Consider the following 122,423-nt stretch of genomic DNA (forward strand, 5'->3'; position numbering starts at 1 on the left):
CTACTCTATCCATGGTAACCTCAACCTGCCTCTCTCTCACCGGACATGTCTGATTCCCAGCCCCATGGGCACCTCTACAATTAACACATACCACTACTTTCCCCAATGCTACACATACCTTTTGTCTCATGCCCTTTTGCACACTTCTCACACCTAGGAACCTCCCTCCTACAAACTGCTGCCACATCCCCATAAGCTTGACACCTCTATTAACGTAATGAATTCGGCACAAAAGCTTGTGTGGGATAACTTATATATCCTAACATCACTTTGTCGGGCAAAGACCAAAACTCAAAAGAATAGACAACGACTCTTCTGTTTCACCGCTCATGCCACCCGGTCTGCGTCGCACCGAACAACGAGCACCACAAACACCGTGAATCTTCCCCTTCAGTTGGTCCACTTCCACATTTACCGCTACCCCAATCATCAGTACTTTCAATAGCACCCTTTTCTTGAGAGCAAAACAATTGACATCTCTTGTCCTCAGTAGTTTGATACGGAGCGCCTGCTCCCTCTGACCAGCAGAAACACACAACCTAGTGACATCTGAGCGTGACGTATGTTTGTTGTTGAACGCTGAACGAGAGATCTCGGTTTATTGTTTTTGTAAAGTTGACAGTGTTTTTATTTTATTTTGGATCCTGCGGCTCTTTTGGGCTTAGCTGCTGTACGCGCTGCTGTCTGTCCCGGATTCTGACAAATTCCGCATAGGGGGAGAGACACAGAAGCCCAGCTTGCCTAGCTGGCTCGGCGGTCTCAAATGGAAGTCACTATTGAACGTTTCCAGCCCTGCAGGAGCTGTGTTTACTTTGCTTTGTTCTGGGACAATGTGGACTCTGTTGACTTTCAATGTGGCAACTGCTTCCTTAAGGAGGACCACAGGGGAAAAGTGGCTACTCTAAGCAAGCAGGTAGCAAACCTACACAAGCTACTGGAGAATCCACGCCCACCTACTTTTTATTTTTCTTCCACCCCAGTAGCCCGACACTGCTCTGGTCTGGTGGAAATGTCACCACCGCGTCGGCTCTCCACAGCCGACTGGCCGGTACTCAGCAAGGATCCATCCCCGAGGGGGGTCTCCCCATTCCCTGGAGAACAGAGCTGTTCTCGACCCAACCAACCAGCCATGGAGATATGTCACTCGCCGTGGAAGTCGAAGAAAGCGTCCTCTGGCAACGGGAGTCTTCTTGGAGATGATAAGCCCAGACCTGACACAGACCAGAAACGTCTTTGCCGCCCTGGATCCAGAGGTTCCGGCACCTTCTTCCTTAGGGGCTTCCCATTCCAGATCGGATCCGGAAGTACCTGCGTCTTCGTCCTTAGTTCTGTCTCCCTCTTCAGTGGCTTCTACCTCGGTTACAGATCCTCAGAGCTCCCACCCTCATCAGACCGTGAGACTGCCTGAGAGATCATCCCATTCAACATCACTAGCTGTCATCATCGGCAGCTCTATGATGAGAAACATCTCGGTTCCCAATGCAAAAACCCTGTGCTACCCAGGAGCACGAGTACAGGACATAACAAGGCTGCTTCCGACTATTCTACGGGAGATGCCGGGAGCTGCCGCTGCCGTAGGGGCGTCAAACAACATCAGGAGGGCTAGCTCGGAACATCTGAAAATGGATTTTAAAGAAGTGATTTTAACATTAAAAGACTCCAAAAAACAGCCAATCATTTCAGGTCCAGTACCATTGATGGGCCGCAGGTGAGAAATATTCAGCAGGCTACTGGCATTACACATCTGGCTAAAATATTACTGTAGCTCAGCTGGAATCACTTTTAGAGATAACTGTGACACCTTCTGGACACAGAAGATACTCTACATCCAAATCATCTTGGCTCCTGGACTCTTGGCTCAGACCACTGTGTGCAGCTCACCCTGCATTATCAGAGCCAATGTAAATAACATGAGCAAGTCTACTGATAAGCTTCCCAGTAAAGCATTAAAAACAATCAAGCAATCCAGAAAAGTTCTAAAATAGCCCATATTAACACATGCAGCCTGAGAAACAAGGTCCATGAAGTCAATAACTTGCTTGTAACATCTCTGAAACTCACTTTGTTAATACGGTGGTAGCAATACATGGTTATAACATCTACTGAAAGACAGAAATGCCAACAGGGGGCAGTGTTGCGGTCTATATTAAGAACCACATTCCTGTATAGCTTAGAGACGATCTCATGTTAAATACTGTTGAAGTAATATGGCTACAGGTTCACATGCCTCACCTTAAGCCCATTCTTGTGGGAAACTGCTATAGACCACCAAGTGCTAACAGACAGTATTTACATTTTAGTCATTTAGCAGATGCTCTTATCCAGAGCGACTTACAGTAGTGAATGCATACATTTCATTTCATGCATTTTTTTGTTTTTTGTACTGGCCCCCCGTGGGAATCAAACCCACAACCCTGGCGTTGCACACACCATGCTGGCGTTGCAAACACCATGCTCTACCAACTGAGCCACAGGGAAGGCAGTATCTGGTATATGTGTGAAATGCTTGATAATGTGTATGATATCAACAGTGAAGTATATTATTTGGGTGATTTTAAATATTGACTGGCTCTCATCAAGCTGCCCACTCAAGAAAAAACTTCAAACTGTAACCAGTGCTTGCAACCTGTTTCAGGTTGTCAGTCAACCTTCCAGGGTATTTACAAACAGCACAGGAATGAAATCATCAACATGTATTCATCACATCTTTACTAATGCTGCAGAAATGTGCTTTAAAGCAGTATCCAAATCCATAGGATGTAGTGATCACAATATAGTAGCCCCCTCCCCAACTCACCTATATCAGGAGGTGGCTCCGGTTCTGGCCGTTCCGGGCAGTCGGGCCACTCTGGCAGTTCGGGGCAGTCTGGCCAGTCTGGCAGCTCGGGGCAGTCTGGCCAGTCTGGCAGCTCGGGGCAGTCTGGCCAGTCTGGGAGCTCGGGGCAGTCTGGCCAGTCTGGCAGCTCGGGGCAGTCTGGCAGCTCGGTGCAGTCTGGCAGCTCGGGGCAGTCTGGGCAGTCTGGCAGCTCGGGACAGTCTGGGCAGTCTGGCAGCTCGGGACAGTCTGGGCAGTTTGGCAGCTCGGGACAGTCTGGGCAGTCTGGCAGCTCGGGACAGTCTGGGCAATCTGGCAGCTCGGGACAGTCTGGGCAGTCTGGCAGCTCGGGACAGTCTGGGCAGTCTGGCAGCTCGGGGCAGTCTGGCCAGTCTGGCAGCTCGGGGCAGTCTGGCCAGTCTGGCAGCTCGGGGCAGTCTGGCAGCTCGGGCAGTCTGGCAGCTCGGGGCAGTCTGGCAGCTCGGGGCAGTCCGGCAGCTCGGGGCAGTCTGGGCAGTCCGGCAGCTCGGGACAGTCTGGGCAGTCTGGCAGCTCGGGGCAGTCTGGGCAGTCCGGCAGCTCGGGACAGTCTGGGCAGTCCGGCAGCTCGGGGCAGTCTGGGCAGTCCGGCAGCTCGGGGCAGTCTGGGCAGTCCGGGGCAGTCCGGCAGCTCGGGGCAGTCTGGGCAGTCCGGCAGCTCGGGGCAGTCTGGGCAGTCCGGCAGTTCGGGGCAGTCTGGGCAGTCCGGCAGTTCGGGGCAGTCTGGGCAGTCCGGCAGTTCGGGGCAGTCTGGCCACTCCGGCAGTTCGGGGCAGTCTGGCCACTCCGGCAGTTCGGGGCAGTCTGGCCACTCCGGCAGTTCGGAGCAGTCTGGCCACTCCGGCAGTTCAGCGCAGTCTGGCCACTCCGGCGACTGTTGACTGGCGGGCAGCTCCGACGACTGTTGACTGGCGGGCAGCTCCGACGACTGTTGACTGGCGGGCAGCTCCGACGACTGTTGACTGGCGGGCAGCTCCGACGACTGTTGACTGGCGGGCAGCTCCGACGACTGTTGACTGGCGGGCAACTCTGACGACTGTTGACTGGCGAGGCTGGGTTTACGCACTTGAAGGCTAGTGCGGGGAGCGGGAACAGGACGAGTCGGACTGGGTTGACGCACTTCCGGGTCCGCACGAGAGACAGGAGCTGGAAACCCAGGGCTATGGAGGCGCACAGTCGGTCTAGATCTTACCTCCTGCACAACCCGCCTTGGCTGGATGGAACTAGTAGCCCTGTACGAGCGGGGTGCTCGTACAGGGCAGACTGGGCTGTGCAGGGGCCTGATGGTAGCCGTGCGTAGAGCGGGAGTTGGGTAGCCTGGTCCTCGGAGGCGTACCGGCGACCAGATGCGCTGCGCAGGCATCCTCCTACCAGGCTGGATGCCCGCTCTAGCACGGCACCTGCGAGGGGCTGGAATAACTCGCACCGGACTGTGCGTGCGTATGGGTGAGATAGTGCGCTCCTCAGCGAAACATAGCGCTCTCCACCCCATACGCTCCTCCATATAACCACAGGTAGCTGGCTTCCGGCTCTTCCTTCGCCTAGCCAAACTACCCGTGTGCCCCCCCCAAAAAAATGTATTGGGGGTGCCTCCCTCAGCGCGTCTCTGGCCTCGTACCACCGCCTCTCTGCCTTGGCTGCCTCAATTTCCCACTGCGGGCGGCGATAATCCCCAGCCTGGTGCCAAGGTCCGGCCCCGTCCAGAACTTCCTCCCAGGTCCACTTCTCCCGCCAGTCCAACTCGAAGTCCCTCTGCTCCTTCCTCTGCTGCTTGGTCAATAGTTGGTGGGTGATTCTGTCACGGTTGTCGCCGGTGAAGGAGGACCAAAACGCAGCAGGTATGTGTATGCTCATCTTGCTTTTAATAAATACAAAATGAACACCAAAAATAACAAAGAATGAACGATCAACAACAACAGTCTGACTAGGCACAAGGCTAAGCACAGAACAATCACCCACAAATAACAAACACAAACACACCCTAATATATGGGACTCTGAAAGGCAGATAGACAACACCTGCCTTCAACTGAGTCCCAACCCCAATTAACCAAACATAGAAACAGACATACTAGACTAAACATAGAATACCTGAAAACCAAACAGTGCCCAAAAACCCCGGAATACTTAAACCAAATGCCCCTTCAACAAAACACACCACCACGAACCACATAAAACGAATACCCTCTGCCACGTCCTGACCAAACTACAATACTAATTAACCCTTATACTGGCCAGGACGTGACACACACGCTGATACTACACATCCAAGTAAACTCATCAAAAAAAGAAACAGCCCTTTTTCAGGACCCTGCCTTTCAAAGATAATTCGTAAAAATCCAAATAACTTCGCAGATCTTCATTGTAAAGAGTTTAAACACTGTTTCCCATGCTTGTTCAATGAACCATAAACAATTAATGAACATGCACATGTGGAACGGTCGTTAAGACACTAACAGCTTACAGACGGTAGACAATTAAGGTCACAGTTATGAACACTTAGGACACTAAAGAGACCTTTCTACTGACTCTGAAAAACACCAACAGAAAGATGCCCAGGGTCTCTGCTCATCTGCGTGAACGTGCCTTAGGCATGCTGCAAGGAGGCATGAGGACTGCAGATGTGGCCAGGGCAATAAATTGCAATGTCCGTACTGTGAGACGCCGGTGACAGCGCTACAGGGAGACAGGATGGACAGCTGATCGTCCTCGCAGTGGCAGACCATGTATAACAACACCTACACAGGATCGGTACATCCGAACATCACACCTGCGGGACAGGTACAGGATGGCAACAACAACTGCTCGAGTTACACCAGGGACACACAATCCCTCCATCAGTGCTCAGACTGTCCGCAATAGGCTGAGAGAGGCTGGACTGAGGGCTTGTAGGCCTGTTGTAAGGCAGGTCCTCACCAGACATTACCGGCAACAACGTCACCTATGGGCACAAACCCACCGTCGCTGGACCAGACAGGACTGGCAAAAAGTGCTCTTCAAAGATGAGTTGCGGTTTTGTCTCACCAGGGGTGATGGTCGGATTCACGTTTATCGTTGAAGGAATGAGCATTACACCGAGGCCTGTACTCTGGAGCGGGGTCGATTTGGAGGTGGAGGGTCTGTCCTGGTCTGGGGCGGTGTGTCACAGCATCATCGGACTGAGCTTGTCATTGCAGGCAATCTCAACGCTGTGCATTACAGGGAAGACATCCTCCTCCCTCATGTGGTTCCCTTCCTGCAGGCTCATCCTGATATGACCCTCCAGCATGACAATGCCACTTCCGTAGGACCACTTTAAGCCATGCACTCCACAGAGCTGGGCTTTACGGAAGAGTGGCCAGAAAAATGCCATTGCTGAAAGAAAAGAATTTGCAAACATGTGGGAGACTCCCCAAAGCATGTGGGATACTCCCCAAACATATGGAAGAAGGTACTCTGGTCAGATGAGACTAAAATTGAGCTTTTTGGCCATAAAGGAAAATGCTATGTCTGGCGCAAACCCAACATCTGTCATCACACCAAGAACACTATCCCCACAGTGAAGTATGGTGGTGTCAGCATCATGCTGTGGGGATGTTTTTCATCAGCAGGGACTGGGAAACTGGTCAGAAATGAAGGAATGATGGATGGCGCTAAATACAAGGAAATTCTTGAGGGAAACCTGTTTCAATCTTCCAGAGATTTGAGACTGGGACGGAGGTTCATCTTCCAGCAGGACAATGACCCTAAGCATACTGCTAAAGCAACACTTGAGTGGTTTAAGGAGAAACATTTAAATGTCTTGGAATGGCCTAGTCAAAGCCCAAACCTCAATCCAATTGAGAATCTGTGGTATGACTTAAAGATTGCTGTACACCAGCAGAACCCATCCAACTTGAAGGAGCTGGAGCAGTTTTGCCTTGAAGAATGTGGCAAAAATCCCACTGGCTAGATGTGCCAAGCTTACAGAGACATACCCCAAGAGACTTGCAGCTGTAATTGCTACAAAAGGTGGCTCTACAAAGTATTGACTTTGGGGGGTGAATAGTTATACACACTCAAGTCTTCTGTTTTTTGTCTTATTTCTTGTTTGTTTCACAATAAAAAAAATATTTTGCATCTTCAAAGTGGTAGGCATGTTGTGTAAATCAAATGATGCAGACCCCCCAAAAATCTATTTGAATTCCAGGTTGTAAGGCAACAAAATAGGAAAAATGCCAAGGGGGGTGAATACTTTCGCAAGCCACTGTACACCAGGTCTATTCAACTATATTCTTACAGGGGCCAGATATAAAATAAAAAAATACTTAATTGGTTAATTGCACGGGGGCCGGACATTTTCCACGTGATTATTCTTAGGAAGCACCTTTCTTAAAATTAAATGGTTCTAAAAGTAATTAGGAAAGAAGTGGAGGGCACTTAACCAACATGAGTCCAGGTGCAACAAAATACTGTGATAATCATTAAAAAGGAAAAGGCACAACACTTGCTCACCATTTTATTAAAAGGTTCTTAAAAGTAATTAGGTGATTCCAGCCTGAAAGAAGTGCAGTGCATTCGGAAAGTATTCAGGCCCCTTCCCTTTTCCCACATTTTGTTACGTTACAGCCTTATTCTAAAATGGATTCAATAAAAAAAATCCTCATCAATCTACACACAATACCCCATAATTTAGAAATGTTTACAAATGTATTATGAAATACAAAATTGTAATACATTGTTTACATAAGTATTCAGACCCTTTGCTATGAGACTCGAAATTAAGCTCAAGTGCATCCTGTTTCCATTCATAATCCTTTAGATTTTTCTACAATTTGATAGGAGTCCACTTGTGGTAAATTCAATTGATTGGACATGATTTGGAAAGGCTCACACCTGTCTATATAAGGTCCCACAGTTGACAGTGCATATCAGAGCAAAAACCAAGCCATGAGGTGGAAGGAATTGTCCGTAGAGCTCCGAGACAGGATTATGTCGAGGCACAGATCTGGGGAAGGGTACCAAAAAAATGTCTGCAGTATTGAAGGTCCCCAAGAACACAGTGGCCTCCATCATTCTTAAATTGAATAAGTTTGGAATCACCAAGACTTTTACTCGAGCTGCCGGCCTGGCCAAACTGAGCAATCGGGGGAGAAGGGACTTGGTCAGGGAGGTGACCAAGAACCCGATGGTCACTCTGACAGAGCACCCGAGTTCCTCTGTGGAGATGAGAGAACCTTCCAGAAGGACAACCATCTCTACAGCACTCCACCAATCAGGACTTTACAAGAAACAAGATTCTCTGGTTTGATGAAACCAAGATTGACCTCTTTGGCCTGAATGCCAAGCGTCAAGTAGGGAGGAAACCTGGTACCATCCCTTCGGTGAAGCATGGTGGTGGCAGCATCATGCTGTGGGGATGTTTTTCAGCGGCAGGTACTGGGAGACTAGTCAGGTTCGAGGGAAAGATGGACGGAGCAAAGTACATAGATCCTTGATGAAAACTTGCTCCAGAGCGCTCAGATTGGGGTGAAGATTCACCTTCCAACAGGACAATGACCCAAAGCACACAGCCAAGATAATGCAGGAGTGGCTTCAGGATAAGTCTCTGAATATCCTTGAGTCCAGACTTGAACCTGATCCAACATCTCTGGAGAGACCTGAAAATAGCTGTGCAGCGACGCTCCCTATCCAACCTGACAGAGCTTGAGTGGATTTGCAGAGAAGAATGGGAGAAACTCCCCAAATACAGGTGTGAAAAGCTGGTAGCGTCATACCCAATTAGACTCAAGCCTGTAATTGTTGCCAAAGAGGCTTCAACAAAGTACTGAGCAAATATGAATACTTATGTAAATGTGATATTTCAGTTGTTGTTTTTTATACATTTGCAAACATTTCTAAAAAACTGTTTTTACTTTGTCATATTGGGGTATTGTGAGTAGATTGATGAGAAAAAATACAATTTAATCAATTTTAGAGTAAGGCTTTAAGGTAACAAAATGTGCAAAATGTCAAGGGGTCTGAATACTTACCGAATGCACTGTATGTTTGAATTAAATTCCCTCAGTCATTAAGTGCGTTTTTTTTACACACTCCCTTCTAACCACAGGAGGTTGGTGGCATGTTAATTGGGGAGGACGGGATCGTGGTAACGGCTGGAGCGGAATCAGTAGAACGGTATCAAATACATCAAACACATGGTTTCCAAGTGTTAGATGACATTCGATTGGCTCCGTTCCGGACGTTATTATGAACCCAGCAGCCTCCACTGCTTCTAACGAGTCCCTGTGAGCATCAGAGAGGAAAACAGAAGGCGTGTGTGTGTTCCTGAGTCATAGCTTTCAGGAATGGGCTCACAATATTTTTTAGCTTACACCGCTCCAACGCTAGAGCCAAATCTAAAAAAGAATCAACATGCCACATAGGCACTAAATCCCACTAGACGCCACATTAGCTCTCACAGTCTCATGTCAGAATTAGACGTTCACCCATGTTTCTCAAACGTCACATTTCGGAAAGTTCTTCCAAGTGTCACATTTCAAAGTGTTTAAGGTTAAATTTAGGTTTAAGCATTCATTCAAGAGGCATGAGGACTGCAGATGTGGCCAGGGCAATAAATTGCAATGTCCGTACTGTGAGACGCCTAAGACAGCGCTACAGGGAGACAGGATGGACAGCTGACCACGTGTAACAACACCTGCACAGGATCGGTACATCTGAACATCACACCTGCGGGACAGGTACAGGATGGTAACAACAACTGCCCGAGTTACACCAGGAACGCACAATCCCTCCATCAGTGCTCAGACTGTCCGCAATAGGCTGAGAGAGGCTGGACTGAGGGCTTGTAGGCCTGTTGTAAGGCAGATCCTCAGCAGACATCACCGGCAACAACGTCGCTTATGGGCACAAACCGACCTTTGCTGGACCAGACAGGACCGGCAAAAAGTGCTCTTCACTGATGTGTCGCAGTCTTGTCTCACCAGGGGTGATGGTCGGATTCGCGTTTATCGACGAAGGAATGAGCGTTACAGCGAGGCCTGTACTCTGGAGCGGGATCGATTTGGTGGTGGAGGGTCCGTCATGGTCTGGGGCGGTGTGTCACAGCATCATCGGACTGAGCCTGTTGTCATTGCAGGCAATCTCAATGCTGTGCATTACAGGGAAGACATCCTCCTCCCTCATGTGGTACCCTTCCTGCAGGCTCATACTGACATGACCCTCCAGCATGACAATGCCACCAGCCATACTGCTCGTTCTGTGTGTGATTTCCTGCAGACAGGAATGTCAGTGTTCTGCCATGGCCAGCGAAGAGCCCGGATCTCAATCCCATTGAGCACTTCTGGGACCTGTTGGATCGGAGGGTGAGGGCTAGGGCCATTCCCCCCAGAAATGTCCGGGAACTTGCAGGTGCCTTGGTGGAAGAGTGGGGTAACATCTCACAGCAAGAACTGGCAAATCTGGTGCAGTCCATGAGGAGGAGATGCACTGCAGTACTTAATGCAGCTGGTGGCCACACCAGATACTGACTGTTACTTTTGATTTTGACTCCCCCTTTGCTCAGGGACACATTATTCAATTTCTGTTAGTCACATGTCTGTGGAACTTGTTCAGTTTATGTCTCAGTTTTGAAATCTTGTTATGTTCATACAAATATTTACACATTGTCACGACTTCCACCGAAGTCGGCTCCTCTCCTTGTTCGGGCAGCGTTCGGCGGTCGACGTCATCGGCCTTCTAGCCATCGCTGCTCCATTTTTCATTGTTCCATTTGTTTTGTCTTGTTCCCCGCACACCTGGTTCACATTCCCTAATCACATTGTATATATATATATATTCCTCTGTTCCCCCCATGTCCTTGTGTGGAATTGTTTTGTTGCATGTTCAGTGTGACGCTCCAGGCTGGTTATTTCCCCCCTGGGTATTCTTGTGTAACCCATAGGAGGTTGGATTATTGACGTTTGTTTTTGTGACTGTATTTTGCGCATTTCCCTTTTGCATTTTGGCTGGAGGTTTGACGCTGTTGCGTCCGTTAATTGTGCTTCTGCCCAATAAAGAGTGCGCCTGATCTTAACTCTCTGCTCTCCTGCACCTGACTTCAACACCAGTAGCGCAGACGCTGACACACATGTTAAGTTTGCTGAAAATAAACGCAGTTGACAGTGAGAGGACGTTTCTTTATTTGCTGAGTTTATGAAGTAATTCTTTGTTGAACAATGAAAATGTGTGAAGACGTGCCTGAGTCATTTCCCTTCAGTTTCCCCACACAAACTGAGTAATGTTCATTTTAATGTCAAGTGCGTAATGGTAATGCCTTTCTAGGGTAATTATCACTTAATGAATCTGTTTGATTGCCTGAGTGGTCTATGCCAGGTTAGGGCAGGTCCTAGGATACCCGTTCTCCTCATTCAGGGGGAGCTGCACTAATAGTAACATTTACTTACAGGTCTCTATCAGATTATACTCAGCTGTGTGTTTTCATTGACAGAGTCAGCTATACACAAAAAGGGTTCCAAAAGAGTTCTTCAGCTGTCCCCATAAGAAAACCCTTTTTGGTTCCAGGTAGAACCATTTTGGGTTCCATGTAGAACCCTCTGTGGAAAGGGTTCTACCTGTAACCAAAAGAGTTCTTCAAAGGGTTCTCCTATGGGGACAGCCGAATAGCTTAGGTTATAAATAGCACCTTTCCTTTTTTTTCTGAGTGTACTATTGTGGCCAAGTAAGTTTATTGTTTTTCAAGTGAATTATTTTTGTCAACTATTTTCATTAAATCTGTACATTTTGTAAATACTCAATGCAAGATCCAGTCTTCTTCATTACTGCCTGCACTGTAAATAAATACCACCTGTTTTTGCACCTGAACCTCTGACTCAGTCTCACGTGTTGCTGCTCCACTGCTACCAAATATTATAGAATAGATCTGTATCAAATTGGTAAATTGAACTTGATCTATTTACAAAGTATATACAGTACATCAGTCGCTATGGGCTATTGTTTTGTTAAGCAGAAGCACACAGTAGTAAATGCATTTTACTTGTGACAGTTACCCTTGATCCATTGCAGTGTGGACTATTGTACCTTGAACTGAAAAACAGTAGGCTAGTATAGTGGTTCCCAACCTTTTTTGGTTACTGTACCACCAATTTGTTCTGCCCGGAGTATCCCTGAAGTGCTCCCTCATGTGCATTTTACCAGTAAGCCTATGGTAAAGTACCCCCCCCATGGATAGGCCTGGTTGGGAGCCACTGGCCTAGTACATGCCAGAATCCCTCACTGCTACGTTTGTTGATTGTAGCTCTACATATTCTGATCCGTCATTACTTTGTCACTTTTCTAGCGAGGGCCTCATATTGTTGGTGAGAACAGTCAGAGTCTCTCTCCATCTCTGACCACACGACCTCACATCAAAGACAAGGGTTTGCACACTGCAATGGCCTGCCTTTCCAGACCACTACCTGTTTGTAGCAGCAAACACAACTGACTATTACGACATAAACACGTCAGTAGAATCCTTGCACCTCTCAATTACAGCAACAATTATTACTAACTGACGGCTCTTTCTTGGTATTTTAGTTTCATCGTTGCTTTTTATATAGCAGCTGCATACAACTACAGTCCTCGTGGACCACAGTGTTCATGCCTTTGAATTGGTCTCTGGGAAATTAGTGACAATCAGTCAAGTGCGGGGGGAAATTAAAAACAGCAGGATTGCAGTGCCTGAGGATTGGAGTTGGGCTTCTTTAGATAATTATATTACAGTGATAATGCTGCTTGTTCTGTATTTAAATTGTACTACCCCCTATTGCCCTGTAGGGTGCCTCATGTTTCTTCAAGTGTAAAGGATGAGGGTAGCAGGAAATCTATGAGTGCATCTCAATAATCTAAAGCGCCTTCCTCTTCAAGTCTCCTTTTCTTCGTTTGCACTGATGTGAAAGAACTGGACAGGTGAAAGTATATTCCTGGTCGGTGCTGAGCCACACATACATTGCAGAAATGTCTATGGCCAAGTATGTAAACAATACAGGAATATAGTAAATTCATTATGCTGCAAGTTTTAACAGGTTCTGGAATTCCGTAATAATGACGTGACTGAAGAGAGAATAGAAGTGGTTTAGCCGGCGTTTAAAAAAATGCAACAGTATCTCTCTATCTCTCTCACAGTGTAACATAATTCTGATTTAAGATATAAATGAGATGAAGTCCTTGTGGAAGCAATCAAAATATTTACATATTTGAACAACCTGGTAAGCACTACAAAAAAAGTTGAAATACTGGGAGTGTGGTCAGCCTGTTTGCCTTGAGAGTGAGACCGGGAGTTCGATACAAGCCCCCAGAATCGCTGCACCATATCTCAACTATGAGACTCAGTCATTTAAGGACTAATGACCATACATGTCATATTTTGTCAAAGAATTGAAAGGTAGTTCAGGGACTTAAAATTAACCCAGGTCAAGTCGCTTTTTCAGGCTTGTCAAGAAATCTAATTTACATAAGGTTTCAACTGCAGTAATGACAAGAATTCTGTCATAGATGTGACACACATGTACAGACACGCACACACACACACAGGTTGACACACCAATACATGCAGAGACAGAGGAATGAGACCACATATAATGACACTATTACAACACAAAGGGCATGACTGTCTGAAAGTGAATTATGTAGAAGACTAAGAATGCGTTGAATTGCCTGTGCCACAGTGTGTGCCTGTTTCCTTCCCAAAATCATATCTGTATATGAGTAGCTTGTATAAGTAATGTACTCATACTGAACTTTTGTTCATTCATAGGGAGTTTTTCATCTTGAATGAATGCTTAAAAAAAACGAAAAAAAACAAGTCTTCAAATCCACCGATGCATTTGCATTACTTGACAAAAATGATAAAAGCAGTTGCGGGACAATCAACTGATTTATATCTGTAACAAGGATTATTCTGATATATTTCGCTTATTTTGTTGGTTTGTGTATTGACCACAGTACTACAGTCTTTCTAAATCTATTCATGTGGGACCCAGAAGGCCTAGCTCTAACACACCTGGCTCAACTACTTGACTAATCACTAATCACTCAACTCTTGACTTGTTGAAGCGAGTGTGTTAATAGTGCTGGGCTAGAACCAAAATGTGACTGAGTACGACAAATAAGAACAAACATGCATAGTGGTTATTTATTGCATTTGGATTTACAGTCCCTTCGAAAAGTATTCGGACCCCTTAACTTTTTACACGTTTTGATAGGTTACAGCCTTATTATAAAATTGATGAAATTGTTTGTTTCCCTTATCAATCTACATAAAATACCCCATAATGACAAAGAAAAAACGGGATTTTAGAATGTTTGCTAATTTACTAAAAATAAAAAAATAAAATATCAGTACATAACTATTCAGACCCTTTACTAAGTTCGATTACAGCCATGAGTCCTCTTGGGTATGACGTTACTGTCACGTCCTGGCCAGTATATAAGGTTAATTGTTTTGTAGTTTGGTCAGGGCGTGACAGAGGGTATTTGTTTTATGTGGTTCGGGGTGGTGTGTTTGTGTAAAGGGTGTTTGATTTAGTATGTCCGGGGTTTGGTTTATGTCTAGGTAGTTCTATGTGGAGTCTAGTATGTCTGTTTCTATGTCTGGTGAATTGGTGTTGGGACTCTCAGTTGAAGGCAGGTGTTTTCTATCTGCCTTTGATTGAGAGTCTCATAAATGAGGGTGTGTTTGTGTTTGTGTTTTGTGGGTGATTGTTCTGTGTTCAGCCCTAGGCTTTGCCAGACTGTTTTGTTGTTCGTTTGTTAGTTCTAGTAGTTTTGTTATTTTGTATTCAGTTGTTTTTTGTAAGTTAATAAATCTAAATATGAGCATACACGTACCTGCTGCATTTTGGTCCTCATTCACCAACGACAACCGTGACAGTTACAAGATTGGCACACCTGTATTTGGGGAGTTTCTCCCATTTTACTCTGCAGATCCTCTCGAGCGCTGTCAGGTCGGTGGGGAGCGTTGCTGCACAGCTATTTTCAGGTACCTCCATAGATGTTCGATCAGGTTCAAGTCAGGGCTCTGGCTGGGCCACTCAAGGACATTCAGAGACTTGTCCCGAAGCAACTCCTGCATTGTCTTGGCTGTGTGTTTGGGTCATTGTCCTTTTGGAAAGTGAACCTTCACCCCAGTCTGAGGTCCTGAGCGCTCTAGAGAAGATTTTCATCAAGGATCTCTCTGTACTTTGCTTCGTTCATCTTTCCCTCGATCCTGACTAGTCTCCCAGTCCCTGCCGCTGAAAAACATCCACACAGCATGATGCTGCCACCACCATGCCTCACCGCAAGGCATTCAGTCCTCAATCTTGGTTTCATCAGACCAGAGAATCTTGTTTCTCATGGTCTGAGAGTCTTTAGGTGCTTTGGCAAACTCCAAGCAGGCTATCAGGTGCCTTTTACTGAGGAGTGGCTTCCGCCTGGCCACTCTACCATAAAGGCCTGATTGGTGGTGCAAAGATGGTTGTCCTTCTGGAAGGTTCTCCCATCTCCACAGAAGAACTCTAGAGCTCTTTCAGAGTGACCATCGGTTTCTTGGTCACCTCCTTAACAAAGGCCCTTCTCCCCCGATTGTTCAGTTTGGCCGGGTGGCCAGCTCTAGGAAGAGTCTTGGTGGTTCCAAACTTCTTACATTTAAGAATGATGGAGGCCACTGTGTTCTTGGGGACCTTCAATGCTGCAGAAATGTTTTGGTACCCTTCCCCAGATCTATGCCTCGACACAATCCTGTCTCGGAGGTCTATGGACAATTCCCTCGACCTCATATCTTGGTTTTTGCTCTGACATGCACTGTCAACTGTGGGACCTTATATAGACAGGTGTGTGTTTTTCCAAATCATGTTCAATCATTTGAATTTACCACAGGTGGACTCCAATCAAGTTGTAGAAACATCTCAAGGATGATCAATGGAAACAGGATGCACCGGAGCTCAATTTCGAGTCTCATATCAAAGGGTCTGAATACTTGTAAATAAGGTGTTTCTGTTTTTTATTTTTAATACATTTGCAAAAAATTCTAAAAACCTGTTTTTGCTTCGTCATTATGAGGATTTTTATTTATTTAATCCATTTTAGAATAAGGCTGTAATATAACAAATGTGGAAAAAGTAAAGGGGTCTGAATACTTTCCAAAGGCACTGTAAATGCATTCATTGTTAGGCACATTAAACAATAGGACATATAGTACAATACACTAACACAATGCAATTTCCTGTAGTTGGCATAACTCCAAAACGATTAAAATGCTCAACATTCAACATCAACCACCCTTAAAGGACAAAGCAAGACATTAGAATTCAAAGAAGAAAGTACAGTATACAATTAGTGTACGCTTGTTTGTGTGGTCAATACTTGCTCACCAGCCTTGCTTTAACCAGTTTTTCTGTCATACAAGAAAAGAGTTGCCAGCTAATAGTTGCTAGTTGTAGCTGAAATGTGAGATGCAATGATGCTACCGAGGCGTTTCCTTATGTTGTAATAGTCAGTGTGTTTGCTGCTTTAAACAGGCAAGTGGACAGGAAACGCAGGCCCATGCAGAGAGCACAGCCTTGTTTTTGATATGAGGTCGTGTGGTTAGAGGTGAGGAGAGACTCTGAGCTAAATCTTACAAACACTGTGAGCTCCTCCATAGGAGCCTGTACTGTTTTGCAAACACATACAGTACATAAACATGAATAATCTTACTTACAAGGAAAAGTCTGTGATAATTACTGAAATATCCATTACTAACCATTATACCATATTTCGATGGATGTGTTGAGGTTTATCTATCATGACAAATACAAAAAAATTGGAATTAGAGTCAAAGTGCTCCTTAAATGACTCCCAAAATACTCCCTAAGAATCCCTAGAAGTTGTTTTTTATGTACTATAAAGCATTGGTGTAAGCTTTTAATCATACCTCTTTTATCTAACATAGGGACACTTGAAGGTGTAAAAAAGGAGAAGAAAAAAAGGTTTCCGGTATTTCAATTTGAAGGGTATATATATATGGTTAAAAAAGCTATGAGACAGTCATTCTTCTGATGTGTCAAGATGCGTGCCTGCCTTTTTCTGTTGTGGAGTACTCTCTCAGGTAAATTCATTTCCAAGTCTTGTGTTATTACCACTTCAACAATGCTTCCTTTATGGCAAATTCTTAACCCAAACATTAGCAACAAAAAAAATATGATTCGCTTTTCCATCACAACTACCAATCAGACAGTTTGCATAATTCTGAGTTTCATAATTCATGTTTTTGCTTACAGCTACTTGGACAAACCAAATAATTGTGACACAGACACCTGGTATGGTGAAGATGATAGCCGGTGGCACGGTGACTTTGAAGTGCCATGTTGATCAGATTCTCGCCTTTTGCCACTCAGTGACTTGGATGAAAGTAGACGCCAGGACTGGAACAATGAGCACAAGAACTAACGTAAAGATTAATACGACCTCTGAGGCAGGGAAACGGGACAGAGTATGTTCAGCAACCATCACCAACGCATTAGTGAGCGACTCTGGCATGTACTACTGTTTGGCTGTTCACTCCAAGGCGGTCCACAACGGCAACGGATCCAATCTAATCGTCACAGGTGAAATACAACTATGCATTTGCTAATATCAACACCATATAAGCTGCACTGCAAATAACAAGGCGGAAGGAATATCCCCAAATGATAATTGAAAGTTATTCTTCTCATTACAGAGAGCAGCACTGAATCCCCACACATTAAAATTGTCTCATCAGACAGTGACGGCTCCTCCGTCGCTCTGCTGTGTTTGGTGTCAGGAGTGGTCCCGTCTCAAGTCCATGTGTTCTGGCTCATAGACGGGAGAGAGGACAGTGGACTTACTGAGTCCACCTGGACAGACAACAGTGATTCAGCCACAGAGTTCACTAGGAACCAGATTCTAGTCCAGGCAGAGGAGTGGGGCAGAGGGGTGCAGTGTACGTGTGTGGTGGAGTTTGAGGGAAATTCTATCAACAAAACTGTGCAAAGAATAGGTAAGTAAAAAATATGCTTTTTGGGATATTATGGTCAACATTCCCCTCCCAATTGCACCCTTGCAGTGAACAAAATGACTGTTTTACTGCTAGAGAATTCTCTTAACAATGTCCATGACAAGGCACAGAATATTTATGCAGATTACAGTTACCTTACTTACTTACAGTGAGGGAAAAAAGTATTTGATCCCCTGCTGATTTTGTACATTTGCCCACTGACAAAGAAATGATCAGTCTATAATTTTAATGGTAGGTTTATTTGAACAGTGAGGGACAGAATAACAACAACAAAAAATCCAGAAAAACGCATGTCAAAAATGTTATAAAATGATTTGCATTTTAATGAGGGAAATAAGTATTTGACCCCTCTGCAAAACATGACTTAGTACTTGGTGGCAAAACCCTTGTTGGCAATCACAGAGGTCAGATGTTTCTTGTAGTTGGCCACCAGGTTTACACACATCTCAGGAGGGATTTTGTCCCACTCCTCAACAGCAGATCTTCTCCAAGTCATTAAGGTTTCGAGGCTGACATTTGGGAACTCGAACCTTCAGCTCCCTCCACAGGTTTTCTATGGGATTAAGGTCTGGAGACTGGCTAGGCCACTCCAGGAACTTAATGTGCTTCTTCTTGAGCCACTCCTTTGTTGCCTTGGCCGTGTGTTTTGGGTCATTGTCATGCTGGAATACCCATCCACGACCCATTTTCAATGCCCTGGCTGAGGGAAGGAGGTTCTCACCCAAGATTTGACGGTACATGGCCCCGTCCATCGTACCTTTGATGCGGTGAAGTTGTCCTGTCCCCTTAGCAGAAAAACACCCCCAAAGCATAATGTTTCCACCTCTGTGTTTGACGGTGGGGATGGTGTTCTTGGGGTCATAGGCAGCATTCCTCCTCCTCCAAACACGGCGAGTTGAGTTGATGCCAAAGAGCTCCATTTTGCATACTTATCTTTTGTATGGTATGTCATATCCTCAGATCTTGGCGTGCTATGTTACGTCACAGTGTGGATATACAGACTCCTGGGAATAACTGCCTGGCTTCTGCTGTTGATCATGGCTACCACTGTGGCAGCACGCAGGGGCAAAAATAGAGGTATGTATAAATACTGACATAGGTCCTGAATGACCCAAATACATGAATAGAATAGCATGTAATAATACAAATATACAAATGTACTGTACGTTGTAATGGTTCAGTTAAACTGTAGAATAATTCACCTGTTTTGAGTCTTTATTTCCATTTTGTGACTTAGGTGTTCAGAGGAATGATACCTCAAAGAACATGGGACGAAGGCATAATTCATCATAAAAAGGTTTTATAGTTTGTCATTTGTACAAAGTCATTTTGGTAGCATTGACATGTGTTAAGACCATTGGGAAAAGTTGTTTCTTTTTTGTTGTTGTTGTTGCTTGTGTACATTGGAAAAAAGCTAATTAGAATTTCAAATTGCAGTTCTGTTTTTCTCATAGAACATATTCATATAGAATAATTATCCACTGTAAATGCTCTCTCATTACAAGTCCTGGGTCAGATATCCACTTTTTTTCTTATTGGAAACATTTGAGCGAGTGATTGAAATGTTATTGAATTCCTCTCTGTGAACCACACTTTGCTAGGCTTCATGCAGGCAACTGTGTAGTTACAGACTTCGAATGAATCAATTTCAAGAAAAAAATGTCCATGTTTAAAAGATGCAATGCAATAGTATTGCTTCATTCCTTATTCACATGCTATGTTGTTACTGGCTTATTTGCTAAAGTAAGAAACTTTTCCAGAAATCCTCACCATCTGTTTTGACTACTAACTTGTAAAGGAGAGACATGATACCCAACTCTTTCTCTTAATTAAGTGCATATCAGATAATAAAATAAAATGTTATTTGTCACATGCGCCGAATACAACAGGTGTGGACTTTACCATGAAATGCTTCCTTACGAGCCCTTTCCCACCAATGCAGAGTTAAAACGTTTTAAAAAATTTGCTAAATAAAAAAAGGAAATAATAACAAAGATTCATGCATATTTTATGCTAAAATAATTGCAATTGCTGTGTAATAACTGTCCTTCAAATGAAAAAGTGAAACTTTGGAAGTAAGCAGTGCGCCGCAGCGTCGCTTATCCAAATCATCTTATTTAGTCCAACAGACTAAATGTGCAAACGTGTCCTATGTGAGATAGGGCGAGATTATTGCTGGTCTCTGTCGTTTTGCTTTCATCATTGAAAGCAAGCCAAAGTAACTTTAAACCAAGTCATTAAGCTTCACAAACCCTTTCAGAGACCTCCTGTACCCCCTGTTCACCCACGACTGTGTGGCCAAGCACGACTCCAACACCATCGTTACGTTTGCTGACGACACAACAGTGGTCACCGACAACGATGAGACAGCCTATAGAGAGGAGGTCAGAGACCTGGCAGTGTGGTAACAGAACAATAACCTTTCTCTCAATGTGAGCAAGACAAAGGAGCTGATCGTAGACTATAGGAAAAGGATGGGACTGAAGTCGAGAGTTTCAAGTTCCTTGGTGTCCACATCACCAACAAACTATCATGGTCCAAACACACCAAGACAGTTGTGAAGTGGGCACGATAACACCTTTCCCCCTCAGGAGACTGAAAAGATTTGGTATGGGTCAAAAAGTTATACAGCTGCACCATCGAGAGCATCCTGACCGGTTGCATCATCGCCTGGTAAGGCAACTGCTCGGCATCTGACCGTAAGGCGCTACAGAGGGTAGTGTGTACGGCCCAGTACATCACTGGGGCCAAGCTTCCTGACATCCAGGATCTATATACTAGGCGGTGTCAGAGGGAGGCCCAAAAAATAGTCAAAGACTCCAGTCACCCAAGTCATAGACTGTTCTCTCTGCTACCACACAGCAAGCGGTACCGAAGCACGAAGTCTTGGACCAAAAGGCTCCTTAACAGCTTATACTCCAAAGCCATAAGACTGCTGAACAACTCTATTTCTTGAACTGCATTATTGGTTAAGGGCTTGTAAGTAAGCATTTCACGGTAAGGTCTACACCTGTTGTATTCGGCGCATGTGACAATTAAAATTTGATTTGATTTTTTTTTTTTTTTTAAATGATAAAGTTAGCGGTCTGTGACAGCGGCTAGGTCAGCAACTCCAAAGCATGGATTGCAGTCTCTCCTTCTCTATAGACTACTTTGAGGGTAATGAAATGAATGAATGAATTAATTAATTTTGTTATTTGAGTGAAACTATCTCTTTAAATGTCATTGCCAGGTCAATTAATGGAGAAGAGCATGATTTCGTTCAGAGAATGAACTGCCAGACTTTTTCTATGTCAATTTTTGGGGTTGCTACAGATTTGTCAGTCTATAACATAGAGGTCTCCTCTTCCTTCCTGCCCTACATTTCATAGACTATATGCCAATGAAGAGCCATTTCATTCAACCCGTTTCCAAATGAGGAGTTAAAAACATACAGGGTAATTTAAATGGAGTAATAACATTTTCATATGGAAAAGTAGAAAGATTGGTATACAGTGCATTCAGAAAGTATTCAGACCCCTTCACATTTTCCACATTTTGTTACGTTACAGCCTTATTCTAAAATTGATTAAATCAATAAAAATCGTCATCAGTCGACACACAATACCCCATAATGACAAAGCGAAAACAGGTTTTTAGAATGTTTACAAATTTAGAATGTTTACAAATTTATTATGAAATAAACAATAATAATACATTATTTACATAAGTATTCAGAACCTTTGCTATGAGACTCGAAATTGAGCTCAGGTGCATCCTGTTTCCATTGATAATCCTTAAAATGTTTCTACAACTTGATTGAAGTCCACCTGTGGTAAATTCAATTGATTGGACAAGATTTGGAAAGGTACACACCTGTCTATATAAGGTCCCACAGGTAACTGTGCATATCAGAGCAAAAACCAAGCCATGAGGTCGAAGGAATTGTCTTTAGAGCTCCAAGACATGATTGTGTCGAGGCATAGATCTGGGGAAGGCTACCAAAAAATGTCTGCAGCATTGAAGGCCCCCAAGAACACAGTTGCCTCTATCATTCTTAAATGGAAGACTCTTCCTAGAGCTGGCCGCCCGGCCAAACTGAGCAATCGGGGGAGAAGGGCCTTGGTTAGGGAGGTGACCAAGAACCCAATGTTCACTCTGACAGACGGAAGCCACTCCTCAGTAAAAGGCACATGACATCCCGCTTGGAGTTTGCCAAAAGGCACCTAAAGGGCTCTGACCATGAAAAACAAGATTCTCTGATTTGATGAAACCAAGATTGAATGCCAAGCGTCACGTCTGGAGGAAACCTGGCACCATCACTACGGTGAAGCATGGTGGTGGCAGCATCATGCTGTGGATATGTTTTTCAGCGGCAGGGACTGGAAGACAAAATATATAATTCTCAACACCTGCTTTGGCTTTGTCATTATGGGCTATTGTGTGTATATTGATGAGGGGAAACAAATGATTTAATCAATTTTAGATTAAGGCTGTAACGTAACAGAACCTGTAAAAAGTAAAGGGGTCTGAGTACTTTCCGAATTGCTGAAAACAATGTGAGATCTGTAGCTGAGTATGAGACTTAGTGGCAGAGTAGACCTAAATGTGGTTTGCGTTCTGTTCATAATTGTGCCAGAGCAGTGGACAGAAAGAAACACACATCAAGTCAGGAGGTACAGCAGCGGCTTGTGGTTTGAAGAGGTGACACTGACTGAGGTGGGCTTTCAAGGTAAATCTCATTGGTTGACTTCTGAAGAAATCATGCACTCATGAAAAAAAAATCCCCTTTTGCAATTGTTGTGACATTTTGTGCTTTTGCAAATTATTTGGAATTATTTGTCACTGGGGGGTGTTTTAGAAACCTTTTTTTATCACCCCCAACTAAATCATTATAAAAAAAATACAGCGGTATTGATCATCATCATTTGTGTCAATTCCATTTCAATGAAATATATATATTTTTTAGTTATGCGACCGGCACTGACTAGCGTTGAAACAATGAAGACCACTATTTTAAAGGGTAAGTTTGTCTGAGGTTGCTAACCAGAATGGTAGCATCAGTTGTCTGCAGTCCATTTTTACTCAGTGGCATTGCCTCACAACCTTAATCAGGTCAAAGAAAAGACCACCATATAGCACATTTAGGTTGGAGAGCATTTCAGTCTGTGTCAGTCAGTCTTTTGATTCAGTTGTTGTTGACATGCCAAATGAATAAAGCCACTTTGAGTTAGCTAAAGAGTGTATAAACTGTAAAGATGTACCGTGTAAAGATATACTGATGTAAACAAACCATTTCTGCTTATAATTACCTGGACTGAAAAATGTACTCATATGCCTTAGAATATAACATCCTCCTGAATCTGTCACGGACTGCATCGAGAGACAGCCTTCTACAAAACTACATGAATGTCTCTGTAATATCTTTCAGAAATTGTTTGGAAATTAAAAGCACACCTTCATTGTCATTCAGCAATTATCTGAAATACTTTCATTAGGTATTGCCCATTGGTTTGTGTTTGTGTGCGTGTCTGTGTGTGTGTGTGTGGGGGGGGGGGGGGGGGGGGGGGCTGAACTATTCTTCCATCCTGTCAAATGTCTTTATTACTTAGCTGAAGGAGCGAGCAATTTCTCTCAACCCTCTGATGTTCGACATGTATACTCCGCTTCTGATTCTGTGCTACATGCCTATTTTGAAAGGTAAGCTAACATCTAATTGTATTCACTAATTGTATTTAATTGATTCTACACAACTCAAAATGGATTTACATAAGTATTCAGACCCTTTACTCAGTAATTTGTTGAAGCACCTTTGGCAGCGTTTACAGCCACGAGTCTTCTTGGGTATGATGCTACAAGCTTGGCACACCTGTATTTGGGGAGTTTCTCCCATTCTTCTCTGCAGATCCTCTCAAGCTCTGTCAGGTTGGATGGGGAGCGTCACTGCACAGCTATTTTCAGGTCTCTCCAGGGATGTTAGATCGGGTATAAATCAAAACTTTGGCTGGGCCACTCAAAGACATTCAAAGACTTATCCCGAAGCCACTCCTGCGTTGTCTTGGCTGTGTGCTTAAGGTCATTGTCCTGTTGGAAGGTGACCCTTTGCCCCAGTCTGAGGTCCTGAGCACTCTGGAGCAGGTCAGCACTCCGTCTGACCTGATTGGTGGAGTGCTGCAGAGAAGCCACTCCTCAGTATTCAGACCCTTTACTCAGGAATTTGTTGAAGCACTTGTGGCAACAATTATAGCCACGAGTCTTCTTGGGTAGAGGCGACTCCAGTGAAGAGGCTGGCCTTCTAGGCAGAGTTGCAAAGAAAAAGCCATATCTCAGACTGGCCAATAAAAAGACAAGATTAAGATGGCAAAATAACACAGACACTGGACAGAGGAACTCTGCCTAGGAGGCCAGCATCCCGGAGTCGCCTCTTCACTGTTGACGTTGAGACGGGTGTTTTGCGGGTACTATTTAATGAAGCTGCCTGCTGAGGACTTGTGAGGCATCTGTTTCTCAAAATAGACATTCTAATGTACTTGTCCTCTTGCTCAGTTATGCACTGGGGCCTCCCACTCCTCTTTCTATTCTGGTTAGAGCCAGTTGCGCTGTTCCGTGAAGGGAGTAGTACACAGCGTTGTACGAGATCTTCAGTTTCTTGGAAATTTCTCGCATGGAATAGCCTTCATTTCCCAGAACAATAATAGACTGACGAGTTTCAGAAGAAAGGGCTTTGCTTCACACCATTTTGAGCCTGTAATCAAACCCACAAATGCTGATGCTCCAGATACTCAACTGGTCTAAAGAAGGACAGTTTTATTGCTTCTTTAATCAGCACAACAGTTTTCAGCTGTGCTAACATAATTGCAAAAAAGTTCAATCAATTAGCCTTTTAAAATGATAAACTTATTAGCTAACACAACATGCCATTGGAACACAGGAGTGATGGTTGCTGATAATGGGCCTCTGTATGCCTATGTAGATATTCCATAAAAAAATCTGCCGTTTCCAGGTACAATAGTCGTTTACAACATTAACAATGTCTACACTGTATTTCTGATCAATTTGATGTTATTTTAATGGACAAAAAATTTGCTTTTCTTTAAAAAACAAAGACATTTCTAAGTGACCCTAAACATTGAATGGTAGTGTACATAATAGGCGGTGTCAGAGGAAAGCACATAAAATTGTCAGAGACACCAGTCACTCAGGTCATAGACTGTTTTCTCTGCTACCGCACGGAAAGTGTTGCCGGAGCGCCAAGTCTAGGACCAAAAGGCTCCTTAACAGCTTCTACCCAAAATCCATAAGACTGCTGAACAATTCATCAAATGGCCACCAGACGTTTACATTGACCCCCCCTCCCCTCCCCTCCCTCCACTTGTTTTGTACACTGCCGCTACTTGCTGTTTATTATCTATGCATAGTCACTTCACCCCTACCTACATGTACAAATTACCTCTAACCTGTACCCCCGCACACTGACTCGGTACCGGTACCCCTTGTATATAGCCTCGTTATTGTTATGTTATTGTGTTACTTTTTATTATTTTTAATGTAACTTTGTTTGGTACATTTTTTCTCAACTCTTCTTGAACTGCATTGTTGGTTAAGGGCTTGTAAGTAAGCATTTCACGGTAAGGTTGTATTCGGCGCATGTGAGAAATAAAGTTTGATTTGATTTGTTTTTTGCAAAAATGTCTGCAAACCTGTTTTTGCTTTCTCATTATGGGGTATTGTGTGTAGATCGATAAGGTAAAACATTATTTTATCAATTTTAGAATAAGGCTGTAACGTGACAAAATATGTAAAAAGAGAAAGGGTCTAAATAATTTCCCAATGCATTGTATTTTCAAAAGTATGTGGACACTCCTTAAAATGAGTGGCATTGTTGCTGACAGGTGTATAAAATCGAGCACACATCCATGCAATCTCCATAGCCAAACATTGGCAGTAGAATGGCCTTACTGCAGAGCTCAGTGACTTTCAACATGGTGGCATCATAGAATGCCACCTTTCCAACAAGTCAGTTCATCAAATGTTCTGCCCTGCTAGAGCTGTCCCAATCAACTGTAAGTGCTGTTATTGTGAAGTGGAAACGTCTAGGAGCAACACCGGCTCAACCGTGAAGTGGTTGGCCACACAAGCTCACAGAATGTGACCGCCGAGTACTGAAGCGCATAGCGCCTAAAAATCGTCTGTCCTCGGTTGCAACACTCACAACCGAGTTCCAAACTGCCTCTGGAAGCAACATCAGCACAAAAACTGTTCGTCAGGAGCATCATGAAATGGATTTCCATGCACCCGCATACAAGCCTAAGATCACTATGTGCAATGCCAAGCGTAGACTGGAGTGGTGCAAAGCTGGCCACCATTGGACTCTGGAGCAGTGGAACCACGTTCTCTGGAGTGATGATTCACGATCACCATCTGGCAATCCGACGGGCGAATCTGGGTTTGGCGGATGCCAGGAGAACGCTACCTGCCCCAATGCATAGTGCCAACTGTAAAGTTTGGTGGAGGAGGAATAATGGTCTGGGGCTGTTCATTCTAGATGATTCTGTGCTTCCAACTTTGTGGCAACAATTTGGGGGAGGCCAATTTCCTGTTTCAAAATGACAATGCCCATGTGAATAAAGCAAGATCCATACAGAAATGGTTTGTCAAGATTGGTGTGGAAGAACTTGCCTGGTCTGCACAGAGCTCTGACCTCAACCCCATCAAACACCTTTGGGATGAATTGGAATGCCAACTGCAAGCCAGGCCTAATCACCCAACATCAGTGCCTGACCTCACTAATGCTCTTGTGGCTGAATGGTAGTATATCCCTGCAGCAATGTTCCAACATCTAGTGGAAAGCCTTCCCAGAAGAGTGGAGGCTGTTATAGCAGCAAAGGGGGGACCACTCCATATTAATGCCCATGATATTTGGAATGAGATGTTCAACAAGCAGGTGTCCACATACTTTTGGTCAAGTAGTGTATCACTTTAACCCCATATGAATCTATGCAAGGCATTTGGTTCAGTATCATGTTTCCATATTCAGTTGTAGGGTCCATCATGTCGGAGGACTCAACAGTGATCCAGTATCCACCTGTTGTTGAGGAGGTAGTTGGCGGCAACATCACCATGAACTGCATTCTGGAGGGGTTGACTTCTTACTGTTATACTGTCGCCTGGATAAGACTGCCCAAACAACCCGGGGCGCTGCGATTCCCCAAGAAAGCCGTTATCAACACCAGATCTGAGTATGAAATCTTCAACAATATATGCCCAGTGTCCATTTACAACGTATCTGTCACCGACTCTGGGATTTACTACTGTGCTGTCATATATGGCCAGCAGATCTACTTAGGCAATGGCACCACAGTGATTGTTAAAGGTTAGTATTATAGCATTTTATGTTGGTCCTATAGCATTTTAACTATCAAACCCTTCATAGACCTTTTTATTGTAAACTGATTTCGCATTATCTTGATGTGTTGTGTCTCAAGCTTAAACTTGTGTTCTGTAAGAGTCACAGGCATGAGCTATATCACTGATGCAGTATTTGTAATGAAAATCAAATCAGTTTCCAAATGATCTAACATCATTTTTATTTACTTCCCCAATTTTTCCCTTTATTTCAATTTTTTTATGTAGATGAAACCAAAGCTCCTCTAACCATCGAAATCCTGAAACCGCAGAACAGCTACCATTCCTCTGTCTCTCTGCTGTGTTTAGTGTCAGGAGTGGTCCCGTCTCAGGTCCACGTGTTCTGGCTCATAGACGGGAGAGAGGACAGTGGACTTACTGAGTCCACCTGGACAGACAACAGTAATTCAGCCACAGAGTTCACTAGGAACCAGATTCTGGTCAAAGCAGAGGAGTGGGACAGAGGAGCAGAATGCACGTGTGTGGTAGAGTTCGAAGGGCAGTATATCAACAAAACCGTGCAACACAATGGTAACTGCTCTTCCTCTTACTATCATTAGTTAGCACTACTGTAATAATATTGACCGTATGTTCATGTAGTAAGTAGTAACATTCATTTGACAATAAATGCAGTGAATTTGAAGATATTGAAACTTTTTGTGTTGAGCTGTACCACTCCCTTTGATGAGATGTTATTGTGTCCTGTCAGACTTCTCCACGATGTGTTACACCATAGTGAGTCTCTACAGGGTTCTGGGAATAGTGTCCGCTCTTCTTCTTCTCCTTACACTGGCTGCACGGGTACAACTATCAGGCAAGAGCAACAATTCAGGTAAGAGGTATTTTTGTATGATAGTTCATTATATACTGAACAAAAATATAAACGCAACAATTTTAACAATTTTACTGAGTTACAGTTCATATAAGGACATCAGTCAATTTAAATTAATTAATTAGGCCCTAATCTATGGATTTCACATGATTGGGCAGGGGCGCAACCATGGGTTGGCCTGGGGGGGCATAGGCCCACACACTTGGGAGCCAGGTACACCACTGGGGAGCCAGGTCCAGCTAATCAGAATGAGTTTTTCCCCACAAAAGGACATTATTATGGACAGAAATACTCCTCAGTTTTATCAGCTGTCCGGGTGGCTGGTCTAAGATGATCCTGCAGGTGAACAAGCCGGATGTGGAGGTCCTGGGCTGGCGTGGTTAAATGTTCATGGTCTGTGGTTGTGAGGCTGGTCGGACATACTACACAATTCTCTAAAACGACGTTGGATGCGGCTTATGGTAGAGAAATGAAAATTACATTAATCTGGCAACAGCTCTGGTGGACATTCCTGCAGTCAGCATGTCAATGGCACACTCCTTCAAAACATGAGACATCAGTGGCATTGTGTTGTGTGACAAAACTGCACATTTTAGATTAGCCTTTTATTGTTCCCAGCACAAGGTGCATATGCCACACCTGTCAGATGGATGGAATATCCTGGCAAAGGATAAATGCTCACTAACAGGGATGTAAACAAATGTGTGCACAACATTTGAGAGAAATATGTTTTTGTGCATATGGAACATTTCTGCTGTCTTTTATTTCAGCTCCTGTACATGTTGCATTCATATATTTGTTCAGTATAGTTACGTGTGTGTGCATGAAACAAAGTTCGATGTGAACACACACGCTTTTTTGTTTTACATTTTTCTTTCTTTTTTACTTTTGACTAACTAAAAGTGCTAACTGTGTTCATTTGTTTTTTCTTCAGGCAAGCGTAAGAAAACCAACAGAAACCCCCCAAACTAAAGAAGAGGAGGGCTTTGGGATTCTGTCTTCATTGTGAAAACTGCAGGAAACCAACATTCAGAATTTGAGTGCTTTGAGCGAATCACAGTGCTTCATACCAACTAGGAAGACGTTAAGTATGTAGTACATTTTCACTGGGCGTCGAAAGGCTATACAATATTTTTGTGTGACTTCTTTTCAATATTTTTCCTATTCACTTTGCTTTTGATTTCATTGCATGTCAGATAAGCAATATGCAGAAAAAATAAAATGTGTTAGAATAGCCTAATGCTTCCATAAAGTGATATCCTTAAAGTACTGTAGTGGTGAAATGTGATTTTTTTCTCATCTAGTGGCACAGTCATCTTGTGTCACCATCTCAAAACATCCAGTAGATATCAGTGTTTACTCAATCTACGATCTACCCTTCCTCTCACTTGTGAATGGCGCAGAAGGAGATGGCTGCCATTTTATAATCCCGTAACCAATTGTGCTATTGTGTATGCTTTTTTTAGCTATTTGTAACTTTTTAAAAGGTAAGCATTTCACTGTAAGGTCTACACCTGTTGTATTCGGCGCATGTGACAAATACAATTTGATTTGAGATAGGCTGGAGCCTATCTTTTTTAAACTATTCTAAAACATCAGGTAGGAAACTCCATTAACCAAGTTATCTGCATCAACATTAAAACAAACTAGCCATCATTTTTTACAAAATTATTATTGCTGTGATGGGTCTACATTGCTTTATGCTGTATCATAGTGTAAATGTTTAATTGTGTTTTTTACAGTTTACTAAAATCAGTGTAACTTTTTATTTAACAAAAATGACTACTGTACTTTGTATTGAGAGTATTAACATTTCATTACCTAAATTGTAATACTTTTGTTCAGTCTTGCCATTACTTACCATGACTTAATCCAAACACATAATTTTCATTAATTAGCAAGGGTGCTTTATTTTCCATTCAGGACTAAGCAGGAGCATAACTATTTTCCAGCCCTTTAAAATAATGTTGTTGTGGAAAATGAACTGTTACAATAATAACAGTACATTCCATCTATTGTCTGAGTTTCATTGATATCGTAAAAGCTGCTGAGGTTAGGTTAAGTGATAGCTGATAGCATATAACGAAAGTAAAAAGGTTCATCTCTCATAATGTGCTATTGGGTGAAAAAAAGCCTGCAAATAGAATTTGCTAGTGGTTTGTTATAAGCAAGGAACAGATTTGACCAAAGCTGTGTCTGCCCATAGGCATATCATACTGAGAATACCACACCTCGCAGAGAGAGCGAGAGACAGACTGAGTGTGTGTGTGCAGGAGAGCGTTAGGCAGCTAAAGTTTAAGCTATTGTGGTATGGTGGTCAGCTTCTGTTCTAAAGGCTACAGTCCTGCACCTGTCACACTTTCTCATATGTTACACAATCTGAAGTCTGTGCAGGATCAAACAACTCACAAAAACAGTGAGCCTTCTCATTTTGGTCAGAGAAACGAGCTGTACAGAGTTCGTCAAAGTGCCTTTCAGATTGAGAATTTGAATGTATTTTTTTAGCATTCAAGCAAAGTTTTTAAACATGTGTTCAAAAAAACATAGGCAGTGTTGGCACCAACAGATCCAGGAAAATTGGAAATAAGATAAGAGGTAATTGAAGAGGTAATAAAATGAAAACAAAGAAAAAACCAAGTCATTCATTTACAAATAATCCCTGAGAGTGACACAGGATAGCTAAGACCATTTATTTCCAATGTGGTCCTCAGTGTAGGACAAAACCAGGACAAGATACAAATCTGTTGTTCTGCCCCTGAACAAGGCAGTTAACCCACTGTTCCTAGGCCGTCATTGAAAATAACAATTTGTTCTTAACTGACCTAGTTAAATAAAGGTAAAACAAAAATAAAAAATACACAGGAAAACACATGGGCCTATAAGCAGCCAACTAGCCTACACCACAAAACATACATCATCAATATAAAACTCAAGACTATTTCAGTACTTTTCCTGTGTAGGCTTGTACACGTTTTCCAATGGAAGGGCTCTAACCTGACCGTTGAAAACATTTTAGGACTGGGACAGTTTAATGACTATTGGGAGGCTATTCCAGAGTTGAATTACAACATAAAAGAAAGAGCTCTGTGCCGCGCTATTGGCTCTGGGCACTTTGCAATTGCGGACACTTGCTCTTGCTTTATACACAAATATATACATAATAATCTGAAAACTCTTACGCAATTTCTTCTTCAGAATATTATTGGATAATTGTATTTGGGCGTCTCCCAAGCTGGATGTGGTCCAAAGTCGCATACTGGACTTCCTGTGGAACGATCAACACCAGGGAGTTCATTATAGGAGCATTGTTTCTCAAGGAATCAGAAATAGGTATAGCTGTTGCTTTAAATTCAAAAATGCTTTAATACTTCATGTGGACTGAATTGGGGCAGCAATACTGCAAATGTAAACCAGGGTCTCATATGTGACTATTCACACCATAGAAAGGATAGTCAGTCAATCTCAATCAATACATTCACAATGAAGATAACTGAGTAATAATCTAAAACAATCATTCTAAGGGTGAGAGTAGGTTTAGCCTCAATTCATTAGAGTTTGTTTACAAATATAATCCATATAAAAATGCCACTCTTTATTTACACAAACCACAAACAGGTATATTGCCAATAAGTACTGTAATTACACTACACTTACCAAGTAATACGCCAGTATGAGACATGAGAAATTTTCAGAGCAGTATGTTCGGATCATAACACTACGGCCAGGCACCACACCCGAATAGGGTATCCCCCCTTAATCATATCACAATAAACTTTTACCAGTTGAATGTGGACACAAATAAGCGTTTCTGTTTTACAACTTTTCTGAAATATTGTATACAAATATGCAAACTAAGTGGTAACTCATTAAATATGCTCATATTTGCATATCACGCAAATACATTTTTCTGGACACTGGATAAAGTCAGCCTAAATATTTTGGTTTCATTTTGTTAGGACAATCCAGGACCGGACTTACACACGTCCGATTGTAGATAAATACTTTCTTACATATTTCTATTTGTGAAATACTAAAGAAAGTGACATAAAAAGCATTTTTGGTAGATTTTTCAGAAGAAAATGTCATCTAGAATTAACATTTGACAACATATTAACAATCCGGAGAATACTTCTAAGGATAACAGGCACAATTTGGTGAATGCAGATGCTTCTGAGGATGAGAAAAATGAATTGGCGGGTAGGAAGAGTCTGACTTTTGGGAAATGGCATTTAAAGACAAGGTCACTGAAATTTAGACTACCAATTTAGACCCAATCACCCTCTTGTCCAGTTTGCAATATTCTCTGTGAAATGGGCTTTGAAATGATGTGTGATTCAATGTAGTGAGCTTTGCAATTATGTATGTATATGTCTATTTAAAAATGCGGTAGTATGATAAATTAATAAAAATATACATTTATCAACTTTTTGACATTTTTACTTTTTGAAAATAATGGACCAAAATACCAAAAATTCTCTAAATTGTATATGCAAAAATGTAATTTTAGCCTGTGGTGCCTGGCCTTACAGTGTTTTTTCAATTTGGATACACTATGGGCCAGTTCCCCAGACACATATTAAGCCTACTTCTGGACTGAAAAACAATCTCCATAGAAAATGTTTTTAAGTCAAAGACTATTGGCTTAGTCGATATCCAGGATTGGAAACCAACCCCAAGAGTTAAATTGGGCCGAAATGGTGATTTAAAAGTTCTACCTGAGAAAATCTGATAGCACGGCAATGGATTATAAAAGTATGCAATATAAAAAAACATTTGGCACCTTCACCAAAAATTCTGAACCAAATACAATAGCTACTTACCGAGATGGATGATCTAACTGCCTTTCTTGCTTCTCCAAGTCTCCCTGCAAACGTTACAAGTCAGATCATGACAAACACCAATACAGCCATGACATCCCCGATAAACTAGTGTACTTCAAAATGTTTTGGAATCCTTCAATCAACCAACCCTGCAAACTCAGTCAAGAGATGCTGTGAGAACTAACGGTGTCTCAAAGTGCGCCAATGGCACCCCATTTACTTCTCTATGAAATATTTTGATCTCATCTCTCACACTCAAATGTAAAACAGAGTCCCCTAAAAAATGTCCCAACTCCTCATTCACAGCAGAAATTTGGGGAACAAAAAAAATGTAAGCTCATTTATTCAATCTATTTCAACTGAATAGTTAAAAAGATAATGAAAATGCAAAAATATTTTTGCTCACTATATACCACCAAGCTGATAAAAGCTATCTTAAAATCCTTCTAAAATCATTGGCTGTTGTAATTAAATTAGAAAAATTATAACATTTTACCAGATTGATGCTGCCTGCTCTCAGGGCCTGTGCCTCTTTGTCTGAAATTGAAACAGAGTATTTCACATTAGCACTCCAGCGTTCACTGACTTCTCAAATTAAATGTTAGATTAACGGTCAGACACAAACCTTGTATCCACATCAGTAACCACAGGATGTCCTATAGGAAAAAGCAATAAAAATGCCACATTTCAAATCCAGGTTGATGGATACATTATGAATCAATGATAATGTTCTTTGCCATTTGTTCATATTCGCTCTGTGATCGGATCTCAAAAGCAGAGGGAGTAAACTGTACAACTAAGGAAGAACTACTATAATTGCCTATTTCCAACATTCCTATTTCTGACATTGTTGTAGAGTGAATTAAGATACAGTAACTACGTCATTTGTGACTTTGGCTCAGTTTCTCTGATTTTAAGACTGAGTTCTTCTTTATCAATGTTGAAATAATTGGCAGTCAGGAGGGCGTAGGTGTATTACAGCTGCAGTTCAGCTGTAGTCAAATCAAAACTGCAAAAGCAGAACTGTCAATATGCCGCAGACACTTGACATAACGATCTCTATAACTATCACAGAAAGCTTAAGGAAGAAAGACAAGAATAACCTTTCTTAACTTTCCTGTGCAAGAGAAAATATACAGTAGATATCCTTTTGCATTCCATTTGCTCAGAAAAGGACATCATGGAAAATAATCGTCACCCCCACATTGGTCACCTATTCCATAGGTAGTAAAAACAGACCCTTTATCTATATCTTAGTTTGACGACTGAACTGGCCTACTTACACACCTAGTCATTACCATAGGCATCACGTCATACCCCTAATGTTTTTGAGGGGGCACTGATAAGTTACAAAATAAGCTACATCTTGTACATTTGTATCCTACAAATTTATTAAATGGATGAGGCATGTACAGTGGGGGAAAAAAGTATTTGATCCCCTGCTGATTTTGTACGTTTGCCCACTGACAAAGAAATTATCAGACTATAATTTTAATAGTAGGTTTATTTGAACAGTGAGAGACAGAATAACAACAACAAAAAAATCCAGAAAAACGCATGTCAAAAATGTTATAAAATGATTTGCATTTTAATGAGGGAAATAAGTATTTGACCCCTCTGCAAAACATGACATAGTACTTGGTGGCAAAACCCTTGTTGGCAATCAGAGGTCAGATGTTTCGTGTAGTTGGCCACCAGGTTTGCACACATCTCAGGAGGGATTTTGTCCCACTCCTCAACAGCAGATCTTCTCCAAGTCATTAAGGTTTCGAAGCTGACGTTTGGCAACTCGAACCTTCAGCTCCCTCCACAGATTTTCTATGGGATTAAGGTCTGGAGACTGGCTAGGCCACTCCAGGACCTTAATGTTCTTCTTCTTGAGCCACTCCTTTGTTGCCTTGGCCGTGTGTTTTGGGTCATTGTCATGCTGGAATACCCATCCACAACCCATTTTCAATGCCCTGGCTGAGGGAAGGAGGTTCTCACCCAAGATTTGACGGTACATGGCCCGGTCCATCATCCCTTTGATGTGGTGAAATTGTCCTGTCCCCTTAGCAGAAAAACACCCCCAAAGCATAATGTTTCCACCTCCATGTTTGACGGTGGAGATGGTGTTCTTGGGGTCATAGGCAGCATTCCTCCTCCTCCAAAGTTGAGTTGATGTCAAAGAGCTCCATTTTGGTCTCATCTGACCACAACACTTTCACCAGTTGTCCTCTGAGTCATTCAGATGTTCATTGGCAAACTTCAGACGGGCATGTATATGTATTCTTGAGCAGGGGGACCTTGCGGGCGCTGCAGGATTTCAGTCCTTCACGGCGTAGTGTGTTACCAATTGTTTTCTTGGTGACTATGGTCCCAGCTGCCTTGAGATCATTGACAAGATCCTCCCGTGTAGTTCTGGGCTGATTCCTCACCGTTCTCATGATCATTGCAACTCCACGAGGTGAGATCTTGCATGGAGCCCCAGGCTGAGGGATATTGACAGTTATTTTGTGTTTCTTCCATTTGCGAATAATCGCACCAAATGTTGTCACCTTCTCACCAAGCTGCTTGGCGATGGTCTTGTAGCCCATTCCAGCCTTGTGTAGGTCTACAATCTTGTCCCTGACATCCTTGGAGAGCTCTTTGGTCTTGGCCATGGTGGAGAGTTTGGAATCTGATTGATTGATCGCTTCTGTGGACAGGTGTCTTTTTTACAGGTAACAAGCTGCGGTTAGGAGCATTCCCTTTAAGAGTGTGCTCCTAATCTCAGCTCGTTACCTGTATAAAATACACATGGGAGACAGAAATCTGTCTCATTGAGAGGGGGTCAAATACTTATTTCCCTCATTAAAATGCAAATCAATTTATAACATTTCTGACATGGGTTTTTCTGGATTTTTATGTTGTTATTCTGTCTCTCACTGTTCAAATAAACCTACCATTAAAATGATAGACTGATCCTTTCTTTGTCAGTGGGCAAACTTACAAAATCAGCAGGGGATCAAATACTTTTTTCCCCCCACTGTACCTCCTCGGTTTCAATGGTTATAATGCCTCTGCTGAGGACATTGACATACAGTACATTGTCTCCCACAAGGTAATTTGGTATTTGTTTCATACAGTTTTGACCAATTATTGATTAGTTGTAACTCACCACGGTACAGACACACGGCGACAGTGACAGCCACTATAATGGTGAGGAGAGCAGCTGCAGATGCCCAATACAGCACCATTGTGCACATGCCAGTGGAATCTGTGGTGTAGGTCATAAATACATGTAAGAAAGAATACACAATGTACATAGTAAATGAGAAGTTGATAAGAGAACAACGTTTAAATCGGAAAAGGAAAATCATCACAAACTCTGTCACATTGGAAAAATATATAATTAAGTACAAGTATGCTATTATTGAAATATAAATGATTAGGGTGGGGACACACTCTCACACATTATGATGTAATATAAAACACGCGTTTTCCAGTGTACGTTTATTGTCATTTATGTGAAACTATAATTGAGCCTGTCCTATAGTATAATATGCTCATCCTAACCATCCTCACATTTTCTCATATCTTTGTAAGAAAAGTGAATAGGCTACTTTTGATTAGAAATGCTTCTGATTAAGGATGATGGATGGCTTTTTGCAGAGGAGACTGTTGAAATGAACATAAAAAGTGAGTACTTGAGATACACTGATGCAATTACCATTGCACTTTATCAGGGTTTTGTTGATAGAATTTCCCTCAAACTCCACCACACACGTACACTGCACCCCTCTGTTCCACTCCTCTGCCTGGACTAGAATCTGGTTCATAGTGAACTCTGTGGCTGAATCATTGTTGTCTGTCCAGGTGGACAAAGTTAGTCCGCTGTCCTCTCTCCCGTCTATGAGCCAGAACACGTGGACCTGAGATGGGACCACGTTCAACACCAAACACAGCAGAGGGATGAAGGACTCCGCTGTGTAGTGTAGAGTTGTCAACACAACAGACCCGTCACCGTCCGACGGAGAGAGGAGTTTGATGGCAGGGGATTCAGTGATGTTCTGTGTTCTCTCTCTCTCTGGGGAAAAGATTGTCAGAATTGTAAACATTTAAATGACTTGTTGAAATGATCTACAGGTTGTTCAACATAGCCTACACTCTGAATGCACGATTCTTCATTTTAGACCATACAGGCAACCTCATTCAATATGTTCAAAAGGTTACAGAAATGATATGCTATATTTACAATTGGCTATTTAGATTTTTCGAGCACAAGATGTATTTTTGTATGTGTATATTTTCATTTTTTAACACATCTGTGTATTGTTTTTATCAGTCAACTTTGTGAATGAAAATACCAGACATTCAATTTACCTGTCACAACAACTCTAGAACCATTGCCCGTGTGGATCATATCGGATTGAACAGCTGAACAATAGTACATTCCCGAGTCGCTCACTGTTGCTTTGGTGATTGTAGCAGAACATAGTTTGTCCTGTTTCCCTTTTCCCTCCTCGGAGTTGTTATCAATCTTTAAGTTATCAATCTTAATCAGTGTTCCAGTCCTGGGGTCTACTTTCATCCAAATCACAAGGTAGCAGTAGGTGATAAGCTCAACCAAATAGCATTTCAAGGTCACTGTATCACCAGCCTTCACCATCAGGCTCCCTGGCGTCTGGGTGATAATGGATGTGTGTGTAGCTAAAAACAGAAATAGGAATAACAAAAATATAACATATATTTCAACTAATTCCTGTTAGCATGTTTGGTGCATTTTCATAACTTTGTTTTTCTGAACAGGAATATACCAAGCGTGGATGCCAAACAGAGAAAAAAAGGCTTACTCTCTGTCCACTTATAAAAAGATTTCGAAACTTTTATAGGCCTGCTTTGTCTAACCTAAGATGTGAATTATCTTGAAATTACTAGATTATAAAATGAACTATCCCACATTACAGCCAGGATACAGATTCATTGACATGTTCAACATTTATTCTCACACGTTTATTAAAAAGTAATAACTTACTAGAATACTGTGGTTAAGGGCTTATTTATTGCAATAAATGAATGTATGCATAGTGATGATGAGACATAGGCTAAACTACCTTACTATCATTATTCGTTTTCCTCAATAAATGTACCTTTCCTACATTTATTCTCGACACATTGACAAAGTGGGCAGAATAGAGAGTCATACTTGCCTTTCAAAACATAGCTCCAGCACAGCAGAAATATCAGGGGCCATGGCATTTTAGATTCACGGAATTTGAAGGGCATCCTCTCTCATCATCCGTTCAGTCACCTTGACGAGATGAAGGTGTCTCGCACATAGCCCTGCTACGTCTCAGAAAGCGAGACCGACAACATCTCACCGGAAATGAACATATAAAGTGTCCTGCGTTATAACTCAAACTGTGAGCAAGGAAAGATAGGTCATATTCCAGCAAAGGCCTCTACAACAAAAAACTTAGAATAAATGCAAAGTTGAGAAGATTGCACCGACTGAATGCAACGAAGATAAATGTAAGAATTGACTCACTAAAGAACTGGCTATTTTTGACAATTACAGCCAGGCTATATTGGGATGAATGAATAAACATGATGACATCAAGGATTATTTGTTTTAATCAATTCACGTCCGTGATCTATAACCCCAGTTTGTACAAAAAGTAATAAAATACGTAATTTTGAACAAAAAAAGAATGTAAGAAGAATGTAACTCACTCTGTAAGAATATAGCCTATTAGGCTATTGGCCTGGTTCTCTGTAAAGTAGTAGGCCAATTAACTTTTCACAATTCTATTTGAAATTGGCTTAATTCAATATTATTATTAAGCTACGTTAGCTATTTTATCATTATTATAATAATTGTTTATCTTACCGGTAATCATCGTTAGCCAATTAAACAATACATCACTAAAAACGTTAGGCCCGTATGTCTATAGAGATATTATTATAATTGTTAACATTGCCTAATTATCTGAACATGGTATAATTCATAACGTCTGTTGTGATTCTGGCATGTGATGTGTGCCTTATCTCAATTTATGGCGCTGGATTCTACTAATGATGGATTCCAAGCCAAAGTCAATTTACATGTTGGTATAAACTTTCATTACAGGCTGTTTTAATTCCAGAAGGGAAAGTAGAACAAGTGGTTAAGAGAAACATTAGAAAGGCCTACATTCAAATACAGATGGTTCATTGTTACATAATGCTTTTATTTGGTAGTATATAACAAAACAACAATTGTAATGTTTAATTTGAACACTAAATAGGCTAGTTCATATTCAAGTGGGGGGGAACAAACATTTTTAGGACTATTCCTAAAAACTAAGACCATACAGATTGATATAAATTTATGTTCGTAAACTCCTGCCATTTATTCTAACGTTGCTCACCTTGATCTAACTTCAAAGGGCGCAAGCGATGTTGCAACTGAGCGAGGAAAAATAGCTTGAGGCGGCGCCTACACAAACTACCGGTTTGCCATTGGGGTTTCTAGACCACTAAGCTCATGGAAACTCTGAGATACTGCTGACATTGCTGAACAAGACAGTCTAAACATATTCCCGGAAATCGACAAAAGGGGTTTGATGAAATGAAAATAAAATGTTTTAGGCTAAAACATGTGAGATTATAGGTCTGAATAAAGGGCGCATTTTGTCTTCGTGGTAAAGGCAAAGGCGGCATGTTGATTGAGCTAAATGCGTTGATGCTGCATTCGTGCATAAAACCCCACTTTTCCGTCTTGGTTAAAAATATCAGCATTTCTAACATAATTATGAGTTAGAGGCTTTCAAGGGGTAATATTTTGCATGAAGTCTTTGATGCAGTGTTTGACTGAATCTGATGCTGAACTGTGAACTCCAATATGTTCCCATAACATTCACAGAGATGCTTCTTGTTGTTAGTAATTTGATTAAAATAAAAACATATGGACTTACAATGATTGGGAGTGAACTTGTAGATACAATGCCCTCCTTATTTGGGACAGTAAAGTATTTTTTATTTTCTTTTGGCTCTATACTTCAAAAGTTCATCCATATTGGGTGAACCATTTAGAAATTACAGCACTTTTTGTACATAAAAAGTATTGGGACAAATTCACTTGTATTTGTATTAAAACAGTAAAACGTTAAGTATTTGCCCCATATTCATAGCACACGATGACTACATCGAGCTTGTGACTACAAATCGTGAAGAACGATGAGTGAGAAAGTTACATATGCACAAATATCATAGGAGAAGGGTTAGCTAACATACTAAGGACTTGCAAAGTAGCTAAAAAGTTGTAAATGGCTGAAAAGCTAACTAGCTCAAATGCTAAAGTTGTCCATGATGAGATTCGAATTCACAACCTTTGGGCTACTAGACGTTCACGTTACTTTCGTTTTTGCGTTAAGCAACCATCTGTCTTAAGTAACCATATCAAACATAACATATACTTAATCGAGTTCTCGGATTTACGGATTTACGTACAAAATAATACGAAATGCTCTGGGACCCCTGTTATCGTAATGGTGAGATGTTATCATGTCTTGGAGGTATGACATTTGTGCATTGGTAACTTTCTCACTCATCATTATCCAATATTTGTTCAGTATGATCCATAATCATGGTAGCATCCCCATTAATATACAAGTTTTTAGAAACATATTATTTTCTTATTTATAATAAAAGTGACTCCAAAATGACAATACATTATTTTCCATTTATTTTTATTGGGAACAAAATAATCTGAAACACAACCAAAACAAACAGCAAATGCATTCAACAAATGTGTAGTGTCACAGGCTTGATGTAGTCATTGCGTGTTATGAATATGGGACCAAATACTTAACTTTTTACAACTTTAATACACATTTGTCCCAACACTTTTTCGCCCATAAAATGGGGGGACTATGTACAGAAATTGCTGTAGTTTCTAAACGGTTGCAAGCGCCATGCTCTACCAACTAAGTTATATGGGACAATTTAATGCAATAAAGACCCGCAATGTCCACAAACAATTGCGTTCGAACGCCCTCTTTTGGTAAACATTTATGCTATGCACGCAGGTTAGGCCACCATTTGCCTTGACTCTCGAGTTGCAGAGAGTCGGAAGACACTGCCATGACTTAGCCTATCAAATATAAATGATAAACGTATAAATGAACAGCCTACTTAGCTACAATAACATGGTATTTACTTTTAGATTGTAATAATTGCTTGAGTTTGCAGACCTAGTGAATAATGTGTTATGGCAACATGCACCGTTTATTTACCCTGTCAGATAAGATGTAGGCTATAGACCAATATATGTAGATGCTGTCAATACACTCACCTATCATTTTGTATATTTGGAAACTGCTAAGTCCTGCAGAGGCTTGAAACATTGCCATTCGCGCAAAGGGCTGTTCCAAGGTAGCTGCTAAGACTAAAATCTTAGGCTATTTTCTATTATTATCCATCTTACCAGCTCCTTTCCTCGCTGTGGTCATGACCTACCTATTGAGATATGGGAAGTAAAGCTGTAGGGTACATTGTTAAATTCATTTTGGTATGGTCAACTACCAAGGTAAAATTTGTTTTATATTGGACATTCGCAGTAGCAGTGTGTGGGTAAAATCGCTTTGGATGCCAAGCCCCCCCCCAAAAAAAGATATTAAAGCCATTATGTGGTAATTGTGTTGTTTGCTCCATAACCTGTTAATTCATATGCCTTGCGGCCCTGATATATAGGCCTAAAGGCAGAGACAATAAGATGACAGTGGCAGAAAAAATTAAATCACACCTTTGTTTTATCACAAAATTGGATAGCAGCCTCTGACCAATGAAGTCCATAAAGCATATTAAATGTACAGTAACAGACAGTTACATGACCTACAGCATGGTCAAGCAAGTTAATGTTTCCGTCATTTTCGGACCACTAAACAACTACTGATTTAGATCCACAAAGAGTTACTGCAAGTCGCAAAGAAAACAGGGGCTGCCTCTACTATTCCAGCACCATTTTAACTTCAACATTTCAAATCATCAAATCACCTCTGCTTAGTCTAATACAGTCACAACTAAAATATACCAAAAACAATTTAGTCCAATCAATGTAAGCTAAATATGATGTGGCTGTCCATGTTTCTGATTTCTGTGCACGTCGTGCAAGTAGAAAAACGTGATGACTCGCCCTACTTGTAGAGAAACACCAATGCCATCCTCTCTTTCGTGCTGACAAAACAGTCTATAACTCTGTCATACAGTACATGCTTTTATTTTTTGTTGTCTTAGGCTACCTGGCTAAAATGCTTGCTCGCTAGCCTAACTTTCATTCATGGGCAATGTTAGCTAGTTAACATTAGCCTTCTACATCTAGCTACATATTGAACTTCCATCCCCTCAGGCCAGGGGCACAACAATGTATGAATTAATGGGTGGATCAGAATCACCGTTATAATCATTGTCCTGTATGGCGAATTTAGTAAAACCACAAGTCTATCTCCATCCACGGCTAATTTAGGAAAGGGACAATTTTAGCTAGCTGGCTAGCTAGCCACTGGAGGACAACAACACCACAAGATGCAACAATTGAAGTTGTTTCTGTCAATGAGGTATGCTCTCAATAGGAGTGCCACCAAATCCACACTGGCTTCCCTTCACACTTTTTTTTTTGGTGCGCCTGGACCATTCACAGTTGAGCTCGCTCAGTTTAGCTCAACGCTGATTGGCTTCCCTTGCCTTTAACGCTACGGGAGGCAACAACGTCATACTCGTTTGGACTAGACAGCATCAGATTGACAACCTACACCTACAAAGACAGAGAGGCGCTGTTTCGCTCGCTCGAATGCTTTCTCCTGTGAGATACATTCAGCCGCTTGCGAATTGAAGGGGAATTATAAAAACACAGAAACGAAAGATAAATTAGTTAGTTTTTTTTGGGGGGGGGTTCTCAGCGTTGACACAGCGATATATGTTTTAGCAGTTGTTAAACTGCCTCGAAATTGCCGCTGGCATAGGCATGAAACGCCCATCTGTCTATCCAAGATAGCGTCTGAGGTGGCAAATTGGTTTAAATGACACGATGAAAAAAATGATGGTTTGTTATAGTAAGCGTTTCTCTTGTTCCTTCTTTAATGACCTTCCGTAAACCGGCCCAACAAGAAGGCTGAGGGAAGAGCTTTTTCGAATTTTCACCAGAGAATTGCCAGAAACCGTTCTGTGGAGGGTACAAGATCAAGTAGTGACCAGGTAAAACGGATTGTTGATCTACATGTCTGCACATGTAATGAGCTCTGAGGTGCAGGGTTGCAGTCAGATGTTGTGGGTTAATTGGACCCTGTGCTGTGTAAGTTCAGTTTTTTTATCCAGCATATATCAAACAAATGATTGGATAAAAAAATGTAACTTTTTCCAGGTAATTTACTTTCATGTTATAGGCTACAGTCATCCAGGTACCATCAGAGAAGTGGTTTTGACTGCAAGGTATGTGTGAAGAGCCTACCCAATGGTTTTTACTTGAATAGGCCAAAATTATGTTTTACAAAAGCAGTGTACTTAATAGCTTAGGATATGAAATGTTTTTCTGTAATTTTATGGATATCATGTGGCCATCTTAGTTTCTGATTTTGTTCAATTTAATTTGGCTAGGCCTACTTATTCCAAATGATAAACCTGATGGTTTGAGCCCTGAATGCTGATTGGCTGAAAGCTGTGGTATATCAGACCATATACAATGGGTATGACAAAAAAAAGTAATATTTACTGGTCTAATTACGTTGGTATCCAGTTTATAATAGCTATAAGACACCTCGGGGGTTTGTGGTAGACTATATGGCCAATATACCACAGCTACGGGCTGTATCCAGGGTTGCGTTGTGCGTAAGAACAGCCATCAGCCGTGGTGCATTGGCCATATACCTCCTCGGGCCTTATAGCTTAATTAGAAACTGGCTGGTTGGAGTCCTGGAACCTGATTGGCTGACAGCCGTGGTATATCAGACTGTATATACCACGGGTATGACAACATTTATTTTTACTGCTCTAATTACGTTGATAACCAGTTTATAATAGCAATAAGGCACCTTGGGGGTTTGTGGTATATGGCTAATATACCACGGCTAAGGGCTGTGCCTAAGATCAGCTCTTAGCCGTGGTATATTGGCCATATACCACACCCCCTCGTGCCATATATATATATTACATTACAGTAGACGTATTATAATCAGCATTGTTATTTACAAAAACCTGGATATGTGGAACAAACAGAGGGTCAAGTAATATGTCTGCCAGAACGCTCTGCTGAAGTTAGTAGTGGATGATGCCAGTAAAAGCCAGAATGGGCTTTAAGTTGACAAAGGCATTGAGAAAAATGTGTTAACATTAATTGTAATGAAGGGAAAATGTAATGATGTGACCACAAGCAACATAGTGGATTTGTCTGTATAGCCTATAATATTGTGTTATCAGCAGCAGAGGATAATACAATCTTTGGTTATAGTCTTACCGGTTTCCTCCTATAGATGGCGCCTGTTGATCACCAGAGATAGTCTACGGTAATCTGTTGATCAACGGTGTGTTCACTTTGCTGAGCCGGGGCCATACAATTATATGGGAGGAGGCAGGCCAGGCAGACAGGCGTTTTTTCACGGGGAGCTCCAAGAGCAAATGTTTACGGTCAGCGGTTTCCTTTTGTGGGCACGACTTATTTCGTTCGGAAGCGAGAGCAGAGCTTGCTACCTGAGCGGCGTAAACTACTACACCAATCCGATTCAGTTTACCTGAACGCAAGGGTGCGCTGGACAGAAAAACGCTGGGAGAAGACACGCATAAACGCCTTCCGTGAAGATACCTTGTTCTCTGCCCTTTGAGATGTAGGTAAGACCGATGTGTCGAGTAGGCTTTTTTCTATTTGTTTGCACTAAAGCACGTTAGATAAGCTAGCTATGTACTTTAAATTAGTACATTTCAACCAGCACAACCACTTAACGTTGTTAGACTTAACATTTTTGCTAGTTTAGCTTTGTATTCAGTGAGTGTTTTGACTGTAAACAGCCTATGTTACAGCCAGCATAACGTTACTCTCGTGGTAACCTTCATATGTTTGTCGAATTTGCATTGTAAATGGGAACGGAACAAAACAACATTTGTGATAATACACGCTTGTATTTTGCACACGATTCTGAACGCCTTTTGCGCCCTGGGTGTTGTAAACCGAGAGAAAGCAACAATTATGGGATGAACTTTGGAAAACACGTGCTTGCCTCTGGCTGACTCGCGCTGTGGAATGTTTTGGGGGTGGAATGTGGGGATTGTTTTCCATTTGTCTTGTACTTTGTTATTTTAATGTTCTGAAATTCAGTTTCAGCGTTCACTCTGGAATCCAATGTTTGTGGGTGTCGAATAATATCAGCAGTGGAAAAATAAGCTCTATTCACTAGTTGATAACCTTTGACTTGGTTGTCTGTCTGTGTTTGCCCAGCGAAGTTGGCCAACCAAACTCATACAGCTTGGTGAAACTTTTCAGTTGTTGATATGACCGACCTTATTAGACCTGAAACACTCATTAGCTACTGCAGTCTGTTCATTTTCAAGCAGTTAGGCCGAGTAACCTGTGCCCCAGCACATTGGTTCTGTACCGGTACCCCCTGTATATAGCCTCACTTCTGTTATGTTTACTGCTGCTCTTTAATTATTTAAATAAAAAATTGTACTCCTATTTTTTTACTTAACTTATTTTTCTTAAACGTATTGTTGGTTAAGGGCTCGTAAGTGAACATTTCACTAAGATCTAGACCTGTTGTATTCGGCACATCTGACAAATATACATCTATTTATTTGACTGGGTCAATAACACCTTAAAGATGTAGGTTAGGATTGTCTACACGCTCTCAAACTTGAGTCTACCTCCTGATTCCATTGTCACTGCTGCTCGTAGATGGAGAATACCCATGAAATGGCTACATTTGTGTAACAAAGTGACTTCAATTGTTCTGTGACAGATCTAATGCCAACGGAAAGCCATGCTTTGCTGCGAATATGAATGAAGTCATTGGCTGACTGTTGTCTTTGTGGCAGAGGGATGGAGAGGGAGGGTTGTCTTGCTCTTACCCACTCAGGTGGAAAATTAGATAGTTGGTTGAAGTGTGCATCAGAGGCGCACAAACTATCCTGTCTAGTGTTGGGTGGTATCCAGATTTTCATAGTTATACCGCTTCTGTACCATACCAGGATATACTGTATTACTGAATGTGCACACAGGGGGTGCTATTTCACAAAACCAAAGAATTGGACAAACGCACAAAGGCAACAGGGATCTTGATCCATGAGGGGATTAAGTGAATGTCTCTGCTGTAACCAAGAAGCTTGATCTTGACTTCTAGCCTCATAACTAGCAAGTTAGCAAACCACATACATAGCTGGAGCCCTGAGCTGGATATCATTTATTTGACACATTTTATATATGCTACATGACCAAAAGTTTGTGGACACCTGCTCGTCGAACATCTCATTCTAAAATCATGGGCATTAATATGGAGTTGGTCCCCTCCCTTTGCTGCTATAACAGCCTCCACTCTTCTGGGAAGGCTTTCCATTAGATGTTGGAACATTGCTGCGGGGACTTGCTTCCATTCAGCCACAAGAGCATTAGTGAGGTCGTGCACTGACGTTGGGCGATTAGGCCTGGCTCGCAGTCGGGGTTCCAATTCATCCCAAAGGTGTTCGATGTGGTTGAAGTCAAGGCTCTGTGCAGGCCAGTCAAGTTCTTCCACACTGATCTCGACAAACCATTTCTGTATGGACCTTGCTTTGTACACGGGGGTGTTGTCATGCTGAAACAGGAAAGGGCCTTCCCCAAACTGTTGCCACAAAATTGGAAGCACAGAATTGTCTAGAATGTCATTGTATGCTATAGCGTTAAGATTTCCCTTCAGTGGAACTAAGGGGCCTAGCCCGAACCAAGAAAAACAGCCCCAGATCATTATTTCTCCTCCACTAAACTTTACAGTTGGCACTATGCGTTGGGGCAGGTAGCGTTTTCCTGGCATTCGCCAAACCCAGATTCGTTGTTTGGACTGCCTGATGGTGAAGCGTGATTTATCATGCCAGAGAGTGCATTTTCACTGCTCCAAAGTCCAATGACTGTGAGCTTTACACCACTCCAGCCGACGCTTGGCATTGCACATGGTGATTTTAGGCTTGTGTGCGGCTGCTTGTGCATGGAAACCCGTTTCATGAAGCTCCAGACGAACAGTTGTTCTGCTGACGTTGCCTCCAGAGGCAGTTTGGAACTCGGTAGTCTGTTTCAACTGAAGACAGACGATTTTTAGGCACTCGGCGGTCTGGTTCTGTGAGCTTGGGTGGCCTACCACTTTGTGGCTGAGCTGTTGTTGCTCCTAGCTGTTTCCACTTCCCAATTACAGCACTTAATTGACCGTGGCAGCTGTAGCAGGGCAGAAATTTGACGAACAGATTTGTTGTAAAGTTGACGGTGCCACGTTGAGTCAATGAGCCCTTCAGTAAGGCCATTCTACTGCCAGTGTTTGTCTATGGCGATTGCATGGCTGTGCTGGATTTTAAATAACTGTCAGCAACGGGTGTGGCTGAAATAGCTGAATCCACTAATTTGAAGGTGTCTACATATATATTTATTACACACACTATATAAATATTTTTTACGGTATTGAAAATCATACCGTCTGTATTTTGAAAAGAAAAACTGGTATATCGCTCAAGCCTCCGGTCATTGGAGGAGATTCTCCACGGCTCTTGAAACCAAAGCCTGCACAGCACAATCATCTTGTTTGAAGTCAGCTTCAGCCTCTGGACATGCTGATGCTTTATAACCTGGCTGGTAGTCTGAAGTTGTCCAACCCTTTTGTCTGACAGTATTGTTCATAAATGGGGGCTTTTCCCTCAGATCCTCATACCATGAGTCAGTGAGGAATATGTGAAAGCAGATGAAGGTGCGTGGTGGGCAGAAGTGCCGGTGTCAAGTGGTTTCTGTCTATTGAAGAGGCTTTGTATGCTTCATTCGCACACTGGTGTCACCAGGCAGTCTCGGCGGGGGGGGGGGGGGGGGAGGCAGTGTGCTGTTGCAGCCTAGTTAATTGGCTTGTTCTTGGAAAAACACAGTCGTGCAGCATGTGTGCATGCACACACACACCAATACACGCAATTAGACATGCAGATAAACACACTCAACCTCAACTAAAACCCTAAACCCCTCGTCAGACCTCGTAATAGAGTGGTGAGGAGTCTGCTGTGTATGGAAGGGACTTCGCCATTTCTTTTCTGTATTCAGGTTCACTTATACCCTGATGAAGACGGCTTGTCTGTCGAAACGTTGGACAAATATTTTGCATTGCATCTGAGCTCCTAGAGTGTGCGGCTCTCCTTTATTTTTTTAACTGTTCTACTACGCTAGCCAGCACCTCGCCTAAATAGGTGTGCGGTTCTTTCGCCTCTAGATTATTCAGGTTCACTTAAACATAATTTGAAGCTTTGTTTTACTGTTGACAGTTACAGCTGATTTTGGGATTGTATATCGATTCGTTCTTCTTATATATCTGTCATGTAATGTTTTTGTTTCAGTCTCTGAATTGTTCAATCAGACTTTTCGTTGCCAGCTCCAGATATCAGGGCATAAAAAATCTAACCTGTGTCCTTAATTAGCCTAGTGGACATGTGCGCCCAGCTATATCCTGTGCCAAGCTTGTTTTCCCTGGCTGAACTAGCTGGCTAACTGAACTATGCTAGTTTCCGCCCTCATTGCTAAAGGTCATAAATACTGCACCCTACACTTCAAAACTCTGTTGCTAGTTATAAAATCATGTAACCAAGAAATTCGCTGGAGAGAAACTTAAATAATTTATTTAAATAGTCATGGCTGGTTTGAGGTATCTGTCGTGTCGTAAGACAACGGCGGTGAAGGATGTCATTGCTACTTAACACGGATCCAAGTTCGGTTTTGAGATCCATTGTTGTAAGGTTAGCTGGAAGTTTCTGTTCTTGGAACTGTGTTATCGAGCCTCTTACCGCTTGGCTCGATGGGATATGTAGTGATTTTGCCAACACAGCCAGATATGTAAACAGTATTGTACACTTAACCTTTTTTAAACGCACTATCATAGTTGTTGCGGACTTTTAGTTTAATGAGTAATCCAGGAATGGCACAAGTTAATTGACATGAGAACTTAATTGATATGAGGGTCCTCGCCACTCTATTCTCCGGGCTGGTCAGATCTGCTGTAGTCATGGCAACCCCACAGGGGCCTAGGGGATCAAAGCTTTTGCTGGAGATTTGCCTCGGTCTTTTGCCTTGCTCTCGCTTTCTCTTTCTCTCGATGTCCCACTCTCTCGATGTCATATCTGTAGCCTGGCTTGGACAAAGACGAGTCTTCTCTTTCTTGTCTTCTCCTCTTTCTTTGCAGCTGGGGTTACCCCTACCACAATGAGTCCTAGTGATGTTTTCATATAACCCTATAATCTGTCTCGGATTATACCAGGCCAGAACTTTGATGGTTTTGACCCACACATTTTTACATTATAACCATATGAACGATTGTCGCTGTGGATGCAACTCGCATTCTTAATGAAGCAGTTCTCACACAGAAAAGCTATGCTTCTGTTTGCTTTGCTTATTCGCCTAATCCCTTTGTTGTTTTGGTGGCTCTGTTTTGCACCATTTATCTTTTGACTGATTTGGGAAAGCTGCTTACAAAATGTATTTTTATTTAAAGATAAAGTTCTGTCTAGCCCCAATTCAGACTTACGCACCAAAGTAAACTTCTAAATTAGAATGGTACTGTGAAAGGAAAAGTATTTGAAGATTATTTTTGCCTCTGCTTATAAATTAAAGGGAAAGATTCACTTAAAAAAAAAAAAATGTTGTGCGTCTCTGAGCCATGTTTTATAGATTCCAGCGGTCATTTCGCGATTTCATGTGCGTCTGAGATGTTGCCGTTCAAGCAGGCAGAAATTAGTCCGGTATGACACAGCATTGCCATAAAGCCGCTCACTACACTGGAAGTTAATAGGAATTACTACTTTACATCGCAAAAATGTCTATCATACATGTCAGATTTCAATACTGGCCAATGTCATAACTCAGGAGTTTGTCTTCTCTCGAATTATTTTTGCAATATTCCTACCTTGAGAAATGTATAATTTAAGAAGGTCCACCACATTTCTCCTGTTTGTCTGCCTCTTCAGTCCAGGGTGCATACATAGAGATATGAGGAATCATCTTTGTACCTGTGCCATTTATAGAATCTGTGACAGCAGGGGCAACGACATTGAGTACATTTTGGCTGAACCCCGACCCACACACACAATTGGCCTAACCCTCCTGATGACCTGGTTGGACATGACTCCAACAGGGTCACCAGGAGGGTTCAGCCAATGAAGTCAGAAGTCCCACCCAGTTGACAACATTAAAATGGTGCTGCCAATGCTAATTCTGCCTTGTTCTCACAATATTTAACACTGTAAATGATAGGAATTTGTGGTTTTCGGTGGATTTTTTTTTCTTTAAGCCCACCTCCCTCTTTCATTTTGAAGGCACTCTGGCTACTGTCAGGGGCCTTGCTATATGCAGAATGTGGTCTTATAGTTTTCAGTACCATTTTACATTCCACTTAATATGGGTTTTATGCTGGCATGATATTGCCTGTAAAGTTATAACTCACCCTCACCCTGAACAACTGGATCTTGCCGTAGTCTACCCTAAGGTTTGGGGGTGCCCGTGGGTGGCTTTGGTCCAATCGGCTTTGGTCCAAATCGGATGATGGGCATTATATTTAAGGCAGGGTGGTATACCATATTTTACTATATACCGGTATTGTTGCACAGACGAGATTGGGTTTTTACTTTACCTCTTTAGTAAGGCCATTCTACTGCCAATGTTTGTCTATGGAGATTGCACGGTGGTGTGCTCGATTTTTATACACCTGTCAGCACTGGTCTGGCTGAAATAGCCAAATCCACTAATTTGAAGGTTTGACCACATTTTTGTGTGTGTATATATGGTGTGTGTGTGTGTGTGTGTGTGTATAAACGCAACATGTAAAGTCCCAGGTTTCATGAGCTGAAAAAAAAAGATCCCAGAAATGTTCCATTAGCACAAGCTTATTTCTCTTTTTTTTTGCACAAATTTGTAGACATCCCAGTTTTGCCACAAAACACAATGCCACAGATGTCTCAAGTTTTGAGGAAGCGTGTAATTGGCATGCTGACTGCAGGAATGTCCACCAAAGCTGTTTCCAGATATTTGAATGTTCATTTCTCTGGTCTGCGGCCTCACAACTGCAGACCACGTCTAACCATGCCAGCCCAGGATCTCCACATCTGGCCTCTTCACCTGAGGGATCGTCTGAGACCAGCCACCGGGACAACTGATGAAACTGGGGGTTCGCACAACTGAAAACTTTCTGCACAACTGTCAGAAACAGTCTCAGGGAAGCTCATCTGCTCCCTCATCGTCCTCACAAGGGTCTTGACCTGACTGCAGTTTGGCGTCGTAACCAACTTCAGTGAACAAATACTCACCTTCGATGGCCATTGGCACCTTTTTAGAAGTGTGCACTTCACCAGTTTCAACTGTTACGTTTGCTTATGTCAACGTTGTGAAGAGTCCCCAAAGGTGGCCGTGACAAGATCCTGAGGACCGTTGTCGTGCCATTCATCTGCCGCCATGGTTCAGCTTGATCATGCACGGCCCCATGTTGCAAGGATCTGTACACAATTCTTGGATTGCCCCAGTTCTTCCATGGCCTGCATACTCACCAGCCATGTCACTCATTGAGCATGTTTGGGATGCTCTGGATCGACATGTACAGCAATGTGTTGGAGTTTCCGCCAATGTCCAGCAACTTCGCACAGCCATTGAAGAGGAGTGGGACAACATTCCACAGGCCACAATCAAAAGCATGATTTACTCTATGCGAACGAGATGTAGCGCTGCGTGAGGCAAATGATGGCCACACCAAATACTGTCTGGTTTTCTGATCCACACCCCTACCTTAAAAAAAGTGCCTGTGACCATCAGATGCGTCTGTTTTCCCAGCTATGTGAAGTCCATAGATTAAGATGTAATGAATTTATTTTGGTTGACGGATTTCCTTATGAACGTAACTCAGTAAAATCTTTGAAGTTGTTGCTTCTTGCATTTATATTTTTGTTCAGTGTATTTTCATAAAATAATTACATTTATTAGTGGGTCTTATGGTTGTGGAAAGCTAATACATTGCATTGAGAAAGTATTCACACCCCTTGACTTTTTCCACATATTATAATTACAGCCTGAATGTAAAATAGATTAAATTGAGATTTGTTATCGCTTGCCTACACACAATACCCCATAGTGGAATTGTGTTTTTCAAACTTTACAAAAAAACAAAAAGCTGATGTCTTGAGTCAAGTATTCAACCCTTTTTAATATGGCAAGTCTAGATATGTTTAGGAGTTAAAATTAGCTTAAGTTGCATGGACTTGTGCCAAAGTGGTGTAAGCATGATTTTTGAACGACTACCTCATCTCTGTACTCCACACACACAATTATCTGTATGATCCTAGGGCTGTTGCGGTGACCATGTTACCACCACACCGGCGGTCATGAAGGCAGTCAAATTCCACATGACCATTTAATCAAGGTAATTAGGCTTCTCCAAGCTCTGATGCTGGTCATCAGTAGCCTACCAATCTTTCTAACTGCCTGGTACTCAACACTCTATTGTCCCTCTAAATCACTCTGACGTCAATGCAAATGTATTCAAAAATGTAATCAAACGCTTCGTGAGAGCTCATGTTGCGCAACATTTCTATAGGCTCTGCAATTGCGTGAGAGTGATGGCCGCTAATAAGAGGAGGATCCTATCAGCTAGGCCTAGTATATTTATTTCTCAACTTTCCTAATATTAAGCACATTGGCTATATTTACAACAGGAGTATAGCCTACCTGGCTGGCATGAAAATGAACCACGGGAAAAGCGTCCTCCATTCGCTATATAAGTGTATAGATTACGTGTTTTTTCCCCCGCTGCACCTCTATCGAAACAGGTGCATGATAATGGTCCATTCTAAATCAAAACAAATTTCTCACACACACTTATTTATGTGTAAAGACAAGATTAAATCTGGAATAGTCTGATGGGTGACAATATTTGCCTATCACTTGTGAATGATATATTATCAATTGTGAATGATGCCAAGCATTAGAAACAATGCCTTTTTTTTCTCTCGAATCATAGTCACACACCTCACGTAGCCTCGCCCATAGGCCTATGTGTTTTAATAAGGTCTGTATCACAACTAAAGTGGCCAAATAACTTATTAAAATTAAGCACATTAGGCTCTACACACCATGTAAAGCGGAATAACTGGCATACAGTACCAGTCAAGTTTTTAGTTTTTAAGGGGTTTTCTTTATTCGTGAAGACATCAAAAATATGAAATAACACACATGGAATCATGTAGTAGCCAACAAAGTAGCCACCCTTTTCCTTGATGACAGCTTTGCACGCTCTTGGCATTCCCTCCCTAGCTTCATGAGGAATGCTTTTCCTACAGTCTTGAAGGAGTTCCCACATATGCTGTGCACTTGTTGGCTGATTTTCCTTCTCTGCGGTCCAACTCATCCCAAACCATTTCAATTTGGGTTGAGGTTGGGTAATTGTGGAGGCCAGGTCATCTGATGCAGCACTCCATCACTCTCCTTCTTGGTCAAATAGCCCTTACACAGCCTGGGGGTGTGTTGGGTCATTGTCCTGTTGAAAAACAAATGATAGTCCCACTAAGCGCAAACCAGTTGGGATGGCGTTTCGCTGCAGAATGCTGTGGTAGCCATGCTGGTTAAGTGTGCCTTGAATTCTAAATAAATCACAGACCATGTCACCAGCAAAGCACCATCTCACCACCACCTCCATGCTTCATGGTGGGAACCACACATGTGGTCTACAGCTTATCATGAGATACTCTACTTCAGGCGAGCAAAATCTAGAGACTTCCTTAGATTTCGTGTTTACAAATATACACAGACCACCCCTCTTACCAGAGTGTGGTTCTATCTAGCCGGTGCAGCGTATATCCCATCAGTTGAATGTTATCCATGTTGTCATTCAGCCACGATTCGGTGACACGTAAGATATTCGTTTTTTGATGTCCCGTTGGTAGGATATTGGTGACCGTATCTCGTCTAATTTATTGTACTTTGGCAAGTAATATTGATGGTAAAGACAGATTCCCGACTCGCCGTTGGTGGATCCTGGCAATGCATCCCGCCCTGTGTCCTCCATACCTGCGTCTCTTTCTCCTGCCAATGACAGGGATATTGGACTTGTTGGGTGTCTGAAGTACATCCTGTGCGTCCTGCTTTGTTGAGTAATTAAAAAAAATCTAATCCGAGGTGTGATTGCTGTCCTGAAGCTCTTGTTTGCCTTAAGATACGGTGGCAGAAACATTGTGTACAAAATAAGTTACAACCAACGCAGGGGGGGGGGGGGTGTTAATACTTATATAAATTAGATATTTCCTAATTAAATTTTTTGTAAATGTGCAAATATTTCTAAAAACATGTTTTACTTTGACATTATGGGGAATTATGTGTAGATGGGTGAGGGGGGAGAAAGTATATTTAACCCATTTTGAATTCAGGATGTACCACAACAATGTGTAATAAGTCAAGGGATATGAATACTTTCTGAAGGCACTATTTAGTCTAGGTATAATTTCACAAGCACTGAATTCATTAGCTTTTTGCTGACTGTTTTAAATGCAGTGTATTTGACCTTTTTAGTTGTACAACTAAGCTTATTTATGGAAACATTTTCGATGCGAATTCGCCCGTAAGGTTGAAAAATCTGTAATAAAGCCCTTTTTTTGTGGGGGAAAAACTTGTTCTGATTTGGCTGGGCCTGGCTCACATGTGGGTAGCCTTATGGCTGCACACCTGCCCAGTCATGTGAAATCCATAGATTAGGGCCTAATGAATTCCTTTCAATTAACTGATTTCCTTATATGAACTGTAACTCAATACATTTTTTGTAGTTGTTTCATGTTGAGTTTATATTTAATGTTCTGTGTGTGTGTGTGTGTGTGTGTGTGTGTGTGTGTGTGTGTGTGTGTGTGTGTGTGTGTGTGTGTATAATATTTCAAACCAAATTTTATTTGTCACATGCGCCATATACAACATGTGTAGACCTTACAGTGAAATGCTTACTTACAAGCCCCTAACCTACAATGCAGTGTAAAAAAAAAACTAAAAAAGAATAAGAAATAAAGGTAACAGGTAATTAAAGAGCAGCAGTAAAATAACAATAGCGAGACTATATACAGGGGTTACCGGTACAGAGTCAATGTGCGGTGGCACAGGCTAGTCGAGGTAATATGTACATGTAAGTAGACGTAGACTATGAATAGATGATGATGATGATGATAATAATAGAGAGTAGCAGCAGTGTAAAAGTGTGTGGGGGAACTGTTCAGGGGTCTTATGGCTTGGGGGTAGAAGCTGTTTAGAAGCCTCTTGGACCTAGACTTGGCCTTCCGGTAATGCTTGCCGTGGTAGCAGAGAGAACAGTCTATGACGAGGGTGGCTGGCGTGTTTGACAATTTTTAGGGCCTTCCTCTGACACCGCCTGGTTTAGAGGTCTGAGATGGCTGGAAGCTTGGCCCCAGTGATGTACTAGGTCATCGATTTTGCACATCGGCCAATAGAACGGATGGCAGTGGGGGTTTACTCGCTCGCCTACGATTTCTCAGAAGGCAGCCCAACCTCCACCTCCTTTTTCTCTGTCTTCTCTTCACGGAAATGACAGGGATTTGGTCCTGCTCCCGGGAAAGCAATATATACTTCGTCGGACTCCTTAAAGGAAAAAGTTTCTACCAGTTCGTGGTGAGTAATTCCTGTTCTGATGTCCAGAAGTTATTTTCGGTCATAAGAGATGGTAGCAGCAACATTATGCACAAAATAAGTAAAAAAATAAATAAATAAGTTACAAATATCGCAAAGAAACTAACAAAATAACAGTTGGTTAGGAGCACATAAAACGTCAGCCATCCTCTCCGGCGCCTTCTACCATTCATGGGAATACTTTGGAACAGATTTCCAACATTTTAAAAAGATAGGAAAAAATGCTCAAACTTCGGGCGCCAAATCAAAGCACTGCCTGTTGGGGAACCCTGACTTAGGACATCAAATGTTGTTTTTCTATTAAAAAAGTTTAAGAGCGAATGCCTGAATACAGGGATAAATCTGGAACCTGGAAAAACAAAATGGAATTAGGCAAAAAATTTAATTTGTTAAAGGTCCTTTAATTAGCTTGCACGATAGATATCAGTGAACATGTTGGTAATACCTTTCCCTTTATCAAAAGGTTCATATTGTTGTGAGTAGCAGTCATTTCAACCTAGAGTAAATAGGTCTTATCTGTATTTCTCACTGAATCTCCATGATGTTCCTTATGTCAAATAGAATTTCTAAGTGATATCAGTTTGTCAGGCGTTTCTCTAGTTGTAACCAAAATAATTTCACACTGCATGAATCATTTATTTTATTTGTGGTTTTCTGTGAGGTTTCTTGTAACTTTTTTTTTTCTTCCCTAAACAGCCTGTGTAGGGGGTGCCTACTTGTACATGAAATGTACTAGTCCATTAAGTAATTCTGGGATATCCCAGAAGTTATTTGTTCCTCTTAATGCAGACTTATGAGAAATGAGTCATTCCTTTGCAAGCAGGCTTTCTGTCCACCCACAACTCTGCAGTGCCAAGGGAGTACTGCTTTTCTCTCTGACACTCCCTCCCCTGACTCCATCTCTCTTTTTTCTCTCTCCCTCAGATGCGATGACGGCTGGCTCCAGAGACAAGAGGAAGTGGCTTTTGCCTCTGTGCTCCCCCTACAGAACCAGTCTTTGACACAAACAACGGACGCTTTTCGCCAGACGCTTTCTCCCAAGCATTGATTTTGCTCTCCTCCTTTGGGTTATTATGGAACACCAAGGCCTACTCCCTATAATCGTGGTCATTCTAGGGGTTATGGGTACATGTTTGGCCAGGCTTACCCCCCGGGTCTCGTTTGCTATGGGTAAGTCGAACACTTATGATCTTGTTAGCTCCTCGATTGTGAAGATGAACTTTGAAATCCAGTGATTCATTTCAATGCTTTCATTTAGTCTCACTGTCTTAAAGTGACAATTGCTTAAAGCAAAGTACTTTGCAGCTGTGAATACTCTCCAGTGACTGTCTAGCTATGGATTTTTTGTTTTACTTAAGAACAGATCAGAATGACACTCTTGGTGTGAATGCTTGTCTATCAATCCCTGCTTGGGCTGGAGAGACCCACCCAGTCCACAGACTTTTGTACGTCCAATTTAACTATGCTCCTATACTCGTATCATGATATGAAAAATGCCAATGACTTGGAATGGCACGGTAAGTATTGTTCTCTGTTATGGTGCTCACCATTGTAGCTCTGGTAGTAATTGCGTCCCTAATATGACTAGATAGAGGTTCAACGGGACCAACGAAGGGTCAGAAGTGCAACAGCGCTAACAGGGGGGAAATGCGATCATGAGTGACAAGCATTGCTAAACATTGCTCTAACTGGGTGAGGCCGTTTCAGCGTTAAGTTGTGTTGAGTCCATTTTGAAGAATCGATCACTTACGAACGATTAATGCTCATTTGTTCTTTCTAAAAATGTATTTCACCTTCATTTAACTAGGTAAGTCCGTTAAGAACAAATTCTTATTTACAATGACGGCCTACTTGTCTCTGAGCAAAGATGATTATTTCAGACTAGTGCCAAAATACACATATTTGCCATCTGTATATGGTGACGCTGTCATTATGTTCACGTTGTATAGATAGTTCCATAGTTGTCCCACATGAGCCCATCACAGGCTCACGTGGAATAACTTTGAGTGGTCTGTTGCCATCCATCATTTGTGGATATTCTGGAGAGGGGAATGAAAGTTGAGCTGAACTGATGCGCTGTTGTCTCTCGTACAAAGCACTGCTCTCTGCAGTCTTATGAAGAGCTCCCGAGTTTTGGCCCAACTAACGATGTACTAATGAGACGAGCATTATGGTTAACGAAGCAGCCAGCAGATGACATCACAATGATTTGAACTGTTCGGTTGCATGGTCTTCAAAGCTTTTATTGGTTACTATCGTTAAAGTGGAACTGACAGCATTTGAACTACTTTGCCGATATGAAATGTTTTTATTTACTGCAGTGCTTTCCCACTCTATATTGCCATAGAATATTCACAAATGCCTTACACTGTCATTCCAAAAGTCTATGAAAATGTGAAAAGCAACGTACAGTGCTCGCTTTTCAGAAAATATAACACAATAAAAAGGTATCATATTCTTCCAAGGTGGTTATTATGACCAGATTTAAATAAGATTTAATGTGGCTAAAACACTGTCAGTTCCACTTGAAGGGGCTGGGCATTAAACATAAAAAACCCCGGAATGTTGTAATATGTTTTTTAAACTTTAAGTTTTAGTTTGCTCTAGTTAAGTGTTGGAAGTTGTAACATAAAGTAAATAGTATCCACTGTCGGCCATTTGTTTGTATAACAATACTGTTCCTGCCTTAGTTTGCACTCAAAATGTCTCCATTCTTGCTCAAATATCACACAATGCACAGTTTCCAATAGAAATGTAGCCTATCCTCTAAGCTTCCAGTTCTTTCAGCTGTTGAACCTATGTTTGGAATTTCAAACTGTATTCCTTATGTTTATGTTTAAGATGCAGCTAACCTCAAGGGGTTGCCAGAAGGTTTCAGTTCAATGTGTCATCAGTGTTTACTGTGCAGATTGCTGAACCATTTTCGCTTATCTCTGCTTTGCTTTTTCTATGGCCATTTCAGTGGCTTGTGTTTCGTTTTAAAAGCTGTGTTGGTCGTTGAGACCGAGGCCCTAATGGATTTATACTTAACATCGGAAGTGAGTTACGAGAACTACTCAGTAAAACGGAAATAGTCTGCAGTGTCATCAGTGTCATCAATGGAATCGAGTAGGCCCCTGACTTGCAAATATTACGGGTAAGATGAGGACACTGGCACAATTGGCAGACTGTTTCAGGTCCTATAATAATGTGCAGTTCATAGGGCCCTATCATATCTGTTTTTGTTTTTGCCTGATTACCTTTTAGTTTTACCCCAAATTTAGTTTTCTCCCATTTTGTTTTTCCAGGATTCCATTTCACCCCAAAAATGCAGGGTTTCGCTCAAAGTCCCACTTTTTTAATAGGTCAGCCAATGTTAGGGATGCACCGATATAACATTTTTGGCCGATACCAATATCCAACATTTTCCTTGCCAAAAACCTGATAAACCGGTATTTAACATTTTTTTTGTGGCCTTTTAAGCATTCTAGTACAGTTAAATAGTTGAAACACACACACACACACACACACACACACTGACCAAAAAGTCCCCATTACCAGTAAAACATAATCAAAACCTATTTTTCACTTACTTGCTGTGCTGTTTCGTTGTTCATTTATTCCATCGTTTCATTATCAATCAGGATTTCATCATACATGTCAAGCAGTGAAGCTTCAGCTCTGTCTGTCCGTGGCCTGTCGTGGGTCCTCTTCGCCTGTGCGCACTGTCGCTGTGTCCATTTCCATCTTGTCCAGCTGTGTCTAACATTTCATGTAAACCCTGTTTCTTGTCTGCATCAAATAGCGGTCCTTGTACCTAGCATCGAGCATGGTGGCGACACATTGAAGAGGCTCAGAGAATGCCACCGAATCGCTTGTTTACAGTAGAGGTCGACCGATTAATCGGAATGGCCCATTTAATTAGGGCCGATTTCCAAGTTTTCATAACAATTGGTAATTGGCATTTTTGGGCGCCGATTATATTGCAATCCACGAGGAGACTGCGTGGCAGGCTGACCACCTGTTACGTGAGTGCAGGCAGCAAGGAGCCATGGTAAGTTGCTAGCTAGCATTAAACTTATCTTATAAAAAACTATCCATTTTAACATAATCACTAGTTTAACTAGCTTGTCCTGCGTTGCATATAATCAATGCGGTGCCTGAAATTGTCACTTCTCTTGCGTTCAGGGTATATGTAGCAGTTTGGGTCGCCTGGCTCGTTGCGAACTGTGTGAAGACCATTTCTTCCAAACAAAAACCATAATTAATTTGCCCGAATTTTACACAATTATGACATTGAAGGCTGTGCAATGTAACAGCAATATTTAGACTTAGAGTTGCAACCCGTTCGATTAAAATATGGAACTGTTCTGTATTTCACTGAAAGAATAAACACTTTTTTTCCCCGAAATTATAGTTTCTGGATTTGACCATATTAATGACCGAAGGCTTGTATTTTTGTGTGTTTATTATAATTAAGTCTATGATTTGATAGTGCAGTCTGACTGAGCGGTGGTAGGCAGCAGCAGGCTCCTAAGCATTCATTCAAACCACACTTTCCTCCATTTGCCAAAAGCTTTTCGCAATGCTTGAAGCACAGTGCTGTTTGACTTTATGACATGCCTATCAACTCCCGAGATTAGGCTGGCAGTACTATAGTGCCAATAAGAACATCCAATAGTCAAAGGTCTATGAAATACAAATGGTATAGAGAGAAATAGTCCAATAATAACTACAACCTAAAACTTCTTAACTGGGAATATTGAAGACTCATGTTAAAAGGAACCGCCAGCTTTTTCATATGTTCTGAGCAAGGAACTTAAACATTAGCTTTTTTACATGGCACATTTTGCACTTTTACTTTCTTCTCCAACATTGTTTTTGCATTATTTAAACCAAATTGAACATGTTTCATTATTTGAGACGAAATTGATTTTATTGATGTATTATTAAGTTAAAATACAAGTGTTCATTGTTCATTCAGTATTGTTGTAATTGTCATTACATATATATAAAAATCTGCCGTTTTTATATATATATATATATTATTTTTTTAATTATTATTTAAAAAAAATGTAATATCGTCTTTTTTTGTTTCTCTAATAATCGGTATCGGCGTTGAAATATCATAATCGGTCGACCTCTAGAGTACTTTTGCAAGTTTTAACCCCACTGTCTGTCGGCAGTTTTGTTGAGCAGGCGTTTCAATGACATGAGAGGGTCTGCTGCAGACGCAGTTGATGAGCTTATTTCTCGAGTCAGTAGTTCGAATGGCAGCTCAGTATGATGAAATCCTGGTTGAGAATGAACAACGAAACGGCACAACAAGTAAGTGAAAGAGGTTTTGATTATATTTTACTGGTAATGGGGACCTTCGTAAATGCCAACAAAGTAACTTTTTGGTGTGTTTCAACTATTTAACTGTACTAGAATGCTTAAAAGGCCGCGAAAATTTGAAGTATCGGGTTTTTGTTTGGCAATGAAAATATCGGTTATCGGCCACATAAATGTTATCTGTGCATCGCTAACCTACGTTTATATAGGTATGCACGTCAACATTTTAGCTAATATCGGCCAATTCTGAGATATTGTGCATCCCTATCCAATGTAGTTGCTTTTCTAAGTCCACAACAATGCTTAAAACCATATCAGGAGACCACTTTGGAAGTCTGTGTGAAATATAGTGCATTTAGGTTTTTGGGTGTAGTTACCCTTTAATGCCAGTGCACACTAGCAAGAGACCATTGTTTGATTGCAGAGTTTGCAGAACAAATGGCCACTGGATTGATGCAAATAATCATATTCTGCCAAATGCTAACATTTCAATGAGAAGGTTTTTGGGAGCGCCTTTCCATCTCTACCATAAGGTTATCATTAGCATCATCGCTAATGGCTACACAAGTGTTGACACACACACAGACCGAGGCATTCCTGTGCCTGTTTCAGAAAGTTGCAGGAAAATACAAATCACTGATGCATTTTGTTCATGTCTTATGATTAACTTGGGAAAATTAATTCTAATTTAGCTTAATACATTTGAGTTGATGTCCTACTAAGTTCAATACATTTTTGAATATTGTTGAATTCTGTTTTGTCTGGATTCCGTGATTTCGTCCGCAACACAGATTTTATAGGGCCCTAAATTGACTTTGAAGAGGACCCGCTGTATAACACAAACGGAAGCCCAAACTGGGTCTGACTAGAAGAAAAGGAAGCGAAGATGACCTGATTGAGAAAAATAAATGTGAAAGCGGATACATTTGCAGACTTAGGTGAAGTCTTTTGTTTTGATTCCTCTCTGTGGCTTTGTTCCGTTTGGGCACAGTATCAGATTAGGTTGCGTGAGTGTGTTTGTATGTTTTGCTCAGGAATAGTACAAATGGGGTCACTCACCCTTTTTTTACATTTTTGTGCCGTCCCAAACCGTTTTTTTTTTTTTTTTTTTTGCTGGCTCGGATGCATCTAATCACATTGTCCTTTTTCAGCATGGTTTCAGCAACAGGCCGTTGCAGAACAGCTAAGCTCGGCTCAGTAGTGTGAAAAGGGTAAGCTTTTAGGCTTCCCTGGAAGCCTGGATTGAACTACTGGAAAAATGTCCATCCTCTTAGACGATGCCAATACCCCATTCAAGACCCATTTTCCCCACACTCAATGGAACAAGCACAAACGCTAAGTTTCGAAGTTGACAACACTTCCTCCATCTCGGGACCCAAGATCAGCATCTCCAATAATGCTTATTGTTTAGGGTCAGAAGGGATTGGGGTCTGGGGTGCTGACCTTTGATCATTTCTTGAGAGGTGAAAGTAAACAAAGCTGCTCCAGGGTCTTTTCTCCTTTCAGAGCTCACTTAAGGAGGGTTGGAGGCAGGCAGGGGATTAGGGGACTTAATAGAAGCCTGTGGCGTCCCCGTCCTCCCATGCAGCTCGAAATGTTGATTAGCTCTGCTACCTGTAGCTGGGATGACCAAGAGAGCCTGCCAGGCTGATGCCTTAAAACCTGCCTGCTGCTTTAGAGGTTTGTTGTAGTCCTATCATTTTCTCCCAATAACATTGCGTTATTGGAGTTTGTGTACGGGAATCACCTAACTTACAAAAGCAGTTTGTCTTATGTTAGACCAGTGGTCAGACCAGTATGCTAGGTCATTAATGTTTTCCCCCCAGTTTGCCAGGCATAGCCTATTGACCTCAGCATCTGGTCTACCTCTGCTGTAATTGGATACATAAAAAAAAAAATGTGTGTTACAAATGCAGGAGAATTGCCTGGCTTTAAGAATGTGGTGTAGAAATGTTTACCTCAGTTTCTGCACCTGTCCTGAACACCTAAGCTGTGAAGAATGTGCTTTCTGCTCACGATCTGTTAGCTAAATGAGTGTACTCTTTTCTGATAGTGCCATGGTTGAGACCGATGACCATTTTTGCGTGTTTACAAACTAAAGGGCTTGTGACTCCATTCTGTGCTGTTTTTAAAATTCCACAGAATAGTGTTTGAGTTGGCCATTGGCGAGGACCTAAACCCATCACTTTTCACTAAGCTTTACAGAACTCGCTTGTTTTCGTTATGCTGACATGCGGATATCTGGAGTTCCTCGTCTCATTGGTTTTGAGGAAGCATCCTCGGGTAGCGCATTTCTGCCGTTAGCAAACTCTCACATCCTCATTTCCAGCAGGCTTTAGTTAACCACTCAGCCTCAGACAGTGGGGCCTCAGTCAGCTGGAGCCAACCACTAAGATAGTTGGCGTCACACAACATGCACAACGTGAGTTGTGTACAAGTGCGTACGCACACACCCGCACACACATTTTATAGATCCATACGTTTTAATGAACGACGTTGTTTTATTGGAGTGTGACGCAATGAATCACACGAGTGTCGGTGTCATTACGAATGGATGGCCGTTACGGTAGTTATTTAGATTCAAAATGGCATCAAATTGCAAAGAGAGAGGGAGAAACATATGAGTCCTGTATTCACAACTGTGTGTGTGAGAATCTCTTAGGATTAACTTCCACTGAGGTCTCTTCATCTCCTCACTGAGATGAGCCTCAACCCCGTGTGTGCAGGCAGCGGAGGGATGATGACGCGCGCTGACAGGTACGGGACGGGATCCCTCCTAATCCCCAGGATGGCAGGTTTAATCTGCTGTGTTGCGCAACACCCACCCATCCCCCACTTCACCCTCTTTCTAAATGGGTGACTGCTCACACAGTAGCCCAGCCTGTTGCTCATTCATGAGTAACCCACACATGAGACATGACCCATAGAGCCACACCGTAGTACGGAAATGCAGCTCCCTCTGCCAAATCTCTCACATGGCCAACTCTACGATGTGAAGTGTCTAAACTCTAATCAACTTAAGTGTATACTAGTTTTTCATTTTTTTTTACTCAGATAGAGCTCAGAGGTTTTGGTCTTCTCTGTTTTTTTGTCAACACACTTGCCTTGACACAAAAGTTAGATATTTTACTATTTCGAGTGAAGTCTTTAAACTTAATTCCTCGCTTTAGCCCCGTCTTCCACTCCAGCTGTGTTGAGTTTAAAATACTGTACCTGTTCCCGAAGGCCCCCCCCCCCCCTCACTGTGGGGTCTGATATGTGTTCTCTGAGTGCTCAGTTCTGGTTGGTCAAGTCAGAACTGGATTCAGGCCAAGCCATTTGTGTTCCAGATCTGTGTTCTAAGTGCCGTCTACACATACACACACTCACACACAGCTAGAGGACCAGACTACAGGTCCGAGAGTGAACATTTGATAAGCACCAATCAGATCTAATTTTATTAGTCACATGCGCCGAATACACCAGGTGTAGACCTTACGAGCCCCTAACCAACAATGCAGTTTAAAAAAAAATAATAAGAGAAAAGTATCAAATAATTAAAGAGCAGCAGTAAAATAACAATGAGACTATATACAAGGGGGTACCGATACAGAGTCAATGTGCGGAGGCACCGGTTAGTTGAGGTAGTATGTATGTAGAGTTATTAAAGTGACTATGCATAGATGACAACAGAGAGTAGCAGTGGTGTAAAGAGGGGGGTCAATGCAAATATTCTGGGTAGCCATCTGACTAGATGTTCAGGAGTCTTATGGCTTGGGGGTAGAAGCCATTTAGAAGCCTCTTGGACCTAGACATGGCGCTCCAGTACCGCTTGCCGTGCGGTAGCAGAGAGAACAGTCTATGACTAGGGTGGCTGGAGTCTTTGACAATTTTTAGGGCCTTCCTCTGACACTGCCTGGTAAAGAGGTTCTGGATGGCAGAAAGCTTGGCCCCAGTGATGTACTGGGCTGTTCGCACTACCCTCTGTAGTGCCTTGCGGTCGGAGGCCGAGCAGTTGCCATACCAGGTAGTGATGCAACCAGTCAGGATGCTCTCGATGGTGCATCTGTAAAACCTTTTGAGGATCTGAGGACCCATGCCAAATATTTTCAGTGTCCTGAGGGGAAATAGGTTTTGTCGTGCCCTCTTCACGACTGTCTTGGTGTGCTTGGACCATGTTAGTTTGTTGATGTGGACACCAAGGAAATTGAAGCTCTCAACCTGCTACGCTACAGCCCCGTCGACGGGAATGGGGTTGTGCTCGGTCCTCTTTTTCCTGTAGTCCACAATCCTCTCCTTTGTCTTGATCACATTGAGGTTGTTGTGCTGGCACCACACGGCCAGGTCTCTGACCTCCCTATAGGCTGTCTCGTCATTGTCGGTGATCAGGCATACCACTGTGTCATCGGAAAATGTAATAATGATGTTGGAGTCGTGCCTGTTAGCAGTGTTTAGTCACAACCAATGGTCTTCTCATCCTCCCAGGCAAGGCCATAGATCAGTGGTTCCCAAACCGTTTTTGCCCAGGACACCATTTTGATATCAAAATTATTTTTACCCCCCTTTTTCTCCCCTATTTCATGATTACGACCATGTCTCATCGCTGCAACTCCCCAACGGGCTCGGGAGAAGCGAAGGTCACGTCATGCGTCCGCCAAACCGCGCTCGCTTAACCCGGAAGCCAGCTGCACCAATGTGTCAGAGGAAACGCCGTTCAACTGACGACTGAAGTCAGTCTGCAGGCACCCGGCCCGCCACAAGGAGTTGAGCCAAGTAAAGACCCCCTGGCCAAACCCTCCCTAGCCCGGACGACGCTGGGCCAATTGTGCACCGCACCTATGGATCTCCCGGTCATGGCTGGTAATGACACAGCCTGGGATCGAACCCCAGGCTGTAGTGACGCCGCAACACTGCGATGCAATGCCTTAGACCGCTGCGCAACTCAGGAGGCCGTCTGTCTCTCTTATTCATTCACGTGTATTGACATCCACACATTTCCTGGAGCAACCACTTGCGTGACTGAGCAAGAATCCCAGTGGACGACCATATCGCTTTTGAAGCACAGGCCTCTCAGACCACACTCATCGTCACTGGGCACATCTCCCTCTCCCTGGGGTGGGCAGAAAGCACACTAGGAGATTCTCCCACAACCTCAAAGTTCCTCTACACTCAGAACGAACATTCACACATACGCACACCCACACAGTTTCTTCTTACTCGCTGGGGTGGTTATGAATGATGTCCGTTGGCTGATATCCCTCACAAACCTTGAACACAAACATGCCACACTCTTGCGCTCTCTAACACACATCCATGCATGGCCACATGAATCATCAGACTCAACACCCTTGCAGGCCCGCGCTGAGACGTGAACTCTCTGCAGAGTACGACAACACACAGATCAAGTCTCATGAGGTCCGAAGGAGTGAAACAAACAGTCTTTGGCAATCGTTCAAGCTAAATGTGGTCAGCAACCCCTTCTAAGCTTGGCACGGGACACACGGGTCCTGAGTAAGGCCGTGTAGAGAAGGCCTTGCCCAGACAAACAAGCAACAGTTTGATTTTGACGTTTCACGTCCCCCCCACTCCTCAGCTGATGTGGTTTTCTCATGACCTCCGCAACAAAGGAGCACTGTGTCCCCATGGCCTGGAAAGAGCCACTTCGTAGGTGGGGTGGGCATGGAGGAAAAACAATTACCTTGATCCCTGAGCCTGCGCTTTTGCGAGATATCTCCCGCTAACAGAGCTTTGAACGACTAAGTGGAGTGGTGAAAGGTGACTTTCCACACAGTGAAACTAGTGTTAAACTAGAGAGGGATGGCAAAGCTCCGGAAGCAATCTAGGGCTGCCAAGTTAACCCGACTGCATGTTACATCTGGGTCGTCAGCGTGACTCGACCGCATAAGTTCTTTTGATTTGAAAAGAATTGGCATTAGCAGTGACCACTAGGAGCTTGCATGAATCATCAATTATCAATAAAAAGTTGCACACACAAGCTTGGTATGTTGCCTCAGAGTTACATAGTTTTCACTTCCTCTGTAGCAAACATTGCGGCTAAGGAACATCAACAGTTTGCTAGTCACGGCACCAATGTGACTGATCATTTGGGGTTGTTGGTGCAAGTTCAGACCCTGTTAGTGTGCTGAGCTGTACTTGCTTTATGAGTAACTTTGCCCGAGGCCTAAAGACAGTTGTTGACTACCTTTGCTACACTATCAGAAACATTTTCAACTGAAATCACACATTTTTCATTTTCTGTTCAAAACATTTATTGGCTGAATACATGACTAATTTGCTTAAAATATTTAAATTGCTTAAACTTTTGTGGACCCAGAGTTTGTTTTCAATGCAAGGGAATTCAAAGTTAAAGACGAGAATACTTCTCAAAAATCCCTGCATAATTTTTAACATCCTTATGATTCAGTCGTATGATCATCGCACTGACTCTAGGGCGATAAGTATAGTGGCTGACGTAAATGTTTCCCCCGAACTCGGTTTCAATTTCACAAACCAGTCAAACATCACACTATTTTCACTGCAGCTCATGTATAGTAAACCATCATTTGGTCTAACTTTGGACTGTTGCCTTAAAAGGTTACTATATATCACGTACTGAATCAGACACTGCTCTTCAGAGTTCAAGCAGAACTAGTCTTGTCCGCCAGTCATGTGTCTGACAACTGTGAACCCGGCAAGCCAGGCAAAAGCAGAACAAATGCATTCACAACTCTTCAAAAAGCATAGTTTCCGTGAAAAGTGTGAAATGGGCCTAATCAATATAATCAGTTTGGTTGTTTTGAGGAATTTCCTAGTTCTATTCATTTGGTTCACTCACGGTCATTACTTTTCAAGTCTCATTTAATGTTGTCACTTTTGTCGTCTAACGTTTATGGTGTACTAGGGAAATGTCAGTTATTCATATCCAGTACCACCCCAACATTGACATATTTGAAAATGGAACTTTTCTGTTTTGTAGTAAAGATGATTTAACTATTTACAAGGACACCATCAACCAATTAGTAGGCAATACCTATTCACAATTGGTCAAAATCACACAATACCACACCGATGTCATTGGAAACCATTATCTTCCTCTATATTTTACCTCAAAACATAGAAATGTACTATTTTCACATACTTTTGGCCATGTAGTGTATGTGGACATCTGCTCGTTGAACATCTCATTCCAAAATCATGGAAATGAATATGGAGTTGGTCCCCATTCCAGTTCATCCCAAAGGTATTCGATGGGGTTGAGGTTGGCACTATGCATTCAGGCAGGTAGTGTTGTCCTGGCATCCACCAAACCCAGATTAGCCCGTCGGACTGCCAGATGGTGAAGTGTGTGTCATCACTCCAGAGAATCCGTTTCCACTGCTCCAGAGTCCAACGGAGGCCAGCTTTACACTACTCCACCCGACGCTTGGCATTGCGCATAGGTATCTTAGGCTTGCGTGTGGCTGCTCGGCCATTGAAACCCATTTCATGAAGCTCCTGACGAACAGTTCTTGTGCCGACGTTGTTTCCAGAGGCAGTTTACAACTCGATACTGAGTGTTGAAACCGAGGACAGACTATTTTTACACGCTTCAGCACTCGGTGGTCCCGTTCTGCGAGCTTGTGTGGCCTACCACTTCGCGGCTGAACCATTGTTGCTCCTAGACGTTTCCACTTCACAATAACAGCACTTACAGTTGACCGCTGCAGCTCTAGCAGGGTAGAAATTTGATGAACTGACTTGTTGGATAGGTGGCATCTTATGACGGTGCCACATCGAATGTTATTGAGCTCTTCAGTAAGGCCATTCTACTGCTAATGTTTGTCTATGGAGATTGTGTGGCTGAAATAGCTGAATCCACTAATTTGAAGGGGTGTCCACATAATTTTGTGTTTATAGTTGATGTGCTGGAAATTATGAATATATAATGGAAAACTGTAGACTGACCTCTAACTACTGATGCCCTAGGGCTTATATGTTCTCTCTTGACAGGAGCATTGTAACGGATGATAACAGCAGTTTTCTGGATATCATTGCTTCTGTGGTCAAGCAGAAGTTGTAGAACAATTAAGAACGCTGAACTGATGTACTTGTCAGGCATCCACACATAATTGCACATGTATACAGTGAGGTATTTAAATCAAGGCCTGTGTGTTAAATTTGAGGCCATTTTATAGGCCTATGCATGTGTGTATACTCCTCTGGTAATACATTTATTTTATTTATTTTTAATAATGACAATTACAACAATACTGAATGAACACTTTTATTTTAACTTAATATAATACATCAAAATCAATTTAGCCTCAAATAAATAATGAAACATGCACAATTTGGTTTAAATAATGCAAAAAATAAAGTGTTGGAGAAGAAAGTCAAAGTACAATATGTGCCATGTAAGAAAGCTAACGTTTAAGTTCCTTGCTCAGAACATGAGAACATATGAAAGCTGGTGGTTCCTTTTTAATGAGTCTTCAATATTCCCAGGTAAGAAGTTTTAGGTTGTAGTTATTATAAGACTATTTCTCTCAATACCATTTGTTTTTCATATACCTTTGACTATTGGATGTTCTCATAGTCAATTTAGTATTGCCACTGTAACAGTATAGCTTCCGTCCCTCTCCTCGCCCCTACCTGGGCTCGAACCAGGAACACATCGACAACGGCCACCCTCGAAGCATCGTTACCCATCGCTCCACAAAAGCCGCGGCCCTTGCAACTACTTCAGGTCTCAGAGCGAGTGACGTCACCGATTTGAAACGCTATTAGCGTGCATCCCGCTAACTAGCTAGCCATTTCACATCGGTTACACCAGCCTAATCTTGGGAGTTGATAGGCTTGAAGTCATAAACAGCGCAATGCTTGAAGCACAGCGAAGAGCTGCTGGCAAAACGCACGAAAGTGCTGTTTGAATGAATGCTTACGAGCCTGCTGCTGCCTACCACCGCTCAGTCAGACTGCTCTATCAAATATCAAATCATAGACTTAATTATAACATAACACACTGAAATACGAGACTTAGTTTCCGGATTTGACCATATTAATGACCTATCATTACGCAAACTAAACGTTTATTCTTTCAGTGAAATACGGAACCGTTCCGTATTTTATCTAACGGGTGGCATCCATAAGTCTAAATATTCCTGTTACATTGCACAACCTTCAATGTTATGTCATAATTACGTAAAATTCTGGCAAATTAGTTCACAACGAGCCAGGCGGCGCAAACTGTTGCGTATACCCTGACTGCGTGCAATGAACGCAAGAGAAGTGACAAATTTCCCTAGCTTAATATTGCCTGCTAACCTGTATTTCTTAACTAAATATGCAGGTTAATTAAATATACTTCTGTGTATTGATTTTAAGAAAGGCATTGATGTTTATGGTTAGGTACATTCGTGCAACGATTGTGCTTTTTCCGCAAATGCGCTTTTGTTCAATCATCCCCCGTTTGGCGAGGTTGACTTCCTAGAGCCGGCTGCCCGGCCAAACTGAGCAATCAGGGGAGAAGGGCCTTGTTCAGGGAGGTAACCAAGAGCCTGATGGTCACTCTGACAGAGCTCCAGAGAACCTTCCAGAAAGACAACCATCTCTGCAGCACTCCACCAATCAGCCTTTTATGGTAGAGTGGCCAGATGGAAGACACTCCAGTAAAAGGCACATGGCAGCCTGCTTGGAGCTTGCCAAAAGGCATCTAAACGACTCAAACCATGAGAAACAAGATTCTCTGGACTGATGAAACCGAGATGGAACTTTTTGGCCTGAATGCCAATCGTCACTTCTGGAGGAAACCTGGCACCATCCCTACGCTGAAGCATGGTGGTGGCAGCATGCTGTGTGGATGTTTTTCAGCGGCAGGGACATGAAGACTAGTCGGGATCGAGGGACAGATGAGCGGCGCAAAGTACAGAGAGATCCTTGACGAAAACCTGCTCAGGACCTAAGACTAGGGCAAAGGTTCACCTTCCAACAGGACAACGACCCTAACCACACAGCCAGACAATATAGGAGTGGCTTCAGGACAAGTCTCTGAATGTCCTTGAGTGGCCCAGTCAGAGCCCGGACTTCAACCCGATCAAACATCTCCGGAGAGACCTGACAATAGCTGTGCAGCGACGCTCCCCATCCAACCTGACAGAGCTTGAGAGCATCTGCGGAGTAGAATGGGAGAAACTCCAACTACAGGTGTGCCAAGCTTGTAGCATCATACCCAAGAAGACTCGAGGCTGTAATCGCTGCCAAAGGTGCTTCAACAAAGTACTGAGTAAAGGGTCTGAATACTTATGTAAATGTGATGTTTTTGAAAAGTCAAAAACTTTTTTTGCTTTGTCATTATGGGATATTGTGTATAGCTTGATGAGAATAAGTTTTAATCCATTTTAGAATATGGCTGTAATGTAACAATGTGGAAAAAGTCAAGGGGTCTGAATAATTTCCGACTGCACTGTATGTGTGGTCGTGGTTTAATTATGGCCTGTGACTGTTTCTGTGCACGTAGACAGTAGCTCTATAGTTGTGCCGCGGTACACCGACGTTTCCTCTGTTGTTATCGCATCACTCTAAATGTCTTTATCTCATCGCTGAGAAAACCCAGAGATCTCATCTCTCTAGCGATACTGCCTCAAGCAGGAAGTGGCTTTGTTCATTATTCATCAGCTCACAGGCACCTTTCACAATCACTGAACAACACAAAGCTGTCAGTGTAGGTCTGTGCCCATTTAATATCCAAGCCCAACCCTTTTTTTTTTGTCCCCAATGGTGCCACGGGTATGGAAACCATAGTGACAGCACAGGATTATGCTCGTCATGTGCTCATGCCCTCTCTGTAGAGCTTCTGTCTAAAATGCGGCTGCCAAGTCTTGATTAGACCAAGAATCACACCATAAAAAATGTATAATTCCAGACAGTCCTGCTTGCTGATTTGATTTGGTAGCATTTGAGAAGTAGCCAATATTCCGATTATGAGGTTAGGTTGGTTGTTGTGCTTTTTGCCTCCCTGTGAACAATACTATAGTATAATAAAACATTTTAAACGTTTGACAATTTCTTTGCCTAAGTTTGTTTAATTATGCTACACCAAAATGTTGTTTTTGCTGTCATGTTGTGCCATATCTTAACTGTGTTAATCTTTGACGTGACTAGTAGGGTTTACAGAAAGTCAAAATCGTGACCTTACAAGGTCACACACCCTGCCATGTATTGAGTCTCTCACTCACATGTCCCCATGTTGGAAGGGAATTCAAACATGACAACCCTGTTCAGTGTTCAGAGGTTTTTCCAGAATATTCCTACAGAGTTTGAAATGGCTCTACGTAATAGGCAAGTGGATTGAGTTATTGTAATTGGTTAAACGCCATGGGGATGGTCTTTAAGAGTTTCTGTGCATTCTTCAGTACTATGTGCGTGTGTGTGCATGTGCTATTTCCCATCTTTCATAGCGCCCTGCTTGAGGGCCTCCAGTCCAAATGAAATTGGAGAGTGCGTGGAACGAGGGGGTACCGCCCCCTGTTATTGTATGGAAAAGGTTAATGAAAAGAGGAAGAAATTCATGAAATGTCAGTTCTGTCTCGACACTCAATCTGAGCAGGCTAATTATTACGGCAGTATATTGCATGTAGCTGCAGTTGTTCAACACTGAACCATTGGAGTGGCACTACTCTTTCTGTTTTACTTTCCCTGGAGTAGACTTAATAATATAAATATTCTGTGCTGAATAATGATTATTCAATGCTTAAAAATATGCAGGCTACGTTATAGGCCTACGTTCAGTGCCAAGTTTGCCCTCCTTGTGGTTAGCAGTCAAAAATATATTTTTCTGGGTGTTTGGATGCTGGGTGCAGAATGTATTTGGATATTAATAAGATGTCATCTATATTAAGTCTCTATTTTAACCTAACCCTTAATCTAGTGTCTTTTGAGGACCGGTGTATTGTAATGTTTTAAAAGCCCTCTGTTCAGAGTCGTTTTATTTATTTTTTTACGTTTCTGTTACTGAAAATGTAGGCCTATGTGAATATTATTTTTGACCATTTACGAGTGACTCCAATCCAACATGGATAGTTTATGCAGGATTCGAACCCACAACCTTTGGTGTCGACAGCATTGCTTCGCGTGGAAGTCCGCATGATATGAAGGTTCAACTGTATCTGTATTACGCTTTATTTTGAATGTGAAAGGGAAACCTAACGCCTGCCACTTTCATGTCTTGCGTAACAGGTACACCCGGGAGGTCTCTCAGCCACTTCGACAGCTCGGACGTCGGCAACACCACCACACTGTTGCTAAGTGACGACGGAGACACTCTGTTTGTGGGAGCGCGGGATGCAGTTCTCTCTTTGGATGTCAGCCAGGAGGACGCCATTGTGATGAGGAGCAAGGTGGGGAGGTTGACCTTTTTACCATTGACGTTTACACCCGTCTAATCACAAAGTTGTTAACAAGTATGATCAGCTTTGAGACTTCATGAATCTGTATAAACCCTGTAAGTTCATGCATAAGACCACCAGATTTGGTTGGAAAATACCTAAGCCTTACAGTTCATACAGGCTGTAATGGAAATATTCAACACTGCAGAAAATGTCCCCTTTCCAGTGGTTTAATTCACCGGTTGTCATCTGAAACACAAACACAGCTGGTTCAACAGTCTTAACACTGACCTCTCTCCCTCCATTCTTCTCCCAGTTGGACTGGTCCCCCTCAGTGAAGGACCTGGACGAATGCTCCATGAAGGGCAAGAAAAAGGCAAGTTAACCCTAGCGCAGCCAATCCACTCATTGGCATTATTAATGCCGCATGCTGCCAGTGTTTCCCCTAGATTTGATCTTAGACGAGCAGTTTAGGTCCCCGAGTCAATATCCGGGGCTTCCGTTGCAACATTTTTCAATAGCACTTCATTTGAACTTCGATTTATACCTTAATCCGTTAGAATAAGAAATGAATACAACAACACAAGTAGGTGGGGGGATAGGATGAGGCTGTGCAAGGGGGTTCTGGTCTGTCTTAGTAATGGGAGGAGAAGCATTACTTACTGGAGGCACAGCTGTCACTGCATTCCACCAACAGCCACTTAGACTAATTCTCTAATGGAATTGTTTAGCTATTTAATTGGATAACTTTAACCGTCTTTCTGGCCGTCAATGTGCTAGCGATACAAAAGGAGGAAGTCGATACCAGATGGTTTTATGCCAATCGGGATTAGTAGACCTACAGTATGGGCCTGTACGTAGCATCAGTGGCAATGGGCTTAGCCACATTTGACGTATCTTCATCTGTGACAAGTCAGACATTTTATACACGTCCATAGTATAAATCCGATGAACAGTGACCGTAATGGCCATGCATACAAAGACCAATCCATTGTACAATATAGAGGTGATCCTCTCTAAAGGTTATGGGGTAGTTTATAGACTAAGGTAGCTTGCACAGTTTATACGCTAAGGTAATTATGATAAATTCTGACAGAGGGATAACGAAACAAAACGACGCAAGCTGTATCTGTGTGGTGCGTGTGCAAGTTGTGTATGGTGGGTGTGAATAGGCCTTATTCTCACAATTCAAATATTGGTGCTTTATCTAATTCTAGTTAAAAACATTTTGGCTGCCAATGGCCTTCATTAGAATGAATGTTGGTGGGGCAGAAACAAGGAAACGCCATGCCACGAAACTTTGGCAACAACGAAGTATATATTTTTTTAAACCTCAAGCTTTGGGCAGGATGTGTCAATATGTAGTTCATACATGCATAATCTATGAGAAGAATTACCATTTTACCTCAGCCACGAAATCCCTAGTTTGAAAGACTATTTTTCTAGAAGCTGTGCTGCGCCATTTTCCCTGACGTTTCCCCTCCGTGGACCAGCCGTCTAGCAATTCGAATTCAACTAGGGATGTTAACAGTTAACCGTTAATCGGTTAGCCGCCGAAAAATACATTTGACTAGTCATGCTTATCGGTCTATACGTTAATTTGCATAATTTAGTGCAATTAAATTGGCGTGTGTATTTTCATTAGTCGTCATGTATCATATCACACGTGCACAGCATATACAGAGCCCAGTTTGAGGAGAAGAATAGCCTATCACCTGCCATTCGAGTGCATAGGCTATACTCAATGGTAGGCAGGCTATCAGCGTGTGTATCGCCCACCGCTTTGCAACATGAGCTTGAGGCAGTAAGTATAATTGTTTGAAACCTGGATGTTTTACTTCAAATAATGAATGTCTTACCTTGCTTCAAAGTAGCCTAGCCAAAATCCAACTTTAAATGTGGAGGCAATTATTTTATAAAGACTTCCTCATGCCATAATTTCTCTGCTGTTCTATTGGTTTTCATATACATGTCTTTCATTGTCCAGAAGCCAATGGCACAATCCTAGTCATATTATACTGAACAAAAATAAACGCAACATGCAACAATTTCAAAGATTTTACTGAGTTACTGTTCATATGAGGAAATTAGTCAATTTTTATAAATTCATTAGTCCCTAATCTATATATTTCACATGACCGGGAATACAGATGTATGCATCTATTGGTCACAGATGCCTTAAAAAAATGGGCCTCACAATGGGCCTCAGGATCTCGTCACGTGCATTCAAATTGCCATCGATAAAATGCAATTGTGTTCGATGTCTGTAGTTAATGCCTGCCCATACCATAAGCCCGCTGGCACCATGGGGTACTCTGTTCACAATATTGCCATCAGCAAACCGCTTGCCCACACAACGCCTGCGGTTGTGAGGCCGGTTGGACGTACTGCAAAATTCTCTAAAACAACGTTGGAGGCTGTTTATGGTAGAGAAATGAACATGACATTTTCTGGCAACAGCTCTGGTGGACATTTCTGCGGTCAGCATGCCAATTGCACGCTCCCACAAAACTTGAGACATCTGTGGCATTGTCTTGTGACAGAACTGCACATTTTAGTGGCCTTTTGTCCCCAGCACAAGGTGCACGTGTGTAATGGTCATGCTGTTTAATCAGCTTCTTGATATGCCATACCTGTCAAGTGGATGGATCATCTTGCCAATGGAGAAATGCTCACTAACAGGGATATTAATACATTTTTGCAAGAAATTTGAGAGATTTGTTTTTTTGTGCTAATGTGCATTTCTGGGATCTTATCTCAGCTCATGAAACATGGGACAAACACTTTACATGTTGCGTCTTCTAATTTTGTTCAGTGTAGTAACCCATCCTAATTGGCTTCCTATTATTGCATGTTTCCATTAAGCTTTTAATAAAAAATGTCAGTTTCTTGTATGCATGCATAGAATTTTCTGTTGGACAAGTCATTTTACTGTTTGGGAAAAATACACTCGTTTGTTGACCGGTTAATGGGGCGGTTAGTCTGCAGCAAAATTAACCTGAAATTTGCATTCTTTAATTTAACCAATGAGCTTGCTTCAGCCCCTCGCCAAATGAGTGACAGTTGGCAATATGCACATGATGCACCCACAGCGAGAGTGATAGAAATGACGTGGTGCACACGGTGCATTTGGAAAGTATTCAGACCCCTTCACCTTTTCCACATTTTGTTACGTTACAGCCTTATTCTAAAATTGATTAAATCATCTTTTACCCATGATCAATCTACATACAATACCCAATAATGACAAAGCGAAAAACAGGTTTTTAATGCTAATTTATTACAACAAAAAACAGCAATACCTTATTTACACAAGTATTCAGACCCTTTGCTATGAGACTCGAAATTGAGCTCAGGTGAATCCTGTTTCCATTGATCACCCTTGAAAATGTTTCTACAACTTGGAGTCCCCCTGTGGAAAATTCAATTGATTGGACATGATTTGGAAAGGCACACACCTAAGATCCCACAGTTGACAGTGCATGTCAGAGCAAAAACCAAGCCATGAGCTTGAAGGAATTGTCCGTCACGCTCCAAGACAGGATTGTGTAGAGGCCCAGATCTGGGGAAGGGTACCAAAAATGTCTGCAGCATTGAAGGTCCCCAAAAACACAGTGGCCTCCATTCTTAAGTGGAAGAAGTTTGGAACCACCAAGACTTTCTTTCTAGAGCTGGCCGCCCAGCCAAACTGAGCAATCCAGGGAGAAGGGCTTTGGTCAGGGAGATGACCAAGAACCCGATGGTCACTCTGACAGAGCTCCAGAGTTCCTCTGTGGAGATGGGAGAACCTTCCAGAAGGACAACCAGCTCTGCAGCACTCCACCAATCAGGCCTTTATGGTAGTGACCAGACAGAAGCCACTCAGTAAAAGGCACATGATGGCACGCTTGGAGTTTGCCAAAAGGTAAAGCACTCTGACCATGAGAAACAAGATTCTTTGGTCTGATGAAACCAAGTTTAAACTCTTTGACCTGAATGCCAAGCATCACGTCTGGGGGAAACCTGGCACCATCCCTACAGTGAAGCATGGTGGTGGCAGCATCATGCTGTGGGGATGTTTTTCAGCAGCAGGGACTGCGAGACCAGTCGGGATCGAGGCAAAGCTGAACGGAACGAAGTACAGAGATCCTTGATGAAAACCTGCACCAGAGCACTCAGGACATTCAATTTGGGTGAAGGTTCACCTTCCAACAGGACAACAACCCTAAGCACACGGCCAAGACAACGCAAGAGTGGCTTCGGGACAAGTCTCTGAATGTCCATGCGTGACCTGGACTTGAGCCCGATCAAACATCTCTGGAGAGACCTGAAAATGGCTGTTCAGCGATGCTCCACATCCAACCTGACAGAGCTTTAGAGGATCTGGAGAGCCTCCCCAAATACAGGCGTGCCAAGCTTGTAGCGTCATACCCAACAAGACTCGAGGCTGTAATAGCTGCCAAAGGTGCTTCAACAAAGTACTGAGTAAAGGGTCTGAATACTTATGTAAATGTATTATTTCATACTTTTTTGCTTTGTCATTATGGGGTTTTGTGTGTAGATTGAGGGTGAAAAAAAGGATTTAATCCATTTTAGAATAAGGCTGTAACGTAACAAAATGTGGATAAAGTCAAGGGGTCTGAATACTTTCCAAAGTCACTGTATTGACGAACCACTTTTGGCTCGTGAGCGCTACTTTCACAACTACTGGCTAAAAAGTATACAAAAGTACCGGAGAGTCCCTTTAATGTAATGTTGGCCTCCCTTGAAGTAAGCCTCCACGTGTGGCCCCATTTAAACTAAGTAATGAGATCAGGGTTACCAGAGCTATTAGCTCACTGGTGCTAACGGTGCTCCCTCCCCCTGACCTGCTCTCTCTAGACAGACTGACCCAAGCTTTTCTGCAGGGTCACCCAGTTCTGGTTCTGAAGTTCATTGGCTTTGAAGGTTTATTTATTAGGTTTGGCTATCACCTATCAAACTTGGCAAAAGTTTATATTCTACAATTCCTAGAACATGAGTATTGTTTAGACTGGAGTGACAGACTGTAGCACACAGTGTGCCTCAAGGACCAGGATTAGGAAAAATGTTTTACAACAGTGGCTACCCGCTTTCTCCATCTCTCCCTGCACTCACATTTCTAAGGACGATACCAAGTTTTTTGCACTGTCTAAACATGTCCCCTGTCTCTGTCTTGTGTTCCCTCTCTTTCTGTCCCCCCCCTTCAGGCGGACTGTCCCAACTTCATCCGGGTGCTGCAGTTCTTGAACTCCACGCACATGTACGCCTGTGGAACCTTCGCCTTCAGCCCACGCTGCACCTACATCGTAAGATGCTCTTCTTTCAAGACATTCCTTTTCTCTTTCTCTCCATGTTTCTCTTACTGGAACTAGCTTTTACTGGCATGCCATACATTGGTACAGTATATTGGAACCCACACCTACATAATATTTCCTCAATACTTTTCTCATACTCCATATTCAAATTATTAACAGGCTTTATCGTCACCAAATGTATGGTTCAGTGTACTCAAGGACAAATATCACTGTGTTTGTGAGTACACTGAATCATACATTTGACAATAAAGCTTGTTTTTAAATATGCATATGTTTTTTAATTTTAATATGGACAACAAGATATGAACATGTTTGTACTATTCCTCCCACACAATCTTACATTTATCACTAACTTGTTTTCTTGGTTGTTTATCCCTATTTGCTCTCTCCTTCCGTGACTGCCTCCCTCACCCTCTCTGTATTGTTTTTGTTCCATCCATCCCTTCGTATCTCCCACCCGCTGAGTATCTTCAACTCTCTTAAGAGGGTAATGGTGCTTGGTCATGGGCTGTACAGTAAACCCATATTAGATATTAGTTATCCAATGGCAAAGACATTAGTGCCAAGCACATCACAGCAGTAGGTCATATTTTTGCCCAGAAACGTGCGTGCCGGTGCATCACACAAGATTGATAATTTCATTATCCAGTTATGTGTGGTACTGAGCTCAACGACCAGCCAGCAGAGCAATGTTTTTGTGCTCTGCTGGCTCGCCCCCTTAGTCTGATGCCCACGGGCTGAGACTGTGTGTGTGTGGAAGAGCATTTCTGTGTGATGATTAAGAAAATGGATCCTTGAGTAACCACCAGTCAAGCCTGTGTTAACTCTGGTCATGTTGATGCTGACAGCTTTACTGTACTACATTCACATAGCCATCGCCAGCCAGGCCACTCAGACAGGACATCCCTCAGATATAATGATGCCCAAGACAGGGCAACACTTGTATGTGTCTGTGATATAGGTGATTGAAATATATACTTAGCTAGAACAAAGCATCCTTTAGCCTCAGAGGCCTGTCTTTGGCTTTAGTAAGCATTTTACGTTTGGGCCCGGTTTTACATTCGAGGTTATGAGCTCTAGTAGTGTTGTGCTTGCAGGTTTTTAGCCGCTACACTGGAAGTGTATCCCAGAGGAAGTACAAGCCACTTAATCAAGTATTTACCCTCATGATGGTGGTCAATTAGCAGAAACTAGACAGAGCAAAATTTCAAGGTTCAAAATTACACTTCCTTAACCACGGCCATTGTAGCAGGATTCATTGACTACAGTATCACTTGTGCTTTTGCTCGGCAAAAAGTCCAGTGTAGCAAGTCTAACTTATGATGTTAGATAAAACCGCATTAAACGCATAACTTTGGCTCCCTCTTGAGTCAGTTGGTGTATTTTTGTATTTATTATGGATCCCCATTAGTTCCTTCCAAGGCAGCAGCTACTTTTCCTGGGGTCCAGCAAAAATAAGGCAGTTAGACCATTTTAAAAACATTACAATACATTCTCAACAGATTGCACAACACACTAAGTTTGTGCCCTCAGGCCCCTACTCCACTACCACATCTACAACCCCAAAAAATCTGTGTGTATAGTGTGTATGTAGGTGTCTGTGACTGTTTGTTGCTTCAGTCACCGTTGTTCCATAAGGTGTATTTTTATCTTTTTTTTAAATCAAATTTTACTGTTTGCATCAGTTACTTGATGTGGAATAGAGTTCCATGTAGTAATGGTTCTATGTAGTACTGTGTGCTTCACATAGTCTGTTCTGGATTTGGGGACTGTGAAGAGACCTCTTGTGGCAAGTCTTGGGGTATATGCATGGGTTTCCTTGCTGTGTGCCAGTGATTCAAACAGACAGCTCGGTGCATTCAACATGTCAATACCTCTCATAAATACAAGTAGGGATGAAGTCAATCTCTCCTCCACTTTGAGCCAGAAGAGATTGACATCCATATTATTAATGTTAGCTCTCGGATGTACATCCAAGGGCCAGCCGTGCTGCCCTGTTCTGAGCCAATTGTATTTTTCCTAAGTCCTTCTCACCACACGACTAAACAGTAGTCCAGGTGTGACAAAACTAGGGCCTGTAGGACCTGCCTTGTTGATAGTGCTGTTAAGAAGGTATTGTAGCGCTTTATTATGGACAGACTTTGCCCTATCTTACCTACTGTTGTATCAATATGTTTTGACCATGACAGTTTACAATCCGTTTAGTCACCTCAACTTGCTCAATTTCCACATAATTCATTACGAGATTTGGTTGAGGTTTAGTGAATGATTTGTCTCAAACACAATGCTTTTAGTTATTGAAATATTAAGGAGTAATTTATTCCTTGCCACCCATTATGAAACTAACTGCAGCTCTAACTGTTGCAGTCATTTCAGTCGCTGTAGTAGCTGATGTGTATAGTGTTGTCATCTGCATACATAGACACACTGGCTTTACTCGAAGCCAGTGGCTTGTCGTTACTAAAGATTGAAAAAAGTAAGGGGCCTAGACAGCTGCCCTGGGGAATTTCTGATTCTACCGGATTATGTTGGAGAGGCTTCCATTGAAGAACACCCTCTGTGTTCTGTTAGATGGGTAACTCTATCCACAATATAGCAGGGGGTGTTTTTCCAGCAGCAGACTATGATCGATAATGTCAGAAGTCTAACAAATCACCCACAATCTTTTTATCATCAATTTCTCTGTCATTTGTGTAAGTGCAGTGCCTGTTGAATGTCCTTCCCTTTAAACGTGCTGAAAGTTCGTCATTTTCTTTACTGTGAAATAGCATTGTATCTGGTCAAACACAATTTTTTCCAGAAGTTTACCACGGGTTGGTAACAGGCTGATTGGACAGCTATTTGAGCCAGTAAAGGGCCCTTTACTGCGGCGGCAGGTAGCCTAGTGGTTAGAGCGTTGGGCTAGTAACAGAAACGTTGTTGGATCGAATCCCCGAGCTGACAAGGTAAAAATCTGTTCTGCCCCTGAACAAGGCAGTTAACCCACTGTTCCCCAGTAGGCCGTCATTGTAAATAAGAATTTCTTAACCTTTATTTAACTAGGCAAGTCGGTTAACTTACTATTCTTAGGTAGAGTAATTACTTTTGCTTCCCTCCAAGCCTGACCCTACTCCGCTCTTTCCCCTACAGAACTCTGAGATGTTCTCCCTGGTAACGAGCCCCAGCGGAAAGCCAGAGGAGGGCAGAGGTCGCTGCCCCTACGACCCCTACCAACGTAACTCGGCCATCACCGTCGGTAAGAGATGACTCACAGGAAGTGGAGGATAGTTAAAGAACCACAGGACATTTCCTTTAGACAAGGACATGTAATTGGCTAAGGGCAATGATGATGTCATAGCCTTCAACATTCTCCAGGAAGTGTGCCCTTTCCAACCAATGATATCAGACACGTTATGGTATACTGGTGTCTACTCCTTTAGATCTGAAAGGATTTGATAGGTCTGAGTTGTATGGTGAACATTTCACCCAACCTATGAGAAGGCAACATGAAGCAATTAAAACATAAAAAAAATAAAAAATCCAATCCTTTCAGCTCTACAGGAGTGCCTAGGTATCTGTGTGGGATTCTTAGTCTCTTCGATGTCGTCATATTTGTCCCATCTCATTGTAGGATGGGGGTTAAGAGTAGTATGCAGTGTAGGTGGTGATAATGTGTTGGCGTTTTAATCTGTGTTTGTGTCTGTGAGAGAGAGGGGGAGCAGATGCTAATAATCATATTGCCCATAACCCTTCGCCTGATGTCTTTACCTTTCTGTGGGTAACATGTGACTGCTAGCAAACATTTACAGTACCTGGTGGGTAAGATATGCATGGGCAAGATATGCATTTACATATGTATCCTGATTAGGCCTATTGGCTACTGTCATTGGCCATAATTAACATTTAAAGTTTTCGAGATTGTGATTTTCACTGACCAACGATGTTTTAAATGTCCCTGGATATGACTTTCATAAATAGTCATTACGCCTGCCACACCAGGTTGTGAGAATCTGTCCCCAGCAGAGCTTGCTCTTATGACAGCTGACACGTACTACGCAAGGTTAATGGTTAACAATGCACACATCTTGTATTTGGGTCATGTCCCTCGCAATAAATATAACGTCTTGACAGAATCTGTCGTCACCTGCTAAGGCATTGTGTCTTGATGCACACGGCCATTTCCAGTACATTACATGCACGGACTGTTCAATAATAGTTTTTCTTTCCTCTGACCATGACCTTTGTTGTCATCCAAAGCCAGTACATTAATTTAACTCTGTCATTTAATAAAGGTATTGGACTCTGTTAATGGTGGAGGAATTTTTCAGCTTTGACTGTCATTCTCCTGTACGTTTACTCAGATTCACATGCCTTGTACTGGATGACACTCACTGTGTGTGTGTGTGTGTGTTCAGATGGAGAGCTGTACACTGGAACAGTAGCAGACTACATGGGAAACCGGCCGGTCATCTCCCGCCACCTCAGCGAGGGCAGCCATGTTGATCTGAAGCTGGATGACACTTTGGGCTGGCTGGAGGGTATGTGTCTGCAACAAACTACTGATGATGTATTACACACATCCCCAAGGCTCTTACATACACTGAGTGTACAAAACATTATGAACACCTTCCTAATATTGAGTTGCACTCCCCCCATTGCCCTCAGAACAGCCTCAATTCGTCGTGGGGATGGACTCAACAAGGTGCTGAAAGTGTTCCACAGGAATGCTGGCTCATGTTGACTCCAAGGCTTCCCACAGTTGTCAAGTTGGCTTGATGTCCTTTTGTTGGTGGACCATTCTTGATACATAATGGGAAACTGTTGAGTGTGGAAAAACCCAGCAGCGATGCAGTTCTTGACACAAACCGGTGTGCCTGGCACCTACTACCATACCGCGTTCAAAGGCACTTACATTTACATTTTAGTCATTTAGCAGACGCTCTTATCCAGAGCGACTTACAGTAGTGAATGCATACATTTCATGGCTTTTTTTTTTTTTTTGTACTGGCCCCCCCGTGGGAATTGAACCCACAACCCTGGCGTTGCACACACCATGCTGGCGTTGTAAACACCATGCTCTACCAACTGAGCCACAGGGAAGTTAAATCTTAAATCTTTTGTCTTGTCCATTCACCCTCTGAATGGCACACATACACAATCCATGTCTCAGTTGTCTCAAGACTTACAAATCCTCCTTTAACCTGTCTCCTCCCCTTCATCTATACTGATTTGAAGTGGATTTAGCAAATAACATCAATAAGGGATCATAGCTTTCACCTGGTCAGTGTGTCTTGGAAAGAGCAGGTGTACATAATGTTTTGGATATTTAGGAATATGTTTTAAAGGGAGAAATACCTACAGTACCAGTCAAACGTTTGGACACCTACTCATTCAAGGGTTTTTCTTTGTTTTTACTATTTTCTACATTGTAGAATAATAGTGAAGACATCAAAACTATGAATTAACACATATGGAATCATATAGTAACCAAATAAGTGTTAAACAAGTCAAAATATATTTCATATTTGAGATTCTTCAAAGTAGCCACCCTTTGCCTTGATGACGGCTTTGCATGCTGTGTCTGTTACTTGAACTCTGTGAAGCTATTATTTTGGCTGCAATTTCTGAGGCTGGTAACTCTAATGAACTTGTTCTCTGCAGCAGAGGTAACTCTGGGTCTTCCTTGCCTGTGGCGGTCCGCATGAGCCAGTTTCATCATAGCACTTGATGGTTTTTGCGACTGCACTTGAAGAAACTTTCACAGTTCTTGAAATGTTCTGCATTGACTGACCTTCATGTCTTAAATTAATGATTGCCAGTCATTTCTCTTTGCTTATTTGAGCTGTTCTTGCAATAATGTGGACTTGGTCTTTTACCAAATAGGGCTATCTTCTGTATACCAATCCTACCTTGTCACAACACAACTGATTGGCTGAAACGCATTAAGAAGGAAAGAAATTCCACAAATTAACTTTAAACAAGGCACACCTGTTAATCGAAATGCGTTCTAGGTGACTACTTCATGAAGCTGGTTGAGAGAGTGCAAAGCTGTCAAGGCAAAGGGTGGCTACTTTGAAGAATCTCAAATATAAATATATTTGTTTACTACATGATTCTAAATGTGTTATTTCATAGTTTTGATGTCTTCACTATTATTCTACAATGTAGAATAGAGTAAGAATAAGAATAAAGAAACCCTGGAATGAGTAGGTGTGTCAACTTTTGACTGGTACTGTACATGTGACCTTTTCCACACAAAGTACAGCTAAAAGGAAATGTACATTTTAAAGGTCTAAATTTAAAGAAGTAGTTTATAAGTCTATTGGTGTTGGTTAAGCCTCCTAACCAATACGTCTGGAATACGTTCAAATGATTCCTTTGTTAATCCATTTGCCTAACAAGCTTTCAGTAACACACATCACTCGATTAGTCATCCACCGCTGGCCTGCTGGCCCCCCTACCTCTGAGGAAGCACAGTTCCCGCTCAGCCCAGTCAAAACTGTTCGCTGCTCTGGCACCCCAAGGGTGGAACAAGCTCCCTCACGACGCCAGGACAGCGGAGTCAATCACCACCTTCCGGAGACACCTGAAACCCCACCTCTTTAAGGAATACCTGGGATAGGATATAGTAATCATTCTAACCCCCCCCCCTTAAAAGATTTAGATGCACTATTGTAAAGTGGTTGTTCCACTGGATATCATAAGGTGAATGCACCAATTTGTAAGTCGCTCTGGATAAGACCATCTGCTAAATGACTTAAATGTAAATGTAATATAAATGTAGTCTAGCCAATTGTTCAATCTTTTTCTCCAGATCCCACTTTCATCAGCTCCAACTTCGTCCCCAGTGAGGAGAAGATCTATTTCTTCTTCAGCGAGGTGGGCCGGGAGTACGACTTCATCAACAAGTTCACTGTATCTCGCATCGCCCAAGTCTGCACGGTAAGAGATGCATTACTGTGTGGTTGTACATCTGCGTGTGTGCAGATGCGTGTTAATGATAATCCTCTCAACCATTTCCTGTCTGTCCCAGAGTGATATTGGGGGCCAGCGAACCCTGCAGCGACGCTGGACCACCTTTGCCAAAGCCCAGCTCCTGTGCCAGTCTGACAACGAGCTGCCCTACAACGTCATCCAGGACATCGTCACCCTCCCGCCACCTGAGGGCGCCACAGTGGACGACACCCTCTTCTTCGGCGTCTTCAGCTCTCAGTGGTCAGTAGTTTGGATATTCGCTATGAATGGGATTAAGTCATCTGACATCTCCTGTACGAATGGCAACCGTTGTTTCTTGTTAGCAGGTCTTACAGGTCTCTCAGCAGATCTCAACCCAATTGAACACTTATGGGAACACTTTCTGGAGCGGCGCCTGAGACGGCATTTTCCACCACCATCAACAAAAAACAAATGATAGAATTTCTTGTGAAAAAATGGTGTCGCATCCCTGCAATAGAGTTCCAGACAATTGTAGAAACTATGCCAATGAGCATTGAAGCTGTTCTGACGGCCCGTGGTGGACAACACACTATTAAGACTGTTGGTCTTTCCTTTATTTTGGCAGTTATCTGTACTTTGCTAGAGAATGGCCAGTCCTGGTCGTTTATAGTATTATGAACTCCAAATTATATTTGAATCCCAGAAAAACATTTGTCAAATAGACCACTTTTTTTTTTTTTTTATTTTTTACTGGTTGGCATGTCGAGGCTTTTTGAAACAAGAAGTGTGTTTCAGAAGGGTGTTTGGGATTTAAAAAATTGCGTGACAAGTTCCTTTGCCAAGTTTACTTATTTAGCTGCTACTAGATTGTAGCATGGTTGTGACCGCAAGTGTCTTTGATGTTTGTGCACTACTAGGTCAGTGAACTCAGGGCGGTCGGCAGTGTGTGCGTTCCGCCTGGGCGACATCAAAGCCGTTTTCGCAGGCAACTACAAGGTCCTGAATCGGGACACGCTACGGTGGAGCATGCGGGTTCAGGAAAAGGTCGCCAACCCGGGAGAGGTAAGCGGTGTCTCCATCTCGAATGACAGAGGTCCCCTGAGGGTCAGCAGAAATAAATTAGCTTGTTAGCAAAATTTGACTTCTTCAAAGAAGTTGGATGAAAATATAATTAAGAATTAAAAACAACTTCTGAAGACCCAACAGAACAAAAGCTACTCAGACCAAACAATGCCGGGAGAATGCCTTGTTTATCCTTGCCTAGGTAAATGTTAGTTACGGTTCTGGTTTGTTTACATATGGTGTTGTTTCCCCATGATGTATTGCATTGAGGATCAATCAGCCATGCCTAAGATCATAAGCGTGGCCTGGTTTGATGTTCAATGAAGAAGAAACTTCCACACATTTAACTTGGCATAACAAATGTGATATCGGCGTTTTACGACTTTAATCTTTTATTCAATGTTTCTTCAAACTCCTTCGCATACTTGTTGTGGATGACTCCCACACAGGCCAATTGGCAAACAGCTGGATGTTTATCAAGGTGTACCTGGCTCAATCCCTCTCTCCCTCCTCGCAGTGTGGCCTGCACAATGCCTCAGACAACACCCTTCGCTTTGTCAAAGAGAACTTCCTCGCGGACGACAGCGTACACCCTGTGGGGAAGAGCCTGACCATGGTGTCACCTGACCAGCGCTACAGCCACGTGGTCACCCAGAGAGTACAGGCCGCCAACGGCAAGGACTACACCGTCCTCTTCCTGCTCACAGGTACTGGACATGGTTTTCAACTGGAATCGACCTAAATATCAATGTGTTACTCAGTACATGTATGCATGTGCGCACCATTACCGTGTTTAGTAATTTCTTTCAAACGCTTGCTTTCAGAATCAGGCTTCCTCCACAAAGCAGTGCTGCTGGAGAAGGGTGCCCACATCATTGAGGAGATCCAGGTCTTCAAGCAGCCTCAGCCCGTAAAGAACCTCCTGCTCTCAATAGCGAAGGTACCTTTCTAGTCATTAGGTATTCTGTCTCAAGTCAGGTACTCATCCCACTTTACCCTCCCCTCGCTGTTACATTACATTTTAATGGCCTCTACACCACAGGGGCCTGCTGGCACTTTAACATTAGCACTTCAGCCGCGAACGATGCAAATGGTGAATCTCCCTGTCGCCAAAGCTCTCAGGAGATGTAACCTTTACATTAACTTCCCCTGTCATCTCCTGCGTGCGCTGGTTTCGTCTGCTCTCGAACCCCACCAATATGCCCACAGGTCTAAACCAATCACGTCGCATCTGCTGGTGACTGACGGATGGACATGGCCTGGGGATTTTGTGTCACTTAATGGCTTCATGCCTTCTGTGAAGTGTGAGATGGTTGGTTAGCAAGTAATAGACAATGTCAATTACACATGCAGAAACTCTGTCAAACATCTTTATTACCACTGCATATAATATTTCTAGGTTTTATCTGACAGTCTTCTTCGCAAATAATGAAATACTGATGACAAATACAAATGTTATTTAAAAAAATGTGTGTGTGTGTGTGTGTGTGTGTGTGTGTGTGTGTGTGTGTGTGTGTGTGTGTGTGTGTATATATATTTTTTTAAATAACATTTGTATTTGTCATCAGTATTTCATTATTTGCGAAGAAGACTGTCAGATAAAACCTAGAAATATTATATGCAGTGGTAATAAAGATGTGTGTATGTGTGTATATATATATATATATGTGTATGTTTTTAACTTGTTAAGTGTACACTGTAGACCATAGTGTAGGCTAAATGAACAGAAGCTGGTAAGGTTTTGCAGGACTGTGTGTCCGTGGCAGGATGACCGTAGAGAAGGCGACGGTATTAGCCCCGATAAACCCTCTCTCTCGGATCTGCTGCACGAGAGTGAGAGAAATAAGCTGGAGAGCTGTCTGTCTAGGATGTGTGTTCATGACGCAGCGCTTCAGTGTGACCGATGTATTCAAGGTGTGCATGCGTGTGTGTGTGCGCAGTATGGTTCAGCGTATGTGTGTGCGCAGTATGGTTCCAGTTCAGCATGCGTGTGCTGTCTGTTGAAATCATAATTTATTTATGTAGCTGAGACATAATGTACTGTACATGTCACTTAGGGGTCACAACACACGTCGCAGAGAATCTTTGTTCTCTGACTGAACCGAAATCTGGTTATTTAGCAGCCACTTATCGGTTGAAGAAGTGCTTATATTCAGTTCGTGAATCAGACCCACAACCCCAGTGTTGAGAGCAACACGCTTCAACCAAGACTAACTGTCAAAATTTGCCTCAATTAATCCTTCTCGTAGTTACTACCCAGTAAATCAGTTTGTACACTTGTTCATGTAAGTGTATACTAATGCTAACATGTTTCTATCCTTATCCCCCTATGTTGTTTGCCATAGCTGTACACCAGTGGTCACCAACCGGGTTGATCTCCAAAGCATTCCTAGATTTCTCTAAAAAACAATAGTCTTGCTTTCCAAAAAAAAATATATATATTTGATTTATTTTTGTGCTGTTGGTGGTAGGTGCACTTCAATCATTCGCCCTAATGCCGGGAAGGAAAGTGTTCTCATTTTGAAGCATTTCATGTGTCTGACGGTAGATCTGCGCCTTCCCGGCAGGCCCAGAGAACAAATCAATTGCACTTATAGGCCTACCGCTGGCCAATCGGATAGCTCAGATCACCGTGTCTGCAGTTTCCTCCAGCCATAGACTGTAAAAATAAGATTTGGGCACACAACAAAGTTGATACTGTGAGATTTCAAAACTTTTAAAATCATGACTGGCTAGAGACTCAATGAATACAGCAAAAAGCTGCTGTTTTTATAAGTAATAAAATATAAGCCCCCCCCCCCCCCCAAAAAAAAAGCTTTCTCTCTCCTTCCACTTACTACTGTACAGCCAGCACTGCAGCTGCAATGAATGAGTACAGCAAAGTCCTCCGATAAGCTTGCCTTGTTAATATTAGCGGCTTGTCTTAATATCGAGGAATATTTAACTTTCTCTGGTCATAGGAGTAACATGAAATGCTGTTTGAGGCAGAAAGAATGCAGTGTGACTTGAGTTTTGCCATCAACTGGAAGACTGTCCTCTTTTCTCATCGGCGGAAGGGAGAGGGAAGGTGAGTCACGTGAGAGGCAGCCTCACCGCTGCTCCCTTCCTCCCTACCTTTAGACTGACCCATTTAGGTGCAGGCTATTAATTAATCCAGCAAAATAAAAACAAACGTTAAAAATATAAATCAATCTGGGCGGTAGATCTCGGCTTGCTTTTGGACTCAAAACTCAGAAAAGGTCGGTGACCTCTGCGGTACACTAACATTAGCGACTTCGCGCTAATGCTATCCTTCACCCCCACAGGGTGTGGTGTTCGTGGGCTCATCCGAAGGCGTGGTGAGGGTCCCGGCCTCCAACTGCTCCTATTACAGGAGCTGTGCCGAGTGTGTGCTGTCCCGAGATCCTTTCTGTGGCTGGGACTCCTCCAACAAAGTCTGCACCCACGCCACCAGCATCCAGGACAATGTGTGAGTGTCACACCCCATCACTTTACATTACAACCACTCCACCCAGCAGGCACAACACCAATACACTGTAGGATTTATCGAATGTACCATGGCAAGCGTAATATACAACTTGCATAGAGCCGGGTGTAAGAAATTACTTTAGGATAAAGGCTGTTACATTTTGATTTGGTGGAATTAATTTATTTCCTTCAGGGCTGGATTCCCTGACACAAAAGCACTTTAAATGTATAATCTCTATTGAACATGCGTCTTAGTACAGGAGTAGGATTAATGTTTCTCGAAAACCGGCACATAATATTTAAGAAAACACAGAATAACATGTAATGGGTATTTTATTTAGGGTATAGGTAGTGTATGTATTCGAAAGTACGTGGACACCTCTTCAAATTAGTGGATTCGGCTATTTCAGCCACGCCCGTTGCTGACCGGTGTATAAAATCGAGCACACAGCCATGCAATCTCCATTTGGGGCGGCAGGTAGCCTAGTGGTTAGAGCATTGGGCCAGTAACCCGAAAGGTTGCTAGATCGAATCCCCGAGCTGACAAGGTAAAACTCTGTCGTTCTGCCCCTGAACAAGGCAGTTAACCCACTGTTCCTAGGCCGTCATTGTAAATAAGAATTTGTTCTTAACTGACTTGCGTCATTAAATAAAATAACAAATTAAATAGACAAACATTGGCAGTAGAATGGCCTTACTGAAGAGCATAGTGACTTTCGATGTGGGACCGTCATAGGATAGTCTGTCCTCGGTTGCAATACTCACTACCGAGTTCCAAACTGCCTCTGGAAGCAGCAACAGCTCAAGAACTGTTCGTTGGGAGCTTCATGAAATGGGTTTCCATGGCCGAGCAGCTGCACACGAGTGGTGTAAAGCTCGCCTCCATTGGACTCTGGAGCAGTGGAAACGCGTTCTCTGGAGTGATGAATCACGCAGCAACATCTGGCAGTCCAACGGACAAATCTGGTGTTGGTGGATGCCAGGAGAAATGCTATCTGCGCGAATGCATAGTGCCAACTGTAAAGTTTAGTGGAGGAGGATTAATAGTCTGGAGCTGTTTTTCATGGTTTGTGCTAGGCCTCTTAGTTCCACTGAAGGGAAATCTTAACGCTACAGTATACAATTACATTCTATACGATTCTGTGCTTCCAGCTTTGTGGCAACAGTTTGGGAAGGCCCTTTCCTGTATCAGCATGACAATGCCCCCATGCACAAAGTGAGGTCCATACAGAAATACTTTGTCAAGATTGGTGTGGAAGAACTTGACTGGCCTGCACAGAGCCCTGACCTCAACCCCATCGAACGCCGACTGCGAGGCAGGCCTAATCGCCCAACATCAATGGCCGACCTCACTAATTCTTAATTAAGCCGTCCCAGAAAGGGGTGACCAACTCCATATTAATGCCCATGATTTTGGAATGAGATATTCGTCGAGTGGGTGTCAACATACTTTGTCTCTTTATTGGGTCATGTGTACTTTATTGGGTCTGTTTTATTTTTATGGAGTTAATCAAGAAGTGACCATTGCGCTCTTCCAGAAGTTTAGTTGGTGTATAAAACCTGTGGATTCAGATGAGCAAAGTGTGATGGGTCCGCACTCAGATGTCACACACAGCTTACTTCATTTCTTTTGTTACTGCATCAGGGATAGTGTACACAGACGTTTCGGCTTTGCAGCCTTGTTCAGTGTGTAGCTATAAATCTCCTGTGTAGGTACAAAAAACAGCCGAAACGTCTGTACGCTGTCCCAGATGTAGTAAAAACTAAAAAAGGAAGTAAGCTTTATGCGACGTTAGTTAACCAGAATGTAAACAGGATCTTTGCATGGACAGACGCACAGAATATCACACAAACTCACATACAGTGCATTCGGAAAGTATTCAGACCCGTTGACTTTCTTACACATTTTGTTACGTTACAGCCTCGATGAGGGAACCAATTTTTTGCTCCATCAATCTACACACAATAATACCCCATAATGACAAAGCCTAAATAGTTTTTATTTTTGCAAATGTATTAAAAATAAGAAACATACCTTATTTACATAAGTATTCAGACCCTTTGCTATGAGACTTGAAATTGAGCTCGGGTGCATCCTGTTTCCATTGATCATCCTCGATCAGCTTTAATATTGCAGATTGTAGCTTCCATACAACTTGATTGGAGTCCACCTGTAGTAAATTCAATTGATTGGACATGATTTGGACAAGTACCGAGTAAACGGTCTGAATACTTATGTAAATGTGATTATTTCAGTTTTATAATTTTAATTTCAAAAAAACATGTTTTTGGTTTGTCATTATTGGGCAGTGTGTGTAGATTGAAAAAAAAAAAAAAAACAATTTTAATGCATTTTAGAATAAGGCTGTAAAGAAAGCAAAATGTGGAAAAGGTACAAAAAAAAGCACACACTGACAGTGTTTATCCCCTCTACAGAGGCCAGGATGTGGATGGAGGGAATGTGCAGGAGGCGTGTGCGTCGCCCATGATGCCCAGATCCAGATTTGGACTGCACAAAGGAAACGCAGGTGAGAATCACTAGTGTAAACAGCCCTCATGCTTACAGTGAACTTTGTAGACAAACATTTCCATGCTTATCCTATTATCTATCTGCCAGACTAGTCTATAGATGGATGCACACTGCATTGTATATGTGTGGGCTAGCCGCTAACTGCCATAACTAGCATCTGGCTAAGTCTGAACTTGGGCCTTAGTCAGTGACTCCTGAATTCTGTTAAGACTCCTTTCCCCCAGGCGAGCTGGTGTTAGTGTTCCTGAATGAGGTGGTGCGACTGCAGTGTCCAGAGGCCTCGAGCCTGGCCCACCGCCACTGGGAGCGACCCAACAGCCGCCTCTCCCCGGAGCTCTACCTGCAGCTGGAGGACGGAAGCCTGCACTTCCTGGCCACGCCCACCACCCTGGGCCACTACCTGTGTCTCTCCACAGAGAACGGCTTCCAGCAGAACCTGGCCATCTACCAGGTAAAGCAGAAGAGCAGCCCCACCACCCAGGCCACTGCCCCTGGCGTGACGCCCACCCGCCCCCAGAGCCCGGCCCTCCCCCCAACCACCCAGGCCGGCTCAGGAGGATGGCTCACCCCACCCTTGACGTGGCCCAAGCAGACCGAGCCGGAGCCCACCGCGCCAGCAAGTGAGACTCAGGCCACCACAAGGCGGACCAGCAGGAACTTTACGTTCTGGGTGGAGCAGTCGGAGGAGACTGAGGTGAAGTCGCTAGGAGGGGACAAGCTGCAGCTGGCACTGGGGCAAACCTACCTGAAGGAGCTGGTGGTGGTATCTGTACTGCTAGCAGGCTGCGTTAGCATCCTGCTAACCATTGCGCTGTACGGCATGAGGCAGCGCTGCCGCAGTAGGACGGCGCCCCAAGCCAACGCCCCAGGGAGGGACTTGGAGAGGGGTGGCCATCAGGAGCGGGAGGCCCTCCGGGGGGGTCAGTCACCGCGCAGCAACGGCAAGCGGAACGGGCAGGCGGCTCACAATGGCCAAGCCAACGGGGTTGTGTGTAACGGCACGCCTAAGGGCTCCAACGGGCATCTGCCCAACACCCCCATCTGAGCACAGTCAACTATATCACACCCTAACTATTGACAGTATCATATCCACTCTTCCTGAGAGCAATGAAGCTTTTACATGGTCATTCTGAGCCATGGGATTTTACATCAACACAGCTAACTGCAGCACTCTGAATTGTGTGGACTGTCATGGCGGGGAGAAAGACTGTTTGGCCTGAGACTGTGGTAACTCAAGTAAAAGGACACTGTTTTATTCTGGTACGATACCAGCCTGTGTGAATCAAATGGGCAGACTGATAAACGTGAATCTCACTGCTTTTATGTAAAATTGTGTATTATATTGTGCTGTATATACTTTGGATTTGAGGATCAATCGACTAGACTGTTTTTGTGTATTTAATGAAAGAGCCAAGAAAGCCGATGCATCGAATGTACATGAAGGACTGTCTCTACCCCGCCACCAAAAAAAACTGAATTGGTTCCTAAACAGATTTATTTCCACTAACTATTAACTAATGTGTCCACTCAAATCCCAGGCAGTGTGGATGCATATCGCGAAGAACACAAAAACAGCCTTTTCTGTTGGAAAAGTGTTTTTGTAGCATCAGGTCTACACGACTTTTTTCCTCTTATTTATTTTTTGTTAGTTTATTTTTGTCATTCTATTGAATGTGCTGCCAATGACTTCAAGTGTTTCCAACTTGCTTTTCTTTTTCCTCTCTCACCCAAACGCACATTTTTGGGAAATCCTGCAGTCTGTGAAGCCATGAGAACATGATGTTGATTTGACACTGTAGGCTTATCTCTTCCAGAACAAACAAGATTATTCTGCTTTTTAGAGACTTTAGTTTTGTTAATGTGTTGTCAGTGTATTAACTGGACAGAAATCTGATAATCACTTTGAAAACTGTGAAATTGCCAAAATTGTATTTTGGATGAAAACAAACATGTTTTTAGCTAGACAGCTATTCAGAGACTGACAACAGATGAAAGGTGGTTCATTTTAAGCTGCTTTAGATGAGGAAGACTAATAGTTAAACAAATAAGGTACTTATTGTCTTTGGTACAGATCACAAACCACTTTTTTTTAAATAAGTTGTCTTTATTTTTATACAATCGTATCTTACTGTTCTAATGTTGCAAATAAACAGTTAAATTTGTGCAAAACCAAAATCTGTGTCATTTGTGTTGAATTTAGGCCTACTGCAGAAAATCTCATTATTTTAAAGCGTTTGAACGCTTCACAATATTATGTTATTAATGTAAGCTTCGTTGAGTAGGATTTAACAGAAAATGGCTCCAGGCTGTTCTCCATATAACAGCCTCCACTCTCCTGGTAAGGTTTTCCACGAGATGTTGAAACATTGCTGCGGGGACTTGCTTCCATTTAGCCACAGGAGCATTAGTGAGGTCGGGCATTGATGTTGGGCGATTAGGCCTGGCTCGCAGTCGACGTTCCTATTCATCCCAGGTGTTCGATGTGGTTGAAGTCAGGGCTCTGTGCAGGCCAGTCAAGTTCTTCCACACCAATCTCGACAAACCATTTCTGTATGGACCTCGCTTTGTGCACGAGGGCATTGTCATGCTGAAACAGGAAAGGGCCTTCCCCAAACTGTTGCCACAAAGTTGGAAGCACAGAATCGTCTAGAATGTAAATGTACAGTTGAAGTCGGAAGTTTACATACACTTTATCCAAATGCATTTAAAGTCAGTTTTTCATAATTTAATCCTAGTACAAATTCCCTGTCTTAGGTCAGTTAGGATCACTACTTATTTTAAGAATGTGAAATGTCAGAATAATAGTAGAGTGATTTATTTCAGCTTTTATTTCTTTCATCACATTCCCACTGGGTCAGAAGTTTACATGCACTCAATTAGTATTTGGTAGCATTGCCTTTAAATTGTTTAACGTGAGTCAAATGTTTTGGGTAGCCTTCCACAAGCTTCCAACAATAAATTGGGTGAATTTTGGCCCATTCCTCCTGACAGAGCTGGTGTAACTGTGTCAGGTTTATAGGCCTCCTTGCTCGCGCACACTTTTCACAAATTTTCTATGGGAATGAGGTCAGGGCTTTGTGATGGCCACTCCAATACCTTGACTTTGTCCTTAAGCCATTTTGCCACAACTTTGGAAGTATGCTTGTGGTCATTGTCCATTTGGAAGACCCATTTGCGACCAAGCTTTAACTTCCTGACTGATGTCTTGAGATGTTGCTTCAATATATCCACAGAATTTTGGTCCTCATGAAGCCATCCATTTTGTGAAGTGCACCAGTCCCTCCTGCAGCAAAGCACAGATGAACGTGGTGCCTTCAGGCGTTGGTTTAGGTGGTACCTTCAGCCATTGGAAATTGTAGACCTTGTGGAGGTCTACACATTTTTTTCTGAGGTCTTGGCTGATTTCTTTTGATTTTCCTATGTCGTCAAGCAAAGAGGCACTGAGTTTGAAGGTAGGCCTTGAAATACATCCACAGATACACCTCCAATTGACTCAAATGATGTCAATTAGCCTATCAGAAGCTTCTAAAGCCATGACATCATTTCTGGAATTTTCCAAGCTGTTTAGGCACAGACAACTTAGTGTATGTAAACTTCTGACCCACTGGAATTGTGATACAGTGAATTAATCTTTCTGTAAAGAATTGTTGGAAAAATTACTTGTGTCATGCACAAAGTAGATGTCCTAACCGACTTGCCAAAACTATAGTTTGTTAACAAGAAATTTGCGGAGTGGTTAAAAAAAGAGTTTTAATGACTCCAACCTAAGTGTATGTAAACTTCCGACTTCAACTATATGCTGTAGTGTTAAGATTGCCCTTCACTGGAAGTAGCCCGAACCATGAAAAACAGCCCCAGACAATTCTTATTGTGCTGACGTTGCAACCAGAGGCAGTTTGGAACTCGGTAGTGAGTCTGGCAGCCAAGAACAGCACTCGGCAGTCCCATTCTGTGAAAATGTAGCTGGACTCTTACAGTACCTGTATGCATGGATGAATGCTTCACGGCAGACTGGAACCACTTTAACTCATTTTAAGATGTCCTGTGTCTTTTCCGTTTTGTTTGTGGCTAGCTACAGCTTGTTTGTCCTGTTATGTCAACTCCGGTTCACACTGACCGTATGCAGAAAGTTGTCCATCCCAACTTTTTCTCACTGATCTTTGTCGATAGCGCCTGCTAAATTCAGGGCAGCAATGTTGTTGAGTGCAGTAGCAACACTTTTGCAGTTCTCCATGGCAGACCAATCCGATCTCATCTCTCAGCATATCCAGCCCATACATAATTGTTTAATCCAAAAGCCTCTCCTGTGAAATAGTGACGTGCGACAATTTCCTAGCTTCTTGAAACAGGTCACATTTGTGTCAGTAAAAAATGTATGAAAATGCACACATTTATTCACACAGGGTATACTTAAAAAACGATTTGAATCTATTTTATAATGTTCAACTTTTCATCATAGTAAAAAATGTGCTGAACAGCACATTTCATGTTATGTACCTAGCTAGCTAGCTAGGCCTATAATCACTATTTTAAAGATCCTAATCCTATGGTGACTATACTGTTAGGTTCATGTATGGGCATCCATAATTAGGCTTTTGAGTAGTAAATGTTGCAAGATCATCACTTCTCTTTGTCTCCCTTTGATTTTTACAAACCACACACACCAATAAAGTAAAATTGTCTGAATTTTTTTGCCAGGAAAATGCAGATAACAGCCATACTGTCAATGGCTGCTAAGGCTGCCTTCCCTAAAGACTACCGCCACGGCACAAGTCGGCCTTGGACAATAGCAGACGAGATTGAACCCACCAGGCAAGAAGAGAAGGTGTTCATAGAGCCCATAGCTTATGAGGACTGGTCTGTTTTCAAAAGGGGACACACAGTAAGTGGTCAGGAGACAAAAGGACATTGAAGACTTTTAGGATGTATAATATAGAACACTGATATCGCAGCTATATGGCAAATTCCTTTGCAGAGATACCAGATATTAGACACAAACAAACTGTTAACCATTGAGTTGCGCAATTCCTTGCTATAAAATCAACACATGGAGGGTAATGATAATGAGATGAATGCTAACGGTTTTATTCAACGGTTTTATTCAACCGTTAGCCTAACGTTTTGCAGCTTTGATAGTCTAAACTGCTATTCCCCCTTGACCAGGTTGAGATCCTCTCTGGGAAGGACAAAGGAAAACAGGGCAAAGTGGCCCAGGTCTTCAGACACCGAAACTGGGTCATCCTGGAGGGGCTGACCACGGTAAGAATCCCAGTCATGGTTGTAAGCAGGGGTATTTTTTTGTCACTTCCATAACAGAGAACACATGCATACACTAAATTCAGTATAAGCATCCAACAATTGTATACTATTCTGTAAACATATATACTGTATAACCCACTTGAGATACACTGATACAGGGTACAGATAGTGCCAGCTATGGTTGTTGTTGCACAGTCACCTATTTATTTTATCTTTGCATTTTAGAAACCTGTCCTGACTACCAAAGAGGAGCTTCATAAATGCCCAGTTCAATTGTTTAATGGGCTTCCTTCTAACATTTTTATCATACTAGTTTCTAGTGCACTGTCTTTGAACCTGTGTAGCCCTCTCAATGGCTTCACAGGCCAAGCTACAATGGCTTCACAGGCCAAGCTACAATGGCTTCACAGGCCAAGTGACAGTTGCAAAAGCAAAGACCTGGGCCTGGTTTCCCAAAGGCATCTTATGCCTAAGTTTGTCGTTAGAAGCATAGGATCCTATGGTTCTAACTATGAACTTAGCCTGAAGATGCCTTTGGAAAACCGGACCCAGGCTTGTTATAACAGGGGCTTTGTGGCAAAAGTGACAATCCATTGTCATGTTTTGGCCTATGATAATAAACAAGTATGGCATGTTTCCGTTAACACTGCATTTTTTATGTTGAACCCCACTCGTAATAATATTTTAAAAAGTGTCAGGCTGGGTTACAGGGACAGCGGACAGTGCCGTTATCTCTGCAATGTTTGAATAGATCAAATGAACCCACTATCTCTCCATCTTGGCATTTCAGGTACATTGGGAAATCTGCAGATTACCCGGGGACCTACAGTGCCAGTGAGGCTCCCCTCCTACTCCGAGACATCTCACTCGTCGACCCCACTGACAGGTGAGTCCCAGAGCAGTATGGGGAAGTTCAGATTCTACCATTGTTCTAAGCCCATGGTTACCAACCCAGTTCCTAGATAGTTGTTGGGTGTGCAGGCTTTGGTAACAGCCCAGTATTAAACAAATTATTCAGTTACCAGGTATTCATTTGGAATATTTCATGTTATTCAAGCCTTTACCACAGGGTGGTGTAGAAAACACCCTTGCAAATTTGAAACGACTGCCCATGCTCAGAGTTTTGATTTTCAGGTGATTTTATGTGCAGGGCTTGGATTTAAAGGTGCAATAAGTAGGATTTTTGTCCACAGAAGTATCCACATTTCTATTGTATTTAAATAGTTAGTGAATTCTTTGATCCTAACCCTGACTGATCCCGACTACTTTAGTACTGAGTTTGGTACCAAGCCGGACTCCTGTCTGTTGCTCCATCAGGAAACCGACCGAGGTGGAGTGGAGGTTCACAGAGGAGGGGGAGAAGGTGCGCTCACCCTCAGGACGGGCCGCATTGTCCCCAAACCAGTGTTCCAGCGCAGAGATGGCATCGTACCGCAGCAGTAGAACGGTGAGTGTGCTACAGCCTTCCCTGTAGCTCAGTTGGTAGAGCATGGTGTTTGCAACGCCAGGGTTGTGGGTTCGATTCCCACGGGGGGCCAGCACAGAAAAAAAAAATGTATGAAATGAAATGTATGCATTCACTACTGTAAGTCGCTCTGGATAAGAGCGTCTGCTAAATGACAAAAATGTAAATGTAAAAAAATGTATGGGGAGGGAGGAACCAGAGGCTAGAGGAAGGGCAAAGAAATCTAGATGGATTGAGGTTGAGAGTCAAGCTTGTCAAAAATTAGGGTCAGGATGAGTGAGTGGAAAAGCAGAACACAAGCTATATTTTGGGTTCTGATGGGACTGTTGAACTAAGATCATGAGGGAGTAATAAATTATGTTGTTCAATGGGTAATTTATAAGTAAAACAATTCATGTAGCAACTGCAGATCGCCCCTTTAAAGGCCCAATGCAGCCTTTTTTTACCTCAATATCAAATCATTTCTGGGTAACAATTTAGTACCTTTCTGTAATATTTTTCCATTACAATTGTCAAAAATAAACAAAAATAGCTTTTTAACAAAAAAACATTTCTCAAGCAAGAATTTTGCTAGGGCTGTCTGGGAGTGGTTTGAGAGAGGGACCTAATTGGAGGGGCCTAATGGGAGGGATATCTAACCTCAAAACTAGCTGTTATTGGCAGAGAGGTTTAGAACTATCTTTTTTATTGGTCTATTAACAAATGTACTGCCTAGCATGCCAAAACTCCATCCCTCCAAAACAGGCTGAAATTTCAGGCTGTCTTTTCAAACATCTCTTACACTAAAAGGACATTATCATAATTGTCACAATTTCACAGTATTAGTCAAACAGTGTGGAAATATATAAATACATAACATGTGAAAATCACGTTTCTTACTGCAGTGAGCCTTTAACTTATACCGCCTGGGGAAGTCACCAGACAAGCCATAACTCCATCCATGGAAAACCTGCTAATTAGAAGGTCCTGTGTAGATTAGATTTTTTCAAATGTTTCAAACTTTTACAATGTTAGTTTCATCAGCTGTTGTACAAATATGACACAAAAAAACACAGGAAAACTTAATGTTGACTGCACTGGGCCTTTTATTCGTTTTATTATATAAATGTCAGATTTGTGCTGAAGTAAACATTTCCTGCGTCTCAAGATTTTGCTATTCTGCGATCGCGTTTTAGCAAAATCAACAATTCCCCGCATATTATGCAAGGGCTTGCAAATTTGACAAATTACAGCATAAAACAATATAATCATCGCATAAAACTGATCGATCGCACACTATAAGAACAGCCTCGCAATTTCAACCAATCTCACAGATTTACCGCATAATATGGTTCAATCAAGCCACAAGTCAAACCTTTTCCCTCATTTATCTCGTCAGCACATTTCTGTGAAATGTTGGATGAAATGGGCTGTGGGATTAGGGTGATGTGTACCATATGACAGATTGTGGAAGTTACAGTGCCTTCAGAAAGTATTCATACATCTAGACTTATTCCACATTTTGTTGTGTTACAGCCTGAATACAAAATTGATTACATTTTTTTTTTTAAACGCTAATTTATTGAAAATAAAATATCACACCCCTGAGTCAATACTTTGTAGAAGCCCCTTTGGCAGCGATTACAGCTGTGAGTCTTTCTGGTTAAATCTCTAAGAGCGTTCCACACCTAGATTGCGCAACATTTGCCCATTATTCTTTCTGAAATTCTTCAAGCTCTGTCAAATTGGTTGTTGATCATTGCTAGACAACCATTTTCAGATTTAAGTCAGAACTGTAAATCAGCCAATCAGGAACATTCAAGATTTGGCCTTGTGTGCTAGGTTACTGTCCTGCTGAAAGGTGAATTAATCTCCCAGTGTCTGGTAGAAAGCAGACTAAACCAGGGTTTCCTCTAGGATTTTGCCTGTGCTTAGCTACATTCTTTTTTATCCTGAAAAACTTCCCATTCCTTAATGATTACAAGCATACCCATAACATGATGCAGCCACCACTATGCTTGAAAATATGGAGTGTTACTCAGTAATGTGTTGTATTTGCTCCAAACATAACACTTTTTAAACATTACAAAAGTTAATTGCTTAGTTACTTGTTGCAAAAATAATGCATGTTTTGGAATATTTTTTAATTCTGAACAGGCTTCCTTCTGTTCACTCTGTCAATTAGGTTAGTGGAGTTTCTACAATGTTGTTATACATCCTTAGTTTTCTCCTATCACAGCCATTGAACTATGTAACTGTTTTAAATTCACTATAAGCCTCATGGTGAAATCCCTGAGCGGTTTCCTTCCTCTCCGGCAGCAGTGACTGTAGTGACTGGGTGTATTGATACACCATCCAAAGTGTAATTAATAACTTCCCCATGCTCAAAGGGATAATCCATTTATTTTTACCCATCTACCAATAGGTTTCCTACTTTGCGAGACATTGGAAGTCCCACCTGATCGTTGTGGTTGAATCTGTGTCTGAAATTCACTGCTTAAACACAGTGAGTCCATACAACTTATGTGACTTTTAAAGCACATTTCTACTCCTGAATTTATTCAGGTTTGCCATAACAAAGGGGTTGAATACTTATTGACTCAAACATTTCAAAAACATACTTCCACTTTGACATTATGCGGTACTGTGTGTAGGCCAATGACCAAAAAAATCTTAATTTTTATCAATTTTAAATTCAGTCTGTAAAACAAACAAAAAAGTGGAATAAGTCGAGGGGTGTGAATACTTTCTGAAGGCACTGTAGGTGAGTTGGGTCAGCTACATGCTTGTATACTCAGTGTAAGTATACATACACACCCTTCCTTCTGAGTTGACACCCCTAATTTTGAAATCCCCTTTTTTTGGTTGGTGTCTGCCATCCCAGATGGACACCAGTCCAGAGGACACACTGATTAAGACTTACACGCCCTCCCTCAAGTCTGGAGGAGGAGGTGATGGAGAAGCTGGGCATCGAAGAGCCCAGGAGGAACCGGAAGACTTACTGGTAATGAGGGGCGAGATCCTCTGGTGTCTGGGACACACAGCCACGGGTTGGGTTGGGGAATTGCATCCATGGTCTCCCCCCCCTTCTTATTTCCACATTGGTCACAACGGGGGGAAAAATGACTGACTGCTCTTTATGGACCTACTGTAGGCCTATATCTGTGTGTTAAAGACATGTTACCAGTTCCACATCGCTCAGTCTAGATGGATATCAGTGGAAACAGGTTGAGGGAGTACAGCAACGTGATGGGAACCATCATGTGCACACAGACATGAAACTGGGTTACTGGTCCTGTTTCAGGCATAAATTTAGCAGAATTCAATATTTATGATGCTTTCAGACTTTGTCTTACATGTTTTGATTTGTATTCATGTCATAAATACATGTCTAAGCAATACACAATCCTGTTCTTGATTTGACTTGACGTTTTCCTAGATAATGGGAAATCAAATATGAACAACAGAAATAAGCCTGTTTCTGTGCTACAAATTGAGGATGTACAACGCTGTAAATGCTACATCTGCACTCGTTGTAGAATTGGCTCATTTAGTTAACCATTCAGATGTTGAACAGTGGTCTTGTCAAAGTATCCCCAAGTAAACCTATGGCTAAGACTTAGATGAATATGTGTGAAGTTGCAATGACGTCTCGTTGTTACCAAAACGGCACAATCAGCAACTAATTAAATCTTTTTAAACAGGGGTTTACATTGCAGGGCAGAACTTGGCATTTGAGGGACAGTTTGACTGATAGAGAGCTCAGAATTTGACAGACGGTCTGAAATCAGAGTTAACAAAGATGTCAAGGCTCTAATGGTCGAGCCAAAGCAAATGCAGCGGCAGGAAAAAGAAAAAAGCTGCCAGCCTCTTGTAAAAGGGTCTGGGAGGATGAAGCAGAAAATACCTTAAGTCATTACTCATCTTGGGAAAGCTCACAGCCACTTTGGCCATTTATTATATGTTCAAAATAGATATATTATACTTCTGGGACCAAGGTGTAATAATGCCCTTTAGCCATGTTAAGCTTTAAGACAAATGTCTGTGTCTCTCTTTGCAATCCGTCTGGAGGAAAGAGGCGAAGGACCAAGTAATGAAGATACTCCAGAAGTAAATCCCTAGCTAGGGAGTAGCATGGAGCGGGAAGTCTTCTCAATAGGCCCACACTTGCCTCATTTGACTAGCAGGGCTCTCCAACCCTGTTCCTGGAGAAGTACCGTCCTGTAGGTTCACGCCAACCCTAATCTAGCACACCTGATTCAAATAATTAGATGGTTGACAAGTTTAATTAGTTTAGTTACAACTGGGGTTGGATTGAAAACCTACTAGCTCTCCAGGAACAGGGTCGGAGAGCCCTAGACTAGGGTGTTGTTTTATATACCTTCACCTCTATGGGAAGTTGGATATGTGTGACGTTATTCAAACTCTTACCACAAGGTGGTGCACAAAACACTCCAAGTTTTAGATGATGGCCAAGAAGGGGAATGCCCCATAAAAAAACAATAGTGTTGTACTGAACTGTTGAAAATCCATGATTTAGAATTGATCCTTACCTTGTTATTTTATAGAAGTGTAATGATATTCTGTCAGTCAATAGTGGACAACACTGTTTTCCTTAGTCAACTGAAAAGCAGTCTTCATAAGTCCATTTCCATCCACAGTTTTTATGTGAATAAACTCATACCATATAAAACAAGTCAGGACAGCTGTGATGGAAACAGGAAGTTTCGGTACAATTTTATAAATGCCAACAGATACTTTGTTCGTTTGATATGGTGGGATCTTTTTGTGTTGGTAGAATTAATTATGTGAGAAATGGTGGTGGAAACGCCTTCATGCAGAAATATGGATATAATAACCATCATATCAAAGATCATATGGAAGTATACTTGGGAGTCAGGCGATGACATGGTATGTGGTGCTCCCAATAAGACTCAGAAACAATGCCGTTTATTAGGCTACAGAGGAAATAAGTTATGATGCACTTCACAGGGTTGTGAAAGTGCAAGGTGATCTTGGTGCTGCTTTTCAATAAATATCGAGGGTCTTATTCTGGTGACATGATGAACGATGTTTGACTGCCGTTTGACAAATAAAAATATTCTCACTCTTTAATAACCTCATAATGAAGACCAACCTACCCGAACTGTATCTGCGAGCTATTGGCTAGAGCGTAGATGTCAAGACCAGAGTAGGCACATTCGAAATTTAACGCAACAGACGTTGTGACAAAACTATCGGTTGAGTTGAAAATGCTATGGAAAACACATTGAACATTAGATTTTTATTCGGTACATGAAAACGTAATCGAAAAAGTACATTGTGTGCATTACGTCGTCACGCACAGATTTTTATCTGCAACAAGTCCGTTTGGTGGAAACACCATTGGTGGGAAAGTGCACATATTTTCTTTATGCGGATTTTAGAATATTCGCATGCAAATCTATCGCAGATTGGATGGAAACCTAGATACTGTGACATCCTGCTTGACTATTTACACAATTTAAAATAGCAGCTGCAAAGGTAGTATGGATGCATCCATTTCATAAATGTATACTGTAGATCCAGGTGATGCTTAGATTAGTTGATAAAGAAACCCTCCTGCCAAACCTCACCTAAAGACATCCCGTCTCCAGATCTCACATTATAATTTGCATTGTGCTCCCTCCCTTTTTGTCAAGTGGCTTTCTGTGTGTCTTCTTGGTTATTAAACTTGTAAATTTTCAGGTGGCGTGTGTGTGTCTTTGATTAAATGCCTAGCTTGTCTTGTCTGTCCACTTTAAAATATCCCATTTTCTCTGTAGCCATCCTCTGCACTATGAACAAAGGAATACATCACATGCAGACTGCACACACGCACACTTTTTGTGCCACAGTTTGCTATGCTATCGGGGTGGTCTGCCATGAATCATCTTCTGTTTGACTCTCAGGATCAACCAGACGTGTGTGTGGCTGTAAACCCTCATAACCCTAATGTATATTATTCCTCCAAACACCACAGCTGACATGTTATATCCACTGGTTTCCATTTCCTCCCAGGGAAAAGTGCTTCCTCGGTTTCCAACGGCAGGAGAAACTATTATTACCACTAGCTGGTGAGACAACAGAAAGGATGTGTCACGTGTCATATAAATACATCATTACCTCATTCATGGTCATCCATATCCTCCCTTGGCCAATGAATTGCCATCATCTTCTGGGAGTATGACTAGCCAGAGGTTTGGCCAGAGCAGTCAGCTTCTTACTGTAAGTGAGACAAGCACAGTTATTTGCCCAGGTTTTTCCAGGTTATCCAGTTTTCCACCGCTATTTGCATCCAAGGAAAAAGAACAGCGAGTCAGCTAAAAGTCTGGCTTTGTGGTTTCTTTAAAAGGGAAGGAATGAATGGGGAAAATGACTTAACAGCTGGCCTCTTTTCCCACTGTCGTGTGAGTGCGTTTATGGATCGCAGCGTAGGAATATGGAGAGTCAGAGGAGGCCTGTAGCAGACACAACTCTTGCTGACAATTGTATGCCTGTGTGTTGTGAGGTCTCTGTCGCTCTTTCTGAATTCAATCGAAGAAGCTATATTGGCATGGATACTGCAAGAACTTACATTACCAAAGCAAACGTATAGGGAGGGACATATTGAACAAATGATGACAGAAAAATCTCCCTATCTGGAATTCTCAATGTTTAATTGTCATTACAAATTCAAATACATTTCCCAACAACCCATCTTTGAGCCTGCACAGTAATGACAAAAGTGACCTATAAAAATATGCCACCCTGTATTTTCCTTTATGTGGTAAATAAGCAGGAACTGTAACAGTTAAATACGACCGCTGAGAGTGACTCAGATGGGCTAAATTACAGACTTCGAATATACACAACTCGGTTCCTTCTAATTTAGGTGATGTACTTGGGTAACCCTGCCTGTCCATGGAAAACAAATGCATCCCACCTGTAGGCATGGATTAAGTAAAATGTTTGTTTACTTACTGATTGTGGGTTATTTGTTTCAAGGAGTTCCAGCATATTTCTGAAGCAATGTTGAACCACATTTGAAATCACGCCCATGAGTCACTTAATGACCTGTGTGCTACCAGATGATGGTTTCTGTGTGTCTATAGCACAGGAAGTTGGTGGGACCTTAATTGGGGAGAACAGGCTCGTTGTAATGGCTGGATCGGAATAAGTGGAATGGTATCAAACACATGGTTTCCATGTGTTTGATGCCATTCCATTCGCTGTGTTCCAGCCATTATTATGAGCCGTCCTCCTCTCAGCAGCCTCCACTGGCTATGGTTACTTGCATGTCAGAAAATGTTTATATTATAACTGAGGAATGCGTCTGGTTTTGTTTGGTCGGATCCATTTAACGTGGCTTCCCTCACCAAAGGGTATTTGGTTATTATTGGTAACGAATTGAAACTGAATTAATTCACAGTGGCAGTTTTTTCTGGGCACCTTCATTGGGCCTCATGTAAGCTAAGAAACTGTCCTTATTTCTTAACATAATAATTCTCAAAGCTTTTGCACGCTGAGACGTGGCACAAATAGTCTTGTGCTTTAGGACCACCAATCACCCTCGTTCAATGTGTATTTAGTCGTCCACCTGGATGCCTGAACAAACCAGCCAGGTCCTCAAAAGGAAAACGCCTCTGTCCTTATAACATCGGGCACACAGCCATGTAATCTCTATAGACAAACATTGGCAGTAGAATGGCCTTACTGAAGAGCTCAGTGACTTTCAACGTGGCACCATAATAGGATGCCACCTTTCCAACAAGTGAGTTCGTCAAATCTCTGCCCTGCTAGAGCTCCCCCTGTCAACTGTAAGTGCTGTGAAGTGGAAATGTCTAGGAGCAACAAGGGCTCTGCTGCGAAGTGGTAGGCCACACAAGCTCACAGAACGGGACCGCCGAGTGCTTAAGCGCGTAGCGAGTAAAAAAATCGCCTGTCCTAGGTTGCAACACTCACTAATGAGTTCCAAACTGCACCTGGAAGCAACATCAGTACAATAACTGTTCGTCGGGAGGTTCATGAAATGGGTTTCCATGGCCGAGCAGCCACACACAAGCCTAAGATCACCATGCCCAATGCCAAGCATCGGCTGGAGTGGTGTAAAGCTCGCCGCCATTGGACTCTGGAGCATTGGAAACGTGTTCTCTGGGGTGATGAATCACGCTTAGGGTTGCAAAGGGTCGGAAACTTTCCGGTAAATTTCCATGGGAAGTTAAGCCCGGGAGTTTTGGTAATTTTGCTTAAATTCATCAAAAAAGTCAGCTTATAACAGTGGGGTACAGATAAGGCAATTCTAGGTCTTGTGGCATATTTTGGTTAACCTATCCCCAAATCAATCTAATTGCAACCCTCTGCATGTACAGTGCATTCTTCCGTCACATGTGCAGTGCACTGTTCCAACACATGTACAGCTGATTCTCAAGATCTTGCACACTAATGAGATGCTATTGAGCCCACACTACTACACTGTCTGAGCCAAGGACTACATGCTTTCTGGTAAGTTTTGATTACAATACTGGGTGGGGTTAATATATTTTATATGACATACATGATAGGCTAACTAGTAAATAGTAGCCTACAGCAAAGTGTGTTTAAATCATTTCTAACTTGTTAACAATTTCTGCTTGTTAGTTTTTGCTACCATGTGGGTTTTAGCTTGCTTGTGCCTGCTAACTGAGGAGTGTTAATTCACCTGTTTCCATATGTTTAATTTTAAAACATTTATTTTACAAAGGAGTTGTTTAATCTAACTCCTTAACTATTTATCTGTACATGGAATTGTATTTTGTTGTTTTTTTTACTCATTTTTTTATAATCTTTACCGGAAAATGCCATGGGCACTATCTGACGTGTGGAAATATTTCACTGCAGCTAAGGTAGAAGGAAAAGAAGTGTACGTTTGCAAATACTGTGCCAAATCATATGTGAAGAATGCAACAGAGATGCAGAATCATCCAAGTATAGTCGTGGCCAAAAGTTTTGAGAATGACACAAATATTAATTTCCACAAAGTTTGCTGCTTCAGTGTCTTTAGATATTTTTGTCAGATGTTACTATGAAGTATAATTACAAGCATTTCATAAGTGTCAAAAGTTGCTCTCGGAGGATGTGTTGGTACCATTCTTTATTAATGGCTGTGTTCTTAGGCAAAATTGTGAGTGAGCCCACTCCCTTGGCTAGGAAGCAACCCCACACATGAATGGTCTCAGGATGCTTTACTGTTGGCATGACACAGGACTGATGGTAGCACACACCTTGTCTTCTCCGGACAAGCTTTTTTTCCGGATGCCCCAAACAATCGGAAAGGGGATTCATCAGAGAAAATTACTTTACCCCAGTCCTCAGCAGTCCAATCCCTGTACCTTTTTCAGAATATCAGTCTGTCCCTGATGTTTTTCCTGGAGAGGAGAGAAGTGGCTTCTTTGCTGCCCTCCTTGACACCAGGCCATCCTCCAAAAGTCTTCGCCTCACTGTGCGTGCAGATGCACTCACACCTGCCTGCTGCCATTCCTGAGCAAGCTCTGTACTGGTGGTGCCCCGATCCCGCAGCTGAATCAACTTTAGGAGACGGTCCTGGCGCTTGCTGGACTTTCTTGGGCGCCCTGAAGCCTTCTTCACAACAATTGAACCGCTCTCCTTGAAGTTTTTTATGATCCGATAAATGGTTGATTTAGGTGCAATCTTACTGGCAGCAATATCCTTGCCTGTGAAGCCCTTTTTGTGCAAAGCAATGATGACGGCACGTTTCCTTGCAGGTAACCATGGTCGACAGAGGAAGAACAATGATTCCAAGCACCGCCCTCCTTTGAAGCTTCCAGTCTGTTGTTCGAACACAATTAGCATGACAGAGTGATCTCCAGCCTTGTCCTCGTCAACAGTCACACCTGTGTTAACGAGAGAATCACTGACATGATGTCAGCTGGTCCTTTTGTGGCAAGGCTGAAATGCAGTGGAAATGTTTTTTGGGGATTCAGTTCATTTGCATGGCAAAGAGGGACTTTGCAATTCATCTATATCACTCTTCATAACATTCTGGAGTATATGCAAATTGCCATCATACAAACTGAGGCAGCAGACTTTGTGAAAATTAATATTTGTGTCATTCTCAAAACTTTTGGCCACGACTGTACATAAAGTTCCCTCAGCGCTCACAACAAGCAACCTCTGACAAAAGTCCCTCTACTTCTATTCAAGGTGAAAATGATGAATCAGACACCTTATCGATAGCAACAGCTCATGGTCCTCTTGGAATCAGAGTTTTTTGACTCAATGGAGGAACTTAGTCAGAGAAATGCTGATGAATGTCTTGCTCAAGCTGTGTATTGGAAGAGATTTCTGAATGTTCTACACCCAGCATACACCCCTCCAACCAGACATGCTTTATCTACTCATTTGCTGGATGCAGAGTTCAACAGAGTTCAAGTGAAGGTCAAGCAAATCATAGAGAAAGCAGACTGTATTGCAATCATCTCTGATGGGTGGTTGAATGTTCGTGGGCAAGGAATAATGAACTACATCATCTCCACCCCTCAACCAGTATTCTACAAGAGCATAGACACACTGGTCTCTACATTGCAGATGAGCTGAATGCAGTCATCAATGACCTCGGACCACAGAAGGTATTTGCACTGGTGACAGACAATGCTGCAAACATGAAGGCTGCTTGGTCTAAAGTGGAGGAGTCCTGCCTTCACATCACACCCATTGGCTGTGCTGCTCATGCATTGAATCTGCTCCTCAAGGACATCATGGCACTGAAAACAATGGATACATTCTACAAGAGAGCCAAGGAAATGGCTAGATATGTGAAGGGTCATCAAGTTATAGCAGCAATGTACCTCACCAAGCAAAGTGAGAAGAATAAGAGCACCACATTGAAGCTGCCCAGCAACACCCGTTGGGGTGATGTTGTCATCATGTTTGACAGTCTCCTGGAGGGGAAGTGGCCATATCACAGTCTGCCGATATGGACAGCCCCATCAAGAGGATCCTCCTGGATGATGTTTTTTTTGGAGAGAGTGGTAAGCAGCCTGAAACTCCTGAAACCTATAGCAGTAGCCATTGCACGGATTGAGGGGGACTATGCCATCCTGTCTGATGTTCAGACTCTGCTTGCAGATGTAAGAGAAGAAAACCGTACTGCCCTACCCACTTCACTGTTGCTCCAAGCAGAGGAAACTGCAGTTCTGAAATACATCAAAAAGCGTGAAGACTTCTGCCTGAAACCCATACATGAGGTGTGCATGTTGGACCCCAAGTATGCTGGCAAGAGCATCCTGTCTGGTGCAGAGATCAACAAGGCCTATGGTGTCATCACTACCATGTCTCGCCACCTTGGCCTGGATGAGGGCAAGGTTCTTGGCAGTCTGGCGAAGTACACTACCAAGCAAGGGTTTTGGGATGGAGATGCAATATGGCAGTCGTGCCAACATATCTCATCAGCCACCTGGTGGGAGAGACTTTGTGGATCTGAGGCTCTTTCCCCTGTTGCCTCCATCATCCTCCAAATCCCACCAACATCAGCCGCCTCAGAGTGCAACTGGTCCTTGCTTCGGTACACACACACCAAAGCACGCAACAGGCTGACCAATACAAGGGTTGAAGAATTGGTGGCCATCCGGGCAAATTTGCGGCTTTTTGAGCCTGACAACGAGCCATCCTAAACAAGGTTGGAAAGTGACAGTGAAGATGAGGCCTCAGAGTCTGATGTTCAAGATGTGGACATTAAGGAGGTCCAGGGAGAAGACATGGAAGCCTGAGAGGAAGACAACCAAGCTTTAGTTTCTAGACTATCATTTTACAGATGATATGTTTTGAAACGTTGTTGGGAGATGCGATGGGTCATTCAATATTCCCTTTCTTTTGTTGTTCAATGAAATCATCCCATGTGAAGAGTCAACTCATTTAATTAAAGTTCAATTCGTAACTAAATAGTTTTTTTTATTTATATTGGAAGGATATAATAATTTGCAATTATGTCTACTCATGATAAGATGAAAGGTTTATTTTTCTGTCTCCATATGATATGGTAAATATATCCAATGCAAAAAACACCTACATTTAAATGGTATTAATATTAATTTGCATATATTTCCGTTAATTCACATATATTCCCATTAATTCCACCTTTGAATATTCCCCAAAATGTGCAACCCTATTCACGCTTCACCATATGGCTTTCCGATGGATGAATTTGGGTTTGGCGGATGCCAGGTGAACGCTACCTGCCCCAATGCATAGTGCCAACTGTAAATATTGGTGGAGGAGGAATAATGGTCTGGGGCTGCTTTTCATGGTTCGTTCTAGGCCCTTAAGTCCCGTGAAGGGAAATCATACCGCTACAGCATACAATGACATTCTAGACGATTCTGTGCTTCCAACTTTGTGGCAACAGTTTGGGGAAGGCCCTTTCCTGTTTTAGCATGACATTGCCCCCGTGCACAAAGCGAGGTCCATACAGAAATGGTTTGTTGAGATCGGTGTGGAAGAACTTGCCTGGCCTGCACAGAGCCCTGACTTCAACCACATCGAACACCTTTGGGATGAATTGGAATGCCGACTGCGAGCCAGTCCTAATTGCCCAACCTCAGTGCCCGACCGCACCAATACTCTTGTGACTGAACTGAAGCAAGTCTCCGCAGCAATGTTCCAACATCTAGTGGAAAGCCTTCCCAGAAGAGTGGAGGCTGTTTTAGCAGTTAAGGGGGGACCAACTCCATATTTATGCCCATAATTTTTGGAATGAGATGTTCAACGAGCAGGTGTCCACATACTTTTGGTCATGTAGTGTCCATCAAAATGTATGTTGTTACAAAATACCCCCCAAACAAATGATCTAAATAAATGACAAAATACTGGTGCCAAATAAAATACACAATATCTTGTATTTAAAATACAGAAATACAAAAGTCGATTCCCTTGTGGACCAAATTCCTCGCATTATCCTTTTTCTGGAAGTGCATCCCTGTTTCAACTTTATTTCAAGTTCCTCCACTCATCCACCAACACCTATAATGGCCTCACAGGATACTGCCATGAGACTTCTGATAAAATGTTCTAAAGGATCCTGTTACAAAATCACATGGATTTTCTTCTGGCCTTTCAAATACAAATGGTAAAATACTAAAAAGTAATGGAGATACGTATTTCAAATATATGTAACAGAAATATTACGCATCCCTGACTGGAGGTAGGGAGGAGCGGTTCCCATCGCTGCACCGTAGGCAAGAACCAAGGTGTTGAATTGGATGCAAGCTGCTACTGGGAGCCAATGGAGAGTGCAAAGGAGCGGAGTGACATGGGAGAACTTGGGAAGACTGAACACCAGGCTGCTGCGGCATTCATGGCACAAGCGTGGAGCCCAGCCAGCAAAGTTGCAAACCCCAGGTTGCAAGTAACATGCAACCTGGGGTTTAAATCTACATTTGCAGTATTTGATACCTGTTACGTCACCCCAGTCTGATTAGAAGGACCCACCTGGCCACCTGGATCTCTCTGGAGCACCACTCACTCTCCAGTAGCAGCGGCTGATCACACAGATGGTCTTTCTGCTCCCATAGATGGCGTCTGTGTTGTTGTCTATGATGGGTTTGCCTGTGGAATACATTTGCAAACCAATCCTTGGTAAATACAGTGTCTGTGTCACTACCGTCCAATTTCCTGCTCTAGTCAAGAAATCCTATAAGATTAGTGATTTTTCCAATAGAACCCTATAGGAGTCTCACAATCCTATCGGATTTTGTGTAACCTGTTTCAGAATCCTAGTGGAATTTTATTGAACTACTTTTTCCTATTGGGAATCAAAGGTAATCATATTGGACTCTATATGAGTCTCACAATCCTATAGGATTTTGTATCACCTCTATCAGAATCCAATTGGAATCCTACTGGACTACCTTTTTCCCTATTGGAGAAAATATATAATCTGATTGGATCCTATAAATCTTGTAGGATTTTTTTCTACCCCAATTAGAATCCTATTAGAACTTTCTTAATTGAACCCAATAAATTATATACTGCTCAAAAAAATAAAGGGAACACTAAAATAACACATCCTAGATCTGAATGAATGAAATAATCTTATTAAATACTTTTTTCTTTACATAGTTGAATGTGCTGACAACAAAATCACACAAAAATAATCAATGGAAATCCAATTTATCAACCCATGGAGGTCTGGATTTGGAGTCACACTCAAAATTAAAGTGGAAAACCACACTACAGGCTGATCCAACTTTGATGTAATGTCCTTAAAACAAGTCAAAATGAGGCTCAGTAGTGTGTGTGGCCTCCACGTGCCTGTATGACCTCCCTACAACGCCTGGGCATGCTCCTGATGAGGTGGCGGATGGTCTCCTGAGGGATCTCCTCCCAGACCTGGACTAAAGCATCCGCCAACTCCTGGACAGTCTGTGGTGCAACGTGGCGTTGGTGGATGGAGCGAGACATGATGTCCCAGATGTGCTCAATTGGATTCAGGTCTGGGGAACGGGCGGGCCAGTCCATTGCATCAATGCCTTCCTCTTGCAGGAACTGCTGACACACTCCAGGCACATGAGGTCTAGCATTGTCTTGCATTAGGAGGAACCCAGGGCCAACCGCACCAGCATATGGTCTCACAAGGGGTCTGAGGATCTCATCTCGGTACCTAATGGCAGTCAGGCTACCTCTGGCGAGCACATGGAGGGCTGTGCGGCCCCCAAAGAAATGCCACCCCACACCATGACTGACCCACTGCCAAACCGGTCATGCTGGAGGATGTTGCAGGCAGCAGAACGTTCTCCACGGCGTCTCCAAACTCTGTCACGTCTGTCACATGTGCTCAGTGTGAACCTGCTTCATCTGTGAAGAGCACAGGGCGCCAGTGGCGAATTTGCCAATCTTGGTGTTCTCTGGCAAATGCCAAACGTCCTGCACGGTGTTGGGCTGTAAGCACAACCCCCACCTGTGGACGTCGGGCCCTCATACCACCCTCATGGAGTCTGTTTCTGACCTTTTGAGCAGACACATGCACATTTGTGGCCTGCTGGAGGTCATTTTGCAGGGCTCTGGCAGTGCTCCTCCTGCTCCTCCTTGCACAAAGGCGGAGGTAGCGGTCCTGCTGCTGGGTTGTTGCCCTCCTACGGCCTCCTCCACGTCTCCTGATGTACTGGCCTGTCTCCTGGTAGCGCCTCCATGCTCTGGACACTACGCTGACAGACACAGCAAACCTTTTTGCCACAGCTCGCATTGATGTGCCATCCTGGATGAGCTGCACTACCTGAGCCACTTGTGTAGGTTGTAGACTCCGTCTCATGCTACCACTAGAGTGAAAGCACCGCCAGCATTCAAAAGTGACCAAAACATCAGCCAGGAAGCATAGGAACTGAGAACTGGTCTGTGGTCACCACCTGCCGAACCACTCCTTTATTGGGGGTGTCTTGCTAATTGCCTATAATTTCCACCTGTTGTCCATTCCATTTGCACAACAGCATGTGAAATGTATTGTCAATCAGTGTTGCTTCCTAAGTGGACAGTTTGATTTTACAAAAGTGTGATTGACTTGGAGTTACATTGTGTTGTTTAAGTGTTCCCTTTATTTTTTTGAGCAGTGTAGTTTGTTGTCGGAACTTCCAGTACAATACAACGACATGAATCACAAAATGTTTGCTGATCATAAACAACAGTTGTATATTAATTTCTGTTTTATTCACCTGTAAGAAAGCCTGCCCCTTTAAGAGTGACTGATTAAGTCACAGCTAGCGCAAGCCTGCAGTGTTTATTAGCCTAACTCCCAAGTTCAGCTCGCCAACTGTGGCTGTGCAAAGAATCTCAGTTTTTCTAACATTATTATTCTGTTATATCCTTAACTATGCGTGAATGCAAGAACTGTGAGAACAATATTTGTTTCCTTATGTTTCCTGATGAAGTTGTCAATGTTTTTGTCATATTTTCGTCATTGTACATAATTTTATTCACACATTTTTATGCTACAGTGGTTCCTCCTTTAAAAGTTGTGTCATACTGCGGCACACCCTACGTGCTGCTGCAGCATTCTGTGGCACACCATTTAATTAATTCTCAGCCATTTCTTCTGTTACTGCAAGTTATTACTAGTTTGACCACCAGAGGGCCTCTTTGAGAAGCATTTGATAGTATTCCGTATTGGCAACCTTTTTTGTAATAACATAGTATATGGGATTGATTTTAAGAAATTTGGCTTAATTAATATTATGGTGTTTCCATTCAGAGAAAAATTGTTAGTTTGTAAATTCAGAACATTTTGCTCTCGGAGTGCACACTAGACGTTCAGGCCGAGGAGTAGGGTTGATTTGAGCATTCTGGCCTTACAACGGCAGTCAAGCACCCAAGCTAACGTTGGCTAGCTACTTCCAGACACAAATAAGACCACTCTGACCATTTTAGTTTTCGTGTTACTGTAAGGCGTGTATATGGGAGGCGAAGTCAAGTTCAGGAGAGCGGAGTATAATAAACAGGCACACTTTAATACCAGTTACCAAATGACAGCACATAACACATACAAGTGCCAAACAAATAACAATCACTCACAAATACAACATGGGGAACAGAGGGTTAAATAATAAACAAGTGATTGGTGAGTGAAGCCAGGTGTGATAAGACAAAACAAATGGAAAATGAAAAGTTGATCGGCGGTGGCTAGAAAGCCGGTGACGTCGACCGCCGAACGCCGCCCGAACAAGGAGAGGGACCGACTTCGGCAGAAGTCGCGACAGTTAGCCAGAGCGTTGGTGACTGTAAATGTGCTGCTGGAAACAATTTAATTACGTTTTTTTTCCGACGTTTACTGACACCGGCCATATTCAATGGGTTTTGAGTGCTCGTAAAGTAATTATTCTGCGCTCTGGTACACTCAGATGAGAGTGCTCTGAAATCCGTGTAGATAGTAGGCTGGACACATGAAATTTTTAACCACGTTCTTTTCGGACAAAAATGAGTTCATTTTATCCGCCGTGGAGCCCAGTTTCATAATATGACCATATTTCCCAGGTTCTTGCTGTCGTTTTGAAGTAATCGCGAAAAAACAGGCCTTATTTTAGTGCATTTTTCACCCTGCCAGCTCCTATTAGTTTTATTGAGCACCGTGGCACCAACTCGCCTTCCAAATGTTCTATTCCCAGGTTATTGTTCAACGTCACAATGCCTGCTTCGCTATTGTTGGCAGTGAGACCTGCTCACATTGTTTTATAGTTAAAATGTAAACAACAAAATGTAAACAACAAAAATAATATTGGAACTCTGCGGTCTTCCCATTGTTTCCTATTACAATTATCATAATTATAATGCATTTATGTATTTATAACACCTGGATAATGAACTTCTTTCAATAAAGCATTTCACATTCTCCACTGGTTGAAATTAAGTATCTCATTGAAATACTATCCCGTGTCCTCAGAATAATGCAGATGAAGAGAGTTAGATATGCATAGTTTTTTTTCTGTATATATGAATTACAAATCAATCATGTTTCTAATCTATTGCATAGTTACAATGTGTAATCATTGATGTCCCAGGAGCAGAAGTGGTAAAGACTGTTGAAGTGTATAATTGTAATACATACATGCAGACACAGCATCATTCAAATAATGGAGTTTGATATGACTGAAAAATAATGTCTCAGAGGTTCATACCTGAACCGCACCTTTATTTGCCAAGGAAGAGTACATGATCAATGAATATATTCAATGTACAGGCTACAATGTGGGAATCTTATGCGTGGTAATAACTACAGTACATGTGTATATAGAACTTGCATCCTTGGCACAATAAAGTTATTATATTCTACTCTATCCATAGGCTTCATTAATGCCATTCAGACTTGAAGTTGATACAACAACTATGATAGCTCAGGTTCATAGATAGGTTCTGAACTAATATTCATACCAAACGTTTTAGGGTCCATACACAGATCGGCTACATACAGAAGTTAGCTACACATCCATAAGCATACAGTTATTTTTATCCTCCACTACACAATAAGCAAGTAAATAGTTAACTAGCTATGTTACTTCAGCTGCACTGCAAGGAAAGCTTACACAATTGTACATTCAATTTAGGGTAAATGCTTTAGCTAGCTAGATTCTTTACTTCTACTGTTTCACAAGACGACAGCCTGGTTTGCTGGTTTTGTCAGGAGTCCCCAAAACATTAAACAACACGAATTACAAATTCATTCTCCTAACACTAGCTAGCTAGCTGGCTAATGTTAGCTCGTCAGATAACTTGCTAAATAGCGTTTTTTGTTAATTAACTTTATGACGAAAAAATATTTGTTTGTCTCCATATTTACTAGCATATTCCTCTCAATTGTAAATGTTTTACTTGACTCGTTATGACGTTATAACAACTTACATCTGGCTCCATGTTTTGTCAGCCATCTTTGTTGACAAACGCCAATAAGGCAAAGGTGGCTTGCGTCAAAATTCGTCATTGGAACCACTCGATATGATTGGTCATATAAAAACCTTGGGACCCAAATGCATAATGAGTGCTCTAACTCCCCCTTGTGGTGGTCTGGAGCAATGAAGCCGTGACGCTGGGTACCTCTATGTCCCGCGGTGCAAGCTCGCAACTTTTAAAGGAGTAACCGCTGTAGCTAGGTGAATCACCCAGCATGTAACATTTATACCATTATTTTCTGGTTGTAAACTGCTTTTCTGGTTGAGAAGACATATTAACCGATTTACAACCAATGGGTTAATTACAAGCAGGTAAATACTTGTTTTCCGATAAATGAAGACCAGTTTCCCCCCCCACACACACACACACAACTACCTGTCTTGAAGTCCCGATGGTACAGCCCTGCTCTTCCTCTCCCTCAGAACTCAGAGCTCATCTTGGGTGTTTGAGACAAAGGCGCCGTACTGATGAGGTGTGCACCATTTCCTCCTCTTGGTGTCATGGAGATAAGCCAGGAAGAGGTACTAGGCATAGACCACCTGCCATCTCATCTAAAGGACACCATCAGGGTGAGGAGAACCAAGGAAGTGGTGGAGATGAAGCAGAAGAAGCCTATGTCTACCCAATAGGAGTGGATGTCGAGGTCCAACAGTTTATTGCCGCTTTGATCATCCGGGGGTTTGCAGACTAAGTCATGAGCAGAAATAACTTGTCTGGCTATTGTTCTTATTTATTTAATCCCAATTTCATGGTATCCAATTGGTAGTAGTTACAGTCTTGTCTCATCACTGCAACTCCCGTACAGACTGCTTCTTGACACAACACACATCCAACCCGGAAGCCAGCCACACCAATGTGTCAGAGGAAACACCATACACCTGGCAACCTGGTCAGTATGCACTGCACCCGGCCCACCACAGGAGTTGCTAGTGCGCAACGAGACAAGGATATCCCTGCCGGCCAAACCCTCTCTAACCAAGACAACGCCGGGCCAGTTGTACGTCGCCCCATGGACATCCCGGTCGCAGCCGGCTGCGACAGAGCCTGGGCTCGAACCCAGAATCTCTGGTGGCACAGCTAGCACTGCGATGCAGTGCCTTAGACCACTGCGTCACCCGGGAAGCCTGGCTATTGTTCTTCACCCACTGGATGAACCAAGCATTCGTGCAGTCAGCCCACTAGACACGCACTGGTTGAATCAATGTTGTTTCCATGTCATTTCAATGAAATTACATCGAACCAACGTGGATAGACGTTGAATTGACATCTGCGCCCAGTGGGAGGTGAAAAGGTTATCTTGCTTGTATGGGGAAATCTAAAGACAGAAGTCGGCCATAGGTTAGGTGGAGCTGTTTTAGCATTGGAATTGGACGAAACAGCTCTGTAAAGAAGGCCTGAGATGCCTTTATAACTGATGTCAAGGTACACCGACTGAAGGGTGTGGGTGCAGGGTCTTAATACCAAAACCTCCTGCAATGAAAATTATAACGATCTCAGACCTTCAATAAAACATTTTTTTTTGGTCAGCAGATGCTCCTATCCAGAGCAATTTACAGGAGCAATTAGGGTTAAGTACCTTGCTCATGGGCATATCGACAGATTTTTCACCTAGTCAGCTCTGGGATTCGAACCAGCAACTTTTCAGTTAATGGCCCAGCGCTCTTAACCACTAGGGTACCTACAAAATTAAGCGGTAAACTACAAGGTACTCCCCAGAGACCATGATTGTCAATCATCAGGTAATCTAGAGATGACATGTTAGAGAAACGGTAGAGGGATTGGTTTATCTGTTTCATAGAAGAAAGCATTACCGTATATATCAAAGTTTCGTAAGCTTCTTAGTCCTGTGAACATAGCATATAATACTGATACATTTGATTTGATGACAGATGGAGTATTGTAACACAAGACGTATGTGGCAGGGTTTACAGACAATCCCGAATTACAAAAAGAAAACCAGCCCCGTCGCTGACATCGACCTCTTGCTTCCAGACAAATGAAAGAACTTCTTTGAGCGCTTTGAGGACAATACTGTGCCACCGATGCGGCCTGCTTTCAAAGACTGTGCGCTCTCCTTCTCCGTGGCCGACGTGAGTAAAACATGTAAACGTGTTAACCCTCGCAAGGCTGCCGGCCCAGACGGCATCCCTAGCCGCGTCCTCAGAGAATGCGCAGACCAGCTGGTTGGTGTGTTTACGGACATATTCAATCAATCCCTATCCCAGTCTGCTGTCCCCACATGCTTCAAGATGGCCACCATTGTTCCTGTTCCCAAGAAAGCTAAGGTAACTAAATTAAATGACTATCGCCCCTTAGCACTCACTTCTGTCATTATGAAGTGCTTTGAGAGACTAGTCAAGGATCATATCACCTCCACCCTACCTGTCACCCTAGACCCACTTCAATTTGCTTACCACCCCAATAGGTCCACAGACGATGCAATCGCCATCACACTGCACAATCCTATCTGGACAAAAGGAATACCTATGTAAGAATTCTGTTCATTGACAACAGCTCAGCATTCAACACCATAGTACCCTCCAAACTCATCATTAAGCTTGAGACCCTGGGTCTCGACCCTGCCCTGTGCAACTGGGTCCTGGACTTCCTGATGGTCTGCCCCCAGGTGGTGAAGGTAGGAAACAACATCTCCACTCCGCTGATCGTCAACACTGGGGCCCCACAAAGGTGTGCTTTCAGCCAGCTCCTGTACTCCCTGTTCACCCATGACTGCGTGGCCACACAGGCCTCCAACTCAATCATCGAGTATGCAGAAGACACAACAGTGGTAGGCTTGATTACCAACAATGACAAGACAGCCTACAGGGAGGAGGTGAGGGCCCTCGGAGTGTGGTGTCAAGAAAATAACCTCTCTCTCAACGTCAGCAAAACAAAAGAGATGATATTGGACTTCAGGAAACAGCAAAGGGAGCACCCCCCTATCCACATCGATGGGACAGTAGTGGAGAAGATGGAACGTTTTAAGTTCCTCGGTGTAGATAGCACTGACAAACTGAAATGGTTCACGCACACAGACATTGTGGTGAAGAAGGCGCAACAGCGCCTCTTCAACCTCAGGAGGCTAAAAAAATGTGGCTTGTCACCGAAAACCCTCACAAACTTTTGTAGGTGCAAAATCCTGTTGAGCTGTATCACCGCTTAGTACGGCAACTGCACCGCCCACAACCGCAAGGCTTTCCAGAGGGTGGTGCGGTCTGCACAACGCATCACCGGGGCTAAACTACCTGCCCTCCAGGACACCTACAACACCCGATGTCACAGGAAGGCAAAAAAGATCATCAAGGACAATAACCACCCGAGCCACTGCCTGTTCACTCTGCTTCCATCCAGAAGGTGAGGTGAGTACAGGTGCATTAAAGCTGGGACAGAGAGATCGAAAAACAGCTTCTATCTCAAGGCAATCAGATTGTTAAACAGCCATCACTAGCACAGAGAGGCGGCTGCCTACCTACAGACTTGATATCATTGGCCACTTTAATAAATGTAACACTAGTCAATTTAATAATGCTACTTTAATAATGTTTACATATCTCGCATTACTCATCTCATATGTATATACTGTATACTGTATCCTTCACTATCTATTCTTACTATCTATTGCATCTTAGCCGCTCTGTCACTGCTCATCCATATATTTTTTCTAATCCCATTCCTTTACTAGATTGTGTGTATTAGGTTTTATTGTGGAATTTGTTAGATATTAGGTTTTGTTGTGGAATTGTTAGATATTACCTGTTAGATACTGCTACACTCTCGGATCTAGAAGCGTAAGCATTTCGCTACACTCACAATAACATCTGCTAACCATGTGTATGTGACCAATACATTTTGATTTGATTAGAAGGTTGGCCAAGTCCCTCAAAGGCCCCGGGTTTCAAATGGAAAATGTGATTTCCAGATGAATTTAAATTATTTAGTGATCATAAGCTTTTAAAGTATTCTGTTCAGATTGATTTAAGTCCAATGTCTCTAGTTTCTGCAAACCCTCCTTGAAAGTATTACCCAAGGTCTGGATATAGTTGGTCCCAAGATTTATGTTCTTTAACCTATACAGGATCGGTGGGTCCCCCGCGGGACGGTTGAGCTAGCGTGGGCCAATGTGATTTGCATGAAGAAACAAGAACATTTCCCAGGACATAGACATATCTGATATTGGCAGAAAGCTTACATTCTTGTTAATCTAACTGCACTGTCCAATTTACAGTAGCTATTACAGTGAAAGAATACCATGCTATTGTTTGAGGAGAGTGCACAGCTATGAACTTGAAAATGTATTAATAAACCAATTAGGCACATTTGGGCAGTCTTGATACATGATTCTGAACAGAAATGCAATGGTTCATTGGATCAGTCTAAAACTTTGCACATACACTGCTGCCATCTAGTGGCCAAAATCTAAATTGCCCCTGGGCTGGAATAATACATTATAGCCTTTCTCTTACATTTCAAAGATGATGGAAAAAAAAAAAAAAAAAAACTCCTGTTTTTTCTTTGTTTTATCTTTTAACCTTTCCAATGTGTTACATTCCCCTACATTCCTTTCACATTTCCACAAACTTCAAAGTGTTTCCTTTCAAATGGTATCAATAATATGCACAT

General features: G+C 42.5%; 5 protein-coding genes across 11 annotated transcripts; 4 read left to right on the forward strand and 1 right to left on the reverse strand.

Moving 5' to 3' along the window:
- The first annotated feature begins 16,319 nt into the window (after positions 1-16,319).
- LOC115173639 (immunoglobulin heavy constant epsilon) lies at positions 16,320-19,816 on the forward strand. The gene is made up of 5 exons (XM_075074272.1): positions 16,320-16,915; positions 17,088-17,414; positions 17,528-17,827; positions 18,806-18,922; positions 19,083-19,816. Exons 1-5 carry the CDS (start codon positions 16,876-16,878, stop codon positions 19,136-19,138), a joined length of 840 nt encoding a protein of 279 aa, XP_074930373.1. The 5' UTR covers positions 16,320-16,875; the 3' UTR covers positions 19,139-19,816.
- Positions 19,817-23,411: 3,595 nt separating this feature from the next.
- On the forward strand, positions 23,412-29,840 carry LOC115173642 (uncharacterized). Of its 2 annotated transcripts, none has more exons than XM_029731935.1 (5): positions 23,412-23,524; positions 26,862-27,197; positions 27,458-27,760; positions 27,939-28,061; positions 28,996-29,840. In XM_029731935.1, the coding sequence occupies exons 1-5, from the start codon at positions 23,470-23,472 to the stop codon at positions 29,031-29,033; spliced, it is 855 nt and encodes a 284-aa protein (XP_029587795.1). In that variant the 5' UTR covers positions 23,412-23,469; the 3' UTR covers positions 29,034-29,840. The 2 variants fall into 2 exon arrangements, with proteins under 2 accessions (XP_029587795.1, XP_029587797.1); XM_029731937.1 differs by having other exon boundaries at positions 27,539-27,760.
- Positions 29,841-30,702: 862 nt separating this feature from the next.
- On the reverse strand, positions 30,703-44,419 carry LOC115173641 (uncharacterized). Of its 2 annotated transcripts, XM_029731933.1 has the most exons (9): positions 44,331-44,419; positions 38,053-38,263; positions 37,226-37,552; positions 36,573-36,929; positions 36,021-36,119; positions 33,507-33,537; positions 33,378-33,418; positions 32,882-32,925; positions 30,707-31,326 (listed from the first exon to the last, which is right to left on the reverse strand). In XM_029731933.1, exons 2-9 carry the CDS (start codon positions 38,126-38,128, stop codon positions 31,261-31,263), a joined length of 1,041 nt encoding a protein of 346 aa, XP_029587793.1. In that variant the 5' UTR covers positions 38,129-38,263; positions 44,331-44,419; the 3' UTR covers positions 30,707-31,260. The 2 variants fall into 2 exon arrangements, with proteins under 2 accessions (XP_029587794.1, XP_029587793.1); XM_029731934.1 differs by lacking the exon at positions 44,331-44,419 and having other exon boundaries at positions 30,703-31,326; positions 36,633-36,929; positions 38,053-38,275.
- sema4ab (sema domain, immunoglobulin domain (Ig), transmembrane domain (TM) and short cytoplasmic domain, (semaphorin) 4Ab) lies at positions 42,765-94,852 on the forward strand. Of its 5 annotated transcripts, none has more exons than XM_029731931.1 (15): positions 42,765-43,075; positions 56,658-56,903; positions 73,239-73,399; positions 73,704-73,763; positions 78,595-78,693; positions 81,832-81,937; positions 83,097-83,219; positions 85,496-85,623; positions 85,715-85,896; positions 86,535-86,679; positions 87,197-87,386; positions 87,504-87,619; positions 89,985-90,148; positions 92,584-92,675; positions 92,887-94,852. In XM_029731931.1, exons 2-15 carry the CDS (start codon positions 56,807-56,809, stop codon positions 93,720-93,722), a joined length of 2,499 nt encoding a protein of 832 aa, XP_029587791.1. In that variant the 5' UTR covers positions 42,765-43,075; positions 56,658-56,806; the 3' UTR covers positions 93,723-94,852. The 5 variants fall into 5 exon arrangements, with proteins under 5 accessions (XP_029587791.1, XP_029587788.1, XP_029587789.1 ...); XM_029731928.1 differs by lacking the exon at positions 42,765-43,075 and adding an exon at positions 44,464-44,701; XM_029731929.1 differs by lacking the exon at positions 42,765-43,075 and adding an exon at positions 44,464-44,697.
- Positions 94,853-97,294: 2,442 nt separating this feature from the next.
- On the forward strand, positions 97,295-99,411 carry LOC115173202 (probable 39S ribosomal protein L24, mitochondrial). The gene is made up of 4 exons (XM_029731123.1): positions 97,295-97,559; positions 97,841-97,936; positions 98,727-98,822; positions 99,254-99,411. The coding sequence occupies exons 1-3, from the start codon at positions 97,380-97,382 to the stop codon at positions 98,772-98,774; spliced, it is 324 nt and encodes a 107-aa protein (XP_029586983.1). The 5' UTR covers positions 97,295-97,379; the 3' UTR covers positions 98,775-98,822; positions 99,254-99,411.
- The last annotated feature ends 23,012 nt before the right edge of the window (positions 99,412-122,423 follow it).

Source organism: Salmo trutta, chromosome 34 (genome assembly GCF_901001165.1).
Source record: "Salmo trutta chromosome 34, fSalTru1.1, whole genome shotgun sequence".
Classification (NCBI taxonomy): Eukaryota; Metazoa; Chordata; class Actinopteri; order Salmoniformes; family Salmonidae; genus Salmo; species Salmo trutta.

Bases quoted from the DNA above. Each gene is read 5' to 3' on its own strand.
- LOC115173639 (XM_075074272.1), top strand. From the start codon at position 16,876: ATGCGTGCCTGCCTTTTTCTGTTGTGGAGTACTCTCTCAG. The intron at 17,415-17,527 runs GTGAAATACAAC...TTCTCATTACAG, and splicing joins ATCCAATCTAATCGTCACAG to AGAGCAGCACTGAATCCCCA. The intron at 17,828-18,805 runs GTAAGTAAAAAA...TCATATCCTCAG, and splicing joins CAAAACTGTGCAAAGAATAG to ATCTTGGCGTGCTATGTTAC.
- LOC115173642 (XM_029731935.1), top strand. From the start codon at position 23,470: ATGTTCGACATGTATACTCCGCTTCTGATTCTGTGCTACATGCCTATT. The intron at 27,198-27,457 runs GTTAGTATTATA...TTTTTTATGTAG, and splicing joins CACCACAGTGATTGTTAAAG to ATGAAACCAAAGCTCCTCTA. The intron at 27,761-27,938 runs GTAACTGCTCTT...GTGTCCTGTCAG, and splicing joins CAAAACCGTGCAACACAATG to ACTTCTCCACGATGTGTTAC.
- LOC115173641 (XM_029731933.1), bottom strand. From the start codon at position 38,128: ATGCCCTTCAAATTCCGTGAATCTAAAATGCCATGGCCCCTGATATTT. The intron at 33,419-33,506 runs GTTTGTGTCTGA...TTTCAATTTCAG, and splicing joins GTTACTGATGTGGATACAAG to ACAAAGAGGCACAGGCCCTG. The intron at 32,926-33,377 runs GTAAAATGTTAT...TAACGTTTGCAG, and splicing joins GAGCAGGCAGCATCAATCTG to GGAGACTTGGAGAAGCAAGA.
- sema4ab (XM_029731931.1), top strand. From the start codon at position 56,807: ATGGAACACCAAGGCCTACTCCCTATAATCGTGGTCATTCTAGGGGTT. The intron at 85,624-85,714 runs GTAAGAGATGCA...TGTCTGTCCCAG, and splicing joins GCATCGCCCAAGTCTGCACG to AGTGATATTGGGGGCCAGCG. The intron at 87,387-87,503 runs GTACTGGACATG...GCTTGCTTTCAG, and splicing joins CGTCCTCTTCCTGCTCACAG to AATCAGGCTTCCTCCACAAA.
- LOC115173202 (XM_029731123.1), top strand. From the start codon at position 97,380: ATGCAGATAACAGCCATACTGTCAATGGCTGCTAAGGCTGCCTTCCCT. The intron at 97,560-97,840 runs GTAAGTGGTCAG...CCCCTTGACCAG, and splicing joins TTTTCAAAAGGGGACACACA to GTTGAGATCCTCTCTGGGAA. The intron at 97,937-98,726 runs GTAAGAATCCCA...TTGGCATTTCAG, and splicing joins TCCTGGAGGGGCTGACCACG to GTACATTGGGAAATCTGCAG.